Consider the following 128,251-nt stretch of genomic DNA (forward strand, 5'->3'; position numbering starts at 1 on the left):
CCATAGATGTGGACCTTCATATTAGTTACAAGATTTATCTGAATAGTAACTTCATTTATGTTTAATGAATTTTGCAACAATGTTAACAAAACCAGGGGAAATAACCTAAGATAAAACGAGGCCCAAAATACTACTACCACTACTTCTAGCATCAATATTATGAAGATATCCTAATTCATTTAATTTGGAGAAAGAAACTCAAAATCATCTATTTTATCTATAAAGTCAGTCCAAAAGCAGTTGGGGTTACATGCTTTTGATTTTAGTTTTTTTTCGCCTTTGATTTTAGTTTTCTGCAGGAAACTGTAGATCCAAATATCTGTTTGGCTTCCAAGAAGCTGAAGGAAAAAAATAAATCAAAATAGTTAAAAGGTTCAGTCTGATTGCATTGTTGTTATTTCTTCATAAATTATAACATGTGAAAGGGCTTATATGTTGTGATTCAAAGACTAGCTTGCTATATTGTTTGTTTTCTTCTATTGTTTTGTAGGATTTTGGGGAAGAGATAGAATGCCGTCGTCGTCATGAATGTTGTTGGGGAGCATATGAAGTCCTACTGCCTGCTACGTATAATTGATTTACAAACGTGTATGCCATTACCAGTAAAGAAAAGGAAACAATCATGTAGCTTTTCTTTTCTTAATTTTAGACTTTACAGATATGTTTTTTTCATTAAGAATTGATTGATCTGTTATTTTTGTTCATTTTTCTCTTTAGTTATTTTTTTTCCCCATTTAGTATTGTACTTGCAAAGAAAGCAATTGAAGTGTACTGTTTAACCATAACTTTACAATACTACATAACATTAGAGCATTCACAGTTTTTTTGGGGGGGTGTAAAGTCACTTTTACGTCCCCTTTACACCACCAGGGGGTGTAAATACGCTTTTTGCTTTACTGGGAAACAATGTAAATCCAAAGATGCATATTCGATTTGTTTGTGATAATTCTTTTTTGTGTGTTTTTTTTTGGTATGTTTTAACTTTTTAAAATTAATTTTGTGCGTGTTATATTTATTTTATTTTTTCAAATAAATGGACCTAAAAAAAAATAAATTTGGAGAACATATTATTTTACCTACAAACTAACATAAAAATATCAATGTAGAAATCTGGGTCATTGGAAGTGCAAGCAAATTGCATGAAATCTAGGCCTTCCATTTTGAATTCCAATCATTCTCTTTCCCTGTTTCTCTTGTGGGTCCAGTCTGCAAAGGATGTAAAAAAATATGCAAATGTGCATCTAATTTTATATCTCCATGGTGAAAGTGTATTTTTACAACCATTTACATCTTCCTATTGGAGATGTTTACGGAAACAAAGAGTGTATATTTAACATACACCCCCTTATACACCCTCCCATTGTGGATGCTCTTAGAACCTCAACCCATTTGCAAATAATCTTTAAGCAGCGTGCAGTGCCAATAAAGGCCAATAACGCGCGCGGGAGTGGGAGAGGCCAATGTCTACAAAATAAACTTACAAAACCATAATATTTGGACTTCGTATTTAGCCGCTATATTTTTGGAGTGTAGCAGGCAACCATCCATTATTAATTATGGCCTTAATAATGGGCAACCATTTTCTCAAATCTAGTCTTGGATATGGGCCACTAGGTTCCTAACCACCATAACCGAGAACTTATCGACAAGTGGCAGTTTGATAGAATCTGGTATCGATCTCTAACCGAGAAAGCATCATGTTTAACGAAAAGTCGGTTGGACCGAATTTCTCGATCTATTGGACTCGTTGAACCGACATTCTCGGTTGGTTGGATCGATATTCTCGATAAGTTGGAATTGGTTTGTGCTTAACCACTGTTGAGGCCCAAAAAAAATCCACGGTTCGGCCCAAATGAATTCTCAGTCTAGTGCAATGCCTTATTAAGAATAAACCCAAATTGAGTATGCAAGAGTTCGTCATATGCGCTTGCAAACGTGCCACGCTACAAGCTTAACTGGGCCCAAGTCACGCGAATGCCTGGGAGCTTGCTAAGCGGGTTGTGGTATGGATGGTTACGAGTTTTCATAAGGCCTATTGATGAGCAGAGAAATAAAAGTTTTGGGTTGTTTAGGAGCCCTGAAACTCAAGCCCATTTCTTGAGCCCAAATATGTGGGTAAGCATAAAGGGGAGAAAATAGTCCATTACCTTAGAAAAGATAGCTCATCACTTTGGGAAGTTGGCTCATCCCTTTAGTGAACTAGCTCATTACCTTAAAGAATGGCCCAAGTGACCAACAAAATATTTGAAAGTCTCTAGCACATAGTTGAAGACAAAACCGTGACAAAAGCCAAAAGTCACTCACATTTGCAGGCTGCTGGAAATCTCCAGCACATGGCCAAAGACAAATCCCAACACAAGACATCAAAAAACCAAGGGATACTTGAGCAAAACACCTTTCAAACTAGTGTACATACCCATTGCTTTCCCCCCCCATCAGATCTAGCCATAGAAGTGGGGAGAAAAGAAGGAAGAAATATGGCTGAAAATGAGAGTTCTCAACTGAGGCAGCTGCGGGAAGAGTATTGAGCTCCCAAAAATCCCTGATTTTATGAGATTGGGCAGAGAAGATCTTGCCAGAATAAGATAAGTCAAAAGAAGGGAAGATAAAATAAGGAAAAAGCTTGGCCAAATTGGATAGAAACCATTAGGATTTCTTGGAAAATGATAGCTTCTAGCGGCTACAAAAGAGGCCTCTTCTACCCAACAAAAAACAACCTACATCTAGAGATCAAGCTTCATCTCTCATATTTGAAACTCTGCAATTTCGTGCTCTATTCCTCTATCTTCTCCCATTTTCTCTTATGGCAAGCCATTCCAGAGTTTGACATAGCTTTTGTTAGGCTGCTGGAAAATTACCCATAACACCCAATACTTCACCACTAGCCACAACCACAACTAGATAGCAAGCTTCCTGTCTTACTTCCAAAACCCAACAATTTCGTGCTCAGTTCATCTTCCTCCTTCTTAGTTTTCTCTCTTGGCAGGCTGTTTTAACACTTGACAGAGCCTCTATCAAGCTGCAGGAAAAACACTCATTGCCCTCATCTCTCTCCCTCTCTCTCTCCTCAACGAATCCTCTTAGAATCTCTTCCCCCATGCCTTAAAAACTCTATTTCTCATAGGAAATTGCAACCATTTCCCTCTCTCTCTCTCTCTCTCTCTCTCTCTCTCTCTCATGCTAAACTCATGAATGCTTAGCTCCCATGCCACAAGCTTTTCATGCCAAACCAAGAATTTATTTGTAAGCTGTTGTTATTTTTGTTGGTAAAGGTAACCAAGGTGTTTCCTAAGCCCTCACTATCCTTTCGAAGCATTCTTGGGGCTTGATCTTTGAACTCACGCACAGGGAATAACTTCATCAGTTCGCTCCTTACGGCAACCCAACCCATTTGTAACTGCGGGAAGAAAAAAGGCCCCTATAACCACAAATATCCAATTTTGGAGCTATCTGTTTTATGAGAAATTGGTAGCTATCTATTTTATGTTTATAAAATAAACTCTCTTTTTTGGGTCCAAAATCTATAAACTAAACTTACAAAATCATAAACAATTACAACTCACAAGTTATAACTTCTAACACGCAACAAATAAATAAATAACACAACAATATAATGAAGCTATACCTTTTTAAGTAAGAGGAACACAAACTACAATAAGCAACCCCCAATTCTGATTTTCACAACCCCAAACTGAAGCCACTGCCAAAATACATAAATTAGATTACAATGAAGCATTAAAAACCATACTTCAAATCAAATTGAAACACTAATTTAAAACCCGAAACCCCCAATTGGATCTTCATCTTTTTTTTTTTTTTTGGGTAAATATCATGAGGTGTCCCCACACTCGAAAGGTAAGATTAATTCTCACTCGGGATTCGGCTTGCCCCTGGCCAAAAAGTGCTTTTAATGGATTTCAAACCTCTGCCATTAAGGCATTAGGTAGCTCACCAGTTGGAGATGTCAATTTTCCAACCCCACCACACCTTGTGGTTATCTGTTTTATTTGTTTGTTATTTAAAACCCGAAATTTGATCTTCCTCTTTTTTATTTGTTTGTTTAGCACTCTGTTGCATAATTTACTTTCCATTGTACTTTTTTCTTTCATAAAAAAAATGTCAAATTAGACTTCATTAACATTGGCCAGTTTGGGAGAAATGGTGATGCCCTGCTCTAGAACTGGCGATGTAAGTGGGGATACACTCGAAGATGTCGTGGACCCCTCCGTCACTGTCTTTGGTTAAGATCAATGTTGATGCAGCTTAGAAGAAAGAGATGCTGCAGACTGGCATTAGTATTGTGGCACATAATGACAGGGTGTTTTTATTGGTGATGATGCACGGTATCTGTTACGATCTTCCATTGAAGAAGCTGAGGCTGAGGCTATTTTAGCTGGGGTCTTCTTGGCAAAACGATCAATCTTATAAGTGTTATCATTGAAACTGATGCTAAAGGTGTCATTGAGTGTGTTCCCAAGAGGAACCACTACTGGAAACTGGAGACTTTATCCTATATTGAAGGAAATTTGGAGACATGCATTGTTTCTCTACTATCCAATGGCAGTGGATGTCGAGAAGAGCAAATGACGCAGCGCATGTTGCTGCTGGTTTAGCCAATGTGAGCCATCAAGTTTTTGGGGGGAATTTGCATTTGTTAACTATATCTCTACCTTCGTATTTCTAGTGTACATATTGCTTATTGGTATACTTGGCTTTGTCTGGCACTAAGTTATTCTATGAACAAATTCAATGTCTTACACTCAAATTTATAGCAAGGAAAGTGATAGCAATGGAAGCACACAATTGCAAAATGGTGATGCCAAACGCTTGCCTTTTGAATTAGACCCAAATGGTGATGGCCAAGGAAAATACAAACTGAGGAAAGGGTTGTCAATTACACTTGTACGTATCACAATTACACTTGTACATTCTTGTTTATGAATCTTATCAATATAATGCGATTATACTTGTTCTCTTTGGAACACAGTAAGCATCAAAAGTTCATACAAGAAGACCACCTGGCCTTCGAAACTCCCAGCCAATGAAGTCAGTTGATACTATAAGAATCAATACTCTAGTATCTACATACGATGACTGTCTTCTATAAAGGAAAAATGAGGAGAGTTCTGTGTATCTACCACGCATCCTTGTCCAAATCATTGAAATAAGGGTGATTCAAAGTGCTTTGCACCGTCAATCTTCTTCGTGGATTGTATACCATCATAGCCTGTGAAAACAAAAACAATAATTAAATTAACAAACTAAGTTCACCAACTTAAATCTATCAACAAACTAATTAACAAAAACTCTAGAGTTACCTCTATTAAGTCTGCTCCCAATGGATCCACACGTCCATGCTGTAAGAGACGTATGCGCAATCTTGTTTGGTTCGTATTCCTTTCCCGACGCAAAGCACTGAAGTAATTAGCAAATTATTAGTTGTGAGATCCAAGTATATAATTGCAAATTAAAATTACTTTAAAAAAAAAACTCACTACTTCACTTGATCTAGAAGAATCCAGGTTGCATCATCATCATTACAAATGAACAACGAGCGGTTCAGAACCACCTTAGCTGCGCACAAAAATAAATAAATAAATAATTTAAAAAAATATGAACACCCGCCTACCCTTGCGACATTTTTCTTTGCGCACCCACCCCCAAAACCCCAAAACCCCAATTGAACTTGGCCTAAAAATTTGTAGAAACCCAATTGAGAATAGAAACACCAAGTGGACAAAGATAAGTACTGACCAATTCCTAGCCCTTGCACAACCCAGTTCAGAAATAGCAGATTGGAACAGAGCCCATGAGCAGAAACAGAAACATAAAGAAATTGATATCATGAGCAAGATAAAACCCAATTCGTAATTACAAAACACACCAATTCCACAAAAGAATAAAGAAAGCAAGGGCAAGATAAAACAAATAACCGAGCCAATGAAGAGAAAGACACATACCCATGATACATGCCAAGCACCAAATGTCAGAACAAGAATTTTGTGCACCATATTGGAGGCATAGTTTTGGAGCCTTGTACCGGAGTGGGGTAATGATTTCCTTGTCATCAAAGGTTTTGCTCATCACCATGCCAGAGATCCCATCTACCTTTATTGTATCTTCATTAAAATACACATTTTCAGGGTTCAACTGAAACAGCATTTCTTGGCAATGTAAACTCTCCAGCGTCTTCAAAAATTGATAGAACAGAGATTTAATCCGCCGCACTTCCACAACAGCTACGCTTAGTGGAAACATGCCAGTTGGAATGTTTTCTATCACCAAGCGGTGTAATTGGTCGTCCATCTTCTTATAGTCAATCAATTGCACAAGATAGCAACAATCCCACAGCTCTTGAAAAAGATACAGCTCTTTATAAAATCTGAATCGTTTTGCTCTCTCACGATCCTTTTCTTCATAAACCTTTATTCTTACTTTCTCGCCCGTCATGATATTTTTTGCACCGTACATCACCCCGTAACTGGAAAAGCGAATGGGTTCACGAACATCTCTCTCTAAGAACAGATACCTGGAGCTACCGGATGCCATGGCTACCTCTGGTGGTCAGAGAAGAGGTTTTTTCTTGAAAATTTATGTTTCTTGGAGTGGGATTTTCTTGGAGAAGAAGATGGAGGGTTTTCCTGGAGAAGAAAGAGGGAAATGCAGGAAGGAAAAGTGGTATTTGCAGGGAGTGATTTTGTTGGAGAAGAAGAGGGAGGATTTTCTTGGAGAAGAAGATGGAGGACGTTCTTGGAGAAGGAAAATGGAGGACTTTCTTGGAGGAGGAAAAGGGCGTGATTTCTTGGAGAAGGAAAATGGAGGACGATCTTGGAGAAGGAAGAGGGAAATGCTGTGTGTTTCTTCGAGTGGGATTTGCTTGAAGAAAGAAGAGGGAAGCTATGAGTTTTACTAACCATTATTAACCTTGGAAATTTATATATACTCAAGTACAAAGTAACGACGTCGTTTGGAATAAATTAAAAATAATAATAATAATAACACAAGCGCGGGCTACTCGCTGTTTGAGGTTTGATGGGCCTCCTTTTTAACATTCAGGCCTAATGCAATATAATTATTTATACCTGAATCCAGAAATACAGAGCCTTAGCTAGATTTTTTTGTTTCTAAATTATGGTCCCTTGAGATTTATATAAAATAGCTTTTCAACTAAATTATATACAATATTGTTCCACATATCCTTAATCAAGATGACACTTTATAAATCATTAGGGTTAATCAGCAATCGGAAAATGAATTAGGGGAAAACTAGAAGATAATTAATTGCATGTGTTAATGGTTAATTGCATTAGTAAAGATAGGTACATTACTATTCATACACTTTATTTTATTTCTCATTCACTCTCCTCCTCGAATAAGAAATCCCTGTATCCCTCCCACGTGGTTAATATGGTTTCTGAGCCAGAAACACATGCTGCCTCCGTCTGTGTTCTCAAGTAAACAAAATCTCTCCCATTTGATTCTTCAGCCTTAGTAAGGTTCTCATCATTTTCTTGAGACATGGGGCATTCAGTAACACCTTCTTGTTCTTCTTGCGGTTCAACCAAATCTCCATAATTCTTTAGAGAAATCATGCTGTCAGTACAACCAAAAACTTCCATAGTATACATTGGACCTTTGAGTCGTACATTCTTCATGGAAATACGTGTTAGATCCACAAATAATATACTGCTATTGTCCTTATTCTGTTGGTTGAAAAATATGCCGTGCTCCCATTCGCCACACTCAGAGAGACAAAGATTCCCAAGAGGAAGAGAAAGAAGATATTGTCCTACATCTATTTTGTAATTTAGCACCCATTCTTTGTTACCATAATTATTTTTCAATGCCCATATGTTCATATATTTATCTTCTGATGAAGAAAATTCCACTAGGGCCAAAGATCCCTTGAAATTAAGCACGTGAAGAAAATTCCAAAGACTCGGCTTTTTCTCTAAGGCGGCAGGATGAGGAGTCCAATAGAACTTCTCTTTCTTGAAGTCGAAAGAAAGTATACGTATAGACGAGGCAGATAAGTCTTTTGTATCTCCATTAACCAACCAATGCATGTCTCCATCTGCAGATGCCGACTTGCCAGTTACATAGCAGGGAGGAACTACGGGTAACTCCCGCCATGAGCTTGTCCCCAATACAAGCACTTCGGTCGTCAGTTCGCTTAGTTGGCCCTTTTTGTACTTATGATGGTATGAAATACGAACAATCTTGTAGGTGTTTGTTTTATTATCAAATCCCATGCCGTAAGAATCTTGTCGACAGACAGTGTTGGCTGAAACTTGAAGTATGTCACTCGTTGTTGGGAGCATTAGAATTTCTCCCTTGAAAGGATCCAACAACAAGCATGTGTTTCCATTCTTATAATCAACACCATGGCAAGTAAAGCCTAACAAGTTGCAGAAAATAAAATTGTGCACATACAAACACTGTCTGGTCCAGAATTCGGAAATAATTGCATGTTTACTCTTTGTCAATAACTCATTGCCATCATATTTTATTGGGTGCATCCTGCAGTGGGGTGAGTCAGTACGAAGAACCAGTCGAGGAACTTCAACGGTGGTACAACTAGTAAGAAAACGACGCCGCATGTGTTGTATGGCAAAAAAAGGGTCGTCAACCGTCTTTAACAAGGCCTTGGATACACATTTGATGCAACAAATCGAATTTACGGGTAGTCTCGAAAAGATGTCAATAAGAATTTCCATGGGTAGGACGTCTGTCATCAAGTTCAACTTTGGCTTCTTCTGCTTCTTGTTCTCGTTGTTGTAGTTGTTGTGCCTCATTCTCTTCATTCTCTTCAACAAAGTATGTGAAATGTTGGAGTTTAATCAATTGTAGGGACTGGATGATGTTGTGCCTTATGTCTTCAATTGCTTATACGGCCCTCCTATTTATATAGGAGTACAAGTAGTCAAATAGATATCTCCCAGGTTTTTAATTCAAGTTCCTAAACCCTATGAGGTTAGGAATTAAAATTAATGCATATTTCTAATTACTTATCCTAATTAAGCTATATATTGATCGTGCCCCAACTTAATATAACCATTTGAAGTAACAACTGTAGTACATATGATCCTAATTAATTACAATGGGTTTTATCATTCCCATACGCTATTTAGTTGGAAAGAAGAAAGGAATCCAAATCCAAGTAGCTAGAAAGTCTGGAGCTTCAGAAGGTTTAGTTGTCAAGAAAACACAATCCTTATTCTTATTGAATTAGAGAACCTAGTTAATACATAACACTGTTAACCTCTCTCTCTTATAGCTCTCCGTATTCTAATTGCGTACGTGTTTTAACATTTAGTGGGTGACTTGTGAAGAACTTTTTTTTTTGGTCTGAACCTTGTGAAGAACTTATCAAGGAAGAATTCAACATTTGGTGGGTGACTTCGTCCTGACTCTAGCCCATAGGAATTACTTTTGGATGGCTATAGCCCATAGGAGTTTTAGGGTGGCCCAAGCCGCTTTAGTTATGAATTGGAGTCATCTTAAACAGTCGGCCCTGAAAATGGTCTTTAGCAGTCATGCCCAAAATTTAAAATTATGACAAACCCAAACCTCAAACCTCAATCTAGCCAACCTTAAACCCATATCTTCAACATTTAAGTCGATAATTAATGTTGAAAAAGAAAAAAACAAGTGTTTACCATGGTTTATGAATTGCTAAACATATTTGATTGGGCAAAAGGAAAATTTATAGTTCTTAGTAATATTGGAAAAATAACAAAATTCGCATTTTGACTCTATAAATCAAGCATTTAAATCATGTTTCAAGATTCGGGTGGCGGCATACCTTAGTTGTGTGTATACATACACATATGTATGTACGTACATTATACACAAGTCAATTCCTGTACGTACGGTAGCGTGGTAATTAAGATAAGTGATATTAAAGGCTTCCTACTGTGCAGTAAGAATGTCTTCCACATGTACCTCAGATGATAAACAAATGTCTCATGGTCTCAGTTAATCTTCACATCCCCTTCTCTGGTTGTGACTTTGATCAATGTCACAAATTATGTCTAGATCGTTCATGTTGTCCCTTGATTTGCGGATTGGGAGTCGTTTGAACATACCCACGAACCCTCGGGCCACTTGTACACGAGTCAACGGGTAATATAGCAAGAGAACCCTCCTCTAACTCACGGTTTATGCGTATATGAACCCATATTTCGACCCCAATCTGAGCTCGTGTTGGGCTTTCGAGCAAGAGAGCCTGCATTGGGCCAATGCCCATATAAACCTATATTGAGTTGTGCCTAAATCTGATCCCGTGATGTGGCGGATCGATAGCGAATTATTTTGCTCCCACACCTACTGTAGTCATTTTGTTCGATTTAGAAAGATGGCATTAAAGAACTAGCTACCAATAATAATAAAGTTGGTGTAGTTGGACATTTATAATATATTGCATGGATTTTGAGCATGCGGTGGGAGTATACTGTTTTGTTGAGTCCAGAGGGTCCCCTAGATCAAAATTGTATGCAACAAAAGAGTGCCTGGAGGGGTACCAAACCACCAATTATTTCTTGCACAAATCACAATATTGACGGACGGGGAAACAGAACCCTGAAAATGACCTTGACAAATTTGTATTACGTATGTAAACATCGCGACAAATCCAAGTGCAGCCAAGTTCATGTTTGCATTAGTAAGAACAGACAAGGTCCAGAAAGAGATGAAAATTACTTCAGGCTCGAGGCCACCAAAAAACTTAAGAGCACAATCAAAGGAAAAACAAACATTATCACACCTTTAAAGTTGACGCTTCGATAATATATATAGGATAATGTTAGGATAATATCCACCTCTATAGAGAGGTGATAAACATTGTGGTATAAAAACATTGTAAGCCTAATATTTTCCATATACATATATATATGTACATTCTTATTTATTTTATTTCACGTAAAATTACATTAATTTATACTGAAGTTTTGACTTCTTTTTTCCCCATGTTTTAAACATGCATGCATGCATTGTTATATTTTCAAGAAAGCTGGCCCCGCCGGCCGGACGGTTGGTGCACAAGATAACTCTCTTTTTTGCCTTTCCGGATAAAAGACCATTTCCCGACTGATGGGCATTCGATAAGATGGTGATCACGGATTACAAACATCATACCAAATTATACCAAAAAATTGTATAAGCCTCCTCTTTTTCAAGTTGTTTCTTCTTTTTCTTTTTCTTTTTAATTTCGTTTACCCTTTGATTAATTTCAAACCACTGGCACTTTGACCTTATTGTTATATCATATAAGAATAGCAACTCTTCATTTCTCTTTCAGCTTTTTCACCTTTCCTTTTTCACACATCAAAGGGTCACTTGATAAAATTAATGCAATTAGCATGTCTAATTGTGATATTTTAATACTTGATTTGTCTATGTATCCTATTGAACACGGATTATGATGTTAATTACCCTTACGTAAGCCTCAATCACTTTATGTTTTTTAACCACACATTGATACCTAAATTTTTATAACTTTTTTTTACTGTGAATAGATAAGAACTTGTAGAGCATATATTCCCGACAAAAACATCTTGAAAAAAAAAAATTACCAATTGATTTTGTACTCACTTTACATTATGCAATTAGATGTAAGGAGAATCTTGTAAAGAAGTTTTTGAAATCGACTTCAATCAACTTTCCTTGACAACTACTATTAAAATTCCATGAAAATGAAATATTTTTGCATATTTGAAAAGGAGCAATTGAACCAGATTCTGTGACAAAGTAGCTTTCACTGATTGGCAGATCTCAAAATGGTTTTTATTTCCGATCCCTTGCCTGAATTGGTGGTGGACTGTGTAGCACCGACGACACTCCATTAGGTTGAAGTGTCAGAGTATTTGGCATGCGGACATGCAGACACGCTTTGGATACGGTTTGGACATGGCTTGGACATGGGTCAACGGTCAAGATACTTTTTGGACACGGTCAACAGAAGTCAAGACACAACATGGACCATTTTGAAAATTTAAAAACAAAAACTGGATTCAAAACATAATTATTGAAACAGTTGTGGGCATATTTGAAATAGTTTTTAAAAGTAGGCTTTTCTTCTCTCCCAACCAGCCGCATCTTTCATGAAAAAAAACCCAGCTTTTCTTCCCTCCCTAATCTGATTTATTTATTTTTATTTATTTTTCTCAGTTTTATCATATTTATGGCTTCAATTTTTTGTTTAAATATTTTTATTTTCTTTTTTCCTTTGGTTGGCTAAATTGATAACAATTTGGTAGTGCGAGAAGCATCTTTTTTAGTGCGTAATTCATTCACTTTGTTTCTTTTTTCTTTTTTTCTTTTTTATGCTAAGCCAATTCTTATTTTATGAGGTGGGACATCGTTTTATGTGTGAATATGTATAGTGCTTTATTTTGTTTAGGGAATGGTGAGTAATGCTAATTCAAATGAGTCCTCCTTTCATACTTAAACATATTTTGTGATGCATTAATTATGATATTAAAGTATTGAGTGTGAATTATTTTTAATATAAATATATGCTATTATAATTTTATTAAAATTTATTATTATTTTAATTGTCTTGTCCTAGCTGTGTCCTTGTTTTAATTTTTCGAGATTTTTTGTGTTGCGGTGTCACGTTTTCTTGTTTGTGTCTGTGCAACATAGTAACGGACTCAAAATGTTGCATTAGAAAAACCTCTTTCCCAATTTTATTTTATTTAAAAAAAAAAACATGTTTTTATGCATTTGAAAAACCTATTACGCTATAATACATGTTTTTATGTAGTAATATTACATCCTGAAATATAACTCATTATGTTAATTGATTATTTAGCGTGACGATGTTTAAGTACCATATAATAATTTATCATTGAGTAAAGATATATATTTTTTCTGGAATTAAAATGTATTAGAAGAGAACGTCTAATTGTAAATAAAAAATAAGGTTGGCAAGAACCTTGAAAGCCCAAAGTTTACGAAAAGTGGTCGGGCTCAATTCTTGTTGGTCCAATCTCATTACAAAGCAGTTTGTAGAAGCCCATAGAACCCTTCTGATCAGAAAAAGAAATATGGCCCACGTAGTTAGCCTACCTAACTAATACTTTTTGTTTCTTCAAGATTTATCCCTCTTATATAGTTCCTTGACCCCAAATGAAAAACATCCTCCCCGTGTAAGAAGGGCATTGCTATTTGTACCACTTTTATTGATCATATGTTGATCACGTTTCTAATAAAGTAGATTTCACATATGCCGATGTGGTCTATCTCTATTAGAGATGTGATCCGCAAAGTGATGAGTTAAAGGTGATACAAATAGCATCATTGATATAAGAAATGCTTATTGACCAAACTAATCATTCACATTGCATTCAAGAGGGGTTCTGTGAAGTAAAAAATTGAAATCAACAAAATCAAGTGGATCCCTTTGTTGATGGGGTAGATTAATTAAGATAGATTGACAATGAACCGGATTATTAAAGAAATAAATACAATGAAACTTTCGTTGGGAGAAGGGGGTGTTTCTGTTTGAGGACGGGTAGATAAAATATAAAGATACTTGTTGGGGTGAGGCAGTCCTTCTTCTCATCTACTCAGCTAACAACATATATTGTTTATTAATTGGTCAAATGATGGGTTGATTACATGTGTGGGAAAAAGAGCATTAATGTATATGTCTTGTCCAAAGTATTGCAAAGGAAATTACAATAACCATCAATTGATGTTCTAACTCAATTAATTTTTCCTCCTTTTCATTTTTGTTAACTTCTAACTATACCCGTGATGTTTGTTTTTTGTTTGTTTATACAAGTGATGTTAAAAAAATGAGAATTCTATCAAGAACCTCGATCAAGTACTTGCATGATAATTCTCTTAAACAGTTGAGTTACAAGCCCGTAGATAAATGCTTTGAGAAAACCTGAAAATAATAAGTCATTCGAACTCCCTTCCATGCATCAAGGAAGTTAAAGCAATGTTTCGAAGAACAAAAAACACATGGACCCAATTATTATTGTACTAATTATCAATACATAAATGATGAGTTCTTTTCTATAATTGGATGCTTAAAGTTTTTCTCATTAACATTAACGGGGTTTACACTAATTAACTAATCAAAGAACACAAACAAAGGGAAAGTAGAAAAGTGTACCCATTTAAACCTAATGGTTTATCAAGAAAATATTATAAATACTAAAAAAACCAATAAATCTACACTGATCAAGGAAAGATTTCATATTCATGGCCCTTTCATAATTCATACACAATGCAACAAATCGAGAAAAGAAACAACCCAAAAGATTGAAACATAAAATAAAATTTAAAAAAAAAAAAAGGGCTCTAAATATATGATCTCAACATTACATTAATTATATATTATATCTACATGACCATACTTTTTTTCATGATGCCGACTCCTTCCAACTGCTAGACACACTCCACTGATCCGAACCCGGAGCCGATGAGTTCCCTCCGGTGCCGCACTTGGCCACCGTCCTCACACTCTCAATCAAAGCCTCAGTGCGAGCCTCCTGCGACAAAATCTCCGACAGCTGCTCCGGGCTTATTACAAGCACCTTCCAAACCCCGCTACTATTGTACCTCGGAAACACTTCGGGGTCTGCCCTCTTCCTCAGCAACCCTTGGCTGTCGCACGACATGCGGTAGGGCGTAGAAACGGCGCCGTTGGGGTTTGCGTTGATGTTTTCGTGGTCTTTCGGGGTGGACTTGTAGGGGTTGAGAGGGAGGAGATAGTAGAGCTCTTTGGGATGAAGCTCTTCGTTGTGGAGGAGAGGTTGGGCGAAGAGGTCGCGGGATTTGAAGATGGCGTGGCCTGGGAACTCGGTGGTTATGGCGTTGGCTGTGATCGGGGCATAGAGCTCCATTATTCCCCCGCTGGAAGTCACCACCTTCACCATCTCCTCTGCCTCTCCAAACCCTTTGAACACACAATTTCCCATCTCATATGTGAAAGTGTATGGAAGGAGAATTTTTTGGGGATATAGGGTGTTTAATTTTTTCTGAGGGTTTTTAATTAATTAGGTCGACAGCCGACACAAGAATGCTTTAATTTCTTTACAATCCAAAAAGGCAAGCTTTTTTCTTGTAGGGACAATAGTTGGTGCTTAATTGGTCATTAATTAGTTTAATCAATACTATTTCATCACACAAAGAAACGAATCGTGTCGTTGAGTTGATGTGGCCCATATGGCTTTTTTAGTGGAAACAAAACTTGTATGTATATATTCGTTGGATTGATATTGAGGTACTTGTTGTGTTGCAATTGTTGGCATGCGAGGGTCAACGTTTGGGGAGAATTTTGACAAATTGACCATCTTGGTGGTGTATTAACTCATGGTGAAGCCCAGCATGTGTACTGTAGACTCTATACCTCTTGATCTTCACTTTTATCATTTGGATCCCACGTTGGGAGGCCGCAGGCCCTACGCCAGTTTATCATATGCTAGCCTGAAGACGACATCGTTGTGCGATGAACAGTTTCCAAATCAACGGGGTCTAACTTTGATTTGCAAACCCACAGCCTAACGTTCGAACCCCAATAACATATTGGCAATGTGTGAGAAAACTCCATCTCCTCTTGGTAATTAATAAAAATTAAACAAAAATAAAAAAATTCATGCATTCTGACTTATAGCATAAAAACTTATATGAAACGGAAATAACACTGTTTTGTTATTTTTGACTAATCACGCTATGCCAAGTAAAAAAGTTATCACGTGTGGCATAACGTAATCGACTGAAGCAGAAACAAATTATTCTGCTACACACAAGTGTTTCTCCTTAACCGTTAGAGTACATTTGGTCAGCAGCAATGTAATTGGTGGCATTAACTTCTCATCTGTTTCTTTGATTCGACATGTGATGTGAGTCGAAGAGTTGATCCAGTTAGATAGAAGGCTTTTTTCGTCCACCACCATGCACATACACAGCTTTCGGTTTTCACTCAATTGCATTTTGAAATTTGGTTTTCCTTGGTGATGATTGCATTATAACTTTTAAGTGGTTTGGTATTCTAAGCAAGCAGCCAAAAAGAAAGTGGAATGGGAGTTTTGGCCAAAAACTTAAGGTGAGAATTCTGTTAATTTGGGATTCAATTTCAGCACAAGATGCCTATACTTAAAATGCTAGCTAGGGGGGGTGAGAAAGACATCATTTCCTACAAAGGGTGGTGTTTTTTAGTGACAATAACAACAACAAAGAAAACACTCATTATGCCCCTCTTTTAGCTGAGCTGTGATTGCACCTAGCTAGCTAAGCTCACTTTACTCTGCTCAGCACGGGTTACCCAATTCAAAGGATCTCAGACAGAACTCAAACATGAATTCATGTGGGCTTGCATAATATATGTAGCAAGTGGAGACCTTGCCTGCCCAGGTGACTTTGAAGAGGCAGTAATTTCAATTTTGAAACAAGGGATCATTACATGGCCATCAAATGACTTTTTATGCAGATAACGGCATGGTAATGATTTAACCTAGGGGTGGCAAAATACTTTAAATATTTTGAAGTTTCAAAGCGTGGATTGGGATGATTTACCCAAGTTATATTTGTTTTCACCTTTTATTTATTTATTTATTTTAAATGAATTATACTGGTTAATCTTTAACTTGTGGCTGTCCTATACATTAAAATCATAAATAGAAAGGGAATAGACCTCTAACTCAACAAAACAAAACAAAAATAAGACGAAAAGATTGGTATATATATCTTAGAAATTTCCTCCAACCATTATTATTCAAGTACACTTAGACCTACTTCAGAAATTGTAACTTGTCATTTTGGTCTTCAACAGAGACTACAAATGCCAATTGGTATGGTATATGTTGATAAGATCGACCAAGACCATATGTTATACACTCAACAAATTGGCATTTTCTGTAGCCTATATTGAAGACCAACACGATATGCTATGATCTCTACTCAAAATATATAACCTCAATATGAAAATTGATTATGAATAACGGAGTGTTAGTTGGATTGATCCAAGTCTTTAGTGTATTTTTAAGTGATCTTGGATTCAAATTCTCGTGGTCCCCGTGTGTGTGAGTTTCCTCCCTTCCCCTTCCTAACTTTGGCAAAAAAATATAAAAATGAAAATTGATTTTGTCATAAAAAAAATTATTAAAATTGATTTCTTGTTTTGTTTTGTTAAATGAAAGAGACATATTACAATGATTAACAAAAAAGTCAATGAATAATACGAGGATGATAACTACTATAAATCCCAATATAAAAAGACCAACACAGATTAATTAATTTCCAAGTCGTTGTTGTTGAAGAATATGAAGTCTCACATCGGAAACTTGACAAAATCAAATACATAATATAATGAATTGTTCAACTACTAATATTATTGATGTTGGCTTGTAGTGAGATGCAAGTCCGTCTCTCTAAAATTTGAACATGGTATCAGAGCAGGTCAATTGACTGGGCCCTATTAAACCTGAATCAAACAAACCCCCAAAAATTAAGGGGGGTGTATTCAATTAGGATTATAGAGCGTTTAAAAATATTTTGTTTAAGTGCCAACTTTCATAGAACTTGGTGGAACTTTATAATTCGTATAGAACTTGATAGACTTTCAGAAGACTTCTGTATAACTTTTTAATAAAACTTTCTTAAGCTTTCATAGAACTTGATAGGCTTTTATTCCAAACTTATGTAGACAGTATATTTCATTTTATCTCCATCCTTGTCATTTAAAGAAAGAAACTTGAATTTTTTCAATCAAATTTGTTTTTGTTACCCAAAGCAAAAACAAAAAGTACTTGTTTGCGATGGAAGAACATATGCACAGTTCAAAATGAAAAGAATAATCCAAGAATGTTGTGTCAAATATGCACAGTACTTTTTGTATGCACAGTACCTATTTGACCATGAATGCTATGTCAAATATGCACAGTACCTATTTGCACAGTACTTTCAATGTTGTCAACGTATATAGTAACATTGGTGTATATAAATAAGATGAAATAAAATTTTAAACAACATGAAATAAAAAACCAAATTCATAACATCTTTTCCTTCAACAACATGAAATAAAATTATGTTTAACGAAAAGCAAAATTCATAAGAAATATAGTGACACCCAAACCCAGAGCTATGATGGAGAAGCAGTGAATATTTTTTGTATTCTCTTTCAAATTACTTCAGCCGACTCTAGTATTGAGAATAGTTTTGTGACACCTAAGTTTTTCATTAATCTTGGGGAGTATTTTGGTTTCTACAGTTGCCTTGCTTAGCATTCCATTAGCATCACGCCATCCACGGCTTGAAGCATCTACAGTTCAAGCATTATAATCTTGTTTGCTCTTCCCTTTTCCATTTACTTGTTGTGTATTTTCATATTCCATTTGAGTGCAGCTATGAATTTTATCATGTCAATCACAAAATACATCATAAAAAAATACAAAAAATGTACATCAGCAACCATAGATCAAACATGACACATCTTATGTTAAAGGACGCAATATGAATTTGCAGATTTGGTGTCCGAACTCTATTGGGGTGTATGACACCTTTCTGAAAAGGGAACGATGTCATGAGTCAAACTCACAGCTTTGCTGTGGTATATGGTGAATTTTGGGCTTTTGAGGTCGTTTAGGCTTCCAAAACAGCATTTAAAAGTTGAAATTTTTGGATTTTCGTTTTTTTAATGTTCATCTATATTTGTCTTAGTTTTTTTGTTCGCTTATAGAAAGGTTGTCAATTATTTCAATTTTCTATCTAGTCATATATAGATATTTTAGAAGAAAAACAATAGTAGTAACAAGTATAAACCCTAGTAGCATAAACAAGCATAAACCTAATAACAAGAAAAACACGATGAATAAAAAATCATGGAAAAAGAAAACCCAACGAGGTATTGATCAAAGAAAAAATAGGGAGCATACCATTCACATATGGAGGATGGAAGCTGTTCGTCTTCGCAGAGAGAAAAGCTAGGGCAAGAGAAAAACGTCTGATGAAATACTTGGGGAGGAGGTTGGATTATTTTGGTCTTTGTTATTTATAACTCTTCCCTTAAAACCTACGAAAATTTATCACTTAATAAAATCCTTCCAAATATATGACCTTTCGAATACACCCAGATTTGATTCAACTTTTTTATAATCCTAATTGAATACACCCATATTTGAATGGACTTTTTAAAAGTTCATATAAGTCTGAATTGAATACACCTAGACTTATAAAATCTCTTTTAAAGTTCGTATAAATTCAAATTGAATACACCCGGATTTTTAAAATCTTTTTAAACGCTTTATAATCCTAATTGAATACCCCCCTAAATCCCCAAATTTAAAAATAAATAAAAAAAAAAAAAGTAAAACAGGTATATGCATGGTACGTGTATGCACAAATTTGGTGACGGACTGATAGAAGGATCGGAGCTTGAGAGGGAAAATGGGAAATTGGGTGGGAATGGACAAAGGGTTGCACCAAATTGAGGATCAAGGAAGTAAAAACAAAACATCTACAAACAGTGTGAGAATCAAGGTGCGTATGACTAGCAAGCAACTGGAGGAGTTGATGGCGGAGCTGCACATAACCAAAGGCCCCGATTCAGAGCTAGGCCACGTGATCCTCTAAGATTGCTTGGAAGGTAGGCTTGCCACCAGTTCGTGTTGTTGCTGCTGATTTTGGGAATCGTGATCAGGTATCAAAATATGGAAGTGGTTGGAAGTTAAGCACCATTTATGAAGGAGGAGAAGAAGAACATGAGCATATTTTGTAATAAGAACTCATTAAAAATGTATATTACTTGCATTGTTTTCATGTGAGTAAAATAAGTGTTGCAACATTACTTTTGTTTTCAGCTAGGAAAATAATTGTACGTTTCTTAGTAACTCCTACATTACTGCTAATAACAGTTTAACATGTGCATAGAAATTTTTCGTTTTGTATTTTGGATGAATTATTTTTACACTTATTTTAAACCGTGATTTGTAGGAATAAGGAGTATCTCTTTTTCAGGAAAGGAGGCAAGAGTATCCTTTCAGTTATTGATAGTGCATATCCATGGTTTTACTTCACATAGAATTTAGATTGGAATTGTGGAATATTGTCGAAGTAGATCCAGAGATATTGGATTTCTAGAATACTTTAATTTTTCTTGAATTCATGTGAGTTTCTAGAATACTTTAATTTTTCTTGAATTCATGTGAGTCATTTTCATATTACCAAGCAAACTCTGGTGAGAGCATGCATTTAGCCTATTTTGCCACGATTATATCATATCCATATTCCCTAAAGCATACGCTTCCTTTTCCTTTCTTGCGTTCTTTGCATAGCTTTCTAGGTTGAGTTTCCCTTTTTTATTTTTTGGTTTAGATAGTTGATTGTGCACCTTCAATGTGAATGTGATATTGAATCTTAGATGTTCTTTGTTTGGTATTATAAATAACTTAGAAATCCTGGATATAATATTCACACAAGATTTTGTATTTCATAGGAATATTTTGATGGCTATTATTATTATTTTTTTGGTTAAAAAATGTTTAGAGAGAAGGGAGGCTACTCATTCCAGGATCAGGGCATACCAAGGCCGACGGCTATATTTTTAATATTATTTATATAATTAAACTTTGCAATTAGCGATAGCAAACGGAAACTCTCAATTGTTATTAGAGATGAGTATTGGTTGATTGACTCTGAGTTCCCTCCTCCATCTCGATGTCAACTTGAAATGGAGTTCTGTGTGCCCATCAATCTTGACTTTGATCCATTCCATGGCCGCTATGATTTCTGTCAAATCTAAACTGGTACCGCAGAGTTTTATGTAACTCGTTAAAATGGTGGTTTGAGAATTTCCTATGGTATTTTACTAATTCAACTTAATTAACGCCTATTGCGGTTCCATGAACTGCTCCTCTAATTGTCCTGCATCAATTTTTTTTTTTACTTTTGTTTTGTCAAGAGGCATGATTACATGCCACAGTAATTAACTAATAGTCAAATGAATAATAGGACGATGACACATTACTTAGAATAAAGCCAGAGAGAAAAGACCAACATAACCCAAGTCGTGCGGCAACTATTGATCCTTGACGAAGAACTTGTTTCTAATATAAACCATACATTTCTAGTGGTGAAAATGGATCGATGTGTGTATTTAATGAAGACGTTGCCTTGCCAACCAATTCTAAGAGATACACATGTACGTGCGGATTCTTTTCAGTCATTTGTATCCACGTACGCCCACAAAGAGGGATTGATAGAAAGGAATGTTAGAGCGCTAGCTTCAGAGGGAAAATGGGAAATTGGGTTGGGAGGTACAAAGGTGTTCACCCAACTGAAGATCAAGCAAGACATAGAACTTCATCGTCATCGTCATCAAACAGTTTGAGAATCAAGGTTCGTATGACTGCCAAGAAACTCAAGGAGTTGATGGCGGAGGTCGACGTGACCCAAAGCCCCAATTCGAATTCAGAGCTAGGCCGCTTGATCCTCAGGGAATGCTTGGAAGGTAGGTCTCGCGCTCGTTTTGTTGCTGCTGTTGAGAATCATGAGCAATATTCAAGGGGTTGGAAGTTGAGCACCATCCATGATCATAGTTTGTAAATTAAGCTACTAGAAGTAAAATAAGTACTGTTGCAATTATTATTATTTATGATTATCAGTTATTGAGAGAGTACATATATCACTTGTAAATTGCTCAAGGGGGAGTTTTTTTTTTTTTTCCTTCAACGTATGTGAGTTTGGATTAGCAAGCAAACTATGGAGACAAATCAATGGATCTTTTTATGGGTAATTGACATGCATGCATTTAGAAGTGTGTATGGTTGTGAGAAAACGCTTTTAGTCATTCCAAAAGCACTCCCAAACAGATATCTCTCTTTAGTAACATCAGAATTGAATTCCCATTTTTAGAAGATTAAAAAAGTTAATTTTCGTTTAAACAACTTATATTTGGGTTGGACGGATTGAGTGTGGATCCGGGTGTGTCTCTGACCACCAATACGTGCGCCAAAAGCATAGGTGGTTCATGTAGATGCCTGATGTTTTATCTTGCTTTGGCACACGGTTTCCAATAGATATTAATTAGCAAATAAAGCAAACAAATATTAGAATTTAGAAGCGACTCATCGAATTAAAAACTGATCACAAACACTAAAATAAACATCTAGAAACGAGGTTCAACAAGCAAGCATGCAGTGCAGCAGCTACTTGTGAAGCTTAGATGGGTTTTTCTTAAATTACAGTGACGTATTTCGAATTAAAACTTTCACACTTAGATGGGTCCGCGAATTAATTATGATTTGATCGAAAATAAAAGAATTGTGAATCAACATATTGTGTGTTGACCTGAGACAAAGCCATTCACATCCTAAACAACCTTACGGTGCCGTTTGTTATCTGTATGTGATGCAGATATTCTAATTTTATGTATGAAATCGTAAACAGAATGTCAAACTAAATCTCTGTCAGTTCTTCAATCATAGGAGGTGTGGGACCATTTCACGCGCATAAGACATATGTTGCAGTGATTTACTAAATTAAATACTAAATTAATTGCGAAAAATTCACTAGTGTACATATTGGTTTGGAATTGCATTCTCAGACAAGATTCTGGGTTCGAGTCCTACTGTGTCGTATGTGTTGTGAGTTTAATATATTATCGTCCCTCTCAACAGGAAAGATCCTAAAAAAAGAATCTAATTAATATATCTATATATATAAACACTAATACAATTTTCCAAGTTGTGCTGTTGCTAATTGACCAGTTTTGGTATCTATATTATTAATCTTCTTCTAAGTACGTCACCCAGAGGAAAAAATAATAACCATGCATATCTTGTGGTGACATGGAATGTGTTTTTAATGCGAATCTTGTTTCTTTAATTTTCAAACAAATATAAAAAGACTCCCACTTCCACTAGTTTGTACTCAAACTCATAATTTGTTACAAGGGTTAGAGCTCGAGAGAAAATATGGGGAATTGGGTTGGGAGGTACAAAGGTTTAGTGCGTCCAAGTGAAGATCATAAAGAAATTCGTCACAGAACATCACCAAACAGCTTGACTATTAAGGTGAGAATGACTACCACGCAACTCAAGGAGTTGATGGCGCAGGTGGACATGATGAACATGGCCAAAGATCGAAACTCGGAGGAAGTAGGCCGCGTGATCCTGCGAGAATGCTTGGAAGGTAGGCTTACTGCTGGTATTGTTGCTGCTGCCGGTGAGAACCATGGTGATCTCAAAATATGCAAGGTGTTAAACACCATTTGTGAAGAAAAAGAAGAACAACATGAGCATAGTTTGTAAGGTACTAAAAATATATAGTTTGTTGCAAATCTTCTTTGTTTTCATTTGAATAATAGAGTTTGAACCAAAACAAAATCAGACAGATGGATATGTATAGAATAAAATGGGTTGAAATTTCAGTTGTTGACAGTAGATATATATCAATGGAGTCTTTGAACCAAAGTTAGATATAGAGACTGTGAGACTTCAATTTGCACCAACAGGCAAATACTTCTTCTGATATTCAATATACCACATAGATATATACCTATATATGTACATATATCGTATAGAAGGAATAAAAGGGGGAAAAAGCCAGAGGCCTTCCCTTACTTAGATTTACTAGCTAGCAAGTGCAATTAGTACTAGTACTGCTACTAGCTGGACAAGACTTTGAAAAACCAGTAAATCTCTGGCTAGCATCTATTCACCATGTGATCCATGTATCAGGCTTTTTGGTTTTTGTTTTGGTCTAACATGTTCCAGGCTCATAACTGCGGGTTTGAATGCATTTTGTTTGAAAAACCTGACCAAAGAGTAAATAAGGAAAACATATTGAAAATCTAAATTTAATGCATTATTTCCTTATAATTAAATTTCAGAATTTAAATTTTGAATTCTTTTCTTGATAATATTTACCTAATTTAATCAGTGATAAGTAAAGAACCACATATTATACTAATCGATCGGACAAGCACTCACATGAAATTATTTACCTAACATAACATATAGGTAAATAGTGTTATTATTAGCAATGAAAAAACCTTAGTGATAAATTGTATTACTTATAAGTCAAGAACATAAATTAGAAAACTACCTATAAGTCAGATACAAAAATAGACACATAATATAATATATATATATATATATATATACCTATGCAATGGGCAATAGGACAATATACGTACACCTGTAGGATAATATATGTAAAAAGTATATAATAATAATATATCTATATAATTATTATAGATGTTGTAATTATTTTGCTATAAATTAATTTTACACGATTTATACTTCAGGGATGTAATAGGAACAACTAGATTATTTTAAAAAATAATAATAATAATAATATATCTACATCATAAAATACAAAAAAAGAAATGTAATCCTAATTGGTAGAAAAGTCAAAGGACTTACATAGGTTAAACCTATGGTAGAAAAGTCAAAGGACTTGCATAAGTTAAACCTAACTTATGTTCTCCATTTTGGACTTATCCCAAATTTTCTTAAAAAAGAAATTTGCAAAAACTAGGTTTTTTGTTTTGTTTTGTTTTTTATAAAACGATATTAGGGGAGTGGAAAGTTAAACATAAAACATCTGATGTAAGGATAAATACTTTTAACCACTTAAGTTACAAACTCCTTGTAACCTTGTCTTAAAATAACGGATATTATAAGAACTCTTTCACGGCCAATTTGATTAATTGTGAACAAATCATTAATATTTATTTGGGCCTCATTAACAGATATGCCCATTCTTTGTCGTCTTCTTTGGGTTTCGAGGCTCTTCATATCTCCTAGAAGTGCAAGACTTAAATCTTTTCTAACATTACTGGGCCGCTATAGCCATCCCAAAGAATGACAAGGCATGGATACAATGTTAGCAAAATTATAAAAAATAATAATAATAAAAATAAAAAAACAGAAAAAACAAAGGGTAATGATTTCCCAACTCTAATTTTATTCACTTACACTTATTTTTTTAGTTATAAAAAGGAGTGTAAGTGAATAAAATTGAAATAGGTAAATCACCACTCAAAACAAAAACAAAACACAAACAAAAGTACAGTAGAAAATTCTTATTACATTCATGTGATGATGTGAGTTGGGATGGGATGGGATGAGAAGGTGGAGAAAGTGGGTTAGTTGTTTGTGGGGTCTCTTTTACTTTTTAAGAAAACAAATTAGGAGGTTCGTGCAGTGCATGCCATGCCAGAACATCAGAATTTCTGCCTTGCCACGTTGTAAGGAGGAGCCGACTGAGTGAGAGACTGCCACGCTCTGATGAAACTAGATACTCGATGATATGGATACCCAATGTGTTAAGGAAACAGTCAAACAGACAAAACAAAAAATTTCACAAACCCTACGTTTGACTAGGTCTTCTTCGTCTCTCCACCGTTGGATGCCCCAATAAGAGTGTGCAAGCGCAATCCAAAGGCTAGGATTTGATGATGGCTGGATGAGGTATTTGATACCTCATACACAAGTTGCCTAAAGAGGGTTTAGGGTTTTGAGGATAATAATGGAAAGGAAGGCACTGGCAAGAGGCATGTGCTTTGGCTCTGACGGGTTGCTGCTTGCCTGCCTGGTTTTGCAGCCTTCATGTGGATAGTACGACACACTCCACATTTCCTCATGCCTCCCCCCCTTCCTTCCCTTCCCTTTCTCTCTTTTTCTTTTCATGGGTTTTCTCAATTTCCTCAGTTCGGCTTGCTTTGCTTCTTGTCTTCAAGCCAGCCTAGCTAGCTTTGTCACCTTCTTCATTCCCTCTCTGACTCGAATTTTTATGGCTGTTTTTGTTTTTTACTTTCTGGTTTTTACTTCTCTGGATACTAATAATTAAAAACTGTGGGATGTTATGGTAATTAGTTGGTAACATGTGGTTTTACTTTTCTCTATCTTTTTGCCGAGAACATGCATGCGCATCATTTTCAATTCAAAGGCTTTGTGTAAGTTACTTGTTTAATATTAACATATTTATCTTCTCCATTTTCATTTGGTAGGATTCAAATTAAAAGATATAGCTTGCAAATTGCAAGCAAACAAGAACATGAGTCAAAACACATTTTGAATCCTGCATGTGCTGAGGCACTATATAATTTCTTAATGCAGCATGTAACCCTTTTCAGCATAGACATCTTTCTTTTCTCAGCAGTATTTTTTTCCCTTTCTGCTGTGATCCCAACACGAACGAGGTTAGGATTCTTAGTGTGGGGGGACCAAAAGTTTAAAAATCACTTCCACATAGCTTTCTCATCATCAACTAGAGGATCAACACTAAGTTAATTGTAGAAATCGTATTATTATATGTATTGTAATACATTACAAGGGATTGAGAAAAAAATATGAAATGCAGGACCACGGCAGGCCTTCGTGTAGATCCGCCCCTGGATCCCAAGTTTTTGACTTACAGCTGCCAAATCCTTCACATCAAACTCCCTACCCGAGCGAGAGCTGGTGCCAATGTTTGTTTGCATTATGACAATCATGTGATCCACAATGACAATACATAATATAATAAACCACCCCAAATCTCCAATATATTGAATTTAAGCAAACATGATCTACTTCAAGTATTACATGTTGAAACCGACCCAAGCTCACAAACAAGCAAAGCAATAAATTGCCACTTGCATCAACATCATTAGCTATAGCTAGGTGTATATATATATGCGCTGTTGACTTCTAAAGCGATTTGATTAATCAACAAACCTTAATACATTTTCTTATATCACAACAAATCTAGTGATTGCTTAATGGTAAAAGTTATCAGTAGGCCCGTATCAATAATTATGATTGTATATATGGATATATAATTCTTCAATATCTTATTCATTCGTAAGAAAATATTTTCTTGTGCAGTGGTAAAAAAATAATGCTCTTTGTGAAGAGAGATACTATTTCATCAATCGAATTATAGGTGTCTAACATATTCATACCTAATGATTTTCCACAAAAAGGTAATGAAAGATATAACTTGTACACAAATCTTTCTATTCTCCAATTCGATCCGATAAAAATTTGTTTGTAGAGCTATTTACTCGATCATAGACGATGCACAAGCTGTAACGCAGTTGGATGATAATTAAGTAGGCAAAGCAAGAATCTTTCCCAATGAACCAATAATGGGGCAAGTAGATGTCATTTTCTAACTCCTTTTACAGGATACTGAAGATCTTATCATCTTAAGCTCTGTGTGAATGTGTATGTGCATGGCCATGAATGTTACCCAATCAAATATTTGCTCAGCTCACCCACTTCTCTCTCAAGCCCACAGCTTTGTTAGAACTAGCCGCCAACAGAGCCGACAGTGAAACCAAACATGAGAAGAAAAATGAACTTAAATAAATAAAGTATTTGTTCGCAACTGAAAAAAATTAAAAAGAAAAAAAAAAACAGAGGTTTGACCGCGATCTCTTCGAGAGTCCAAAGCCGTTGTGTGGTAGAAGACAGTCATGATTTCGGTTCCAGAGTTTTAATTATATATCTGGTGGATCTAATTACCCCCACTATATTACCCTCTATCTCTCTCACTCTCTCACTCTCTCTCTCTCTCTCTCTCTCTCTCTCTCTCTCATATATCCCATTTGACCATCATAGACGCCGCTTACCACGCATACCACTGGTTCTTCTTCTTTTTTTAATCATTGTAATTATTTTACAAATAATAAAATCCTTTTTAATGATACTCAACACCAAATTAAGAATAAATAATGACATGGGGTGCCCCTTATTTCTTCTGCCATATTTGATCCATAAAAAATGGGGACCCAAAATTGTCAAAATGGGAAGCCAAAAGAGCAAAGAGAGTGGAGGTGGAATTATAGACTGCAAGTAAATCTGTCTATGCATTGATGCAGAAATGGAATGGTGGGCAAAAATGGGTTTTCATGAGACTCCAGTTAGGAAGAAGAGCTGGGTGTTGTTAACAAAAACAGAGGTGCCCACATTTATTTAATTAGTGCCCAAATTTATTATTATTGATTACCCTTAATAATTTTCAAAGAAAAGATTTAGAAGGTTGTGCCAGAAAGTTTTGGCCCACCAAAAAACAATCCCATTTCCTGTACTTTTTCGGTTAAGAGAATAGCTGCAGCTTTAGAGAGAGAAAGAAAGAGAGGGTTTTGAAGTTGAGAGAGAGAGAGAGAGAGAGAGAGTCTCAAGGTATCATATCTCAGAGACCCACCAAATGCCACAAACAGAGCAAGCAATATCAAGAGGGGTGAAACAGAGAAAGAGAGAGAGAATAGGAAATGGAAGGTTGAATACAGCGAAGCAAATGTTCATGCAGACCCACCCCCCACAAATGGAAATATTATTAAACCAATATTTTTTGTTTGTGTATAATATTTATATTCTTGTTTGATATTTTGTGTGTATATATATATATATATATATATATATAAAATTGCTTGTAGCGGAGAGAGAGAAAGTGGTGATACAGCAAGAAAGGTTGGTCCTTTGGTCTCTGGTCTTCCATTTTTCATTGGACACCACCTCTGCCTACTATTGTCGTGGGTGCCCACTAGCAGCTTTTTTGTCTTCTCCTTTTTTTCGATCCCTTCTCTCATTTTTCTTTTAAAATTTCAATATTGCTCTGTTTCTCCTCTGTTTTTTTTCCTATCTGCCTCTCTGGCTATGTTTCTGTGTGTGTTATTGTTTTGCATATAAATATTTTGATAGGGTAGTAATCTTTCTTTTCCTTTCTCTCTCTCTCTCTCTCTCTCCTCTCTCATTTCCCCTTTCCACCCTCAACAGTAATGATTTTCTCGTTACGGGTATCGTTGTTGAGGAATCTGAGGAGAGCTACTTGTCCTGGTTGTGAAAAAGAGGCAGTTATACAAGTAGCCTTGGTTGAAAAACAAGTCGTAGAAAGGAGAAGGATTGGAAGAAGAGGAACAAACAGAATCCCAAGTGCACGAGTGTGTTTGTGTTTTCATTGATGTGATCTTTGGAAATAAAAGACTAAATCTTTCTTTATTTCTCCGTATTTGGGTTCTGGGTTTTTCTCTTTTTGTTTGATTAGCCATCTTTTTTATTTCCCTTTTCCTGCTTTTGTTTGGGGTGTTTGTTTTTGTTGGTTTGTTTGTTCTGATGTCTCAACCAAGGCAATTTCAGATGGTGGGTAGTAACATTAATAATCCTGGCCAATACAATGACACAACTTTCACCAAAATCTTTGTTGGTGGGTTGGCTTGGGAGACTCAGAGGGAGACTATGAGAAGGTATTTTGAACAGTTTGGAGAGATCTTGGAGGCTGTTGTGATTACAGATAAGAACACTGGGAGGTCCAAGGGTTATGGATTTGTAAGCCCATTTTTGCCTCTCATTTTCAGAAGCTTATTTGTTCATTTGTTTCTTGGTTTTTCTGCTGGTTTTTATGGTTGTTTTCAATCTTTCAATTTCTTAGGTTACATTTAAGGATTCAGAGGCAGCCATGAGAGCATGTCAAAATCCATCCCCTGTGATTGATGGAAGGAGGGCAAATTGCAATCTTGCATCTCTTGGTGCACAAAAGACTCGTCCCCAAACTCCTCATCAGCAGCATGGTATGTCTCTCTCTCTCTCTCTCTCTCTCTCTCTCTCTCTCTCATACTATATGCTTTTTTTCTTTGATAAATCCCTTCCAATATACACTTTTATGAAATTGCATTGATCATATTTTAAAACCCATTTACATTTTATACCAAATTGAAATGTGGATCTAAATACGGGGTAGGAATTGAAAAGAAAATGATGTATGTACTCATTTATTATGCTAATGCAGGTGCAGGAAGATTCAGACCAGCACATGGGTTGGTGGCTCCACCTGCTTATCATGGCTCTTCATCACCATACTTCCATCAACCAACTGGTCAATACACATTTCCTTATTCTGCTTATGGGTAAGATTCAAAATCATCATAGGAATAAAAGATGGACAAAATCCCCTTTTCTTTTCTGTTCAATGTCTGATTTTTCTTTTTTTGTGTGTATGAAATTTCAATTTACAGGTACACTGGATATTCACAAGATTCCATGTATCCCATGGTAATTTTCTTTCATTTAAGTGACATTGCATAGATTTTACTCTATTTTTATTTCTTTTTGGGGAGCTCAATGTTGCAATGTTGATTCATGTTACCAATGCATAAACAATTTCATTGAATTGAGTTGTTTAAGCTGACTTTGATGGCAATGCATCTTGTTGCTTGCTGCAGAATTATTATAGTGTTTATGGTGGTCAACAATTCTCACCTTATTACACCACCACTGGGGCATCAGGGCCAACTGGCATGTACCAAAATGTCTACCCATTATATGCTCAGTATGCACAGAGCAGTAGCCAGGCTCATGGTCTTGGAGTTCAATATCCCCAAATGGTACAGTACCCATATTTGCCTCATCAGCCCTATGCTGCTGGTTCCACAGCTGGGATTCTCTCTCTTCCTTCTTCAATGCCAATTACCACCACCACAACTACCACCACAGGTAAATGTTATGTTTTTTAACCATACCTAGAAAATTACTTCAGAGTAACAAGGAAAACATTAAGCTCCAGAGAATTTACAAATTACATGCAAAATGTCACAGGTACAACAACAGCAGCAGCAACTGGTGCTGGTGCTGCTGCTTCTTCACAAGCCTCTGCAGCCAATTCTGAACAGAATTCTTCAACTTAAATGTCTGCAGAGAGAGAAAAAAAAACAATGTCTTCTTTACAAGGCTAACCACATTGATAATGGGTTACAGAGTCAAAGTGCAAAAGGGAAGGGAAAATGTCAATAACAAAACCATAATAAGCTATCAATTTCAAAAGGGTGCCTAGCCTGCTGCAGAATACATATCAGCTGCCATGAGAAGAGATCAAAAGGGCATCCAAGTGATCAGCATTGGACGGTTCATCGCTTGCTCCACACTAACTTCATCATCTTCATCTTACATGGGTGGGTTAAGACAAATAGGGGAGTCTTATTTTCAAGTAGTTGTTAGCATTAGGAGAATTAAGAGTCATAATTTAATCATTCATGTATTGGCATCATGGGGTGGAAGCTAAATATTGGGCTTTGGATTCTGCCTCACACACTAATTACCAGTTGGGTTATGTGCCTCGGATGCATAGAGCATCCAATGACATAATACCGCTTGTTTATATTGGAAAGCAATCGGGTTTCAAAAGATTGGTTTTGTATCTTTGAAACCCAGCTTGGTCAAAGCTCTCGGATAGCTTTAGCTGGCCATTAACTTGTAATTTTCTTCGTTTTGGTCATTGTTCATGATTGATACTTTTCAAGATAGGATTAGTTGGAAAAAATAGAAGATTGTCTGTCTCTCTCATTTATAACTTTTTTTTTTCTTCGCAGATACTTTCGCTTTCAGTTTGGCAACTTGGCATTGTTTTCTTATTATGATTCTTCTTTTGCATGATCAAATTCAAATCACTTTTGGGCCTTGAATAATGTGCTTGGAATCCAAGGGGATCATCTTACAGAAAAAGGGGGTCTACTGAGCTCTAGTAACTTTACTGTGTGCAAGTTTGTCATGCTGGTTGGTTGTTGTGCATGATTTGATTTGGAGGAAAATGAAACAAAGAGAAGATTTAAACTTTCTCAAGAACAAGTTTCATGTAGCACACAAAATCACTCACATTAATAAGAATCATGATGATAAGTTTCGTTGCTTGCCCAAAATTACATGAACATGCTTCAAAAGGGGTGGCTAATGGTATTGGCATATACAACACTGTTGTCAACAAATCCTCCTCCGAAAAAAAACAAACGATAGTCTAAACTATAAGGGGAGGGGGGTTTTTCACACACACTATAAGGTACGAATCTAAAACCACTAGTTCTTTTTCACTCGACTAGAACCCATTAGCACAAATCGTCCTCCTTAATCATGAAACTTAATCCACCTTCCAAAGATGGCTTGACAAATCTACATTCGGCTCCTTTGAAGCCAATTTTTGATTCAATAAACCAAAGTTCACTCTTTTTTTTCGGTCCAAAAGTTCACTCTTTATAATAACTTCTAGACTTTACCATTGGCACCCAAAAAAAAAAAAAAAAAAAAAACTTCGAGACTTTACCAAAGGGTGTACAAAGGAGACACTTCTTGACTTTATACGATTAATATATTTGACACATGCAAAAATAATTTATCAGAAACATAAAAACAACAACTTATGCGCTCATATTAAACTCTGACTGATTGGAAAGCAAGACAAATATTTTCCAAATAAAAGGTTCAAATTGGAGTAAAGCTCAGCCCAAATTTTTTCAATTGGGCTGGGCTGGTCTGGGCTGGGCTTGTTTGACCCATATCAGTTTGCTACTAGATTTGTGGGCCTTGGTCGTGGTGGAGCCCACTCTTGGGCTTCCAAATAATCGAACGAGCCCATTTCAGTGTACCTTTAAAAACCCTGCCTCACTAGAAAATCAGGAACCCTAGAAGAGAAGTGTCGAGGTTTTGCAGCCGCGCAGCACTCTAAGCTCAGAGAGAAACCCGTCCATCTCAGATCTCATCTCTCTCAGGTAACTCTCTCCCTCTCTCTGTACCTCCCTCCCTCTGTACCGCCCTCTACCTTTAACTGGAACCCACTGTTAACTCTGATGAATACAATATTCAATTTTCGTGACGAAAGAAATAATTTTGGGTGTTGTTTGTTGGTTATAGTGAAAAACGATGTCAGTCTCAGAGCTTGCTTGCACTTACGCCGCCCTAGTCCTCCATGACGATGGCATCCCCATCACTGTATCCTTCGTTTATTACTGTTTTTATGTATTTGTGTTTAGCTTCCTCTCATATTTAGCATTTTATTTTAAGCTGGAAAAAATAAAAGTTTTATGTGTGTTCATGTTTAGTCTTATTATGTGTTAAATTAATATGGGTTTGATTTTGTTTGAATCACTTGTGTTGTTTTGGGAAGCTGTGGTTCTCCTTAATTGGTTTGTAATAGGCTGAGAAGATTGCAACATTGGTGAAAGCTGCCAATGTCACAGTTGAGTCCTACTGGCCTGGATTGTTCGCTAAGCTCGCCGAGAAGCGAAACATTGAGGACCTTATTCTGAATGTCGGTGCCGGAGGGGGTGGTGGTGCAGTTGCTGTTGCCGCCCCAGGTGCAGGTGCCGCTGCCCCTGCTGCTGCTCCCGCAGCAGAGGAAAAGAAGGTATTGCATCATCATATTGTTTTTCATCAATTGCGTTTCTATTGATCGTTTAGTGGTTATCTGATTTGTTATTTTCGTTTTGTTGTTTTCCAATTTGATTTTACAGGAGGAACCCAAGGAAGAAAGTGATGACGATATGGGATTCAGCTTGTTTGATTAGGAGCTTCCTCCAAACAAGATATAGTCCACTTTTCAGTTTGCTGGTTTTTAGTACTTTTGAGACTAGTTAACCATATCAATGTAGTAGGGCTTTCTTTATTTTTGGCTTTTTGTTATGTATTTCTGATGGACAAATTGTTCAGAGTCTGGGGTTTCCTGCTGAGCACTATAATTTTGAACAATCTCATTTTGAGCTTCTGGATATAAAAGTATGTTCCCCATTTAATCTTAATTTGAATGGTTTGCAATGGTTTTTGAAATTTCTTTTGTTCGATGTGTTATGCTTGTTTGGTGTCGGATGATGGTATAACTGTCTGAGTTTCTTGGCATCGATTGCGAACCTGGGTCTTGTTTGATCACTGAGATCTTGTTTGGTCACTGAGAAATGCCATTAATTTTTTTAAGAAAAGGAACTTCTTTTGCCTTCTGTTTGGGGCAACCTTTGACATTGAAGAAGAGATTGTGAGGTGAATGCTACTCTCTGGTGCGGAAGGGTTGTTGGGGTGAGTGGTGTGGATGCTACTTTCATTTTGCTCATTTTAAAATGAGAGTTTGGTTACATGGGCAGGACTTTATCATCATTGGAAGAAAAGAAAATGGCACAAGCGCTTATCAATCTTCTATTGATTTCATTTGCCCTACCAGGCCGCTCCTTTTTTTTAATCAACCATCACCAAAGGTCTTCACAATTGGCCTATGAACAAGATTGCACAGAAGGTTTCACTTATTTTGGTCGAGAATTTTTACATTCATATGATGCACGCAAGGCGGTCTGTTTTGGGTGTGCAGAAATTTCTTTTATGTTAGTTCACAAAACTGATCAACTGCAGGTTGAACTTGCGTCTTTCATGGCGTTGCGATGTTTTCCTTGGCGAGTGGTGCAATTTCCTCACCATCGATCCCTGGTTCGCTGTCAGCAACACCCAAATTTAGCAGCACTTCCTCCCACTTCTTGGCAGGCCCCTGTGCCATCACGATTCAAATGGTTCAAGAATATGCGAATGTGATTCATTGTTAAAAGGATTATCATGTTAAGAAAGGTTTCTTACCTTCCATGATAAATCTTGAGCCATGCAGTTGCCTATGATCTCAGTAAAAGCTGGGGTTCCATAAGTTCCAAGGGCTCTTGTGACAGTAGTTGCAATCGCTTGTACATCCGCAGGATCAACAACTTCACACTGAAAGGAAATTTTGGAAACTTGAACTCACACAAAAGTAGAGAAGTTATCGTGTACAGAAAAAAAGGGTTGAAATCAATATATTTACTTCCACATTGAAACCTCCCATTTGAAATCCAGTGAATCCTTCTTTAACGGTGTCTACCAACCCACCAGTTGAGGCAACAATTGGCACCTGCACAAGCACAAGCACAGCAGTGAGTTAGTATTATTGCAAGAAGATGAAGATTTTGGAAGGAAGAAATTGTTGGAGGCAGGCATCTTACAGTTCCGTAACGCATGGCATGCAACTGAATGAGACCGCAAGGCTCAAATCTGCTTGGAACCAACATAAAATCAGCTCCGGCTGTTATCATATGGGCCAGAGGAACATTGAACTTTGCTACTCCCCGGGCTTTGTCAGGGTATTTTATCTCCAACTGTTCAAGCTGCTTCTCCATCGGCTTTTTGCCAGTCCCCTGAGGAAATTGCAGAATGGACATGAGGATAGTATACAGGTTGGTTATAGTGATACAACAAGCATTATGCAAGAAAATGAGAGAAACAACTTCCATGTTCAGTACTTACGAGGACTATGATCTGAACATTCTCTTTGATAAAATGGGGAATGGCTTCTATCAGAATATCTGAACCTTTCTGCTCTTCAAGCCTACCAATGAAACCTATGACAGGGATGTCACTGTCCACTGGCAATCCCACTTCTGCTTGGAGGGCTTCTTTCAACAGAGGCTTTGCATCTGTCACCTAAGCAAAGCCAAATTTTTCAAACGATATTGCATCTTAAAATCAAAGAAGTTATACAGAGTGCTTGCTGGTCATGGAAGTTAATGCATGATAACTAATGTTCTTACAGTTGAAGCATCATATTTGGCAGCTGTATACTTGTCAGTCAATGGATTCCACTCCTGGACGTCCATGCCATTCACAATTCCAAGAATTCCAGCTTTCCGAATAATGTTGTCCAATTCGACTCCTTTTTCAACTGTAGAAACTAGTTCTTCAGCATAGTATGGGCTAACAGTCAAGACCTTGTCTGATTCTAAAATTCCAGCTTTCATCCAGTTAATTTTCCTCCCCTTCACTGGCTTGTCATAGCTGTGGAATTGGACCAATCATACTCAAGGTTCAATCATATAATAGTATGCAGTCTATGCTATATTCTGTACAAAGAAACCCTACCCATCAATGAAATCAAAGGAGCTTTTGAATTCATCTGGCAGATTGAGAAGTGCGAAGTCTGCGAATGCGAATCTGCCTTGATAAGCAATGTTGTGAATGCAAAAGGCTACCTGTCAACAAGATTGGCAAAATAACTGGTTTTTAAGGACTCACAGCTGACTGGAATACTTATTAGTTTCAAAACAAATGAACTGGTCACCTACTTTAGCACTCTTGTATATGCCTTTAGATTGGTATATGGCTTTCAGGTAGCATGGGAGGAGGGCAGTGTGCCAATCGTTGGCAATGAAAACGACTTCTTCTCCTGTGTGCAGAAATGCCATAGTACCAATGTAACAAATATTTTAAACAGTAGTGTTGGTTTGGAGAACTGCAGTTTAGATTGCCTACCATATGGTCCCGAAAAATATTTGCTGCTGTTAAGGTTCAGAACTCTTGGTGCTTCTAGAGCTGCCTAAAACATACAATTTATACAATCATGAGAATATAAGCATAAAATTGTTGGGGGTCAAAAAAGAGAGAAGAATCTGTAAATAAAGCTAGACTGATGCAAGGATATAAGAATATACGATGCAAGGACTGACTGATGTACAAATGAAGATTACATGGAAACTAAGTGCATATTTGATCTAAGAATTAATTTACAGAATAATTTCCAGGGGATTAACTTGAATAGAAAAAGCAACCCAAACGTTAGGCCGCGCTTGATCTGTATTAGTTAGTTGTCGATTCTTTTTGGGGTTTTGTACCCCCTATCTCATAAAAAAAAAAAAAAAAAAAAAAAAAAAAAAAGAAGCAACCCTGAAGATGGACCTGGCATAGCAGGCTGAATCTAAGTTGGTTGTCCTTGAAATCCTCTCCAGTAATGGGTCCGTAGATTTTGGATGCAGTTTTTCCCCAAACCTGAAACACCAGTCATCAAGCGGAAAACTTTCCTCTTTTCCAGCTAACAAAAACTATTGGAAAGGAAGAACATTGATTCACAAGACCAACCTTCTCAAGAAACAGTGGGTGATCCACAAACACACGATCAACTCCTCTTTTGTAGCAATGAAAGAAGCGAACCTTTTCAGTTTTTGCTCCCACCTTAACCTAAATAGCAGAGATATAAATCATTTCACCATAACCAAACAAAATTCATTGTCCTCCCATTTAAATATGAACGTTATACAATTGATAATATACACAACCTCAATTGTAACTTCTGTATCCCATGCATCTTTGTACTGGTCGTATCTCGGAGAAACAGTCATCACTCGATGGCCATTTGCCTGAAGAAGAATTAATTTGCTTGTTATAGTATCATTGATTATAAGAACTGAATTATAAGGCAAGAGAGGAAGCAGAAGCTTACTGCCATAGCTGGTGGCAGGCCTCCAAGAACGTCTCCAAGTCCACCAGTTTTGCTCCATGGGCCAACTTCTGTTCCCAGAAACACTAAATTCATCCCACTTCCACAAACAATGGTTCCTGCCGGTCTTGAACCAGTCCTAGTACTGTTGAAAGATTTGCTCCTTGCTTGCCTTGCAATTGAATTTCCCATGATTTTGACTCGGAGCTCGTCCACTGTGTTCAAAGCTCTTAACCCATTGTGAGTCATGGCCTGTTTTCCAAAACCCATTTTCTTATATCCCGTTTTAGGCTCTGATACAGAAGATACAGCGCCATAGCTGACATGGGAACTTGTTGAGGCAAAGCTTGAAGCAGTGACAGTTGCCATTATTAATTATTGGTGATGTTATGTTCTGTAAAAAGAGCGAACATAAAACACAAAATGCATAACAAATCAAATCCAATAACAAGATTAGAAGCAAGCAATAAACAAAGCAAAACTGAGTACCTAGCCAGCCACAAGCTGCAGTGAGTGTGTTCTTTCTTCTTCTGAAAATGATGAGGAAGGAGCTGCACTTGCACTTTGTGGTGGTTTTTAAGCAATTAAGCCAGAGGGTGTAGTTGTACTTTCCAGTTTGCAAAAGGTCACTGAACTCATGGTTGAGGGGTTTGAAATGCCCAGAACCTCAAGATTCATTAGCGGTGTACAGAGTGCGAGAGACTAGGACTCATGGGACCAACCAGTTGCATAATAAGAGAACAGAGCAGAAAATGCCTAAAGATATTTGTTTTTGTCGTCTGCAAATTGCTCTCAATTATCTGAAATCCACCTTTGGAGTAAAGTCCAACAACAAGACGGGGAAACAGCTTTAATTTGTCTCCTATCTCACTACTTGGCCGCATTGGACATAGTATTTTTGCATTTGTATACCTGATACGCTAATATCTATGCGTAAAGATATAGTTTTGTGGTTATTGTCAATTCTAGCTGAAGCCTATCTCGACAACAACCCCGCATCGTTACCAAAGTGATGGCAAGTCTGCAACCACTGTTAGTCACGTTGTTCCAAATAAAACGACATGTCGTCATTTTACTCTCCTTCCCAATTTTGTTTGACGAAACGACATGGCAGACATACTCGCCCGCTTACAAGTCATAACAAGCGGAGGCGGAAGAAGATGACCATACGAAGCAGTAGCAGCCAGTGGCGGATCCAGGATTCTCGGGCCACGGGTCACAAATTAAAAACTTTGAAATTTTTTTAGAAGAAAATAACACTAGAAAAACAGAAAAATAGTTTCCAACCAAATTTCAATTGTACACGACGAGTTCTCTTTTAAAAACTTTGTATTATAATTTCATAAATCATTTATTTTTTAATTGATTGTTTTGAAGCTTAAAAGTAAAGAGGTATTCAATTAGGATTTTTAAGTAATCAATAAAAATCTGGTGGTATTCAATTCGAATTTTTTTAATAATAGGACTTTTAAAAGATAAGAAAAATACAAGTAACAAGAAAGACGTGGAGGAGTTGTGACTTTTAAAATATGCCTAAGGAAAAAGTACCGTGGTATTCAAAAACTTACTGATTTTGAGGTATTAAATGATGTATTGTGCGAGATTCCAAATTTTTCCAAATTTTTGGACAATAAAATTATGAAAATCATACTTCCTATTCTGATTTTTTTCCTATAAATACCTATAAATACCCTTCACTTTCAACACCAATTCTCATACATTTTATGCTCAACATTTTCATCTCTTTACTTTTTTTTCTGGAGCCCACTATTTTTGTATGCTTTCGACTGTACATAAAAAAAAAATTTCATAAGAGAGACGATAAAGTAATCATTAAGTTTAACATTATTGCACAATATTTTGTTAAAGAATAGTTAATATTTCTTGCGTTAATATTTCTTGCCTGCATTTCTAGAGCTATTTATGGTTAATTGCATTTTCCAATAGCTCTTCTTTCCTTGTAGACAAGCTTGAATTTGGAGCAAAATTATATTTTCGATACTTTTTTTTTTAGAATCGGGTAATTCAAGCAATCTCATTGAAATTAGACATTTCCTCACAAGGAGTTGTAGCTCTCCACAACTCTACCAGTGTGCCCACAATTTGAATTTTGCTTGATCTAATGCCAGAAATTTTATCAAAGAGGCCTTTTTATTTATTGAATATTTATTTATGGTGAACCATGATCACGCCGCTCTAATGCTGTAGCTGAAAGGGTCCTGGTAATGGGATTGTTAGCATCGACATTGAAGTATCCCAATGTGGTGGAGCCTCTCCGAACACCCTCAAGCCTCATGGGTTGAGCAGCAGCACCTTCTTCCCAATGCAAAGCAGTAGAAGCTTGCTTCTTCTCTAGCTCTTCAGCAATTTCGAGAGGCTTTTGCAATTTCTTGTCAGCTTTTTTACTAATCCTCCTGCTCTCCAACTGCCCAATTCTCTCCTCCACAAGTTGAGTGATTGAACTTCCCAATTCACCATCATCATCTATATCACGATCATTATTATTGTCATCATCACCACCACCACCACCCTCACCGTCATTATCATTACCGCCACCACCACCATCACCAAGACGCTCCTCCTCACTATCATTATGTTTGGAACCAGGACTGTTTTCATCTATATCTTGTATTTCTGGTTGACATTCCTCTACAACCTCAACATTATTGTTAAATTCATTATCTTTAACATCATTTGCATCTAAATTTGTCAAATTCTCATCAAAACTAACATTTTTCACTTCTTCCGGAGCATTCCCAGAACTTACTTCAATACCTTGAGACGTTTCCTCTAACTCTCTCTCCCTCTCCCAAACTCTACCTTTTCTCAACAATTCATCACCAAAGTCCACTTCTCCTTCATTCGAATTTGACTCAGTCACTTCAGAACTTCCTACATTCGTATCACTATTAGAATTGGACCCTGCCTCAGATTTATCATCCAATTTCGTACTCTCCAGAACCTTCTGGAAAATTCCACTCTCAGCACTCCTCTTCGATTTGATCGCTGCCGCGTGCGGCGTAGACATCGACCTCGAGGCCGCCACAGCAGCCGTGAGCGCCGCCCCTGGCTTCGCATTTGTTCTCATGCCTCCAAGCAACCATGGCGACGGCTTCAAAACCTTTCCGACCGGATTGTCCGATAACTCGCCTGACTTGACCCGAGTGTACAAATTGGGCCTCGGCCGGACTTGACTGGACTCGTCGGATTTAGCGCTGGAGACTGATACGGCGTCGGTGGGCAGATGTGGTGGTTTGGGATCAGATGCGAGACGGTGGATAGTGGAGGGCGGGGACAATGACGCGGACGAATCGGAGTCGTTGAGGATTTCGTCGATCGTACGGTGAGGGACAGAATTAAAGTTGTCGTCGTCGTCTTCATCGGAGAGGGAAAGGTGTGAGTTGAGGAAGGAGTCGAGGTCGAGTTCCATGGCAAGTTGTGGTTCAAATTGAGTCAGCTTCTTGGTCATGCTAGTGCAGCCAAGCTGCTGCTGCTAAATAGTCACTGGAAGAAGAGCCACAGACAGAGAATTCGACTGGAGAGGGGGAAAAAGAGTGTATCTTTGATTCGTGCTGTGTCGTGAGCTAGTCTTTTTTTAGTTTTTTTTTTAGTTTTTTTTTTTTTTTTTTTCCCTGATAACCTATTTTGCTTTGAAAACAACATAAAAATATAAGTGGGGGACGCTAATACAGCAAACATGTTATATTATATGTATTTTTTTTTTTGAAAAGAAAATGAGAGGTATTGTAGTTTATATGTAGTCTCTATACATTATAATTTTATTCTTTATAAAAAAATGATACTCTTTTAGATAAGACATAAACAAAAGTGCCTAAGGGGATGTATTCAATTGAGATTTTAATAGATTGTAATTACATGATTTTAATGTAATGGATTTCAGCTGGATTTGTAATCATATGATTTTGCTCATGATTTTAGTAGATTGCAATTACATGATTTTTACTTATGATTTTAATTCTCTTAGGATTTTACTAATTATTTTAATAGATTGAAATTACATGATTTTACTTATATTTCTATTCAAGCTTGAACTCTATCACCCATTATCAGTCACCTAAATACATAACTTGAAAGAATATACCCAATTTTTAGGATACAGATACCCAATTTTTAGGATTAATACAAAGATGGAGGCACAGTAACCATCAAATGTTAGTCCACGGAGAGTACACCGACATCAACAATGTGACATCAAAATATTCACAAAAATATAAATTCACAACCTAAATAAATAAATACACAACCTCAATTTCTTAAACATATATAAATTCACAATCTCTTCAACTTCTCAAGCTAAGAAAATTAAAGTTACAATTCCAAGCATTCCAATTCCAAATCCTTTAAAGTTATAAACAAAAAGGAAAATGCAAAGTAAAATGAATTAAAGTTACAACAAAAAAGAAAAATCCAATTCAAAGTTAATTAAAGTACAAACTAAAGAAAATGCAATGCACCATGTTACAAACTCAAGTGTTGGTGGTGAGTGGATTGAAGAACTGTTGTGTTGTTTGAGCACCAATATTATCTACAAATAAAACAACAATAGAAATAAGAAGAACATAAATAAATTAGCAATAGTAGAGGCTAGAAGTTGAAAACATCCAAAACCACAACACCTAACGTTTTTCGGTTTAAAATGCCACCCTAGATAACATCATAAATACAAAATAAAGAAACATACTGAAAACTCCTAGCCCAACCCCATGACTACTAGTTTGTCAAAGCTTGGACCAAAACTGTGGAGTGAAAAAAACACCTTGCACCTTATCAACGTTTCTTCTAGATTGTGGGTAAGGCTTCTTCTTTCTTTTTTTTGCTTTGTCTTGGCCCCAAACGTTTTGGGACAGGGAATTAGAAAAAATATTTAGCACTACACAAGTTGCTTGATAGTAAAAAAGCTGACAAGAAATTGCAGAAGCCTCTCGAAATTACTGAAGAGCTAGAGAAGAGGCAAGCTTCTACTGCTTTGCATTGGGAAGAAGGTGCTGCTGCTCAACCCATGAGGCTTGAGGGTGTTCGGAGAGGCTCCACCACATTGGGATACTTCAATGTCGATGCTAACAATCCCATTACCAGGACCCTTTCAGCTCCAGCATTACGGCGTGATCATGGTTCACCACAAGTCTTGGCGGTTCATAGTAATTACATTGCAATAGGAATGGCAAGAGGTGCTATTCTTGTTATCCCTAGCAAATACTCTGCTCATAATGCTGATATCATGGATGCAAAGGTTACCTTCCATTCCTATGTTTTAGTTTTAACTTCCTATGATAGAGAGATAGGTGACTGCATGTTAACAAACTATGCTATATATGTTCCAGATGCTAATTCTTGGATTGCAAGGAGAACGATCTTATGCTGCAGTGACTTCTATATGCTTCAATCAGCAAGGGGACCTGCTCTTAGCGGGTTATGCTGATGGTCACATTACAGTTTGGGACGTACAGAGGTCATCGGTTGCTAAAGTAATTACTGGAGAACATACAGCTCCAGTTGTACATACATTGTTTTTGGGGCAGGATTCTCAAGTTACACGTCAATTTAAGGCAGTTACCGGTGATAGTAAGGGTCTGGTACTGTTACATTCTTTCTCTGTGGTTCCCCTGCTTAATAGGTTCTCCATTGAAACACAGGTAAAGCTTTTTATTTGCATTGTTTTTAGATATATTCCTGTAGCATTGTGTTTAAAATTGCTTGCTTTTGAGCTGATGTGTGATATTCAACAATGCAATTCTATCAAACTTGCTGATCTTGTGGATGTTGATTGGAACAGTGCCTTCTTGATGGACAAAGAATGGGCACAGTGCTGTCAGCTTCACCCCTCCTCTTTGATGAATTCTCTGGAGGGGCTTCACAATCTGCTCAGGGAAATGGTACAGTTACAGGTAGCAGTATTGGTGGTATGATGGGGGGAGTGGTGGGTGGAGATGCAAGTTGGAAACTCTTCAATGAGGGATCTTCTTTGGTTGAAGAAGGTGTGGTCGTATTTGTCACCCATCAAACTGCTCTGGTGGTATGAAGCCCTCAGATGATAGCGTGAATTCCATGTACCTTTTATTTTGGGAATTAATGCTTGCCTCTTTGTAAAAGACTTTCTTTCACAGTTTGTTAATGCCATGTGTCTTTGTTGCAGATAAGACTAACTCCCAATTTGGAAGTCCATGCACAACTTTCAAAACCAGAGGGGGTTCGGGAGGGTGCCATGCCTTGTACTGCTTGGAAATGTACAAAAAAATCACGCCGTTTACCTGCTAATACTGGTAAGGATTGACTTTCTTTGTTAAATTTCCTGTTGACGGCTTCCTAAGATGGGGTTTTTTTGGGTAGAAAATATGCCCGCTGAAGTAGTTGAAAGAGTTTCGCTACTTGCAATTGCTTGGGATCGAAAAGTTCAGGTGGCAAAGTTGGTCAAATCAGAGCTGAAAGTATATGGTAAATGGTCTCTTGAAAGTGCAGCCATAGGTGTGGCTTGGCTGGATGATCAGGTATGCTCTTGTTTATTCGTTTTCTGTGATACTGAATTTTTGTTTTTCTGCCCTTGAAATGGTTGAGGAGTCTTGTTTACTTCACAATAGAATGAGCATAATTTGAGGTTTTATGGCTTCAGATGCTGGTGGTTCTTACGATGACTGGACAACTTTCTTTGTTTGCGAAGGATGGAACTGTAATTCACCAAACAAGTTTTTCCGTAGATGGTTTTGGAGGGGACGATCTTATTGCTTATCATACTCACTTCGTTAATATATTTGGGAATCCTGAAAAAGCTTATCACAATTGTGTAGCTGTAAGAGGAGCTTCTGTATATGTACTTGGACCTATGCATCTTGTTGTTTCCCGGCTTCTCCCATGGAAGGAACGAATTCAGGTTTTAAGGAGTGCAGGTGATTGGATGGGTGTCTTGAACATGGCAATGACAATTTATGATGGCCAAGCTCATGGTGTTGTTGACCTTCCTAGAACCCTGGTTGCTGTACAGGAGGCCATAATGTCCTACCTGGTTGAGTTACTTTTGTCATATGTAGAGGAAGTATTTTCATATATATCAGTAGCATTAGGCAACCAAATTGGAATTATGGATCAAGTTGACGACTTAAACAGCAAAAGCAGTTCTGTGCATTCTGAAATAAAAGAGCAATACACCTGTATCGGTGGAGTTGCAGTTGAATTCTGTGTCCATATCAAGAGGACTAACATACTTTTTGATGAAATCTTTTCCAAGTTTGTAGCTGTTCAACAGAGAGGTATTCTCAATCCAGTGTGTTTTTGCATTTGATCCTTCTGTTAACTTCATGCGTTTTTGTAGCTGAAGTTTGGGTTTCTAGATTACAAATTTTTTCTGTTGAAATGAAAAAAATAAATATGAGAGTCATCCTTTGGTGTTCATATGCTTATGAAGAGGGAAACTTCATGTTGCTAAACACATATGGTTGAGTCAGAATGACCTTTTAAAATGTGTAACTGTGTTGCATCAACAAGACATGAAATAAATTGTCTTACCACAACTCATAATAAGTGTCATACTCAACACCGAAGTGAATGGCATTTTTTATTCTTTTCTGAAAGGGGGATGAAGTGAATAACATATGTCCTGCCATTATAGGCTTGAACTTTTCTTCTTTTAGAATAATTTTATTGGAAGTATTCAGAACCACGCATGTTAACTTTCTTTCATGTTTTGAGGGTGTCTGGATTAATACTTTGACATGTGATAGATCAATGCAATTAAGTTTTAGGAATGGCGCATCTCTTTTTGGCTTCTGTCAGCTGTTGTTTTGCAGCATTGATTCATAGCTTGAAGCTACATACACATATAATTTTTATCCATCATTGCATGGTACCAATATTTTTCTTTTAAAATTTTCTTAGACACATTTTTGGAGCTGTTGGAGCCATATATATTGAAGGACATGCTTGGTTCTCTTCCACCTGGGGTATTGCATAATGTTCAAGCATTTTGGCTGTATTGGCAGCTATGTTATACATAATAATGTTCTTTCCCTTCTCCCTTTTCTGAAGATTATGCAAGCACTGGTAGAGCATTATAGCCGGAAAGGATGGTTACAGTGTGTTGAACAATGTGTTCTCCACATGGATATTTCATCCTTGGATTTCAATCAGGTCTGTACTTCTCAGATTTTTGCTTATAATTTTTTATTTTTTATTTTTATGTTGATGGTTTTGTTTGTTGTTGTTTTCACCTTGACTCACAGATAATGTATTATGTTTTCTTGTAGGTTGTTAGGTTATGCCGGGAGCATGGATTGTATAGTGCTCTGGTGTATCTCTTCAATAAAGGTTTGGATGATTTCAGGTCACCTTTAGAGGAACTGTTGGTGGTCTTGCAAAATAGTAAAAAAGAAGGTGCTACTGCCCTTGGGTATGATTGTCTTGATACGTTTCCTTTGTGTTCTATTGAGTTTGAAAAGTTTATATGTAGTTTATCATGCGATTTTAGTTTGCTTCTCCTTTGATCATGCATCATCCCTACTCCTTTATTATTATCCTGCTGGAAGAATATAATGAGTCGTATCACATTATTTCATGTTACTTCTTGGCTGCATTTTGTCAGTTTTCCAATGAGGCTTTTAAGTGTTCTTATTTTATTTTGTTCTTGTTTACAGTTACCGGATGCTAGTTTATTTGAAGTAATGTTTTTCAGGCCTTGCTTTTCCACCAGGTATGGACTTCACTTATTGGAGTTGTTCAATTGGAATGTCAAAGTATATCCCTCTGTGTAATAATCCCATCTAGAAGTGGCTGTGTGGGTCTTGAAATAAGTAGTTCATAGAAAAGAGATATAAATCTTACAGTATATGAAGTGGTGAAGGAAGACTAACATTCTTTTCTACTGGAACACATGTTTGAATCACTTGCATAGCTTCATTTCTTGCTGGATGTTAACTCAAGCAATCTGATTAAGAGAGTTTGCATTAATTATCTCTATTTGCAGGACAGGGGACAATTCCTCCTCCACGCTTGCCATCTCTCAGAACAGAACTCTGCAATTTTTGTTAGACGCTAATTCAAGAGCAGGAGGAGGAGAATATCTTAACCTGTATTTTCTCTTGGAGCTAGATACTGAAGCTACTTTAGACGTTCTGAGATGTGCGTTCATTGAAGATGAAATCTCAAAACCCGACGTTTCTTCTCATGATTCAGCTGATGCAAACATGGAGCTGCCAGATGGGAATAATTCGATGGCTCAAAGTCAGAATTCAATGGTTCAAAATACAGTAGATACTCTCATTCATATTGTTAGTAAGGGCATCTCCCAAACAGATGGATCTCCTAGCAATGATGAGACTGCATCAACAGTAGAGTGGCCTTCAAAGAAAGACATTGGTCATCTGTTTGAGTTTATTGCGTACTATGTTGCATGTGGAAGAGCTAATGTCTCGAGACAATGTACTGTCTCAAATTTTGGAGTACTTGACGTCAGAGAATAACTTTCCATCATGGGTTTCTGGAGATACCATAACTTCAAAAAAAAGAGAGAAGCAGGTTCTTGGTCTTCTTGAGGTAGTGCCTGAGACTGATTGGGATTCATCTTATGTGTTACAGCTATGTGAGAAAGCACGATTTTACCAGGTAAATTTACCAATATCTTATAATGTTGTCAGTGTCATGTTGTTACAGTTCATTCAGTTTGAGATTACTCACTAGAAGGTCTCTTGGAGTTTTTTAGGTTTGTGGCCTAATTCATAACAGCAGGCATCAGTATCTTGCTGCTCTGGATTGCTACATGAAAGATGTAGATGAACCCATTCATGCCTTCTCCTTTATCAACAAAACATTATTACAGTTGACTGACAATGAATCTGCCGCTTTTCAATCAGAAGTAATTTCTCAAATTCCAGAGCTTTTTGACTTAAACAGTGAGTTATCTTGAATTTCTCTTTTCTTTTTCACATGTTAAGTAATATTTTGGTTATTTTCTTCAGTGGAGGTCTTCCTTCACAGTTATTCGATCACAAATATTTTCTTATTCTATGCAGAGAAGGCACATTCGTCTTGGTTATCGACCATTTTACTAGTGAAGAAGGTTCACATATCCTCTCTGAACTTCGTTCCCATCCAAAAAGCCTATTCCTTTACTTAAAAACGGTGATTGAGGTTCACTTATCTGGCACACTCGACTTTTCAAGTTTAAGAAAAGATGATCTTGTGAGGGTGAAGGATCAATCAAAAGCAGTTGAGGCTTACTTGGAAAGAATCTGTGATTTCCCAAAGCTTTTGTGTAACAATCCTGTTAATGTGACTGATGATATGATTGAACTTTATCTGGAGGTGAGCACTTTGTTTGTACAATTACATCTTTTTTTATTTATTTTTAATTTCCTTTATAATTTGATTTTATTGAATGAACCTGTGTCTCAGTTGCATCATATTCTCTTGGTGATTCATTTGTTTTCCTGGATATTCTCAAGTCAAGTCCTCAGTTGAACGATTATTCCTTCTGGCTAGGGAGATAATATTGTTCTCATTGTGTCAGTATATTCATTTTGGCCAAATTTTCAATACAAGACTTGAAAGAGTTGAGTGAGTGTGTTTCGTGGCTACCCTGGTTTCTGTACCATAAAGCTTGTCCATGACATTGCCCTCTTAGTGTGTTACTTCCAATTTGATTATGTTCAGCAACTACTTATGATGAAATCACAATGATACCACCTCAGGTTCTAAATGTTTTGCTTTTTGCTTTTGCAGCTGTTATGTCAGTATGAGCGCAATTCAGTTCTCAAATTTCTAGAGACTTTTGATAGCTATCGCGTGGAACACTGTTTACGGCTGTGCCAGAAATATGGGATAAAAGATGCTGCATCATTCTTGTTGGAAAGGGTTGGTGATGTTGGCTGTGCTCTTTTACTCACACTTTCCACCCTCAATGAAAAATTTATCAAGCTTGATACTGCTGTGGGAAGTCTGGTATCAAGTGGTTCTGCACGTACTGAGCATTTCAGCAATGCTTTAAAATTGGAGGAGGTCCGTGATTATTTGAATCAGAGCATGTGATTAAGTTATATATTATTCGTAATCTTTCTCATGCAGGTGAGCGACATTAACAGTATATTGCATGCCTGTATTGGATTGTGCGTATTTTGAAGACTAATAATCTTTCTCTGATTTCAGCATTATTGTAGTCTTAAAGTACATGGTCGTGCGTATTTTGAAGACTAATAATCCTCCAAATTTCAATGCAGGTTTTGTGAGCCTTTAACGGATTCCCTTAATGCTGGAAGAGTATCTAAAGGAGACGATCTTAAAACAGTGGTAGCTGAGTCATTGGAATCAGAAGAGGATGAGGTGGCTTTTATTATAGAGTGGAGAATCTCAAAGCTCCATAAAGGCGCTCATATCTTAAGAAAAGTGTTCTCTCGGTTCATCAAGGAGATTGTTGAGGGCATGATAGGTTATGTTCGCCTTCCAACCATCATGTCCAAACTCCTTTCTGATAATGGTAGCCAGGAATTTGGTGATTTTAAATTCACAATATTGGGGATGCTTAGCACATATGGCTTCGAAAGAAGAATTCTGGTATATCATCTTTATATCTCATATGACTTGGTGGATATGTGACTTTTCCCTTTCTCTTGGGAAGTTTTCTATTGTTATTCAGTCAACTTCCTCTTCATTCTTCTCATTGCATTTAAATAATTTCATCTGTTATGTAGGATACTGCCAAGTCCCTGATAGAAGATGATACATTCTACACTATGAGCATACTCAAGAAAGGGGCCTCTCATGGGTATGCCCCTCGGAGTCAAATATGTTGTATATGTGACAAGAACTCTTCTAGCTACATTCGCATTTTCAATTGCGGTCATGCAACACATCTTCAATGCGAAGTTTTGGAGAATGGCACATCAAGTAGTAGCTCGTCCTCTGGATGCCCTGTTTGTATGCCTAAGAAGAAATCTCAGAGGTCCAGAAACAAATCGGTCCTTCCAGAGGAGAGTTTAGTGAAGGGGTTTTCTTCAAGAACCCAACAAATACACGGAACAACTGTCCACCCATATGAAAGCAATGCATCAGAGAATACCTATGGGCTTCACCAAATATCACGAGTATGGCAATGTCATATCATTTTTGTCATGATCGTCATTTTGTCTTATCATTGTTGTCGTCATTGTCATTTCTATTTTGTGGACTGGTCTTACATTGAAAACTAATGAAAAACTGGAATTGGATGTTGCAGTTTGAGATGTTGACCAATTTGCAGAGAGACCGAGGATTGGTCGAGATTGAAAGCATGCCTCAACTGAGGCTTGCACCTCCAGCTGTGTATCATGAAAAGGTTCAGAAAGGAACTGTTCTTTCACCAGCAGAAAGTAGCAGTGATCTTGCGAGAATAGGGAAACAAAGTAAAACCAAGCAACTCAGGGAGCTAAAAGTAAAGGGGTCATCTCTTCGGTTTCCCTTAAAGTCAAACATATTTGGTAATGGTACGTATGTCATTCATTCTTGTGTAATTGTTCTCAAATTTGTGAAGGTGTCCAGTTTTAACGCGTGGATTCATTTTCCAGGCAAGGAGAAAACCAGCAAGCGGCGACATTATCGTCATGTACACAACTAACAAAAACACTAGAGTTGGAATTCTGCGGAGGCTATACAATAACTGATATCTTTAAGTACCGTTTTAGCTGAGTTTTTAACACCACCACCCCACCCCCCCAAAAAAACTTCGTTTCCTCTGTTACATGTAATTCTTTCTATGTGAATTTGTGTCTGTACTTAAAGCTGTTGTAAACTTGTAATTGCTTTGTAAAGCAGTACCAGTTTTGTATATCATTCATAGAAAGGTACTTTTGGCATTTGTAGTGAAATCAAAATACAATCCATCAGTAATTATGCAGTATTTTATCTTGGATGGTTGATTTGGTCTGTTATAGAGAATGCTCTTTTTTCTCTTATATATTTATTATTTTCTTACCAACGCAGATCAACGAAATTCTTTTTCTTAAGGGAGAAAGCCAAAAAGGTTTTAAGACGTAGAGAAGGTAGAACAAGAATATGGTGTTGAGATTTCAAAACTCACAGGCTAAACAACCAAACCAACTAAACAAAAAATAACCTAAATTTTTTAAAAACAAGTTATAGAGGGCCCAACCGGGTTCGAACCGGTGACCTCTTGATCTGCAGTCAAATGCTCTACCACTGAGCTATGGACCCTGATTGGTTCTAGTTGCTTCATTTTGGTCATATAATCGCGTCTTTGTGTATCTTAAAATAGCAACCTATTCTCGATTTTCAACTTTGCTAGGATTCATTCAGGACTGTTTGAATATTATTTTGAAAGGAGTAGCAAGTAGCAAACACCAAATAACAATTTCAAGATGCCTTGACAAACCTGAGTAGCATTTGCCTAATTTGTTCATCCACAACAAATGGATCATATACTAAATTGAGTTATTGCAAACACAAACTTGTCTGTGAGCCTTAGCTGAAGTTCTCAGACATACACGTTCGTTGCTTTAATTTTCCCTTGAGCAACCAGATAAAAGATTATTTCCATCAGGCACTTAAATTCATGGAAACTATACAAGTGTAATCCTGTTGAAACCTTATCAACTCATGTGACTACCAGATTTGCTGTTTGAGTTATAAGCTTAAGGCACAAAAATCTGGTGCTGCAAAAACATCGGATTTTATACATTCGCCAACACAATCCACCAGTTTTATTCGTGTTTTTTAATACTTCATTAAGATGGATTCTAGAGAAGAGTGCATGTCATGTAGAAATCATATGCTTAATGGTATTTGTAAAAGCTTATGACATTTCTACCATCAGAAAATGTGCTGCTTTCGCTCCTTCAAGTTCAAAGATTGCCAATGCACAATTAGATTCACCAATCAACTTGTTGAAAAGTAAAGCCAAACAAAATTCACCAACTTCGAAATGAGAAGGAAATGCCCGCATTGAGATTCAAAGGAAATGCAAGTAGATACTAGAAAGTTGCTGCATATACATCAAGACAGAAAGGGAATCGCGTAAAATTCTCCGCACTACCATAGCTGACTGTCAATCCTCATCTTCTGAGCTTGCATCATCGCTAGTATAATCACTACTATCATCGTCTTGGTCCGGAATATCCAGCTGAACATGCTGAACCTGTATTGTCGCTGGTGCTCTAGGTAATGGTTGATGAGCATTAGGCCGTAATTGTTGCTCTTCGACCCTGGGAGCTGGAGCAGATCCAAGTGGGGGCAAAGGCACTGGGTCCCCAGGCTTCCATCCAGGTGGGGGCACAGGTACATCGCTTGGCAACTCCACAGGCATCCCTGGTATCCAACCTGACGGAACCGTGATATTTGGAGGAAGTAGACCCTGGAGTGCACCCAGCTTGGGAAGTTGATTGGCTTCTGTTGGCTCAGGACACGGGGCCTCTAATATTGTGTGAATTGTTTCCTCCTCCCTCTCGACTGTCTTAGGTAAACCAACATCAAGGTTTGCAAAATTGGATAGCTGAGAAGCACGCATTTGCTCATCCTGTGGGGCAGGCGGGAGTGCCCCACGAAGAGGAGCTTGTCCAGCCCCAAATTCTGGTGGTGCAAAGGTTGTGTAGCTTATCCGGTGGGCATATGATAAAATATCTGATAAATTCAACTGAGATGCAACAGTGGTGGTGGTGCATGAAGAATCATCTTCTGCACCATCCTCCTGTTTTGTCCGTTTGGGGTGGCTAAAATCAGAGTAATCATCAACAAGATTATCAAGAACCTGCTCGACATCCTTGAGTTTCTTGGAAAAAGAAAGAAGTGCAGCATCCTTGGACCGCACTTCGCGTGCAATTTTCAGCTTAGCATCCTGAAGATCAAGAATTTCTTGGAGTTCAGCAACAGCCTCAAAGAGTTGGGTTTGAAGGGCAGTGAACTGGGACAGGATCTCTTTGGTGGAGGAAGGAGAAGAGTCAGGTGCGGTTGAGGGCAGTGATTGGGATTGGGAAGAAAGAAAGGTCGGGAAGGACCCACGGAATGCATTGAGCCAAAGGGATCGATTCGGCGAGACGTCAAAGAGTTTAGAGGCAAGGGAGGCCATTTGGATGAGAAGGGATTGGGCTCTAGGGAGGGGTGCGAGGAGAGAGAGAAGGGTTGGGGAGAGACTGGGTTGCTGTGAAGGGAGTTTCGGAGGGGTAGGGTTTTGAAGAGAGGGTGAAGTGGGGTTTGTTATGCCTAACCTAGCTGGGGATTGTACAATTTGGGGTTGCAGCATTTTGGGATTCACTTGTTTCCTCAAAGCATTCTACCAACAAGAAATTGAACATATTACATACTTGATAAATAACAGAAATACCATATAAGCCAAAGGGCAAACATTCACAGCATGGAGAACCAAAATTAATTAAAAGAAAAAGGACACTTACCAACAGAATTCAGAAACAAAAGTAGCGAGCTAGAAGCTGCTGTATAAAGGAGCCCCAATGTTGCTTTGCTACAGAACCATCCTGTTTTCTTTGTTTTCAGCTGCTCAAAAAGCTGCAAAATCTACACTTTCTTAGAAACATAAACAGGCTCTCTGAATTTATAAATAAAATTTATTGAAGCAATCGTTTAACGAACTTGATCCACCCAAAACTGGAAAAACAAGAAGATGCCAAGATCAAACAAAATTATAAACCGGGAAAAATTTCTGGGTAATCCTAAATCAAACTCGCCCACATCCGAAATAGACCACCCAAGTCAGACAAAACCAAAGCTACCCAAATCTTTCATCATAAAATCAAAAAGAGAAAAATTGTGACTAAGAGAAACAGCTCAATCAGCAATGGAGAATGAGAAAGAGAGTCGGTTTATACCTCCGCTGGTTTCGTGAGAGAGAGAGATGGTAGAATACTTTTGCTAGTTTTTTTTCAAAAGGATGGTATACTTTTGCTACTTTTTTTGTTTGTGCTCTATGACTTGCATGGTAGAATGGTTCTTGGCTGCTGAAAATTTAACCTGATCTGCTCCAGTGCCTAGGCTAATAGAGCCAGCCCAAATTGTTTGAACCGGGCGCACTTAGAACGCTCAGACCCTAAATCCCACATGAAGCCATTTCCACAGCTACGCATTATTCTGAGAATGAGTGCTGCGATTCACAAATACAACAGGGTCAGAAAAACTCCAAAGGTAATTTCATGCATGTGTGTATGAACACTAGATAAGCAAGAACAAAGAAAATACCAGATTCATGCACGAAAAAGCATCTTAAGATTCATGCAAGAAAAAGCACAAGATACGAGGTCCTCAGAAAGAAGAAAAAAAGGATTATGAAATCAAAATAATTACAGGATATGACAATTTTTATTTAAACAAGAAGAAATGAAAGAGTAAGCCAAAACTAGAGTCTTGCAACACCAGACATAAACTAGAGAGTCTAGAAAGGAGTAGCATTCGTACAATAAAAATCTCTGTTCCAACATCTCATAAAAGTACAATTCTGATTCAAGTTTCTCTTTCTTGTCGGACTCTGGAACCTTGTGGAGCAATATGTTTCACCTAAACAAAGGAACCATATATCTCTATCTTCCGAAACTAGAACTTAGAGTTTAAAATACAAGACCAAAGAATTATATCAAACAGGAGAAAGCTTTTTAAAACAATAAATCAATATGCCAATATCACAGCACAGGGACCCAAAGCAATCTATCAAGCAGAACCTAAAGGGAACTGGGATGCTACTAACTTGCAGACCTTGCAGCTTCTCGTGTTGTGGAATAAACACTTACAGCATAACATGATACTCAACTACATACATCAAACCATTTATCCAACATTTTTGAAACTCCATTAACATGTGAAACTCAATTAGTACGAACAAAATTGATAAAGGTGGCAATAACTAAGGAGTCTCTAAGACTCAATTGCTAAGTTTTAGTTGTTAACAGAGATCAGCATCCCTCTCTCCAAGTATTTCAGTTCTAACGTATGACCTACCTTTCAGTACCCTTATATTGAAACAGAGATAAAATTCCATTATCTTAGCACCTAATTAGCCATTTTATTGCTATCTATCTTCATCTCTGTTCCACCAAGAAGGTGACTTCCAAGAAAACATACGACAAAATGCATCTTTTCTAAAGGGGTAAGGTAATCAACCCAGATAGCTGCTTCAAGATTGAAGAACACAAAGTTAACAAAAGTTATATCAGACCCAATTAGCAACTACATGATTGGAGGTTACAGTCCAGAGAATCACTCATAGACCCACAATATTTGAATTGAAGTTCTAAAATATATTAAGTATAAGATTTAACATAAAGAAGATTAACCCTGCCTTGAACCGAGCGATTTGTGCTTTGAACCGTAATGTAGAACATCCCAAACACCCTTTAGCGCAGGCCTCCAATCGTCATTATCCTCTGCTTCGAGTTCTGGAGAGAAAAGAGAAAAGAATGAGAAAGAAAAAGCCCAAAGCTTTCGACTTTTGATTTTGACACAGAATATTGAAAACCAAATCGTTGGTCTCTTCCAAAAGTCAAATTTTCAACCAATTAGAAATGTATTGCCAAAGCCAGTCTTTACCTTTTCTTTACTAAATCGACAGAGGTGTCATGCGAGCGACGACGTCAACTAGGGAATTAGCGTTAGGGATTTTGATTCGGCCGAATAGATTTGGGGATTCAATTTCTGGAGAGGCAACGGCGAGCGATAGCCGGTTGTGACAGTAGTTTTACTCTTCCTTGTTTGGAACTGAAGAGTTGAGATGGTTTGCAATTTCGAGCAGAATAAATAAGAAATGGACCGAAAGTGGGCTGACTATGGATGGGCTTGGGGTGGGATGAATGGGCCCAACTTAGTTTTCAAAAAAAACTTCGAAATTGGGAGGGCCCAACCGGGTTCGAACCGGTGACCTCTTGATCTGCAGTCAAATGCTCTACCACTGAGCTATGGACCCCTTTGGTGCTAAAGGTTTCAAATATATAATTTTAAATGAAATGAATATCAACTGAAATGACCAAAAGGGTTTGCGGTCCTCATCCTATGACACGTTGGAACTCAGCCTTGTCCACATGGTCACATGGAGGATTTGGGTGACGACAGAAATAATGAAACATAAAAAAGACAAAACTGTTTTGTTCATGATTTTTTTCCTTTAAATTTTATTTTTCGCATCGTAAACTCAAAAAGGGAAGGTGTTGGTAAACCAATTTCAAACAATAAAATATTTGTTTGTTTGTTAAAATTAGTAGTGATGATGTGAAGTAAAATAATGCCACTCTATACAACCTAAGTCAAGCTCAAATTTTATTTGTTTTGGTCGGGCACACTCAATATCATTATCTTATAATTTCACATAAATTGACAAAAATAAAGTGACTTGTATTATGTTTGACACCAAAAAAGTGTGACATTTATTATTATTTTGAAATGTCTCTTTATTTTGGTCACATTCCACCTCTTTACATAGGTGAAGAAATCATAAATGAAGCACCTCTTTTGTGAGACATGCATACTAACTCCTCTAAAATGCTTGTGTGCATAATTTAGTGTATCAAATAGAATGTGTATATCAAGTTAACTAGAATGGATGTCTCATTCTGCACTCAATTCAATTCTTATCCATAGTTTATATATATAAAATAGAACGCATACATGCCTTTAAAAGATAAAAATTAAAATGCATGAGAGTCATATTCATCATTAACCAATGGAATTGATTAAAACATCAAATTGCATTTCCTTGAGAACCATATTGTATGAAGCACTCAATCAACAACCAAATTCAATATGTGGCATTGTAAACACAAAGAAAATCCACTTAAAACCATTATTAAAAAATAAAAATAAAACACCATTGCACTAAGATGATTTTGACACTATAAATAAATGAATGAAAGATAAACCCAACTGTCTAGGAAAAATAATTTGGAGACAAAATGTTCGCGTCGGAGGAGTTTACAAGGCCAAAAGCCTAAAGACACAAAATAATTAGCCAGGCGAGGCAAAAACTAGAAGTAATTGTAGAAGTAAGAACAACACAACAAGTAGTTGGTTGAGTTGTTGGTTGGCCTCCCATTTGATCAGGCGGTTATTTCCAAGCCTCCTTCCTTCGTTTTCTCCGCCCCTTCTTCTCCTCTTATACTTTCTCTCCCTCACTCCCTCAATTTCCATCTCCTCCATTTCTTCTCTCTCAATATCCCAATTTTATCACTTCCCAAACAAAGACAGAGCCACTGAATCAAGGGGAGAGATGTCCTTCTCTGCCACCAATTTGGCCCAGCCCCTCCAACTCAACACCGCCACCCCCAGATCCAATGACAAGCCCTCCTTGTTGTTGCCCAAGACCTCATCTTTTCTCGGATCTACCCGCAACTTCCGACCCACTTCCCTATCTGCTAACCCCAGTCACTCGAATGCCCACCGTCGATCCGCTGTCGTTGCTGTCTCCGAAGCTGTGAAGGAGAAGAAGGTCCATGCATCCACCAATCTGGTAATGTTTTAGTCCTGAAAGTTCATTGCTTGATTTAGTTTTCTGGGTAAGTTTTGTTTTTCTCATGCATGGTAAGCCAAGGGAAGGAGAAGAGAATTGGATTTCAAATTTTGTTTTTCTTGGGTTTGTAATTACTGGGTAGCTGAGATTTACGAGCAATTCCACTTAATCAAGCTTAATTTAAGTTTTTTGATCCAACAATTGAAAACCCAGAACAGATAAATTCCAAGCTTCCAACTTTCAGCTTTGTTTCTCGGTGGCTTTAATTCAGTTTGATTTGTGTCTTATTTTTCAAGTTCATGGAACGTCAGTATATCTATCTAATTAAATTTGAAGAGATTTAGAAGTACACAGCTGAGCTTTTTCTTTGTTTCCCAAAGATTTAGTTATCTCATGAAATGAAAGAGTGTCTAAGACTATCCTTTTCAATCTTTGTGCATTTAGCTTATAACAAAAGAGGAAGGCTTGGAGCTGTATGAAGACATGGTATTGGGTAGGTCTTTTGAGGACATGTGTGCTCAGATGTATTATAGAGGCAAGATGTTCGGGTTTGTTCATCTTTACAATGGCCAAGAAGCTGTGTCAACTGGGTTTATCAAGCTTACAAAGAAGGAAGATTCTGTGGTGAGCACTTACCGTGATCACGTACACTCCTTGAGTAAGGGTGTCCCTGCTCGTGAGGTGATGAGTGAGCTCTTTGGAAAGGCCACTGGTTGTTGCCGAGGCCAAGGTGGTTCAATGCACATGTTTTCAAAAGAGTACAATGTGCTTGGTGGGTTTGCATTTATTGGTGAAGGGATACCAGTAGCAACAGGTGCAGCATTCTCCTCTAGATATAGGAAGGAAGTGCTGAAACAAGCAGACTGTGATCATGTGACATTGGCCTTTTTTGGAGATGGGACTGCTAATAATGGCCAGTTCTTTGAGTGTTTGAACATGGCAGCATTGTGGAAATTGCCAATTGTTTTTGTTGTGGAGAACAATTTGTGGGCTATTGGAATGTCACATTTGAGGGCTACTTCTGATCCAGAAATTTGGAAGAAGGGCCCTGCATTTGGTATGCCTGGTGTTCATGTGGATGGGATGGATGTTTTGAAGGTGAGGGAGGTGGCAAAGGAGGCGATTGGAAGGGCCAGGAGAGGAGAAGGGCCAACATTGGTGGAATGTGAAACATACAGGTTCAGAGGACATTCATTGGCTGATCCCGATGAGCTTCGTGACCCTGGTGAGTATTTGAATTATGTCTTTCTGCTTTTAGATGTGTCCTTGTTTTTGACTTTTTATTCAATTCTTGGAGAGATGTTAATGCTTCTGCTTCTATGCATTTTACGAATTAAAATTTGTCTATGCTTCCGTCTCCTACTCCTTTTGGTTCTGTTTCTGCTCATAGTTTCTTCTGCGTTGAGTTTTAATATCGTGATTTTTTTGTTGTTCGTTGGATTGTGGACTTGAGCCACTATATGAACTATTAAGTGGATAGTTTCTTCTGTGTTAGATTTTTATCTTTTCAGTACTAATATCCTGATTTTTAATTTACTTGTGTTGGATTATGGAGAACTCCCCACTCTATTGGAGAAAATAATTATCTCATTTTGCAGCCAGCATGTTCACTTCTTAGTTTTCATATCATTTCATTCCTTTGAGTTGAAGTTGCTAAATATTAACCACTATGCTTGGTTCTATTTTGGCAGCTGAGAAGGCACACTATGCTGCCAGAGACCCCATCACAGCCTTAAAGAAATACATACTTGAGAACAATTTGGCCACTGAACAAGAGTTGAAGGCCATACATAAGAAGATTGATGAGTTGGTTGAGGATGCCGTTGAGTTCGCAGATGAGAGCCCACTTCCACCTCGCAGCCAGCTGCTCGAGAATGTGTTTGCCGATCCAAAGGGTTTTGGAATCGGCCCTGATGGTAGCTACAGATGTGAAGATCCTAAGTTCACTCAGGGCACTGCTCATGTCTAATCAATGTTGGACCTCTAGCAATCGACGTGTGCTAGCTCTGTGTTCCTAGATACATGCATGGTGTTAATTTTTAGTTACTGCTAGCAGTTACTTTGTCACGTAAGAAGATTGTATCAACTTTATCTACTGTAAGCAGGAATATGTTTGTTAGTTGTTTCAGTTTTGGTCATTATACCGCGCATTTTAAAATTATCCTTGTTCTTTTGTATTGGCAAGCAAAACCCTGTTGGGATGTTGGCTCTTTGTTTCCAATTTTATTATATCTACACATGATTCTCAAAATTTTGCATTCACCGGATCCAACATATTAAATTGATATTGCGGCAATTGTTCTTTGCTGGATGTTTTTTTGGGGCCAACATGTAATTTGCCAAAAAGTTGGGAAATTTATGTCAAGTTCTAACTATAAAAATAGTTTATGTCAAAATTAAACGTGATTAACAAAATTGACACTCAGCTTAATCTGGCGATAGTCCTATATATATATATATATATATATATATATATATATCAAGTCTAGTATGCGACTCTCTTTACAAACTTTGAACTTCAAAAATTTACAAAGCTGGCAATGGAAGCATGAATGGTAAAAATTCATAATCGAAGTACTCTTCTACACTGTATGAGTTCCAAAATAAAATGTACACGTTTGAGGGTCAAATAGTACTGAAAAATCTGGTACAAAAATTGTAAGAAATGGTAAAAATAAGAATGAAGATATGATACTTAAGGAGAAACAACAAAAGAATGTGCGGGTAAGTGTCAATTCAGACGGGGATTACAACTTAAGAGCGGAAATTGCTTCAGGTTTAAAATCAACTCTCATACTCAATACTCGCCTGACCTCGGCTGGCGTCAGTCTCCAGGTCATAGGTCCTGAGTTCTCTCCCCAGAAATCTAAAATCTCCGAGACCTTTTCTAAGTTGAGGATTGTCGCCATTTGAGTGAGACGAGCAAACTTGTCTCTAACAGTCCTTTGAGTCATACTAGAGAAGTGGCTTACCAATGCTCTAGCATCTCTGTCCAGCTGAAGGCCTCCAAGTTGACTGAATCTCTTCTGTATCATAGTTGCTTCAAGCCTCTTCACAATGAAGTCAAGTACCAAATGTACGAATGAGTCATAATTGTTGGCAGTCATTAGTGGCTGGAGCCACGCTACATTCGTCTCAACAGCATGGAGAAGCCTTTGGACCCAAGGGTCATTAACCTCATTGTTGGCATATTGAGCCTCTGACAGCTCATAGCTAATGGTCCCCACATGATCCAGCACCGGACGGAGGCGGGGTGCCACCGTTGCCACAAGTTGTTCCAGGCCAGCATTCAAAGCTTGCTTGAATGTGTTGCTCATATCCCCTAATTCAGACAGACAGGACTTAACTTTTTCTCTATCAACTGGTGCAGGAAATACCTGATAAACATGATATCATTTTTGTTAATACCTCATAATGGAATTACCTTTTATAAAGAAGCAAACAATATGTAGGGAAAAAAACATTACAGTCCAACAAAAAGAATGATCACATCAGATGATAACATCTAATATGAATCCAAGAGACCAAGATGGATATAAAAGAAGCCCAAACATTAATAGCCAGTGCATTTGCTAGTGTATACAACATCATATTAAAGCAAAACCACCAAGGCAGATGTGACCTACCAAGGACAATAAAATACTTAGAGTTTACAGCCAAGAAGGTGACACAAGCATGATATCTTGAAACTAAAACTTTTTACTATACATGTCGTCGAAGCCATTTTATGATTCTGGACAACCAAAACGTAGCTCTTAATGACTATTTCCATATCTACTGAATTTAATAATCAATAGGCAACAAGTAACAAATGGGGGCTTGGAGAAATGCTAATCTGTCTCACTGAGTTACAATGCTCTCTTGACTCTTCATTCACTCGAATTTTGGTAAACCAAAAAAAAAAAAAAAGAAAAAAGAAAAATACAAAGGATTAAGAAAGTAAAGGCAACAGCTACATCAACAGATCATGCAGAATAAATAAAATACAACAGCGGCATGATCCATCAACTTAGTGGACAACAGATAAGAAAACCTTAACTATAAAGTTCCACCATATAAAGAAACCTGTGACGACAGCATCCAAAATGAAATTTACCAAAGCAATCTTAAAAAAAAAAAAAAATAGAGTACTAAGCAGCACTGTCAAGTGATCATACAAACCACATATCTTTCTTCAAAATTAAGTCTGCACCACATCAAGCTTCACATCCTATTAGTATTAGGGATAAATGTTCAGTTCTCACTGTAAAGTGTTATGGTAAGTAGGTTCTAATCATGTTAGCAAAGACTGACAAAGCAATTGGAAAACGAATCTCACACTATAGGAAATCCGATCACTAGAGGGGCACAAACTTAAGTTAAATGGAGGATTGTATAAAACTATTTATGCAAGGTTATGGGGATTTGGGGCTTCGACCTAATGCAAAGCAAGTTAAAATGTAAGCCAAAGACTTGCCTAAACAGTGTAGTTGTTATTCATGTCACAAATCTTGAAAAGTAAAGCACAGAGTAAACTACAGCATTTCAATTACCTCTAAGCATTGCTCTTCAATCTCGTGTTTCAATTTGAGGACATACTCACTACTGACATCCAAATTATTCAAAACAGTGGCAATCTCCGTCCCAGTCTTTTGCACACCAACACCACCCAAAAACAGCTTTGCACCAAGATTGGGTTCTCTCATCTTCTGTTGCAAAGCCTCATGGTACTCATTGCTCAACAAGCTACTCGCGCCACTCAACACAGCAATCACAGAGCTGATATTCAAAGTGGATATTGCCCTCCGTAAGCAACTCTGCAGGACATAGAAAACATCGTCGACCATCGAAGTCGTGAGACTGTCAGGCACATGCTCATCAATTCTTATAGCCTTCCTCACATTCTCCACCATAAAGAAACCCTCTAATATGACATAAAACCCAGTAATTTCCTGAACCACCTTGCTAAAACTTCCACTCCTAAAAGCCTTAGTGGCTCTTGGTCCTAAATCCGGGTCAACATTCGTAAATCCCTTGATCTTAGACACCATGAACTCAGTATAATCCTCACCCAATTGCATCAAAGAGAGTATCTCTTCCAAGAAGAGCTCAACCTCTCTAGGATCAGGCCCCTCAGACCCAACACCAACACCACCAACATTAAGCAAATTCTTGTTCTGGGCATTAATCTCAGAGCTCAACTTTGGCAATTTCCTATACTCCATGTACTTCTTCAAAATCAAACTACCCCTCGTATCACACTCCTCTTGAAGTTCACAAATGGCGTAAACAACCCCATCTTCCCCACAAAGCCCTCTCAGAATCTCATCATTATCTTCAACAGCTAAAACAATGTCCTTGAACAAATTGGTCAAACACCCAACAAAATTGACCGTCTGGATTGGATTGTTCTGCTCCATAAGCTCCACCAAGTGCTCGAATTCAAGCCTGGATCTCATCCCAATCACCTTCCTCAAATACCCGACGTAAACCTGCAAGCCCTCCGTCTCCAAACCCAGCGGAGTGTAAAGCCTGATAAATCTCAACACGGTAGGATGCTCCCTCTGGTCCACAGCATCAGAGAGCTTCTTCCTGACTATCGATTCGAGCTGCCGCTTCGACTCCATAAGCTGCTCTCGCTGCTCGGAGCCCGAGTCCCTGTACTCCGAGTCAATCTGAATAAACCGCTGCACGTACTTGGCGGCAGACTCGTAGTCCTGGGTGTCGAGGGCTTGCTTGACGCCGTCGATGCAGTTTCCGAGCTCGACGATGGCGTCCAGGCGGAGGAGCGTGGAATTGACGCGCGATTGGGCGAGGTCGAGCTCGCGGACCTTGGCGCTGACGTGGTCGGCGAGGTCGCACGTGGAGGTGACGTTGGCGAGCACGTGATCGGAGTCAGCTTTGACGATGTCGAGGACCGTTGCGGACCTGTGGAGGCTCAGGAGCTGCTTGTCGAGGTCGGTGCGCTGGGAGAGGAGGTTGTCGAGGTCCAGATCTAAGGATCGCTGGTAGGCTATGCACTCGTGGAGGAGGCGAGTCATTGCCCCCACATCCGTCAGGGCTCCCACGTGCGAGAGCGCCTCTTGGGTCCCGAATTTTATCGACGGTTGATCCGGCTCCATTGCCTCTCTCTCTTTCTCGCGGGTTTGAAGATCTGCGTGCGCGGGTGGTTCAGTTGGACTGTCGGAGATGGAGAAGAGGAGGGGAAGCACAAAAATACCAAATGAAATTACAAATATGTCCCTGTAATTTCGCTCCAATTTTACCACGATTCTTATTTTAATCTTTGATCAATTTTAGATTTTTCGTAAGGATTAATTAAGGACTTCTAGTCCTCGTCGTCCACTGAACATAAAATTCTTACGAAGTGTCATGCCTATGCGTCACGGCCCGCATGTTCAAGGCCCAACCCGTTGGATTGATCATGCTAGACCTCTTAGCCCACACGGATTCGTTGTATAGTAGTTGGTAGACTACAAGCATAGTTGGTAGATGTTGGTAGGTGACATTGTATCTTACCCACCTACTGTGGTGGTAGGTGAGATAGGGACAGTATATAAGGGGGATGACACATTGTGTATCCTCACCTCACAACTTGTAAAGCATTTGAGTAGCAATACAAGCATATATTCTCCCAAACTCTGTTAAGCATTCTTACTGTTCTTGCTCTTGCGATTGTTCTTTACTTGGTTCGATCTTGTATTGTAGGAAGGAGGGTGACTTAGCTTGTTTGAGAGGCGATCAAGTCTAAGGCCGCACGGAAGGAAGACTCCGAAAAAGTCATCCGTGATATTGGTATCGAGCGAAAGCTCGAATCATTCAAGAAGCATGTCGAAGAGCGGATCCGATGTGGAGACTGATCTGTCCAAGGTCAATATGGATCGTGGGGGCAAATCAAAGAGGGAACGATCTAGAGATGTTGTAGCCATGATGGAGAAGCGGCTTTCTAAGATGGAGATGGCCGTGGTCGAGTTTGATCAGCGACTCGAGGAGGACGTCCTTACGAAGAGTGGTTTCGAAGCTGTGGTGGATGAGCTTCAAGGCCAATTCCAAGGAGCCCTCAACTCCGCATTGGACAGCATGCGGCTAGATGTCCAAACCAAGATGGATCACTTCTTAGCGGAGCTTACTTCGCTTCGTGAGGAGGTGAGGGATGTGAAAGGAGATTGGGCTTTGTGCAAGGAAGCTGTCTTGAACAAGACCCGGACTCCGAAGGAACCAAAGGTGTTAGATTCTTTCAAGCCCAAATCCTATAATGGGAAGAGGGAGGCGAAGGAGCTAGACACATTTTTGTGGAATATCGAGAGGTATTTCAAGTATCTGAAGCTCGAGGATGATGAGCCCAAGATCAACACGGCAACGTTGTTTCTCACCGACAATGCTCTCATGTGGTGGCGTCGTCGATCTATGGAGATCGAACAAGGTACGTTTACACTTGAGACTTGGGATGAATTTAAGAAGGATATTATGTTGCATTTCTATCCAGAGAATGCCAAGTATGAGGCAAAGGAGAAGCTGAGATGGTTGAAGCAAACTGGGAACGTGAAGGACTATGTCGCCATGTTCACCAACCTATTGTTCGAGGTGCCTAGCATGACGGATGAAGACAAGCTCATGTACTTCATGAGTGGCCTACAGAATTGGGCCAAGCTGGAGTTACAAAGGAGACATGTCCAAACCTTGTCAGAGGCAATTGCTGCAGCCGAGTCTCTTGTTGAGTTCAAGAAGAAGGATCAAGGCGACTCCAAGTTCAAAGGAAAGAAAGATAGCAGTGGATCTAGTGGGGGAGACAACAAGCCAAAAGAGGGTAGCAAGGCTGGGGACAAGTCTGACGGTCACAAGTCATCCGGGAAGAAGAATGACAAAGGTGACAAGGGGAAAGACAAGTCGAAGCTAGCTTGCTACTTGTGCGATGGAGCGCACATGATGCGGGATTGTCCGCAAAAGAAAGCCTTGAATGCTATGAACCAAGAGAAGGAAGAGGAGGCCGACAGGGAAGCAAGAATGGGGGCCATTCACCGTTTCAATGCTGTGCAGGCCAAAGTCGCTCAACCACAGGTTCAAGCCAAAGGTGTGATGTTCGTCGATGCCATGGTGAATGGCAAGACAACCCGTTGCCTGGTGGATACAGGTGCCTCGCACAACTTTATGTCCGTGCAGGAAGCAAAGAGACTTGGGTGTCGAGTCTCGAAGGAAGCAGGCAGTATGAAGACGGTGAATTCAACTGCCAAACCAATTGATGGGGTAGCTCGTGGTGTGGAGCTACACATTGCTGCTTGGAAGGGAGTAGCTAACTTCTCCGTGATCCCAATGAATGACTACGATGTCGTGCTAGGAATGGAGTTCATGGACGAGGTAAAAGCATTTCCCATTCCATTCTACAATACTATGTGCATTGCACAGGGTGGAGCAATGCCATGCATGGTGCCAGTGGTGAGGCGACAAGGCGAGTCGAAGGTCTTGTCAGCCATGCAATTTTCAAAGTCTTGGAAGAAGGGCGAACCGATGTTCCTTGCAACTATGAAGATGGATATAGTTCAGAAGGAAGTCCAACCCGTCCTGAAAGCTATGGAGGTAATCCCTAAGGCGTTTTCAGAGGTCATGCCCAAGGAGTTGCCCAAAACCTTACCACCTAAGAGGAAGGTGGATCATGCCTTCGAGGAGTTGAAGAGGGCACCTATGGAGGAACCAATGCTGAGACTTCCTGATCTTAGCAAACCATTTGAGGTACACACTGATGCATCAGATTCTGCTATTGGTGGTGTACTCATGTAGGATGGACACTCATTGGCTTTCAAGAGTCGGAAGCTCAATGACACGGAGCAGAGGATACGAGAGGGCTTGTTGCATGATTCCCAAAGTCTGTTGGAGCTTGTCAAAGATGGGAAGACAAGAAGATTTTGGCCCGATGATGGTGTTCTTTATGCAACAAGGAAGGTGATCTATGTTCCAAGGTGGGACAATCTGAGGCACTATGTGAGTGCCAACCAGCGAGATTGGGCAAAGTTGTTGGATGTTGCTCAGTTCTCATACAACTTGCAGCGGTCGGAGTCAACAGGGTCAAGTCCTTTCGAGTTGGCAACAGGATAACAACCTATGACACCGAACACAGTGGTGTCAGGCTACACGGGGAGTAGCCCAGCTGCATACAAAACAGCCAAGGAGTGGCAGGAGACTAATGAGCTGGCTCGGGCTCAATTGGAGAAGGTAACTCGGAAGATGAAGAAATGGGCGGACAAGCATAGACGAGATGTTGTGTTCCAACCAGGTGATATGGTCTTTGTGAAGCTCAACCCTTCTCAACACAAGTCCACTAGAAAATTACACAAGGCGTTGTTGAGGAGATATGAGGGCCCATTTCCTATCATCCGATCAGTGGGAAGAGCTGCTTACCGTGTGGAACTACCACCCCGATTGAAGATTCATCCGGTGTTCCACGTGAGCAATCTCAAGCCCTACCATGCCGACCCCGAGGAGCCAAGTCGTGGAGAGTCCAAACGAGCTCCACCTTTGATGGTGACTTCATTTGACAAGGAGGTTGAGTGCATCATGGCCAAGCGAGAGGTGCGACGCAAGGGTGTACCGAGGTACTTTGAGTACTTTGTCAAATGGAAGGGCCTGCCAGAGTCCGAAGGCAACTGGGAGAAGGAAGAGTCTTTGTGGAAGTACAAAGACATCATCGAAGCATTCGAACGAGAAGGATCTACCGCGGCGACGAGGACGTCACCGGATTAGGTGGGGGAGAATGTCACGGCCCGCATGTTCAAGGCCCAACCCGTTGGATTGATCATGCTAGACCTCTTAGCCCACATGTCCAGATTCGTTGTATAGTAGTTGGTAGACTACAGTTGGTGACAGTAGTTGGTAGATGTTGGTAGGTGACATTGTATCTTACCCACCTACTGTGGTGGTAGGTGGGATAGGGATAGTATATAAGGGGGATGACACATTGTGTATCCTCACCTCACAACTTGTAAAGCATTTGAGTAGCAATACAAGCATATATTCTCCCAAACTCTGTTAAGCATTCTTACTGTTCTTGCTCTTGCGATTGTTCTTTGCTTGGTTCGATCTTGTATTGTAGGAAGGAGGCTGACTTAGCTTGTTCGAGAGGCGATCAAGTCTAAGGCCGCACGGAAGGAAGACTCCGAAAAAGTCATCCCGTGACACTATGCGCTCAAGTTCGACTTATTGTGAATTTTCCCTTCCTCCATTGATAAAAATGCAAAAAAATAATAATAAAAAAAATTGTGAATCTTACAATTAGAGTGTGTGTTAGTGTAATTTTCAGAACCTTAGAGAGTTTTGTAAAATCACGAAAAAACATCACGGAGTATTAGTATAAATAACTCAAATTCGGGACAATCAATCAAAAGACTACGAACAAATGAGTTTCATAATTATGCGTATGTTGACACCTATCAAAGGACTAAAAATCAATGTTTAATTTTACACAAGGGTTGAATGGAAATTTAATCTTATACAAGGACTCAAATTGAAATTATTATATGTACACAAATTTAGAATATCTAGCATTATTGTACATACATAAAATTCACATTATTGAATTAAATACAAATATTGAATGATGAATATGATATGAAGTTTTCAATACTACTTAAGGAAACTTTTGAACCAGTGTATCGAGAGTTTTGGGCATCTTTTAAGCCTATTGTTGTAATCTATGTAGGTGATACCAAATCGAACACTGAATCCCAAACTCCATTCAAAGTTGTCTAACAAAGTCCACAAAAAGAATCCCTTCACTTTGACACCATTGCTAAAAAAAGAAGAAGAGGAAATTATATATATTAATGTCAATAATATGAATCAATAACTCAAAATCTAAAGCTAAACCATATACATACATATATATATATATAAATATTATAAATGAATTTGTTAATACACTTACTCAACAGAACTTTGAACATAATAAAGGTGGCGATTGTAGTAGTCAATTCTATGCGTACGTCAAGTGATAATTTCGAATCATTGAACTCATCCACACCTACAATATAATATATCATTATGTAGTTTTAAATTTAGACTTTGTACCACTTGTGTGTGTTTCACACCAAATATGTGAAACATTGATCATGCAATTACTTAAGGCTAGATTTTTTTTTTTTATACCATTTTCGGTAATCTAAATGATTGGATTGTGATACTTTTTCTTTGTGTAGAGTAAAAGATCTTGAATTCCTCATGGATAAACATTTAACCATTCCAAAGCACCCTGCACCAAACTTTGAAGATTTTTAGATTTTTAAGAGTCACATTTGTAAATGCAAAACAATTAATGGTTGAAATCATAAAGCTTGAGCTAGTAATTTGATGTATACCTTTGAACCGACGGGGACTCCATTACGCTTAGCTGTCACAACACATATGAATATAAGAATTTAATTAGTTTATAAACTTAAATTGCTTGAATTAAAATTTGAATTTGTACTCACATGAAAGGTTAACGCCAGCATCTGTTGTGTAGCTTGCGTATATAGAGTTATTTTGAGGTCCATCGCTTGCATAATAACCAGCATAGTAATTTAGTCCAAGAAAATCAAATGAACAAATTAGCAACTTGGATTGTTCTTTCGTGAATTTTGGTAATCGGTTTTCGACAAGAGATCGCATGCTTTGCGGATGGTCACCACTTGTCAATGGCTCAGCCAACCTACAAGAATGTAAAAATTTCAAGCATTAACTTGACATTATATTATGTATTGCTTGATAGTAAGTAGTAAATATTATATTCATAAGCAAATTCGAAATACACTTTCCATCCGAACATAAAATCCAAAGTTCGTAATGCAGCATTTTTATTTTCTTTTTCTTCCGATAGGGGCTCAAACCAATGTGAATTAAGTATTATCCCTATCACTCCATTTTGAGACAGCTGCACAAGAATATTTAGTTTGTTTGTTTTAGAGTCACAAAAAGGTAAAGTAGTCGCTCTCTTGTTGCAACAAACTAATTAATTGTACCTGCTATCTATTTTTGTACAATTTTATGGCAGCTGCATGAGCAAGGAGCTAGTGGTATGTTACCAAATATGGCTCAGTTGATGAATCTCCACCGGTGCAGTTTAGCTGCTGTTGCCAAGTGGAGCATCGTCTCGGCGCAAGGGACCCAGTTGCATAACCATAGTTACTGAAGGTATACGGCTCATTCAGTGTGCTCCAATGCTTTACTCGATCACCAAATTCCTTATAGCAAAGTTCTGCGTAATCTTGAAAATGATTGCTGTATAAGGGCTTAAGAAACCACCATATTCGTCTTCTAAACTTTGGCAAAGATCCCAATGGAAGAGAGTCACAAATAGTGTTATACCTATAAACAGCATCATCAGTAAAAGCGAGTTATAAGTTTGATAAAATGATTTTTTTTTTATGAGTGCATGTAAATCTTATTGCATAAATTATTGATCATGTAAGGTGGGATGACTCACCATTGCGTAAGAGCTCATTGATGAGATTGTTGTAATATTTGATTCCTTCCTTGTTTACTCCTCCACTTAATTTTCCATCTAATAATTAAAACAAAACAAGAAAATAAAGAAATAAGTGCACCGATAAAATTTAAACTGAACCTTTAAAAAGCTGAACTTCGACTTCTATTTAATTTATCCTTGAAAACATATTTATTTTTGCTTCGGTTATTTCAATTAAGTATGAAACAAATTTTTTGTTATATTATTCAGTAGACAACGTGGACACATTACTTAAGCGAAAACCATGAAAGCAGAAATATTGACGATTGGTCACAAATGAACTTACTTGGTAACAATCTTGACCATGAGATAGAGAATTATAAATATCAAATGCTGTTTCTGTTTACTTGGCAGCTCTGAGTGGAGAAACTAATTGAGTTTTGACTCCTTGTTGTTTTTGTTTTTAATGGACAATTATAAATATCAAATGCTGGTCTCCATGTTATGACTTCGGGATATAAATTTTTATTCCTTAATGCTCGCTTTTGATGATTTAGGTACCAAGCTCAGCTTCAAAAGAATCTGATGTATTTAGCAGCTATTGCTGATGCACAACCACAGGCACCAACGGTGCCTGCTCAGGTGGGTAGTAAGCATGCCTTCATGGTTTGCCGATTTACCTTTTTATCCATGTTTATCATCTTTGTTTCAACACTTGGCAGATGGCCCCACATCCTGCTATGCATCAAGCAGGATATTACATGCAACATTCTCAGGCAGCAGCAATGGCTCAGCAACAGGGTATTTTCCCCCCAAAGATGCCATTGCAGTTCAATAACCCGCACCAAATGCATGATGCAGCACAGCAGCTACACCAGCAGCACCAACAAGCCATGCAAGGGCAAATGGGAATGAGAGCTGGAGGGGCCAATGGCATGCCTTCCATGCATCATACTGAAGCCACACTTGGTGGTGGTAGTGGTGGCCCAACTTCAGCTGGAGGGGGTCCAAACGATGGGCGTGGAGGAAGCAAGCAAGACAACTCAGAGGCTGGGACAGGTGGTGATGGCCAGGGGAGCTCAGCCGGCGGGCACGGCAATGGTGATGGAGAAGATGGAAAGTGACATGTTCTTATGGATGATTCCACATGGAAACATGTGCCTGTTGATAGTAGGTGTTTTCCTAAAGTAGCTGCTTTGCTCAGTGATCTTTGACAGATTGCAAACAGCAGCGAAAGTTCTCCTTAGTCTTTAAAGTGATTAGGTAGGTGAGTCGTGTTGTAAGTTCCTTTGCATGGAATGGATCCTGGCATCAGATGAAACAGGTGGTGAAAGAAAAGACAGACTTGGTTCTAAGGGCTCTTAGAGATGGAAACACGTGTACTTGGATGTCTGTCAATTTGTAACTCATAAATGCGTGCAGCATGGGCCACAAATTCTGATCCTATTACGAGTTTTGCTGGTAGTTTGTTTTCCTGTTGGTATGTGTATGAACTCTTCTTAGCAATTTGTAACTCATAGATGGCCGTTGAAGGTTTTGTATTGCCTCGCCGGTTTGTCAACTGGGCGTTCTCATTTGCAATGTCCAAAAGGATCGATTAGAATTCAATTTTCAAGTTTTATATAAAAATGAGTCTAGCCGGTCGGCTTTACTGGGTTCCTTTTTTAGAGTTTTTTTTTCATAAATAGTATAGCCGCTCGGCTATATTTCTTTTAAATATAATATCTTTAATACAAATTTATAAATAAACCCAATTCTAGACATGTATTTATAAAAAAACCCAAGCACTATTTAAACATAGAAACACACCCAAAATCAACCTCAAAGTCAATTTTTTGGGTGTGTTTATAAATAGATTTTGAGTGTGTGTAATGATGGGTTTTGGGTGTGTTTATATGTTTAAATAGTGCTTGGGTTTTTTTATAATTTCAACCCCCATTTTGGGTGTTTTAGTGAAACTCCCTATATTCAAAGGGTATAGCTGCTATACTGTTTGGACACGTTTCGCAGAATCATTTGGTGGCGCTAGCGCAAGTCAGGTCCCTTATTGACACGTGGCGCGAATATCTAGGCTTAGGGGTCCACCTTTTTATAAATAGTATAGCTGCGGCTATACTCGGGTTTAAAAAAATAGTATATAGCTTTAGGGGTGTCTTTTTAGCTTTATATTTTTTATAAATAGTATAGCCGGACGGCTATACGCTTTCCATAGATACTAGGGGTGGTTGCGGTTCGGTAACCACGAATTTTTACTCAAACCACAAACCGACCGACTATTTGCAGTTTGGTGATTTTTGAACTCCAAACCGACCGCGTTGTAAACCAAAATGGTTGGTTACTAATTAGCGGTTTAAAACCGCAAGTTCTCAAGCATTCACAAAAATATAAATTCACAACCTAAATAAATAAATACACAACCTCAATTTCTCAAGCATATATAAATTCACAATCTCCTAAACTTCTCAAGTATTCACAACCTAAGAAAATTAAAGTTACAATTCTAAACATTCCAATTAAAGTTAAATTTCTCAAGCATTCTAATTCCAAATCCTTTAAAGTTACAAACCAAAAGGAAAATGCAAAGCAAAATGAATTAAAGTTACAAACAAAAAGAAAAATTCAATTCAAAGTTAATTAAAGTTACAAACTAAAAGGAAAATGTAATGCACCAATGTTACAAACTAAAGTTACAAGCTCAAGTGTTGCTGGTAAGTGGATTTGAAGAACCCCGTTGTGTTGTTTGAGCACCAATGTTATTTACAAATAAAACAACATAGTTTAGTACATTTTATTATAAGAAGCATAAATAATATTAGCATAAATAAACTAATTACTTACAAGTTGTCATATGTTCCATTTCCTTGTAGAATTCAACCTCATCATCCGTGCGGCTATACTTTGCGGTTTGCAGAACCGCAAGTTTTGAAAATCAAATCAACCGCAAATGCGATTCGGTTCTTAATACCTCAAATGCGGTTCGGTTTACTGTGATTGTGGTTTCATTGCGGTAAATTGTCGGTTAGTTTTTGTGGTTTTTCGGTTTAAAATGTCACCCCTAATAGATACTGTGATTTTTTAAATAATTTTTTTAGGTTTTTTTATTTAGTATAGCCGTGCGGCTATAAAAAAATAAGTATAGCCAATCGGCTTTACTGTTATTTATTTATTTATTTTAGTAATGTTTTCAGGATACATTTGGCTTTGTGATCCTGATTATTGTATAGCATATATATGGAACTAGATGATAACTATATAGAAACAGATAACAGGAAGGAGATAAATAGTCTTGCAGTAGTGTTGAATAATTCAGAGTCATCTGAGTAAATCCCTTCCCCTGCAGAAGCATCCAACAAACAGACTCATCTGAATAAATCCCCTCTCCAGCGGAAGCATCCAAAAAACCATGACTCATCTGAATTGAAGACCTCTTCTGCTGAAGCGTTCAGTGGACCTGAGTCAGCTGAAATGAAAATGTCTTCTCCTGCAGAAGCGTCTAATAAACCTGATGTAACTGAAAAGAAAATTGCCTCTCTTGCAGAAGCATCCAACTCTGGAAAGAAAACCCCAAGATCATTGAAGGGCAAAGCTAAAATAGTGAAGAAAACTCCATTCATAACAACTTGAAAACGAGCAAAGGTACAACTAGCTCACAGGTTAATGGGAGGAAACGGAGGCGGAATAGGGGTAACAACAAGAGTAGCAACAAAAGAGAAGAAGATGCCAAGAAGATGAATTCAAAAAGAGAGAAAGTAATAGCACGTTGTTGACTACAGCTGGCATTGTAACTAATAGCACGTGGTTAAGATTCCAATATAGTTAGATGGTTAATAGTCTGTTTAGTGTTGTGTTAATAGCTTAAGTGTATCCAATTCGTACTTATAAAGACTTTTTTTTAAATGAGTGACTTTTATAGAGATGACAAATTCTTAAATACTCTCATAGAGTTGATAAAAGTCACTAGTAAATTGGCAAGACTTTTGCTCTTAACAATTAGCCTTAAAAGTATGGAAAAGTCATTCATTTAATAAGCTTTTTAAAAGTCATTAACCTTTTAGATACCATCAAACTTTTAAATACTTTTTAAAAGTCATAATGGCGAATACCACCGAACTTTTAAAACTTTTTAAAAGTCACAATTGAATACCACTAGACTTTTATATACTCTTTAAAAGTCTAAATTGAATACCTCCAGACTTTTAAACTCTATAAAAGTCATTAAAAGTTTGAATTTGATACACCTCCTAAGTCTCTCTGTAATAGGATTCATTCTGTATATTCTGAGAATTAGAGCAATCAATCTAGAGGTTTTCCTATTCTTTCTTTGCTTACTTTCTTCTTCATTCTTGCAATGGTTATCATGGTATCAGAGCTTCGGCTCGAAGATTCTTAGCTTCCGCTACTACGCCTCATCTCCTGAAGCACTTGCCAGATGAAATCACAATTCATATCACAGATCTTGAACGTGCGTTCGATTCTAGCAGAGCTCTTTGCAAGGCTTGTGATCTCTCTATTTTTCTGGTTCTAAACGCTTCGAGTTTTCATCATACTGGTGCTTTTGTGGTATGTCTTCATATTTCTGCGTTCTTTTTCTTTCAATTGAAGCACGACGTATGTCTTTTGCTGATTCTTGAAGGTGAATTGACATCTTCAACGTGTTAATTCATAAGCACAAAGCATGAAATTTGTAAGCACGAAGCATGAAATTTGTAAGCACGAAGCATGGAATTTGTTTATTCTTGCTGTGACTTCTAGTGAATTCTTCGAATTGTGAATTTTCTTGGTTACATTGTACAATGCTTTGAGCACGAAGCTTTAGATTTTCATACGAGCACAAGTTCATCCAGTCTCAATTTCTACAAATTCTGACGATCCTGTGATTCTCAAAACATTTCGTTTTCCAGTATTCATCATGTCATCGTCTGTTCCTAAAATTGAGGGTTTACTGGGAGTGCTTACCATTAAGCTTTCAGAAGACAATTATGTTAAATGGAGCTATCAAATACAATCAGTCTTACAAGGATATGATCTTTATGGACATTTTGATGGCACTACTTCCTGCCCACCTAAGTATGTTGTCACTGAATCTGAGGGTGTTACTTGTGACCTAACTACTGCATATAAACATTGGCTTCAAGTTGATAAGGCATTGTTGAGTCTTCTAATAGCTACTCTATCGGATGAAGCTATTGAGTATATCGTGGGCTGCAAGTCTGCTAGAGAGGCATGGTTGAATTTGGTAGATAGATATGCCTCAGTCTCACGTGCAAGGGTTACTCAACTCAAAACAGAATTACACACTATTCACAAAGGGGGTGACTCTGTGGAAAAGTATCTTCTCAGATTGAAGCACATTAGAGATCAACTTTCTGCAGCAGGGATTCCTTTGTCAGATGATGACATTATCATAGCTGCCTTAAATGGTTTGCCTCAAGAATTTGATATGATTAAGACAGTGCTATTTGCTATAGAGACTCCAATCTCTTTGAAGGAATTTCGAGCTCATCTCTTGTCAGCTGAAAGGAATATTGAGTCAAGACTTCAAGCTATGTCTCATTCTATGACTGGTTTTGTAGGCTCTACTACTTATGAGTATGGCTCCTCATCACAGGCTTCATCATCTTCTAATGTTGTTCCTAGTCCTACCATTGGTCCTATCCGTGCTCCTAGTCCTACAGTTGGTCATATCAGTGCTCAGCCTCACACTACTTCAGTTGTTGGTTTTGCTGGATTTAAGACTCCACCACCTGCCCATACTTATGGATCCTCAGGTTCTGTTCAGTCTCAGGGTTCTTTTTCAGCTCCACCTCCTGTTTCTCAATTCAATGGTTATTCTTCTAGAGGCCGAGATTCAAATGGCAGGTTCCATTCTACATCAAATGGAGGTTTTGGTCCTAGATTTTCCTCAGGTCCTAAGACACAAGCTATACCTGAATGTCAAATTTTTAGTAAAAGAGGACACACGGCTCCTAATTGCTACTATAGAGTTCCAGATGCATCCTCACCTTCTATTGTGGAATGTTAAATTTGTGGGAACCTACTGGTCTTCATATGTGTCATGTTAAACGCATCCTTAGATATCTCAAAGGCACACTTCATCATGGTATTACCTATTCCCAAGGTTCAATGGTTGTTATAGGTTTTTGTGAAAATCAGATTGGCCCAAGTGTGAAAGCCCAACGGCCACAAGTGCTCCATGTCACCCAAAATGTGTTGTCTACGTGTTAGGCTTGAAAATCGCCACACGTGCGGCGTGTGAGAATGTGAAGGTAAAAAGTCCCACATTGAAAAGTTAGAAAACCTTGCAAGGGCTTATTAAGAGTTGGGCTACTCCCCCCATTGCCAATTGGTTTTGGGGTGGAACCTCAACTTCCTTCATGGTATCAAAGCTGGTTGGCCCCGTGTGAAAGCTCAGCGACCACACGTGCTCCCGTGAAAGCTCAAGCGACCACACGTGCTCCACGTCACCCAACATGTGTTGTCCCACATTCTCACACGCCCCCGCGTATAGCGAATTTTCAAGCCGAACACGTGAACAACACATTTTGGGTGACGTGAAGCTGCGTGTGGCTGTTGGGCTTTCACACGTGGGCTAACTCGCTCTGATACCATGAAGGAAGTTGAGGTTCCACCCAAAACTAATTGGCAATGGGAGTAGTAGCCCAACTCCTTATAAGCCCTTGCTAGGTTTCTTAACTTTTCATTGTGGGACAAATACTCTCAACACGAGTAGCCGCATTGTGGAGTCTCCTACTAGCCGTTTGGGTCAAATTGTGCAAAGAAATTTGACACAGAATAGTTTTCTTCACAATAGTATGTGATTATCTTTTCTTCACAATATAATATTTGGTGCATATGTGTGAGTAGCCGCTAAGTCTGATTGAGTCTCCTAATAGCCATTTGGGTCAAACTGTGAAAAGAAATTTGACATAGAATTGTTTTATTACAAATTTATAAATAAACCCAATCCTAGACATGTATTTATAAAAAAACCCAATCACTATTTAAACATAGAAACACACCCAAAATCAACCCCAAAGTCAACTTTTTGGGTGTGTTTATAAATGGGTTTTGAGTGTGTGTAATGATGGGTTTTGGGTGTGTTTATAAAGTGTTTTGGGTGTTGGGTTTTTTTTATAATTTCAACCTCCATTTTGGGTGTTTTAGTGAAACTCCCTTGTTTTATTCACAATGTAAATTTGTAGATTGTTTAAATTCTGGGGCATAATATGTGATTATTTTTTGTGTTTGACGAACTAGGAAGCGTATAATAGAATTTTAACTTTTATTTCTTTTAAACATCAGAGAAACGTGTCCAATTGGTGGGATTTTCACAAATGATCTTGAGGTTTGTTAGAACTTGAGCAATGGTTGGGGGACCATTTCAGTCAAAAACCATAAAAAAATATATATATAAATGAAGAAAATCCATTTATGGGTAGATACTAGATAATTTGTAGGGCCCACTCCCCAATTTATTTGAAGAACGGTGGGGAGCAAAAGTTCTTCCCTTATAGTATTTAAAAGAAAAATAGAGATGCTAACGGGGTCTAACCTAGTGGAAAAATGCATTAACTTGCAAATCAGAGATCTCAAGTTCGAATCCTACAACATCATAGTTGTGTGTGTAAGAGAAATTCCCCTCCCTTGTAGTTTAGACTATCGCATGTACTTAAAAAAAAAAAAAAAAGAAGCCATGAAGACATTATAACCGCTGAAAGAAAAATAACGTAATTGCCAAACTCATCCTTACATATTTATGGTCAAAGTAATGACATTGCCTTCCACAATTCCACATACAATTCTCATAGAAATTTTCTTTCTGTTTACCCTAGAGATAAACATGCAAATGACTTTTTGTTGCCCTTCTTTCCTTTGGTTTTAATGGTATTTTTCTTCCCATAATAATGGTCCGTCAAATTCTTTTCAAAATTTGACCACACTATTCGTGTTTGACTAAATCAGAATTTGCAGCTACTCACACTATTTGTGTTTGACTATTCATCCAAGTATGAAACTTTCCATGCGTACCATGACATTCTACAGAGTTGCGCCCTCAACACCATGCACATGTGTTTTGCGAAGAGATTTATTTCACCATGCCAACCAGAGTCAACTTATACTTATCAAGATTACCAAAAAAAACATCTCAAGTTATGGCAATGCAATTAGGGTCTTTTCTCTAATCCTTTGAAATATTATATGAGATTTCCCTTCATGTCCTAATTTAAGGTACATCAATTATCTTTTGAAAACGTCAAAAGAGTAGCAAAAGGAAAAGGCTTGAAGACAAGGGTGTTAACTTTTATGGGAAGAAAAATGGCATTAAAACCAGTGAAAGAAAAGGGGTTTTAAAAAAATTTAAAAAAAAAAAAAAAAAGTCATCACTGCATGTTTATCTTATTGGACTCTAAATATGCAAGGGATGAGTTTTCCACCTACGCTAGTTACAGACTTGTTCAAGCACATCTGAAAATTATTATCACTTCTTCACGTTCTTCTTTCCTTTAAAATTAAAACTTACCTTTTGAAAATCATTTAAATTTTTTTTTTTGTAATCTCCCATAATTTTGAGTTTTTATAAAAAAATAGCCAAAATTTACCCCCTACTTTCAAAAATATCAGTTTTTATAAAATCTTTCAAATATATGTCTAATATCATTTGCGACACTTTTCCATTGGGATCTTCCCCAAACGTTATAAGGTAAATTTAGTGGACATGTATAGCATACGATATTTAGCTCCTTATATTTCACATGATTCAAGGAAAACATCTTTATCACATATTAAAAAACAAAAATTGAGTATTGCCGTGCGGCTATACCTGTTTAAAAAAAATAATATATATATATATATTTTTATTCAATAATATGTGAGAATTATGTGTATAATACGTGAATTTTGTGTGTCTTATTAATTAGAGAACATAGCATAGCTCACCACATTTAACTCTTGATATTCATGTTCGTGTAGCAAGTAAATTACATTGATTTGAGGGAGAAATTATAGAGTGATACTGTATCACCACGTCAGCTGGTGATACTCCCACTCAAAATCTGCCACATGTATTTTTTTAAACAAAATTAAAATATATTTTACAACTGGACTTTGGCTTACAACTTTACCCTTCAACTTTAATGACCCCCTAACCCACCCCACAGGCTTCCTGTGCTACTCCTGCTATCGACGCCACACAAGCCCTCTTCCCTTCCCCCACTCACCACCCACCTGGCCTTCCCTCCCTCCTATATTCCCACCCCCTTTTTCTCTCCCTCTCATTTTCGGTGAAAAGTTAAACCTATTAATAAAAAAGCCAAAAATCTTAAAAATATGTGCAAACCCATTAAACATGAAACCATAAATCTTTATAATAAAAAAAACCACTAGTGAAAGAAGGGAAGATTGACGTTATGGCAACCAGGAATTAATTGTGTTCTAGAGCAGGTCATTGGGGCGGGGCCTGATGAAGGAAATCTGCCAAAAATCTCCCCCTTTTACATTAGATTCTTCTTCTTCCTCACCATCTTCATTATCAGCTTTCATTCAAGGTCTTTTTAAAAGAGTAAGAAGTGAAATTTTCTGAGATTACCCATCTTCTTTAGCTTCAAGGGTGTCTTTAGAGATAAAATGGTAAGAGTTTGACCGAATTTTGTTTATGGGTTTTGAGTCCTTTGACAATAGAAATTCTTTAGATTCATTAACTATGAAGACGGTGAAGGCTAAGGTAGGTGGCGAGGGAGAAGGGAAGACGTGTGGTGTCGAGATAGAGCATAGCGTCGGGAAGAAGACGGTGGACAGGGAAGACGGTGGGGAGGTTTGGGGGTTTGGGGGCTTTGGGTGATTAAAGTTGAAGGGTAAAGTTGGTAGCCAAAGTTCCGCAGTAAAATATATTTTAATTTTGTTTAAAAAAAATACATGTGATAGATTTTGAGTGAGAGTACCACCAGCTGACGTGGTGATACAATATCACTCGATAATTCTCGATTTAGGAATGCTTTGAAATATTATATGAGATATATGAGATTTCCCTTTATGTCCTAATTCAAGGTACATCATCTTTTGAAAACGTCAAAAGAGTAGCAAAAAGAAAAAACGGCTTGAATTTTATTTTATTTTATTTAAAAAAGTCATCACTGCATGTTTATCTTATTGGACTCTAAATATACAAATGATGAGTTTTCCACGTACGCTAGCTACAGACTTGTTCAAGCACATCAGAAAATTATTATCACTTCTTCACATTCTTCTTTCCTCTAAAATTGAAACTGGGCCTATTTGATACTCAACTTGAGTTCAATTTTTAAATTCAAAAACAGAATTTGAGTCCAAAACAAAGAGAACCTGTTTGCATTACTACGTTTCACCATTTGCGCGACGAAGAATAATTTCGTCGTCGCCAAAACATCTTTGATGACGAAATAAAATATTCGTCGCGCAATACACTGAAAATTTGTGCGATTAAATTTTTCTTTGCAGGAAATGTCTTTGAACAACGAAAACAATCGCCGTCAGCAAAACAGATTAAAAAAAGCGGGGTGAAATTTTTTGGCGCGAAACATTTGCACGACGAGACATATCGTCGCTTAAGACAATCTTGCACGACGGTACATTAATCGCGCAGGACAGAACCAGTGGGTCCCCTTATTTAGCGGTAAAAACTTGTGCGACGAAATTCTTCGTCGCACAAGGTAAGCTTTAGCGACGACGGAAGATTGTTCGTCGCATAAGAGCGAGATATTTTATTTTTGGCGCCAAAATACATGGTTGGGATATTTTTGTTTGCGACGTCGATCGTTCGTCGCGTAAAGTTCCAAGTCTTGCGCGACGAATATATTGTTTTGCGTACGGAATTTTGTGTTTGCGACGAAAGGTTGGGCGACGGAAAATACCGTCGTCGCAAAAAGTTAGATGTCGGCGGGTGTTAGCGCACGAAAAAGGGTTTGCGCGAACGGTTTGCTTTTTTCGGCGGAAGTTTGCGCGACGAACTTGTGTATTCGTCGCGCAAAGTCCTTCTTCTTCATATTAGAATTCGCCATTGCAAGGCGAATGCAAAAACAAAGCATTCTGCCTCTGCCTCTCTCTCAACCTCTCTGCCGCTATTGGGACTTGAATACATTGATTGGGTAAGTATTTTTCGTCATTAGTTTAAAAGTATTAATTTAAGTTCGTACTAAGGTTTTTTATTTTGTTTTCGTTAGGGATATTTGTAATTAGTGATTGGTGGAGAACGATTGAGAATGTATTTTATTCGTTTTATATATTAATAATGTTAATTTGTTATGTTTAAAATTTTCTTGTGAAGTTATATTTATATTATGTTGTTAAATTGTGTGTAACGTAGCATAATCTATTGTGATGTACGAAGTTAATTGAAATTAACTTCGAGATTAGTTGGATTTCGTGCATGGATGCGTAATGCATGACTGCGGTCCAATTAATTCTTGAATTGTCCCATTATTTGGACAGTTTGGTAATGCATAGTGTTGTCACGTAATCTATGGCTACAGGATTAGGTTTTGATAGTGGATATTTCGATGTCATCTCGGTACGTTCTTCGGGTGGTATGTAGGTATTTATACCTATGGCCACCTCAAGAACTGTAGCGAGATCTTGGCGAAATTCATCCACGTCGAAATCTAATCTCATGTAGTCGTGGAGGTTACGTGGCGAGTATGCATTCCCGAATGGGATAGGACCCTTACCGGAGGTATAAAGTGACATTATAACTTCGTATGAAGTTGTTGTGATTGTTGTGTTGTGATTCGGTTTCGTGAATTGACGAATGTAAGGTGGATACAGAACCCGAATAGATGCGCATGACGAATACTTGGATGGAATCGAGGATTTTATTAAGTTTGCACGTAGACACAACCCGGGTGCAACTAGAATCCGTTGTCCTTGTAGGAGGTGCAACAACACGTTATGGGAGACAATTGAAAATGTTGGATTTCATTTAGTAAGGAATGGAATGATTGAGACATATAACATTTGGAACCTTCACGGGGAACAATTAGAGCATGCTTCGTCTTCAAATGCCACAAGAGTGGACAATGTTCAACCTATTGTGGATGCTAATGATCAAGTCATGGATATTATACAGGATGTTTTTCCATTTGCATCGACCAACATGAATCAAGAAGAGCAAGATGATGTGCCTACACCAATAGACAGTGCGGAGTTTGAACAATATGAAAAATTGTTAAAAAATGCCAACCAAGAGTTATACCCGGTGCGAGAGCTTTTCCGTTCTCACGGCCATTGTGGAGCTAATGCACGGAAAAATAAGATCGTATGTCGAACCTGTGTTTCGATTACTTTTTGGGTTTTCAAGAGAATGCTTCCGACGGACAATTGTTTCGAAAGACCATAAACAGCGTAGAAGGTGTTGAATGGTCTTGGATTGGGTTATGAAAAATCCATGCTTGCAAAAACAATTGCATGTTATTCTACAAAGAGCATGAATTGTTGGATACATGTCCTATATGCAATGAGTCGAGGTTCAAGATGACATCTCGAGAATAGGACGACTAAGATCCCACAAAAAGTCATCGTTATTTGCCCCTAAAACCTAAGTTGCAGCGATTGTATATGTCGACGCATACTTATCACGGACATGAGATGACATAAGGAAAAACGGGTAGACGATGAAGTCATGGCATCCTGCGCAGATGGGGAGGCATGGAAAGAGTTCGATCGAATGTTCCCCGATTTTCTTGCTGCGATCCCCGAAATATTAGATTGGGACTTGCCGCGGATTCAATCCGTATGGGGTTCTAAACCAACAGACGACTTGGCCAATTTTCGTATTCCCATATAATTTGCCGCCTTGAAATGCATGAAAAAGAATACATGATGATGACTGTGTTTGATAACTGAGGATCCAGGAGGTCAATCGATGTTTACTTAAGGCCTGGTTGATGAGTGAAGGATTTATGGACAAACGGTGTTCGCAAGTACGATAAATCAACTGGGAAGATGTTTACTTTGCGGGTAGCAGTTATGTGGTGTGAATGATTTCCCGGCATATGCAATGGTTTCTGGGTGGAGCACAAAGCGGTAGATTTTCATGTCCTGTATGCATGGAAGATGTAACTTCTGGTTGGCATGCTGGAAAATTTTGTTACCTTGGTCATCGAAGATGGTTGCCATGGGACCAGGAGTGGAGAGGAAAAAGATAAAGAGTTCGACGGAACACGAGAGCCGCCTTAGACCCGAGAATGGTTGGTGATGAGATATTGGATCGGCTTAACTGTTGGATTTTGCTCCCTTCGAGAAAGCAGATTAGTCGGACCTTCTACACATATGAACTGGACGCACAAGCCTATGTTTTTTGAGCTCCATATTGGTGAAACTAAAATTGAGGCATAATCTAGATGTGATGCATGTTGAGAAAAATGTATTCGACACATTGGTGGGCGATTCTAGATATCGAGGAAGACAAAGGACACGATCAAAGCTCGTCTTGATTTGGAAAGAATGGGCATACGAAGGGGTTTATAGATGAATAGGGACAATGATAAATCTAGAAGGGATCTTGCATTCTTTTCTATGAAACCGAATGACAAGAAAGAGTTTCTAAAGTTTGTATCATTAAAGTTTCCGATGGGTATACTTCTAATATCACACGTTGTGTGAATGTTGACGGGGGTAAATTTACTGGACTTAAGAGCCATGGCTGCCATGTGTTTATGCAACGCCTACTTCTGTTGGTATTCGACACCTATTGCCGGAAGATGTAGTGAAGCCAATCATTTTGTTGTCCAGATTTTTTCCCAAGCTGACGGCAAAACTTTGCGACGGACATGTTTCAGTTGCGCCATGACATTGTCCAAGTCCTATGCAAGTTTGAGATGATATTTCCTCCAGCTTTCTTCACAAGTATGATGCACGTGATGGTTCACTTGCCAGAAGAGGCATTGCTTGCTGGTCCTGTCAACTATCTGGATGTATCCAATAGAAAGGTATATAATCCTTATCGTTTGTGTATGCATCATTATCACATGCTTGCTAATTTGTATCATATCGTTTTATTTTGGCGGCTTCTCGGAGAGCTGAAAAAAGTACGCAACAAGGCGAAGCCCGAAGGATCAATCGTAGAGGCTTGGGTTCAATATGAGTTGCTTACTTTCTGCGGAATGTATTTAAAAGATGTGGAGCGGTTTTCAATCGTCCTCAGCGCAATCATGACGGAGGTATGAGAAATGAAAACTTTGTTTTGCCCAAAGCGCCACGACCCTTTGGAGATCCTGAGCGGAGAGTCGTTTTCTAGAAATGACATAGAGGTAGCGCATTGGTTCGTACTGAACAATTGTGATGAGATCATGGGATACTTATATGAGCATGAAGAGATGATGAAGCGAGAACATCCATCACATTTGGTTGCCCAGAAACACCGTGAATTGTTTCCACAATGGTTTTTGGATTCTATAAGTTATCAGTGTTTGTTATTTGAGAAATATAAATTGTAGTTTTTAATTTTGTCAGACTAACATATGAATGGTTTTGTATAATATTAGGTGAATAAGTTGAAATCATCGAATTCCCCAACTTAAAGTGATGAGTTATATAACTTGGCGTTCGGGCCGATTCGCGCTGAATTGTTCTCGGGTTGTAATGTCAACGGCGTCAAATTTTTGGGCGAAGCGATGACAAGTTGTGTACGTAAAAACGGTGTCCATGTCCCAGTGGAGGCGAAAGTACGGACATTGATTTCTATGGCAAACTCACAATTGTCGTGCAATTGCTTTACAAAGATCGATACCAAGTGATCATGTTTAAGTGTCGATGGTTTGACACCAACCCAAATAGGCCGGGAAGTGTTAAAATCGATCATGGCTTACTATATATGTGAACATGAATAGAACTTGGTATGATGACGACCCTTATATTTTGGCAAACATGGCAACACAAATTGTGTATCTAGATGACCCTAAAGCCGAAGCGGTTGAACGTTGTTCAAAAGATGGATCACGAGGAACGTGTATGCTATACCAGAACTAGACCCAAGCGACAACGACGTCGACAATGTGGCTGACCAACGTTTAGAATCTTCAATGGAAAATGATGCGGAAACACTTCGAGATACTAATGTTATACAAGAGCCATTTCAAATACAAGGAGTGTCTTCAATCGAAATACCGATTCAGTCAATTACAATTGACCTCGGTGATCTTCCGCGATACGATGTTGCAGTTGGCTTGAGCAGCGCGATGATGTAGTTATAGAGGAGGCGGAGGACGAGGAGGAGGAAGAGATTAGGAGCGAAAGTGATGATAGCGACGATAACGAAAGTTATTATAGTTCGGATGATGAATGATGAATTTTTTTTGTAATTTTATTATGTTAGTGGACATATTTTGTGATATGCAAATGTTTTGATATATGTACTTGTTATATCCAAACATTATATATGTGCAGAAATGAAACATTATTAAAATAAATGTAGTTATACACCATTGGTAAATAAATATATCCAAGTAATTTGTATCATAAAGTTTAAATTTATTTTGACAAAAAACTTTTAAAAAATGAAAACCATATAACCGAAAAAATGAATACAAAGAAAATAAGATTATCAACCATCCTTCAATTCTCAAATCAAAAGAAAATAGAATAAATGATACTTTCATACAATTAATTATATGTAATGATGAATAATTCAGCTTAATAATATGTGAATGAAAATAACCTTGCGCGACGAAGGCATAATTGTCGCGCACATTTTGCGCGACGGAAAACGTACACGTCGCTCATACTCTATTATTTGCGACAAATACTTCCGTCACCAAAAGTACCTTTGCGCGCGGACAATGTACGTCGCGCATACTCTATTATTTGCGCGACAAATAATTTCGTCAGCGCAAGTATGCGCAACTAACAAAAGACCTCGTCGCGCAACCATATACATATATATATTTCTGATATATACACACGTATATATTTGAAATTGACGATCGAAGTAGTTCACCGTATTCACATAGGGTTAAACAGTGTAGCTGTAAAAAATCATCAAAATCAGAGTCAAAATAACCGTTAAATCATGACTTTTCGCTTATAACCGTCGAAATGTTTTGTCCCGTTACTTGATCTCTGAATTGTTTTTTTTTTCTCATTTTCGACGTATACGATCTCGAAGTATAAACAAACATATTTAACGGCTGGATTACTGAAACTAGTTTCCTAGAATGCGTATTCCATCAAAACACAATATTCATAAAAAATGAATAATTTCTTTATACATTCATTCAGTATAACATAAGATTATGTGATATCCTGTACTTTAAATATCTGAAATTGAAAATCGAATTACATCTCTGTATTCATATAGGGTCAAGAACCACAGCTGTAAAAAAATTTCAAGATCGGAGTTAAAATCACCGTTGAATCGGGACAATTTGTTTAGAAACGTCGAAAACTTTTGTCCCGTTACTCAATCTCTGAATGTTCATTCATTATGATTTTTGACGTATACGATCTTGAACTATAAAAAAATAAGATTGCCGGTTGGATCATTGAAACTAGTTCAGGAGTTCGGGTTTAGGGCTTAGGGTATAGGTTTTAGGTTTAGGTGCAAGGGTATGGGTTTATGCAACAAAATCACATTGAATTCGTCATGCAAAAGATATGCGGCGAATGGGCGTTGATTCGTCGCGCAAAATGATGAAAAAGTTGCAGCCCTTCTCGCTCCAACACTTAGCGAAATTTTTTTGGCAAAAGCTAGATTAGCGATGAAAGAAAGTATCTTCGTCGCGCAAAGCGATTAAAAATATTGCAGCCCTTCTCGCTCCAACACTTAGCGAAATTTTTTTTGGCAAAAGCTAGATTAGCGCGAAAGCAAGTGTCTTCGTCGCGCAAAACGATTAAAAAATATTGCAGCCCTTCTCCGCTCCAACACTTAGCGAATTTTTTTGGCAAAAGCTAGATTCTGCGACGAAAGAAAGTGTCTTTGCGCAAAATGAAAAAAATTTCGTCAACACTTGGCAAATTTTTTTGCAAAAGCTAGATTAGGGCGAAAGAAAGTGTCTCGTGTCGCATAAATCAAAAAAATTGGGACATTTTGGAAAAAGCAAAAGGAGAGAAAAAATTTTAAAAGAAGCAAAAATGGTGAAAATGCCCTTATTTATTTTAAATTTCCTAAGGAATCAATACATTTGTATGTCTTTGATTTGAAAGTTGAGTGGTTTTTTTGTCTTTTTGAAAAAGCTTTTTTTCCAAAGTGAAATTTTTTATGTCTAAAACCTAAAAACCTAAAAAATTTGCGTCCAACACTTGGCAAAAGCTAGATTTGACGAAAGAAAGTGCCTTCGTCGAGCAAAATGAAAAAATTTGCGTCCAACACTTGGCGAATTTTTTTAGTGAAACTAGATTGCGCGACAAAGAAAGAGCCGTCGTCGCAAAATGAAAAAAATTTCGTCAACACTTGGCAAATTTTTTATAAAACTAGATTCGCGATGTATCTAAGTATCTTCGTCGCGCAAAATCGTTTGATTTATCTTCCCGCTCAAAATCAAATCCCAAAATTTGGGTGTTTGGACAAACTTGCTTGCGATGACACTAGTGTTTCGTCGCACAAAAGTGATATTTTCACAACTGCAACGAAGGATGTTTTGGGTCGCAAAGGTCATATTTTCAGAACCTTGCGCCACGGGAAGTCATGTTTGCGTCGTGCAAAAGTTATTTTAATTAATTTTGCGCGACGGATTTTGTTATTTGTCGTGCAAAGTCGAATAAGTTTTCTGAAAATCGCGATCTTCTCCTTCTTCCCAGTTTCTCAAACGGAACCCTAAAACCTCCTCTCTCTCCACCGTGACCTCAGCCCTACTCCGCCAATTCGGACCCGCAGCCGCCGAGCCACAGAGCTTCTCTGCGTCGCCGTCCATCCTGCCGCCGTGATTTCCTCCGTTTAGGCCGATCTTCGCCACCGTTGTTTTCTCCTCCGGGCACCAAATCGGGCAATTGAGGTATGCTTTCTGGACTGTTTTTGATGCTTTAGCTGATGGTTGGGTAGGATTTGATTGATGTGTGCATAGGGTAGTGAATTTGAAACCTTAGGTTTGGCGGTTTTGAAGTGAAATTCCGGCCACTTCCGACCTTTTTGGGTAGGTCCGAGAACAAAGTGCCTCAATTGATGTTTTGAACCTAGGGTAGGAACCTTGGCCCTTAATTTTTAGGATTTTCCGGTGATTGGGGTGAAGTCTTGTTGCTTAGGATTTTTAGGGCACCCACGCTGTGCGCGTGGTGGGCGTGAAATCTTGTGTAGCTAGGGCTTTTTGTCCCGGTGCAAACATTTCATTATCACGGCGCGTAGGTGTGCTCGGATTGGAATTGGTTATCGTTTGAGTCTCGAGCGGTTCGAACCTATTGTGCGATTTTTGGGTTTGATATGTTGGACCGTTGGATCATTTGAAACTCACGATGGTACCATGTATTTATAGGATCGTTTAGGATTGACGGATCGTGGATCGGAGTCTCGGATACTCAAATCGCAAACCCTAGGTCAAACTATGATTTTAATTAGTTAGTTCAATTTTTTAATAACATTGTATGTGCTACATTTGATTAATGAAATTGTGCGGATGTCGAACTTGATTACCGTCGTAGGCGGTGGCGACTACACCGAGTTCGGAGCCCCAGCGATCACCGCCATCGCTAGATCGATGGGCGGGACCACATGCTAGCTGGTCTGGGGATCTCGGCTGCATCATCATCTTCTTCGGTGGTGCAGCCTCTAGCTTAGGCGGCGACCGCCGCTACCACCACCGACACCACATCATTGATAGATCTGGTGCCTCGGGGCACCTCGAGTAATACCCTTCCACTTTCGTTTTTGTTTTTAACATTTTTTTAATCGGGAATTTTGTGGTTCAATTTGTTATTTATGTAACATATTGTCATATCCCTTGCACCAAGAGGAACACCCGAGGGCCGTGTCGCGGTGAAGCGGCGAAGTCACCGGTGACCAACGATCGTATCGGCATCGGATATAATGGCGCCATCGGCTGCACCGACGGCGGACTTGCATAGCTCCTTGGCCCACGACATTAGCCCGTCGTGGACCCATTGCCCGATGCAATGGAAGTCTTGGAAGGTCATGCTGCGAGATCAAGATACAAGTTCGCGGCAGTTGTGGTATGTTTCCTATCTTTTAATTATTTTCTTTCAAACTGTATATATTTCTATTACTTAATGTATGTAATGAATTTATTGCAGACGAACTACCACTTAGAGGACATCAGCGAGACCTTGGCGTCGCCAACACTCTTTGGTGAGAGGTACAAGCGATGGAAGGCGACTTGCACCATTATTTTCAAGCGTTTGATGATCCCAAGTCGCTCTTGGGAGGGTTGCAGAAGGAGCTTGAGTCGGGAGGATAGTTGGCGTGGCTCTGCGCTCATTTTCAGGCGCTCGATTATGTGGTATTTTTTTAATAATATTTGTTTAATTATTACATATTTCTTATTAATGTTTATTTTATTTTTTATATCTCATTATTATTTAATTTATTTATATTTCAACTATTACGTTTTATTTTTTGTATAACAGAATAAAGCCCAAGTGAATAAGGGCAATAGGAAGAAGAAGACTCTTCTCCACCATTCCGGCTCCAGGCCCTTCTCATATAGGATGGATGCACGGCGTCGGGTAAGAATAATATAATTTATATTTAATTTTTAATACGTCATTATTATTAATTTATTTTGTTCATACTAATATTTTCCTTCTCTTGTTCAATTAAGAAATTCGAAATTCCCAGAGATCGACGTCTTTGGTGACGTTTATGTTCGACACAGGAATGAGTTGGCGAGTCCCTTCATGTAAGTATTATTTATTTTAATTCTTATGTTACGCTTTCAATTTTATGCATTTTTGAATTTATATTTTATGTAATGTTAACAGAGCAGCGATGGTGGAGAGGAGCAGTTGGTTCTTCAAGAGTCCGCCTCCCAACTTCCTCCCGAGACTCCGATCAGTCCAGTGGATCCTCTACATGATGCTGGATTTCAGATTTTGACGCGAGAGCGTTGGATCGGACTCTCGGGAGGCCGGGAACATATTGTAGGGGGATGGGAATGCCGAGCGGGGAACCTCGACCGCGGTCATCGTCGCGAGCAAGCAATCGGTGGACTGCTTTGACATCGCGGGTTGCCGAGCTTAAAGGAGTCGGTCGGTGATTACTGCATCCCTCGCGCGGTTCAGATTCCAATCCGAATTTTGCGTCGACCGAGCCCGTCGGCCAGAGCATCCCGACACACCACGGCCCCTGCAGACGTCCATACCTCCGAGCCGCATGTGGCAAATGACCAAGTAGATTTTGGAACACTATTTGATTAGTTTTTTATTTTTATAATTACTTTTACAATATTTCTCTTATATAAATTTCTTTTATTTCATATAATAAATGTTTTCTTTGCGATTAATCTTTTTATTGTAATTTGATTTTAATTATAAAAAAAAAACCAAATTTATTTTTTTACAAAATTAAAAATCAAATAATAATAATATTTTTAATAATATATATTGCTTTTGCGCGACGAAAGGTAATTCGTCGCGCAAAACATTTAAATAACCCGCTTACAAATATATTTTAATCATGCGCGACGAAGAATTTTAGTTGCAAAATTATTTGTATGGACCTTATCTCCGTCGTAAGGCCTACTGTGACGAATATTATTTTCGCTCAAACTTCATGTATTCGCGCGACGGAAGGGTCCGTCGCAAGATTGTTTTTGCGACCACTTTCGTCGCGCAAATATTTGCGACGGAAATTAGGTTGTCTCGAAATGTTTTTTTAACGAAGTTATCGTCGCGCAAAAGTGCGCGACGAATGACATTTGTTCTTCGACAAATCCTTTCTTCCACGAACTTTGCGCGACGGATGCGGGCGCATCGCGCATAATTATGACTAAAATCATTTTTGCGCGACAAAGACCCCTTCGTCGCGCAAAGACTAAAATGTAGTAGTGTTGGTAGCTCCATTTTTAAAAACTCAAATTAAAAAACAACTAAAAAAACACCTAAATTATTAAAAACAAAAAATATACGTTTTTTCAGTCTTTTTTTTTCTAACAACCCACAAGTTCTCAAATTTTTAAGAATTGAAAATAGTTTTCAAGTTGAATACCAAACAAGTTTTTGAATCGTAAAAATAGATTTAAGAACTCCTTATTTTTAATAAAAATCAAAGTTTTTGAGTTCCCTATTTTAATAGGATATCAAATGCCCCCTTACCTTCCAAAATTATTTTTAAAATATTTTTTGTAATCTCCTAGAATTTTATATGGAATCAGTGCTATCATTAATTTTGACATGTATCTACATGTAGAATGAATTTATTTTGTTAAGGCAAAAAGTTATTATGGTCCTTATTGTTTTCTACTTTTACCACTAAGGTCCATGTAGTTTCAATTCTAAGTAATGCAAGGACAATTCGTAATTTATAGTCAAATTACTCTAATATGGTAGCGTTCAATAGCCCCTCCGGGGAGCAAGAGAAGATGGCTTCAGTGGGGGAGGGAAGGGCATTTCTCTCTCTCTCTCTCTCTCTCTCTCTCTCTAGCTAGGGAATGGTTGTGGAGGGAATACAAGATTGGATCGAAATGCCTCTCTTTGTTTCTCTTTGTTTAAAGCACAAATTCTCTATTGTTTGCAATTCTTCTTCTCATATTGTTCCCTTTTTCTCTTTTCATATTCTATCTCAATTTTCACATCTTACCATTATGTACTGAAACATTTGAAATTCCCTTTCTTATATTTTGGATGCCTAGATTTCTGCGTAATTCAATATAAAATCAAACATCATGACTCGAATCACTTAAGATATTTTTGTCTTCATTAAGATCAATACTCTGAAACACTGTGGTCTGCTGCTTGCTTTCGCATCGTCACTCTAGGCTTCTGGTTTTTTATTTATTTATTGCTCCTTCGTCTTTTAGACTTGTGCTTTTGTAACTAGTATTAGTTCCTCGCCCTGGTTTAATGATGATATTACCAGATTGACAAAAAAAAAACAAAAAAACAAAAAAAAGGAAAAAAAGGCAACCTCTATGATGATCTCTAACCCATCTAAGCACCCCCTAAAGAAAAATACAAAGAGAATAAAAACTTCTCTATCTAAAGCTTACAACAATATCCTCCTCTCTCTCGTCACAGACTCAATTCTTGATTATCATCCTTTTTTTTCTTTTTCTTTTTTTCAACTTTTCATAATTGTGTTCATTTGTTTATTTGATCATAACTAAATAATGAGATAATTTCCAATTTGATTGATTATTTTTTGGTTAGGATGATGTTTTATGAGATTCTAACAAGTAGACAATTCGGGTCATTGAAGTTGAGCCTCAAGTTCGATTAGAGATTAGTTTGCCATACGCGATCGTGACTTGAGTTATACTGTAATCTCTAAACAATGGGCCACTAAATTTCAAAATTTTTGTCATTGTGGTATAGTGGTCAAAGTACAATATAATTTAAACGAATAGTTGAAAATTCAGGGAGTTATTTATCCTAATACCTCTCTGAGGTTTTTTATGTTTTCACAAAACTCCTTGAGGTCCTAGAAATTACACAAATACCCCCTCATGTCTCAAATTGGTTTCACATAACTCCAAAAATAAAAATAAAACCTAAAACCAGATATAACAATACTAAAACTTTTGCATAGACTAAAATACCCTTCATGGTATTAGAATACTGTTTGGATAGAATTGTACCATAATCTCTACCCATTATTATACTACAAATAAAATAGTAAAAAGAAAAAAGGGTTTTTAGCGTGAATGATCCTCAACTATAGTAGTTGCATTTGGGTCATGAACTCAATTATTGGTTGTAGAGGGTCACTAAATTGGTTATTATTGTACTATTAGTCATTCCATCAAACTCTGTTAAATTTTTTGTTAAAAGTGAGGGTAAATTCGAAATTCATCAATAACCCTCCCCTTCATCCACAACCCTCCATTATCACAACCCAATCCTTGCTTCTCCTCCCTTGTACCAAAATCTGGGCAGAAAAAGAAAATCTGGCTCCAATTCGTCTTCGGAGCTGTCGTTGCAGTTTTCGTTAAAATAGTTGCAGCGGTTACGGCTGCACCGCGCCACAGCCAATTGCTTCTCGTTGCTCTACTACATGAAACTCTGGACCATCTTCGCCAAGCACAGCGAGCTCGGCTAGAACCCGCCCGACCTACCGCCGCAGCCGAAGCCGTCCTTTTTGAAATGGGGCTCCTCGATGCCGATTCCGCCGCGGCGGAGCTTCTCAATACGTTTGTGAATGGACGCTTGAGCAGAGACTTAGCCACCGGCTTGACCGCCTCGAACCTGGTTTCGTCTTCACGACTCAAGCGATTTTTGTGCCTTCCAAACCGAAGGCAAGGAGATAAATTGTATTTCCACTGCAACTCCAAATGCTCACTTCCTTGCGCTTCTTCACAGTGACCATAACCCAATAAGAAAGTAAAAGGAAAAATGCATAAAATATATAAGATAAAGAAACCAAGGTCATTTGTTGTGAACAGGAACGACCATAGCTGAAGAAGCAAGGAAAAGCACAAAACTTTTCACAACTCAATATCCCAGCTCATTTCACCTGGAATCTCAAACTGTAAGAATAAATTTCTCTTTTTCTTTTACTTTCTTTATGGGTTCTCTGCAATTTAATCTTTCTCAAATATTACTTTGTCAATCGCAATAGATGCAACATACCCATTTCTGCCTAGATTTTGGTACAAGGGAGGAGAAGTAACGATTGGGTTGTGACAATGGAGGGTTGTGGATGAAGGGGAGGGTTATTGATGAATTTCTTAATTTACCCTCACTTTTGATAGAAAATTTAACGAGTTTGACGGAATACAATGGTGCAACACAACCAATGAGTGGCTCTGGTAATAATTGAGTTTAGTGACCCAAATGCAACTACTATAGTTGAGGATCATCACAAAAACCTAAGGAAAAAAAAACAACCAATCAGACATGCATTGTCCCCTTGAAAGATGCTTTCCTTCATCCTCTCCATCTCTTCCATGCCTTCTCCATATGCCAAATTCGGAATTAATATGTTTCCAATCACACCCAAAAAAAAAGAAAAAGAAAAACAAAAGTCAATCCTAACTCAAACCAAAAAATCAAACTAGAGCAACTTCTTCACAATGGCTGAGTACCAGCTTCTTCGTTTGCTACATGGGTTTTGCTCCCAATGTCTTGACTTGGTGTAGAGGCTTGACGTCCTATTTCTTGGCTTGTTGGATTAACTCCTCTCAACTTAAATCCTAACTCTACAAAGCAGAAAGATCAAGGTGCAATGAGATAGTAGGATATGAGAATTCTCTTTTCAAAGAAACAAAGGATTTTCGATGATGGAGCAGAGATGTAACATCCCCGACCCAATTTAATCATTTTTATTCAATTTATCTATTTGTGAAATTAAAATTTTGCCCTTGGATGATAGGGGCATTTTAGTAACTTTTTGTTTTCGAAGGATTTTTGGTAAATGAGTGACACCATTGCATGGAGCTCGTCCATACGAGTTCGTAGATAAGCGGCACGCTCAATTCCGAGTTGTAATGACCGCGTAAAGGTCTAGAAACCAAAAGGGCAAAAAAAGGATTTTTGAAATTTGTTACTTTAGCAAACAGTATCGCTACAGTGCTGTTGCTACAATAACTGGGTCAATTCTCTTCATCTTCTCCTTCTCCCCTGCGACTTCTTCCTCTCCTCCTTCTACCATTCGCAACAATCACTGTAGCAGTAGTGATTGTTCGACTTCCAGGCCAATAATCGAAGCCACCGTGCACCGGTTGGCGGGGCCACCTTCCCGAAAAATGTTCCTCTTGTCCTCCTCTACAAAGCCCACCCAAAACCAAATTTGATTTGTTGTCGGTGAGCTCGATTCGAAGCAGAGAAACCTAACCAGCGGTGTTCTTGCATTTTCAGGCAATTCCGAAGGCCAATTCCGTCGTGCGAGGTATGGAAATTCATCCTCCTCATCATGCTCTATCTGTGTATGTAGGTATTGTAGATCGATTTTGAGGTTTTGCAGATAGTTCAAAATACCCATTTTTGGCTGACGGTTTCAGCTTCGTTCCGGCTAGTTCCGGTTAGTTTTTGGCCTTGGTCCAAGAACAAAAGTTTATTTCCTAGGTAGTATGATTCTAATGGTATAGGTATTGCCTAGTGATTTGGAGTTTTTCCGTCGCCAGAAATTACTCAAGTCACCCAGGCGCTGCCCATGGCGGGTGGACCACTGGGTATCGGCCCATTAGGTTTTAAAATGTTCCTCTTGTCGTCCTGAGTATGACCGTATGCTCGGATTTTGAATGGGTTACCTTTTGACAATCGAACAGGTATTGCACCGAAGCGATCACCGTCCGATCATGCGATTGGCTTAGATCCGACCGCTAGATCGAGACCAAACTTACATGACGTGTTGAATAGGCTTTGTGGAACCCGTAGGAAACTTTCGGATTGGAGATTAGAGGTCATGGACCCCGCTGGCCAGGTTGACCATCATGAGAAATTTGACCCCTCGGTTGACCGTGAGTCTTCCTATGTAGTTTCACCCTTCGAAATGTACTAGAATTACCTTGTAAACGAGTCTTAATTGTTATTTTATTATTTTTCTACAGGTTAAAAATGTGAGAATCGTTCCAATTACAGAAGAGACTGCTGAATTTTCGATAAGAGTCAAACGGTTTATCCTTTTAAATTGGGGTTACACGGCTTTTTAGTTTAGTAGGTCCAATGTCAGGTAGATGTTGGACGGGAAGCGAGAGTTCGTCATTGATTCCGAGGGAGAATTCACGGTGCGGGTCTGTCAAGAGATGGAACAGAGAAAATGTCTTCTTTTTTTCTCATGGAAAAGTACGATGTGTCTTATGATTTTTTTTAATTATTTTATTTTTCTTAGGGTTTAGAGATTAGGGTGCGATTGTATCCAAACAGTTTTGATATCATGAATGGTATTTTAGTCTATGCAAAAATCCTATTACATCCAATTTTAGGTTTTTTCTATTATGGATTTTTGGAGTTATGTGAAATAATTTTGAAACCAGATGGGGTGTTTGTGGAATTTCTAAGACCTCTGAGGATTTTGTGAAAACACAAAAAACCTCAAGAGATGTTAGTATAAATAACTCAAATTTGAAACAATCAGTCAAAGGACTACAAACAAATTAGTTTCATAATTATGTGTATGTTGACACTCATCAAAGGACTAAAAATCAATGTTTAATTTTACAAGGGGGTTGAATGGAAATTGAAATTATTGAATGTGCACAAATTTGGAATTCAAATTTTGTATGTACATAAATTTGGAATCCCTAGTATTATTGTACATACATAAAATTCACATTATTGAATTAAATGACGAAATGATATGAAGTTTTCAATACTTCTTAAGGAAACTTTTGAACCAATGCGCCGAGAGTTTTGGGTACCTCTTAAGATCGTTGTAATCTACATAGGTGATACCAAATCGAATAGTGAATCCTGAACTCCATTCAAAGTCGTCTAGCAACGTCCACGGAAAGAATCCCTTCACTTTGACACCATTCCTAAAAATAAATTAAAGGAAAGTAAATATTTAATGTCAATATCATGAATCAATAACTCAAAATCTAAAGCTATACCATATACATATATATTTAAATATTATAAATAATTCTTTAATACACTTACTCAATAGAACTTTGAACATAATAAAGGTGGCGATTGTAGTAGTCAATTCTATTGGTATCATTAAGGGCTTCGGCAAGCGATAATTTCGGATCATTGAACTCATCCACACCTACAATATAATTATTATGTAGTCACAAATTTAGACTTTGTACCACTTGTGCGTGTCTTACACAAATATGAAACATTGATCATGCAATTACTTAAGGCTAGAAAAAATTACCATTTTCGGTAATGTAAATAATTGGATTGTGATATTTTTTCTTTATGTAGAGTAAAAGATGTCGAATTCCTTGTGGATAAACATTTAACCATGATGAAGCAGCCTGCACCAAAATTTGAAGATCTTTAGATTTTTAGGAGTCACATTTGTAAGTGCAAATCGATTAATGGTCGAAATCGGAAAGGCTTAATGTAGTAATTTGATGTGTACCTTTGGACCGATGAGGACCCCATTACGCTCAGCTGCCACAATACATATGAATATCATAATCTAATTAGCCTATAAACTTAAATTTCTTCAATTAAATTCTGAATTTGTACTCACATGACAGATTAACGCCTGAATCTGTTGTACAGCTGGGAGTGCCGAGTTATTTTGAGGTGCATCACTTGCATAGTAACCCGTATAGTAATTTAGTCCAAGAAAATCAAATGAACCAATTAGCAACTTGGCTTGTTCTTTTGTGAATTTTGGTAATCGGCTTCCGACACGAGATCGCATGATTTGCGGATAGTCACCACTTGTCAATGGATCAGCAAACCTATAAGAATTTAAAATTTTCAAGGATTAACTTGACATTATATTATGTATTGCTTGCTAGTAAGTAGTAAATATTATATTCATAAACAAATTCGAAATACACTTGCCATCCCAACATAAAATCCAAAGCTCGTAATGCAGCAATTTTATTTTCTTTTGCTTCCGATAGGGGCTCAAACCAATCTGAATTCAGGTCTATCCCTATCACTCCATTTTGAGATGCCTGCACAATAAAATTTAGTTTGTTTGTTTTAGAGTCACAAAAGGGTAAAGTAGTCGCTCTCTTGTTGCAACAAACTAATTAATTGTACTGGTATCTATTTTTGTACAATTTTACGGCAGCTGCATGAGCAAGGAGCAGGTGGTGTGTTACCAAATATGGTTCGATCGATGAATCTCCGCCGGGCAGTTTAATGCTGCAAATGGAGCATCGCCTCCCGCGCAAGGGACCCAGTTGCATAACCATAGTAACTGAATGTATACGGCTCATTCAGTGTGCTCCAATGCTTTACTCGATCACCAAATTCCTTATAACAAAGTTCTACATAATCTTGAAAATGATTGCTGTGTATACACATTTCGAATGTAAATGTCATAATTGTATTTATTAATTAAATTATCAATATGATTCAAAGGACTAATTTCTTCACTTACACAATATGAGGGCTTAAGAAACCACCATATTCATCTTCTAAAGTTTGGGGAAGATCCCAATGGAAGAGTGTGACAAATGGCGTTAAACCTATAAATAGCATCATCAATAAAAGTGAGTTATAAGATTGACCAAATGACTTTTTTATTTATTATTTATTATTATTTTTTTATGAGTGCATGTAACTCCTATTGTATAAGTTATTGATCATGTAAGGTGGGATGACTCACCATTGCGCAAGAGCTCATTGATGAGATTGTTGTAATATTTGATTCCTTCCTTGTTCACTCCTCCACTTAACTTTCCATCTAACAATTAAAACAAAACCAGAAAATAAAGAAATAAGTGCACCGATAACATTTAAGCTGAACTTTAAAACCGTGAAGGCAGAAATATTATTAGGTAGACAACTTGGACACATTAGTTAAGCGAAAACCATGAAGCCAGAAATATTGACGATTGGTCACAAATGAACTTACTTGGTAACAATCTTGACCATGAGATAGAGAATCGATAAGCATCCCACCCCATATTCTTCATAATCCCCACATCTTCCTACAGTGCATAACAAAAAAGAAATCAGATAAAAATTATCGGCAGCTTATCTTCAATGTGATGAGTTTTCTTCGTGCTTCAAAATTTAATGTGTGCACATTGGGTCATGAACCTTATAGCGGTGATATTGATCAACAGCGATATCTCCATTGCTTCTATCGCTAATCTTTTCTGCAATTAATCATAGAAAATTTATTTATTTAGAGCATAAGAGTAAAAGTAGTACGATTTTGTTATTTTAACTAACTGATGATTTGATTGGACAAACCTGGATATTTGTGGGTGAAGGTATCCCAAATGCTTGGTCCTCTACCACCTTCCTTTGCAGCACCTTCATACTGAAATACACAAGAGACACAATGAAGAAGATGTCAATATTCTTGCATGGATCGATGCTTGGTCTGAATTTGAAAGAAAACCCTAATCAAAACTCAAATTAAAGCCCAGAAAAGGACTTACTTGGTAAGATGAAGAACCTACACCAAATATGAACCCTTCTGGAAAACTGCTCCTATTGAGAGAAGCAGTGTCAAAATGTGTGGGTGGAGCTCTAATATCAGCTTCGCTATTTGTGAAAGCAAAGCCAATTAGTAGCAGTATGCCTAAGAGAAAAGAACGTACTTGCATTGCCATAACTTGAGGTTTTTTGTGTTTTTGTTGGTAATAATCTTGAGAAGTGTAAATTGGGTCTGGCCGGCATGCTGCATGGCCTTTATATAGAGGAGGAAGTGTGGCTGCGCATGAGGACAGTAAACAAACCCCCCAGAACTCAACTTCTATATTCAAACACGCAATGTAATATTTGGTGCCGGCCTGATTGGTTCTCCTGATTGCCATTTGGGTCAAACTGTGAAAAGAAATTTGACACAGAATTCTTTTCTTCACAGTGTAAATTTGTAGATTGTTTAAATTCTTGTGCATAATATGTGGTTAATGAGATTGTTTAAATTCTTGGACATATTTATGGTCAAAGTAATGACATTATAACCGCTGAAAGAAAAATAACGTAATTGACAAAGTAATGACTTGTTTATCTTATTGGACTCTAGAATATGCAAAGGATGAGTTTTCCATCTACGCTATCTACAGACTTGTGCAAGCACATGTGAAAATTATTATTACTTCTTCACGTTCTTCGTTCATCCCAAATTGAAACTTACCTTTCAAAATATTTTTTTTAATTTTTTTTTTATCTCCTAGAATTTTATATAGAATCAGTGCTATTATTAATTTTGACATGTATCTATGAGTTTTTATAAAAAAATACCCAAAATTTACGCCCCACTTTCAAAAACGTCAGTTTTTATAAAATCTTTTAAATATAGCAAAAAACTCACCTAAATAGACACAAATGCCCTTAAAATTTAAAACACACAGAAACCTAAAATGCAAAACCCTACTACACAAAGTTTGGATTCGACGCACGTCTGAGCCTTTGGCAGAACTCATGCTGAGCACGCACATCTGTAGCCTTGGTTTGAAGCAATTCCAACACTCCCTAATTCAACTTACCGATCTGTAATTCCAGGTTTACTTTTCTTTCTTTCTTTCTCTCTCTTTCTCTCCTTCCATCTTTTTTAATTCCATGGTTTTCTGTTGGCCACTTGAGATAGTTTATTCAACTTATTACTTTTGTTTGTTGGATTGGATTAGAAGATAAAGAACTTATTAATTGTTGACTACTTGAAATAGTTTATTCAACATACCCTATTGCATTCAAAGTTGGAGATTCAGAGAATGATGCATCTTAGAATTGGGTTTTGACAAAATTAAGAGGAGCTATTGGGGATATTAATGACTTATTTTTCATTGCTGATAGACATGGAAGCATTCGTGAGACTATTTCCACTATATTTTCGGATGCTCAGCATAGGGCATGCATATTCCATATAAGTCGGAATCTTAAGAACCATTTTAAGCATGAGAGAGTGCATTCGCTATATTTTAGAGCTGCTAAAGCATATCTTGTTCTTGAATTTGATCGTCTATGGTGCAAATATTTAATATTAATTCCAAAGTGGGTGATTATCTTAATGCAGCTGGATATGAAATTGGACTCATGCACACTTTAATGGGAAGCGGTACAACCAAAGGACAACAAATATTGCCGAATGTCTCAACTCAATCACCAGAGATGCTCGTAAACTACCTATTACCAATTTTATGGAGTATTTAAGAATGAATATTCTTCAAAAGTGGTTCCATGAATGTCAAACTGAGGCAGCCAAAGTGGATTCACGTTTGACATAGTGGGCAGACAATTTGGTGCGAGAAAATAACAAGAAAGGGTTGTCATTACAGGTATTTCAAATTCATTAAATTTTATTTTGTTGCAAGTAAGGAATATATGCAGACATTTGACAGAGTGGGCATACATTTTCTTTTGTAGTTTTTATTGATATTTTTATTTGTTCTTTTATTTAATAAGGAATATATGCATGATAATATTCTACTAATCTTTTGAAAATATTTCAAATAAAATAATTGCGGAGTACTATAAATTTATTTATTGTTTCTTGAATATGCAGGTTTCTCCCATGGAGGCTTACTCATTTCATGTATATGATGGATGTCGCGTTGAAGTTGTAAAATTTAGAGAGGAAGTGTTGCACTGCTGAGAGTTTGATCTTGATCAACTACTATGTGCACATGCTTGTGCTACATGTAGGCATCGACAAATTTCATGTTACCCAATGTGGTCACAATATTGTTCTACAAACTCATTGGTCATTGCGTATGCAGAACCTATTTGCCTAGTTGGGGATCAGACAGATTGGGTGGTACCTAATGACGTACGAAATAGAATTGTCCTACCACCAATTACACGAAAAAGGTATGGCAAACGCAAGGAAAAGAGAATCTCATCACACGGAGAAGAACCATCAACTCGTAAGTGTTCAAGATGTGGTTCAACTGGCCATTATCGAGAAACTTGCAAGAATCCGATTGCACTTCATCCTACCTCGTAGATAGGTGTAATATTTTACTATTTAAATTTATGAATTAGTATGAACAATGGATGAATATTTAATTTTATAATTTTCTTAAACTTTTGATGTAAACTTTTGAAGATGAGGAATAAAGCATACTGGAAATTGTATCCGTAGTTGATGTTGATAGAGGGTAGGAGTTGACTATTAATAGATGTTTCAGAGTGCTAGAAGACGCCATAAAAGATGTTTCACAGTGCTACCTACTGTTAATAGATGTTTCAGACAGGGTGCTATAAGACCCATTTGTGTGGACTTTGGAGGCTGGATGGGGAACTAAAGCTTGTTTTCCCTCACAATTTTTGTAGATTTGAGATGATACACAGTAGAGATGTAGTGCTTTTGGTTTGGCCCATGTGAGGATAAAGTCTTTGAATTGATTATTGGAAACGGGCAAAGCAGGAATTATAGTAGCCATGGTCCATGCAAAGCCAATGCCTTTTATCGCAATGGTTTTCTGAAGATCTTAATCTATAGCTGGTTTGCACATAAGCTTTCTTTCAGAATCCCGTTTGTACATGAACTTTCTTTTTAAGTTTATCTGGGTTTTAATTTTTAAGAGCATTTGTGTCTATTTAGGTGAGTTTTTGGCTATATATGAAAGAGTTTATAAAAAGTGATATTTTTGAAAGTGGGGGGTAAATTTTGGCTATTTTTATAAAATAAATTTATTTTGTTAAGAGAAAAAAGTGATTTTGGTCCCTGTAGCTTACCACTTTTACCACTAAGGTCCATGTAGTTTTAATTTTGAGCAATGCAAGGAAAATCCCCAATTTTTTGTTGGCTTATTACGTCCTTGAGGTTTGCGAAATTATCAGATTGCATCATTTATGTTTTTTTTTTTTTTTTTTTTGTCATTTATGGCCCTTAAGGTTAATAAGTGTCCTCACAAATAGTCTTTCTGTCGCGATTCACAAAAAGTCTGTTAAGTTGATGATGTGGCACATATGTGGGTCCCACATATCCAATAATATAACGCCATGCGGATTAAATAAAACAAATATTTGAAACTTATAAAAAATTAAATTTGAAACATTTGAAACTTATTGAATGTACACAAATTTGGAATCCCTAGTATTATTTTACATACCTTAAATTCACATTATTGAATTAAATACAAATATTGAATGACGAATATGATCTGAAGTTTTCAATACTTCTTAAGGAAACTTTTGAACCAGTGCGCCTAGAGTTTTGGGTGCCTTTTAAGCCCATCGTTGTAATCTACATAGGTGATACCAAATCGAACATTGAATCCTGTTAATGTATGGTTTTTACTATTTTCTTTTGGCTTCCCTTGACAACTTTGTAATAGGATGTGTAATGTAATTTATCAAGCTCAAGTCTAGATTAGGGAAAACTTTTATTGGTGCTCTTCTCTAATCTCTGCTCTATGGTGGCTCAAGCAATTTGACAAAGGTATTGAGCATTGCATATCATTACATTAAACAGTCTTCATAAAATGATGACTAGTCATCCGTTTCTCAGATGACTAGTCATCCTTGTTTCCAGCTGGATAACAAACTGCTTTGTCCTATTCTTCTTTCTCTCTCTCTGCGCCAAGTGGGTTTCCTGACCTAACGATTTTGTGGGTCTCTATAGCCCACGAGATTTCTCATTTGGCGGTGTCTCTTTTCAGAAGTTTTGGAAAGTTTGGCTTGCCTTCTTTCGCTTCTCCTTCCACGAGAGAACCATGATTTCATCTATGAGTTTTTCCAATTGATTTCTTTTTGAAAAACTGCATTTGAAACACAAATCTGCATCTAGCTATTTGAATCATTCTATCATTTATATCTAGGTCGGATTCAAGATTGATTTCTTCAAAAGTATGGTTTCTTGAAGAAATTGGTCTTTCTCCTTTGAATCCAAATTGGTTTCGGTTTGTGTTGGAGCTTGCAAGCTAGTGCCATGGAATGAACGAGCTGGAGAAGGAGCTGCCATTGCCATGAAGGATGAGCTTCAAGCTTTGCTAAGTTGGAGAAGAAGATTGCACAAAGGAGGTATTGCTCATATTCCTAAATAGACCTAGGTGCTTCTTGAGCTTGGTTGTGTTTCCTTTGTAAGAATCTTTTTCTACTTAGTGGAATGCCTGGTCGGTTGATGACTCCCAGTTTTTCCCAATGGTGGGTTTGGGTGAACAAAATTTGTTTTGCATATCTGTAATTTTTCGGTTTGTGTTCTTGGTGGTTGACTAGTCATCTGTATCGCTGTTTGATGATTACATGATAATGATGATTTCACACACTTTCACCATAGTTGTTGCTAGCACAGGGGATGCCTAGATTGACGGGTCCTTCTGAGTGCCTAGGTTGTCACTAGTAATCTTCTAGGACTGCAGGTACATTGTGGCATGCTCTGTGCATTCTATTGGTTGCGATTGTTTCTTGACTAGTAGTTGACTAGTCATATGCGTATTTGGTCTAGGTTTAAAGTGTGTGAAGCTTGCTGTGTTGTTGTGTCTTGTTTGTGTGATTAAGTTTACCCCTTGTCACCTAAGTACCATTTTCAATTGGTATCAGAGCTTCAGCTCTTAACAAAAATAGAGAGATCCTAGGATTTGTTTTGGTGTTTAGGTGTGCTCACTATGGAAAGGGATCGAGTTGCTGGATCTTGCAACTCCCCTCCCTATTTTGACGGCAATAACTATGCTGCATGGAGAGAAAAATTTGAGATATTCCTTGATGCTCTTGATGAGTATGCAAGTGGATATCTCACAAAAGAGTGGGCTGCTCCAGTCAAGACTGTTGAGGGTGAGCTTGTGTCCAAGCCTAGGTCAGAATGGACTAAAGCTGAGGTGTTTGCGGCATATTCGAACAAGAAGGCCAGAAATGCCTTAGTTACAGCTTTGTCTAGCACACAATTTGCACATATACAACACATCCCTAATGCTAAACAAGCTTGGGATAAACTAAGGGTAGTTCATGAAGGGGATGACCAAGTTAGAACCCTAAAACTTCAGATGGTACTTGCACAATTTGAAGAACTTAGGATGTCTGAATCTGAGTCTATTTCTGAGTTCTATGGAAGAGTTGAGATGATCACAAATGAAGCCATGAGTCTAGGTCAACCCATTGAAGAGCTTCTTGTTGTTCAGAAAATTCTTCGTGTTCTACCATCTAGGTTTAGAGCAAAGAAAACCGCAATCATGGAGGTCCAAAATTTAAATGAAATTAAGCTTGGCAAGCTTGTAGGAAAATTGAAAACCTATGAGATGGAATTGAATATGGAAGAAAATGACTCCAAAAAATCAAAAAATGTTGCACTTCAAGGAGTGCATGTTTCCTCTCCGAAAGGTGGTGATAAATCCTCAGGTTTTGAGGATGAGATGGCCTTGTTTGTCAAAAAATTTAGGAGAATTCTTAAGGATAAGGGAAAGTTTGCTAGAGAGGGCAGCTCTGGTAGTGAGAAAAATTTTAGACCATCAACTGATCGGTTTAATGAGAGGAATAAGGATGTCAAACCTTTCACGAAAGATTTTAGAAAATCTGTCAAGTGCTTCACATGTGGAGGCATAGGACACTATGCTGCTGACTGTGCAAACAATCAGAAAAAATACTCAAAAGGAAAGGACAAGGCCATGAAAGTGAGCTGGAGTGAGAGTGAAATTGAAGGCTCTCAAGATGATTCATCTTCCTCTGATGATGATGACCAACATGTTGCCTTTGTTGCCTCTGTACAGCCCATGTCTGATGAATCTGATTCTGAGTCAGATGACCTGTCATACGAGTCATTAGGAAGAAAATATGATTGTTTGTTTAAAGAGACCCTGTCCTTGAAAGAAGAGAGCCTCAAACTTGAGGCAAATAAACAAGATCTTCAACATGAAATTCTCATCTTAAAAGAAACCAAAAAGGAGTTGAGTGACAAATTTGAGTCTCTAGAAAAAGAAATTGATGCTCTTGTGTCAATTAGGAGTAACCTCGAGAACCAAGTTAATGTGCTCAAGGAAAGTAACATTGGTTTCCAGAACTCAAACAAACAGCTCCTAGGTGAATTGAATGAAGCAAATAGGAAGATTATATCTATGACCATTGGTGCATCAAAAATTGACAAAATGTTGAATATGGGAAAACTTCATGGGGACAAAGGTGGTCTTGGATTTAATCACTTTGGTTCTAGTTTGTCTAGTTCTACCACTAAGTTTGTCAAATCCGAAAATCCAGTCACGATTCCTCTTGATGTTCAGCAGGTTGTCAAGAAACCTAAGTTTGTTCCAACTTGTCACAGGTGTGGGTTGACTGGTCATATTCGACCAGTCTGTCATATGTATAGCAAAGATAAGACCAGAAAATTGTCTCAAAAATCTAAAAGGAATCCCAGATCTTTGCAAGATCAAGTTGATCATTTGCTGAATGAGGTCACTAAGATAGCCAAACTTGTCTCCCTCAAAATGAGTTCTCCTATTGTGCCTAAGTCTACTTGGATTGCAAGAGGTCATACAAAATCTCTTGTTGTGCTAAATGCTTTTGCTGCTTCAAATATCAACTCTTGGTATTTTGATAGTGGTTGTTCCAAACATATGTCTGGAGATAAAAATGTTTTCTCATCTCTCACCCTTTGATGGAGGCACTGTGACTTTTGGTGGAGGTCATAGATCTCAAGTTGTTGGAAAAGGTACTGTTTGTATCCCTGGTCTGCCCGAGCTTAAGAATGTTAGATTTGTTGAGGGTCTCACATCCAATCTCATTAGTGTGAGTCAGCTGTGTGATGATGGAATAGTAGAAGTCGATTCTCCAAGCATGGCTGCAAAATCATTGGAAAAGGTGGAAATGAGATTGTGAGCGTGGCAAGGTCTAGGGACAATTGCTTCTGCATTGATGGTGTCAACGATGCAAAAGAAATTGTTTGCAACAAGGTTGTAAATGAAACAAGTATTTTGTGGCATCAAAGGCTTGGACATGTTAATTTTAGAGACTTACATAAATTGTCCAGGAGAGAGCTAGTAAGTGGCTTACCAAAGCTGGAAAAATCTGATGAGCATGTTTGTGAAGGATGTCAATTAGGCAAACAAGTCAGAGTGTCACACAAAAAGGTCAAACACATTCAAACAAATGTAATTCTAGAACTTGTTCACATGGATCTTGTTGGTCCTATTCAAACCGTGTCCCTTGGTGGAAAGAAATATATTCTTGTCATGGTGGATGATTTCTCTAGGTTTACTTGGGTCTCATTTCTACGTGAGAAATCTGAAACTTTTCAAAGGTTTAGGTCTGTTTGTCATCTTTTGCAAAAAGAGAAGATGACCAGTCATCTGCCTCTTGTTAGAATTAGAACAGACCATGGCTCTCAATTCGAGAATTCTCAGTTTCTGAAATTTTGCGAAGAGATGGGAATTAAACATGAGTTCTCTGCACCTATTACACCTCAGCAAAATGGTGTTGTGGAGAGAAAGAATAGAGTGCTTGTAGAGATGGCAAGGGTGATGCTAAATAGCAAAAATCTTGCTAAACACTTTTTTGAATGTCAATACAGCTTGTTACATCTCAAACAGGGTATTTGTGAGGTCTGGTACCAAACAAACTCCCTATGAGATTTGGAAAGGAAAGAAGCCTAATGTGTCATATTTTAAGGTCTTTGGTAGCACATGCTATATTTTGAGAGATAGGGAGCATCTTGCTAAGTTTGATTCTAAGTGTGATAAGGGAATCTTTCTAGGGTATTCCACTTCTAGCCGAGCCTATAGAGTGTACAATTGTAGGTCCAGAACCATCATTGAATCCATAAATGTCACTATTGATGATTTTGCTGCCTCTATAGAGATGGCATTAGATGAGGATGGTCTTTTTCCTCCTCCTCCACTTGTGCAAGAATCTCCAGGTCTGGATCTTGTGGTTGACCTGTCAACTTTTGAAAATTCTGTCCCGGTTGACCTGTCAACCCCTTCCACTTCTAGTTCCATCCTCTGTCCAGCCTGACAGCTCTCATACTGATCATAGTTCTCTCACTCCATCTGCGAGTGTCATTATTGGCCCTCTTAATCAAGGAGTGAGAACTAGGAAACAACTTGCTCAAGAAATTAGCCATGTGTGTTATGTTTCCAAGGAAGAGCCTAGAAATGTGAAAGAAGCCTTGCACCATGGTGAATGGTTTCTTGCAATGCAGGAAGAATTAAATCAATTTGTGAGAAATGATGTTTGGTACCTTGTTCCAAGACCAGTCCACACAAATGTCATAGGCACTAAGTGGATTTTCAAGAATAAAACCGATGAACAAGGTAATGTGGTGAGAAATAAGGCTAGATTGGTTGCTCAAGGATACACTCAAATGGAAGGCATTGACTTTGATGAAACTTTTGCCCCTGTTGCACGTTTAGAATCAGTTAGATTGCTTCTTGCCATTGCTTGTCATTTGAAATTTAAACTTTATCAAATGGATGTCAAAACTGCCTTTTTGAATGGTGTCCTAAATGAAGAGGTCTATGTTGAGCAGCCAAAGGGTTTTGAAGATCCACATCATCCAAATGATGTGTTTCGTTTAAAAAAGGCTCTCTATGGTTTGAAACAAGCTCCTAGAGCATGGTATGAGAGGTTATCCTCTCATCTTCTAGGAAATGGGTATGTTCGAGGGTCCGTTGATAAAACATTGTTTGTGAAAAGGTTTAAAAAGGATGTCTTAATTGCTCAAGTGTATGTTGATGATATTGTGGTTGGTTCTACCTCTGATTTGCATGTTCAAGATTTTATTCATGTCATGACTAGTGAATTTGAAATGAGTCTTGTCGGTGAGCTTAATTATTTCTTAGGTCTCCAAATTAAACAGAGCCATGATGGGATCTTTGTATCCCAATCTAAATATGCAAAGAATCTTGTGACAAAATTTGGTTTGGAAGGTGCCAAATCTGCAAGAACTCCGATGAGCACTAGTGCTAAGATTCATAGAGACTTGCATGCAAAAGTGTGGATCAAACTCTCTATAGAAGCATGATAGGAAGTCTTCTCTACTTGACTGCTAGTAGACCTGACATTTCTTTTAGTGTTGGTGTATGTGCTCGGTTTCAAAGTGACCCAAAAGAGTCTCACTTGTTTGCTGTTAAGAGAATTATAAAATATGTGAGTGGGACTAGTGAGTTTGGGTTGTGGTATACCTATGACACTTGTGTCAATCTTGTTGGGTATAGTGATGCCGATTGGGCAGGTTGTAGTGATGATAGGAAAAGCACTTCCGGGGGGGTTTTCTATGTAGGCAACAATCTTGTTGCTTGGCATAGCAAAAAACAGAATTCTGTCTCTTATCCACTGCAAGCAGTAGTATGTTGCTGCTGGGAGTTGTTGTACTCAACTCCTTTGGATGCGACAAATGTTGGAAGACTATGGTCTTGCTCAATCATGTTTTCTAATCTATTGTGACAACATGAGTGCCATAGATATTTCAAAAAATCCTGTTCAACACTCTAGGACTAAGCATATCGACATTCGGCACCATTTTATTAGAGATCTTGTGGAAGACAAAATTTTATCTTTGGAATTTGTTCCCTCGGAAAAACAAATGCTAGCAGATATACTCACCAAGGCCTTGGACTTTCAGAAACATGGAACACTGAGGCAATCCATTGGCCTTTGTTCCATTGATTGATTAGCTAGTCTGCTCCTTGTCTTCAGCACGCTCCAAACAGTTGACTAGTCATCTTGCTTGTCAGTTGCCTAGTCTAGTATGTCACTGTTCATATCACTCATCTCTGCTGGTATGCATGCTGAATGTTTTTGTGCTTTGTTTGACTTGTGCATAATCCCTTTTTCTTGTTTTTGAGCTGTTTGTTGAGACCAAAATCTTGCTATCTTGTCCTCTTGGTGAGCCATGTATCTCGGCTTCATTTTGGACTGTTCTTGTTATTCTCTCTTAGCTGGTCTCACTCTCTTAGCCAATCTATTTCAAATTTAAATAAAAACAAAAACAAAAAAAAAAAAAAAAAAAAAAAAGGGGAAGTGTGACCAATGTAGTCACGGCTCTAGGAAGGTATAAGGTGTTTTGATTGAAGAATCTAGAGCAAAGAGCCGTAAAATTGGGCCATTCAAAGCACTTATGTTCGGGATGTGCAAGTACCACAAAATCAATCATCAAATATTTTGTCCATAGAGAGTGCTGATTTTTTGCTGTGAGCCCATACTATGATCATGTCTTAAGAATGCAGTGTGTACGTGTCTCTCCAAGAGAGATTAGATATCATCTCTTGTGTCCCTTGGCTCTAAACCTCCTTCTTTCCTAAATATGCCTTGTCTCTGAGCATGAATTGCATCTCATTGCGTGTCTCTCAGAGTTGATTGTCTATGTACACTGCATATGTTTTTAAACTATTCCTCTTTTTCATCTCTTTTTCTTCATGTGTTGAAGACTTGGTTTAGATTATTGTGCTAATGCCTCCTTGGTCACTTGATATATGTGCTGGTTCATGCTTATAATTTCATAATAATCAATTTTAAAAATAAAATAAAAAAAAAAAAAAGAGAACCAAAATCATGTCTTTCACAGGGTCGATATTATTTGGTGTTTGTCATAATGCTGGTTTAGTTGCCTAGTCATCTATGCTTATAGTTGCCTAGTCATCTATGCTTATGGTTGCCTAGTCATCTGGATGGTTTGCCTTGCTGTTCTTTCTCATATTGCATTAGTTGACTGGTCATCATATTGTGGTTGACTAGTCATCATACTTGTGATTGTCTAGTCATCCGGCTCTGCCTGTGCAAAGTTTGCCTGGGTTGACTAGTCATCTTGCTTGTGGTTGACTAGTCATCTGATTTGTTCCCAACCGATGCGTCTTTTTTTTCATTTTTCGTTTTGGCGGTTTTTTTTTTTAATTTTGGTTCTGAGCTGTTCTTTTTTTAGGTCGTGTCGTTTGCCTTTTTCCTTTTAGGTTTTTTATTTTCCTCTTCTTCGCAGTTTCGTTTGCCTCCTATCTCTCTCTCTTCGCTAAACTTCGTCTCCATTTCAGATTTTCTCTCCCTCTCTCCTTGTTCCGTCTCTTCGTCCCTTCTTCTTGCTGACCATGTCTTCCTCCAAGCCTCTCCACACTTACCACCGTCGCTCCAAATCAAAATCTCCTAACAGGTGGATTTCATTCCGTCAATTCCTAGGGTTCCTCGAACCCGTTCTTCTTCCTCTGTTCCTTGAAGGTTCCTCTTCTTTTGTGTCCTCTGAGGCTGCCTCCTTCTTTGATAAGGTTATCTCCAAAGAGGAAATTCATTCCTGAGAGGACTTATCAATTTGATGCTGTTCCCTTGGCGGCTCAGGAGTCTGCAAATCAGATTTTGGAGCACTACCACCTTCAAGCCCTAAATTCTCTGTCTAGTAAGTTTAACATCCCTGTTGTTCAAGAATTTTACTCTAACTTTCCTACTGACCCTAAGGAGTCCAAGTTTCAGATTTTGGTTAGGTCAGTACCCATTACTCTGAAACCATCTATTATCAATCGGGTCTTAGGTTTTCGATCATGCCCTGGTTTTGATTTTGCAAAATTTGCTCTTGCTTCTGCTGAATACTCTGTTGATCTTTTTAAATCCATGGCATACACTGATCAATCCTTGCCTTTGACCTCTAAAGGTCTGCCTATCAAGTCTTACCTGTCCCCTTTTTATAAATTTTTGTGGGATTTTATCCGTCATAATGTTCTCCCCACTGGGAACAATTCTAATCCCACTCTTGCTGCCTGCCAACTCATGATATCCATGGTGAATCATGATAAAATTCCCCTTGGTGATATCCTATATAATGCCATTCTTGGGAAAACCATTGGTCATGGTACCAAGCACAAGGGGACTCTTGTGTTTCCCTGTCTGATTCAGCGCCTTTGTGAGAAAAATGGGGTGGCATTTCTTGATTCCGATCGCTGGCATCCCCATTGCTCCTTATGGCAAGGCCTCACTGCTCTTAGCCGAGAGTTTCCAGACCTTTCTCACTTGTGTCGTCTTCCTCCGAGAATGCCTCTCTCGAGCTCATTGGCTGCCAAGGAGGAGTATATCCAACATCTTTTGACCTCATTCCATCCACTTCGATTCTCGCACTGCTGCTGCTGCCATTGCCGCTGCAGATCCTCAACCGCTTCCGCCACTCGATGAGGACTCGGATGACTCTGTGGATTCTCGTGGCTCTTTGATCTTTTAGCTTGGTGCTGCTCTCGGCTGTGTCCTAGATAGGAAGATTACATCTAGATAGGTTGTGCATTTTGAAAAGGGGAGGTGTTTTGTAATCCCATTGTGAGTAGTCTGTGCATTTTGCTAGGGGGGTTTGTTTTTGTAAACACATTGTGGGTACTCTATGCATTGTGATAGGGGGAGTTGTTCTGTCCTATTTTGAACAACTGATATTTGACTAGTCATAACTCTATGTTCTGTACTGCTTTTAGACTATTGTTGGTTGACTAGTCATCCATCTATGAACATTTGCTGTTAATCTTGTTCCTAATTGCCTATCACTTTGTGGTTAATCTTTTTTATCTGGTGTTTCTATCTCTCTGCCTTTTTGCACTTTCCTTATCAACAAGGGGGAGAACACTCTCAACCCCACATTGCATAGTGTTTTAAAAATTTCTGTGATAATATGCTTGTTTTTGTGCTGGGAAGATTGGTTGTTCTTGCAGGTACCCTCACTTCATCATCTCCTTAGTCTCGGTTTTGGGTTGAGTGTTCTTAGAGAGTGTGTTGTCAAGGAAAGCCAAAAAGGGGGAGATTGTTAATGTATGGTTTTTACTATTTTCTTTTGGCTTCCCTTGACAACTTTGTAATAGGATGTGTAATGTAATTTATCAAGCTCAAGTCTAGATTAGGGAAAACTTTTATTGGTGCTCTTCTCTAATCTCTGCTCTATGGTGGCTCAAGCAATTTGACAAAGGTATTGAGCATTGCATATCATTACATTAAACAGTCTTCATAAAATGATGACTAGTCATCCGTTTCTCAGATGACTAGTCATCCTTGTTTCCAGCTGGATAACAAACTGTTTTGTCCTATTCTTCTTTCTCTCTCTCTGCTGCCAAGTGGGTTTCCTGACCTAACGATTTTGTGGGTCTGTATAGCCCACGAGATTTCTCATTTGGCGGTGTCTCTTTTCGGGCAGAAGTTTTGGAAAGTTTGGCTTGCCTTCTTTCGCTTCTCCTTCCACGAGAGAACCATGATTTCATCTATGAGTTTTTCCAATTGATTTCTTTTTGAAAAACTGCATTTGAAACACAAATCTGCATCTAGCTATTTGAATCATTCTATCATTTATATCTAGGTCGGATTCAAGATTGATTTCTTCAAGAGTATGGTTTCTTGAAGAAATTGGTCTTTCTCCTTTGAATCCAAATTGGTTTCGGTTTGTGTTGGAGCTTGCAAGCTAGTGCCATGGAATGAACGAGCTGGAGAAGGAGCTGCCATTGCCATGAAGGACTGAGCTTCAAGCTTTGCTAAGTTGGAGAAGAAGATTGCACAAAGGAGGTATTGCTCATATTCCTAAATAGACCTAGGTGCTTCTTGAGCTTGGTTGTGTTTCCTTTGTAAGAATCTTTTTCTACTTAGTGGAATGCCTGGTCGGTTGATGACTCCCAGTTTTTCCCAATGGTGGGTTTCTGGGTGAACAAAATTTGTTTTGCATATCTGTAATTTTTCTGGGTTTGTGTTCTTGGTGGTTGACTAGTCATCTGTATCTGCTGTTTGATGATTACATGATAATGATGATTTCACACACTTTCACCATAGTTGTTGCTAGCACAGGGGATGCCTAGATTGACGGGTCCTTCTGAGTGCCTAGGTTGTCACTAGTAATCTTCTAGGACTGCAGGTACATTGTGGCATGCTCTGTGCATTCTATTGGTTGCGATTGTTTCTTGACTAGTAGTTGACTAGTCATATGCGTATTTGGTCTAGGTTTAAAGTGTGTGAAGCTTGCTGTGTTGTTGTGTCTTGTTTGTGTGATTAAGTTTACCCCTTGTCACCTAAGTACCATTTTCCCAAACTCCATTCAAAGTCGTCTAGCAACTTCCATAGAAAGAATCCCTTCACTTTGACACCATTGCTAAAAAGCAATGAAAGGAAATTAAATATATTAATGTCAACAATATGAATCAATAACTCAAAATCAAAAGCAATACCATATACATTTATATTCAAATATTATAAATGAATTTAAATACACTTACTCAATAGAACTTTGAACATAATGAAGGTGGCGATTGTAGCAGTCAATTCTTTGGGTATCATTAAGGGCTTCGGCAAGTGATAATTCCAGATCATTCAACTCATCCACACCTACAATATATAAACCATTATTATGTAGTTACAAATTTAGACTTTGTACCACTTGTGCGTGTTTTACACCAAAAATATGTGAAACACATGGAATTACTTAAGGCTAGAAAAAATTACCATTTTCAGTAATGTAAATAATTGGATTGTGATACTTTTTCTTTGTGTAAAGTAAAAGATGTTGAATTCCTTGTGGATAAACATTTAACCATTCCGAAGCACCCTGCACCAAAATTTGAAGATCTTTAGATTTTTAAGAGTCAAATTTGTAAGTGCAAAACGATTAATGGTCGAAATCATAAAGGCTTAATCTAGTAATTTGATGTGTACCTTTGGACCGATGGGGACCCCATTACGCTCAGCTGCCACAACACATATCAATATCAGAATCTAATTAGTCTATAAACTTAAATTGCTTGCAATAAATTCTGAACTTGTGCTCACATGAAAGGTTAACATCGGCATCTGTTGTGTAGCTTGCGTATACCGAGTTATTTCGAGGTGCATCACTTGCATAGTAACCCGTATAGTAATTTAGTCCAAGAAAATCATATGAACCAATTAGCAACTTGGATTGTTCTTTTGTGAATTTTGGTAATCGGCTTCCGACAAGAGATCGCATGCTTTGCGAATAGTCACCACTTGTTAATGGCTCAGCAAACCTATAAGAATGTAAAAAATTCAAGGATTAACTTGACATTATATTATGTATTGCTCGCTATAAGTAGCAAACATTATATTCATAAGCAAATTTGAAATACACTTACCATCCGAACATAAAATCCAAAGCTCGTAATGCAGCATTTTTATTTTCTTTTCTTCCGATAGGGCTCAAAACCAATCTGACACCAGTGTTATCCCTATCACCCATTTTGAGACGCCTGCACAAGAACATTTAGTTTGTTTGTTTTAGAGTCACAAAAAGGTAAAGTAGTCGCTCTCTTGTTGCAACAAACTAATTAATTGTACCTGGTATCTATTTTTGTACAATTTACAGCAGCTGTATGAGCAAGGAGCTGGTGGTGTGTTACCAAATATGGTTCATAGATGAATCTCCGCCGGTGCAGTTTAGCTGCTGCCAAGGGGAGCATCGTCCCGGCACTTGGGACCTGGTTGCATAACCATAGTTACTGAAGGTATACGGCTCATTTAGTGTGATCCAATGCTTTACTCGATCCCCAAATTCCTTATAACAAAGTTCTGCGTAATCTTGAAAATGATTGCTGTATATACTCATTTCAGAATGTAAATGTCATAATTGTATTTATTAATTAAATTATCAATACAATTCAAAGGACTAGTTTCTTCACTTACACAATATGAGGGCTTAGGAAACCACCATATTCATCTTCTAAAGTTCGGAAAAGATCAAAATGGAAGAGTGTCACAAATGGTGTTAAACCTATAAATAGCATCATCAATAAAAGCGAGTTATATGTTTGACAAAATGACTCTTTTTTACGAGTGCAACTCCTATTGCATAAATTATTGATCATGTAAGGTTGAATGACTCACCAGAAAATAAAGAAATAAGTGCACCGATAACATTTAAACTGAACTTTAAAAAAGTGGGGCTATATGTTATCGAACTTGAACTTCGACTTCTATTTAATTTATGTTTGGAAAAAAAAAATTTATTTTTGCTTAAGTTATTTCAATTAAGTATTTTAATTGTAACAACAAAAAAAACAATTGTTGTATTATTAGGAAGACAACTTGGACACATTACTTAAGCGAAAACCATGAAGGCAGAAATATCGACGATTGGTCACAAATGAACTTACTTGGTAACAATCTTGACCATGAGATAGAGAATCGATAAGCATTCCACCCCATATTCTTCATAATCCCCACATCTTCCTACAGTGCTTAACAAAAAAGAAATCAGATAAAATTATCGGCACTTATCTTCAATGCGATGAGTTTTCTTCCTGCTTCAAAATTTAATGTGTGCACATTGGGTCATGAACCTTATAGCGGTGATATTGATCAACAATGATAACTCCATTGCTTCTATCGCTAATCTTTTCTGCAATTAATCATAAAAATTTATTTATTTAGAGCATAAGAGTAAAAGTAGCACGATTTTGTTATTTTAACTAATTGATGATTTGACTGGACAAACCTGGATATTTGTGGGTGAAGGTATCCCAAATGCTTGGTCCTCTACCACCTTCCTTTGCAGCACCTTCATACTGAAATACACAAGAGACACAATGAAGAAGATGTCAATATTCTTGCATGGATCGATGCTTGGTCTGAATTTGAAAGAAAACCCTAATCAAAACTCAAATTAAAGCACTACTACATTTTACACTTTGCGCGACGAAGAGAATTTCATCGCGCAAAATACATTGTAGTCGCACAAATTTTAGCGCTGATAGAAACTTCGTTGCGCAAAGATCGTGAAGAAAGACTTTATGCGACGATTTAAAATATTTGTCGCAGCGACTTTATGCTAACGAAAACACTGGTCACGCAAAGTTTTTAGCGACGAAAAAATTTTAAAAAAAATATCTTGGTTTTTGACTTTTTGTTTTATTATTTTGGTTTTATATTAATTTAATTATATTAATTATTTCAAATTTTTGCGGGAAGAAATATATTAATTATTTGTTCTACGAAATATTTTGGTTTTTGACTTTTTGTTTTATTATTTCTTTAATATTAATTTAATTATATTAATTATTTCAAATTTTTACTTTTTAAATTTAATTTAATTGTATGATTTTTTTCGTTACTTTAATTTAAATTGATATTTATTTAATTATATTAATTTATTCAAATTTTTACTTTTAAAATTTAATTTAATTACTTTAATTTAAATTGACATATTCAAAATAAAATTACATATGAAAAATAGCGATCAAATTATCCAATAAATATATATATAATATTCAAAATGTACACATAAATTAACAAAATAAAAAAAAAAAAAGGGATAATCTCCCCTAAAATTGTTATACAACAAATCCAACCCAAACTCCAATCCCTCCCCTTTACTCAACCCCAAACCCTACACAAACTCAAAACTAACTCCAAAAACACATATTAATGAAAAAAAAATTAAAATTTAGAGAAAATCTATCTTTTGGCAAGATTGAGAGTAAGTGAGAATGAGAGAGAGAAGTGAGTGTGAGAGAATTAGAGAAGATAGTGATAGAGAGATGAGAGAGTGAGTGAGAGTGAGACATAGTGAAAAGAGATATGAGAGAGTGAGAGATAATGAAGAGAGAGATGATGAGAGATTAAGTGAGAGGAGTGAGTGTGAGAGAAATGGTGGGATTTGGGGAGAGGGAAAGAGAGAGGAGAGGTAAGAGTAGAGAGACATTGAGAAAATGGTGGAGTTATTTTCATTTTAAAAAAGGTATCACTTTGCGTGAACAATGTTGTTGGTCGCTCAAAGTTTTTGCGAAAAAATTGGAGTATTGGTCGCAAGAAAATTTTGCACGAATACTGGAATATTAGTCGCACTAAGTTTTAGCTAATATTAGTATATTGGTCGCGCAAAGTCAAAAAACTCCCGCGTCCCATTTTTGGTACCACCAAATTTTTGCGTGATTTAAAAATATATATTGGTCACGCAAAGTCTAAGTTTTTTATAAAAAATCCCGCGTCCCATTTTAGGTACCCATCCAAATTTTTAGAGTTTTGCGCGACGAATTGTTGGTCGCGCAAACTTTTGAGAAACGAAAAATTGGTTCGTAGCATGATATTTATAAAAATAATTGTTATGAATAATAAAAAATAATTTTTTTTTTACGATTTAAAATATAAATAAGGTTTAAGCTACTTAATAAATGTATATACCAATTTCTTAAGTGTTATACGTACAAAATAACGGGACAAAAACTTTTCAACGGTTCTAAATGAAAAATCACGATTTAACGGTTATTTTAACTCCGATTTTGATAATTTTCTACAGATACACTCCTTAACCTTATATGAATACAATGAACTAATTTGATCATCAATTTAAAATATTTACACTAGTAGATACCACAAAATCTTATGTTATATTTAACAAAAGTATAAATACACTCTTAATTGTTAGTGAATATATTGTTTTGACGGCATACGCATTCTACGAAACTAGTTTGAACGATCCAACCGTCAAACTTGTTTGTTTATACTTTCAGATCATATACGCCAAAAATCGAAAAAAATAAACATTCAGAGATCAATTAACGGAACAAAACTTTTCGACGGTTATAAATGAAAAATCATGATTTAATAATTATTTTAACTCCGATTTTAATGATTTTTTACCGCTACACTCCTTTACCCTATATGAATACAATGACTGAATTTGATCTTCAATTTAGAATATTTACACTAGTGGATACCACAAAATCTTATGTTATATTTAACAAAAGTATAAATAAACTCTTAATTGTTAGTGAATATATTGTTTTGATGGCATACGCATTCTACGAAACTAGTTTGAACGATCCAACCGTCAAACTTGTTTGTTTATACTTCGAGATCCTATATACCAAAAATTGGAAAAAATACACATTCAGAGATCAAATAATGGGACATAACTTTTCGACGGTTATAAATGAAAAATCACGATTTAACAATTATTTTAACTCCGATTTTGATGATTTTTTATAGCTACACTCTTTGACCCTATCTGAATACAATGAACTAATTCGATCGTCAATTTAAAAAATATATTTTCTAACAAAAACCCAATCCAAACAACATAATATATTTTTCTAACAAAGATTTTAAAAAATAATTTTTTAATTTTATTTATTTTATAAGGACTTTGCGGGACGAAGTTTTGTTGTTTTGTCGCTTAAAGTAGCTTTGCGCGACGAATTGATTTTCGTCGCGCAAAGTAGCTTTGAGCGACTAATTGCTTTTCGTCGTGCAAGGGGCTTGGAACGATGAATTTTTTCGTCACTCAAAGTCGCTTATGCGAATTGTTTTTCGTCGCACAAAATTTGGTCGCATAAGGTTTTTAGCGACGAAGTTTTGAGTTTCGTCGCGCAAAGTGACTTTGAGCGACAAATAATCTTTCATCACGCAAGGGTTATTTTGTAGTAGTGAAGCCCAGAAAAGGACTTACTTGGTAAGATGCAGAACCTACACCAAATATGAACCCTTCTGGAAAACTGCTCCTATTGAGAGAAGCAGTGTCAAAATGTGTGGGTGGAGCTCTAATATCAGCTTCGCTATTTGTGAAAGCAAAGCCAATTAGTAGCAGTATGCCTAAGAGAAAAGAACGTAATTGCATTGCCATAACTTGAAGTTTTTTTGGTTGTTGTTGGTAATAATCTTGAGAAGTATAAGTTGGCTCTGGCTGGCATGCTGCATGGCCTTTATATAGAGGAGGAAGTACGTGCTGCGCATGAGAATAGTAAACACACATGGGCATTGAATGGGTTTGAGGGGGCAACTACGTAGAATGTCATGGTACAAAGGGAAATGGCAAGTTTCATATTTGAATGAGTTTGTCACCTCCCAAAACTCAACTGCTATATTCAAACACGCAATATAATATATATTTGGTGCATATGTGTGAGTAGCAGCAAAGTCTGATTGAGTCTCCTAATAGCCATTTGGGTCAAACTGTGAAAAGAAATTTGACACAGAATTGTTTTCTTCACAATGTAAATTTGTAGATTGTTTAAATTCTTGGGCATAATATGTGATTCTCTTTTGTGTTTGATAAACTAGGAAGCGTATAATTGAATTTTAACTTTTATTATTTCTTTTAAACATTAGGAAAACACGTCCAATTGGTGGGGTTTTCACAAACAATCTTGAGGTTAGTTGGAACTTGAGCAATGATTGGGGGAACATTTCGATCAAAAATCCTAAAAAAATATATATAAATAAAGAAAATCCCTTTATGGGTAGGTGATAGATAATTTGTAGGGCCCACTCAATAATTTATTTGAAGAATGGTGGGGAACAAAAGTTCTACCCTTATAGTTTTTAAAAGAAAAATAGAGATGCCAATGGTGTCTAACTTAGTGGTAAAATGCATTGACTTGCAAACCAGAGGTCTCAGGTTCGAATTCTATAGCATCATAGTTGTGTGTGTATGAGAAATCTCCCTCTCTTGTAGTTTAGACTATCGCCTGTACTAAAAAAAAAAACGTAAAGACATTTTAACCGCTGAAAGAAAAATAACTTAATTGCTAAACTCTTACATATTTATGGTCAAAGTAATGGCATTGCCTTCCTCTGTTCCACCTACAATTCTCATAGCAATTTTCTTTCTGTTTACGCTAAAGATAAACATGCAGAAATGACTTTTTGTTACCCTTCTTTCCTTTGGTTTTAATTGTATTTTTCTTCCCATGATAATGGTCCGTCAAATTCTTTTCAAAATTTGACCACACTATTCTTGTTTGACTAAATCAGAATTTGACCACACTATTTGTGTTTGACTATTCATCCAAGTATGAAACTTTCCATTTGTACCATGACATTCTACAGAGTTGCGCCCTCAACACCTTTCTAATGGCATGCACATGTGTTTTGCAAAGAGATTTATTTCACCATGTCGACCAGAGTCAACTTATACTTATCAAGATTACCAAAAAAAAAACATCTCAAGTTATGGCAATGCAATTAGGGTCTTTTCTCTTGTCCTTTGAAATATTATATGAGATTTCCCTTCATGTCCTAATTTAAGGTACATCAATCACTTTTGAAAACGTCAAAAGAGTAGCAAAAGGAAAACAGCTTGAACACAAGGGTGTTAACTTTTATGGGAAGAAAAATGGCATTAAAACCAGTGAAAGAAAAGGGGTTTTAAAAAAAAACAAAAAACTCATCTCTGCATGTCTATCTTATTGGACTCTAAATATGCAAAGGTTGAGTTTTCCACCTACGCTAGCTACAGACTTGTTCAAGCACATCTGAAAATTATTATCAGTTCTTCACGTTCTTCTTTCCTCTAAAATTGAAACTTACCTTTCGAAATTATTTTTAAACATTTTTTGTAGTCTCCTAGAATTTTTATACGGAATCAGTGCTATTATTAATTTTGACATGCATCTACATGTAGAATAAATTTATTTTGTTAAGACAAAAAGTCATTTTGGTCCCTGTAGCTTACCACTTTTAACACTAAAGTCCATGTTGTTTTAATTCCGAGCAATGCAAGAAAAATCCCCAATTTTTTGTCAAATTACTCTAACATGAGGCATTTCGGTCCAACTTACAGGTCCACAACCACCCCACAGCCACCCCGCACCCCTCCCCAACAACCTTCTCCTATCCCTCCTCCCACCCAACCTCTTTCTTTTAACTCAACCCACTCCCTACCCTATCGCAACAACCAACCACCCCACAACCACCTTATCCCCTCCTCCAAAACCACCTATTTCCTCCATCCCCCCTCTCTCTCTCTCTCTCTCTCTCTCTCTCTCAAGCTGGGGAATGGTTGTGAAGGGGATGCAAGATTGGACAGAAATGCCCCCCTAAATTAGAGTAATTTGACAAAAAAAATTAGGTCTTGTCCTCGAATTGTTAATGTTAAAAATGACAAGGCCCAAAAATGAGTTTTTGCATTTTGTTAATGTTAAACTACAAGGCCCAAAAATGAGTTTTTGCATTTTGTTAATGTTAAAATTTTAAATGTTAGAGCGCCAATAGAACGTTGTGAGCCTCTGCAGTAATCCAGGTGTTTGACTTCTTTGTTTCTCTTTGTTTAAAGCACAAATTCTTTATTGTCTACAAATTCTTCTTCTTGTGTATTGTTGTCTCTTCTTCTCTTTTCACATTCCATCTCAATTTCACATCTTACCATTATGTACTGAAACATTGGATTTTTTTTTTTTTTTTTTTTTCGCTGCCTAGATTTCAGCGTAATTCACTGTAAAATCACACAGGCGTGACTCAAATAACTTAAGATATTTTTGTCATCATTAATTATAAGATCAATACTCTGAAACACTGTAGCCTTCTGCTTGCTTTCGCATTGTCACAGGCTTCTGGTTTTTTTTTATTGCTCTGTTGTCTTTTAGACTTGTGCTTTTGTATCTGGTATTCGTTCCTCGCCCTGGTTTAATGATGATATTATCATATTGACCAAAAACCAAAAACCAAAAACAAAAGGCAACCTCTATGGTGATCTCTAACCCATCTAAGCGTGGTTCCCCCTAAAGAAAAAAAACAAAGAAAATAGAAACTTCTTTATCTAAAGCTTACAACAATATACTCATCTCTCTCGTCACAGACTCAGTTCTTGATTATCATCCCCTTTTTTTTATTGTGTTTCTTAGATAATTTCCAATTTCATTGATTATTTTTTGGGAGTTTCACTAAAACACCCAAAATGGGGTCTGAAATTATAAAAAAACCCAAGCACTATTTAAACATATAAACACACCCAAAACCCATCATTACACACACTCAAAACCCATTTATAAACACACCCAAAAAGTTGACTTTGGGGTTGATTTTGGGTGTGTTTCTATGTTTAAATAGTGCTTGGGTTTTTTTTATAAATACATGTCTAAGATTGGGTTTATTTATAAATTTGTATTATTTTTTTGGTTAGGATGATGTTTTATGAGATTCTAACAAATAGACAATTTGAGTAATTGAAGTTGAGCCTCAAGTTTGATTGAAGATCAGTTTACGCATATGCGCTCATGTCACAAGCCGTACATCATGTGTGACACCCCGACCCAATTTAATCATTTTATTCAATTTAACTCGATTTACTTAAATTGTGAAATTACAATTTTACCCTTGAAGTAAGGTCACGATAATCACTTTTCGATCTGTAAGGATTTTTGGGATTTGATTGGCACGGTTGCATAGAGCTCGTCGATATGAGTTCATAGACACGTATTGGGCCAAAACCGGAGTTTCAACAAAGAAGTTACAGTAAACGGAAGTGTAGTGGCACAACTGTAAATATTTCAAAATCTGATTTTTAAACAACCAGTCAGCTCTATCTCTCTCCCACGACGACACTCTCTCTTTCCGTCGCGCCATGCAAATTTTCCGGTGTCAATTCTAGATTCGTCTGGCCACCGTTTCCGACGAAACAACTTGAAAAACTTCGTCTCTTCCGCCGCTACACGCCCATACCCATTTTCACCTTCGAAACTCCCAGATTGGTCCCGATTTTTGACTGAAACCCAGCCCAAAACCCCCGTTCGTCGCCGGAACTGTTTGTGCTATTTTCTGCTATTCAGGCAGCTAAAATTGTCGAACCAGGTATGAAACTTCATCTACTCTTCGTGCTGTACCTGTTTATGTGCTTGGTTTGGGTAAATTTTAAGGTTTTATAGATCAATTCTTAAACCCATTTTTGGCCGACGGTTTCGGCTTCGATTCGGCCAATTCCAGTTAGTTTTTGGTTGCTTTCGCATCGTCACAGGCTTCTGCTTGCGTTCGCATCGTCACAGGCTTCTGGTTTTTTTTGCTCCTTTGTCTTTTAGACTTGTGCTTTTGTAAATGGTATTCGTTCCTCGCCCTGCTTTCATGATCATATAAACAGATTGACAAGAAAAGGGGGCAACCACTATGATGATCTCTAACCCATCTAAGCATGGTTACCCCCTAAATAAATAAAAAACAAAGAGAATAGAAACTTCTCTATCAAAACCTTCCAACAATATCCTCCTCTCCCTCGTCACAGACTCTGCTCTTGATTATCATCCAAATTTTTTTTTTTTCAACCTTTCACAATTGTGTTGGTTTCTTTATTTGACCATAACTAAATAATTAGATAATTTCCAATTTGATTGATTATTTTTTGGTTAAGATGATTTTTTCTGAGATTCTAACAAATAGACAATTTTGATCATTGAAGTTGAGCCTCAAGTTCGATTAGAGGTCAGTTTGCGCATATGCGCTCATTTCATGAGCCGTACTGTAGCCTCTAAATAGTGGGCTACTAAACTTCAAAATTTTTGTCACCGTCGTATCGTCAAAGTACAATAGAATTTAAAGGATAGGTGAAAATTCGGGGATTTATTTATCCTAACACCTCCTGAGGTTTTTCGTGTTTTCACAAAACTCCTTGAGGTCCTAAAAATTATACAAACACCCCAATATATTTCAAATTGGTTTCACATAACTCCAAAATCCCAAAAGAACCTAAAACCTAATATAACAGTACTTATGCATAGACTAAAATACCCTTCATGGTATTAGAATACTATTTGGATAGAATTGTACCCTAATCCCCAATATTGTACTACAAATAAAATAGTAAAAAGAAAAAAACCAACCATCACACACGCATTGTACGCTTGTCCCAAGGAAAAAAAGATGTACGCTTTCCTTCATCCTCTCCATCTCTTCCACGCCTTCTCCAATATGTTTCCAACCACAAAAAAGAAAAAAAAAAGAAAAAAAAAAAGGGGTCAATCTTAACTTAAACCAAAAAATCAAACTAGAGCAACTTCTTCAGAATGGCCGAGTACCAGCTTCTTCGTTTGCTATATGGGTTTTGCTCACGTCTTGACTTGGAGCAGGGCCTTGACTTCCTATTTCTTAGCTTGTTGGATTAACTCCTCCCAGCTTAAATCTTAACGCTACAAAGTAGAAAGATCGAGGTGCAATGAGATAGCAGGATCTAAGAATTCTCTTTTCAAAGCAACAAAGGATTTCGATGATGGAGCATAGATGGAAGAGAGGAAGGGCCTTCATTTTTTCCCATGGAATAGTACGATGTGTCTTATGATTTATTCATTATTATTTTATTTTTGTTAGGGTTTAGGGGTTATGGTGCGACTGTATCCAAACAGTTCTAATATCATGAAGGGTATTTTAGTTTATGCAAGAGTCCTTTTACATCCAATTTTAGGTTTTTTTATTTTATTTTGGAGTTATTTGAAACCATTTCGAAACCTGACGGGGTGTTTGTGTAATTTCCAAGACCTTAGAGGGTTTTACGCAAACACGAAAAACCTCAAGAGGGGTCAGTATAAATAACTCAAATTCGAGACAGTCAATCAAAGGACTACAAACAAATGAGTTTCATATAATTATGTGAATGTTGACACTCATCAAAGGACTAAAAATAAATGTTTAATTTTACAAGGGGGTTGAACGCAATTTAAATCCTATACAAGGACTAAAATTGAAATTATTGAATGTACACAAATTTGGAATCCCTAGTATTATTTTACATACATAAAATTCACATTATTGAATTAAATGCAAATATTGAATGATGAATATGATCTGAAGTTTTCAATACTTCTTAAGGAAACTTTTGAACCAGTGCGCCGAGAGTTTTGGGTGCCTTTTAAGCCCATCGTTGTAATCTACATAGGTGATACCAAATCGAACACTAAATCCCGAACTCCATTCAAAGTCGTCTAGCAGCGTCCACGGAAAGAATCCCTTCACTTTGACACCATTGCTAAAAAGCAATGAAAGGAAATTAAATATATTAATGTCAACAATATGAATCAATAACTCAAAATCAAAAGCTATACCATATACATTTATATTCAAATATTATAAATGAATTTAAATACACTTACTCAATAGAACTTTGAACATATTGAAGGTGGCGATTGTAGTAGTCAATTCTATGGGTATCATTAAGGGCTTCGGCAAGTGATAATTTCGGATCATTCAACTCATCCACACCTACAATATATAATACATTATTATGTAGTCACAAATTTAGACTTTGTACCACTTGTGCGTGTTTTACACCAAAAATATGTGAAACACATGGAATTACTTAAGGCTAGAAAAAATTACCATTTTCGGTAATGTAAATAATTGGATTGTGATACTTTTTCTTTGTGTAGAGTAAAAGATGTTGAATTCCTTGTGGATAAACATTTAACCATTCCGAAGCACCCTGCACCAAAATTTGAAGATCTTTAGATTTTTAGGAGTCAAATTTGTAAGTGCAAAACGATTAATGGTCGAAATCATAAAGGCTTAATCTAGTAATTTGATGTGTACCTTTGGACCGATGGGGACCCCATTACGTTCAGCTGTCACAACACATATCAATATCAGAATCTAATTAGTCTATAAACTTAAATTGCTTGAAATAAATTCTGAACTTGTGCTCACATGAAAGGTTAACGCCGGCATCTGTTGTGTAGCTTGCGTATACCGAGTTATTTCGAGGTGCATCACTTGCATAGTAACCCGTATAGTAATTTAGTCCAAGAAAATCAAATGAACCAATTAGCAACTTGGATTGTTCTTTTGTGAATTTTGGTAATCGGCTTCCGACAAGAGATCGCATGCTTTGCGGATAGTCACCACTTGTCAATGGCTCAGCAAACCTATAAGAATGTAAAAAATTCAAGGATTAACTTGACATTATATTATGTATTGCTCGCTATAAGTAGCAAACATTATATTCATAAGCAAATTTGAAATACACTTGCCATCCGAACATAAAATCCAAAGCTCGTAATGCAGCGTTTTTATTTTCTTTTTCTTCCGATAGGGGCTCAAACCAATCTGACACCAGTGTTATCCCTATCACTCCATTTTGAGACGTCTGCACAAGAACATTTAGTTTGTTTGTTTTAGAGTCAAAAAAGGTAAAGTAGTCGCTCTCTTGTTGCAACAAACTACTTAATTGTACCTGGTATCTATGTTTGTACAATTTTACGGCAGCTGCATGAGCAAGGAGCTGATGGTGTGTCACCAAATATGGTTCAGTAGATGAATCTCCGCCGGTGCAGTTTAGTTGTTGCCAAGTGGAGCATCGTCCCGGCGCTTGGGACCCGGTTGCATAACCATAGTTACTGAAGGTATGCGGCTCATTCAGTGTGATCCAATGCTTTACTCGATCGCCAAATTCCTTATAACAAAGTTCTGCGTAATCTTGAAAATGATTGCTGTATATACACATTTCAGAATGTAAATGTCATAATTGTATTTATTAATTAAATTATCAATACGATTCAAAGGACTAATTTCTTCACTTACACAATATGAGGGCTTAAGAAACCACCATATTCATCTTCTAAAGTTTGGGAAGGTCAAAATGGAAGAGTGTCACAAATGGCGTTAAACCTATAAATAGCATCATCAATAAAAGTGAGTTATATGTTTGACAAAATGAATTTTTTTACGAGTGCAACTCCTATTGCATAAATTATTGATCATGTAAGGTTGAATGACTCACCATTGCGTAAGAGCTCATTGATGAGATTGTTGTAATATTTAATTCCTTCCTTGTTCACTCCTCCACTTAACTTTCCATCTAACAATTAAAACAAAACCAGAAAATAAAGAAATAAGTGCACCGACAACAACATTTAAACTGAACTTTAAAAAAGTGGGGCTATATGTTATCGAACTTGAACTTCACTTCTATTTAATTTATGTTTGAAAAAAAAAAAATTCATTTTTGGTTAAGTTATTTCAATTAAGTATTTTAATTGTAACCAAAAAAAAATTGTTATGTTATTAGGAAGACAACTTGGACACATTACTTAAGCGAAAACCATGAAGGCAGAAACATTGACGATTGGTCACAAATGAACTTACTTGGTAACAATCTTGACCATGAGATAGAGAATCGATAAGCATCCCACCCCATATTCTTCACAATTCCCACATCTTCCTACAGTGCATAACAAAAAAGATATCAGATAAAAATTATCGGGAGCTTTTCTTCAATGTGATGAGTTTTCTTCGTGCTTCAAAATTTAATGTGTGCACATTGGGTCATGAACCTTATAGCGGTGATATTGATCAACAGCGATATCTCCATTGCTTCTATCGCTAATCTTTTCTGCAATTAATCATAGAAAATTTATTTATTTAGAGCATAAGAGTAAAAGTAGCACGATTTTGTTATTTTAACTAATTGATGATTTGACTGGACAAACCTGGATATTTGTGGGTGAAGGTATCCCAAATGCTTGGTCCTCTACCACCTTCCTTTGCAGCACCTTCATACTGAAATACACAAGAGACACAATGAAGAAGATGTCAATATTCTTGCATGGATCGATGCTTGGTCTGAATTTGAAAGAAAACCCTAATCAAAACTCAAATTAAAGCCCAGAAAAGGACTTACTTGGTAAGATGCAGAACCTACACCAAATATGAACCCTTCTGGAAAACTGCTCCTATTGAGAGAAGCAGTGTCAAAATGTGTGGGTGGAGCTCTAATATCAGCTTCGCTATTTGTGAAAGCAAAGCCAATTAGTAGCAGTATGCCTAAGAGAAAAGAACGTAATTGCATTGCCATAACTTGAGGTTTTTTTTATTGTTGTTGGTAATAATCTTGAGAAGTATAAGTTGGCTCTGGCTGGCATGCTGCATGGCCTTTATATGGAGGAGGAAGTACGTGCTGCGCATGAGAATAGTAAACACACATGGGCATTGAATGGGTTTGAGGGGGCAACTACGTAGAATGTCATGGTACAAAGGGAAATGGCAAGTTTCATATTTGAATGAGTTTGTCTCCTCCCAAAACTCAACTGCTATATTCAAACACGCAATATAGTAAATATTTGGTGCATATGTGTAAGTAGCAGCAAAGTCTGATTGAGTCTCCTCATAGCCATTTGGGTCAAACTGTGAAAAGAAATTTGACACAGAATTGTTTTCTTCACAATGTAAATTTGTAGATTGTTTAAATTCTTGGGCATAATATGTGATTCTCTTTTGTGTTTGATAAACTAGGAAGTGTATAATTGAATTTTAACTTTTATTATTTCTTTTAAACATTAGGAAAACACGTCCAATTGGTGGGGTTTTCACAAACGATCTTGAGGTTAGTTGGAACTTGAGCAATGGTTGGGGGAACATTTCGATCAAAAACCCTAAAAAATATATATAAATAAAGAAAATCCATTTATGGGTAGATGATAGATAATTTGTAGGGCCCTCTCAATAATTTATTTGAAGAATGGTGGGGAACAAAAGTTCTTCCCATATAGTTTTTAAAAGAAAAATAGAGATGCCAACGGTGTCTAACTTAGTGGTAAAATGTATTGACTTGCAAACCAAAGGTCTCAGGTTCGAATCCTTCAGCATCATAGTTGTGTGTGTATGAGAAATCTCCCTCCCTTGTAGTTTAGACTATCGCCCGCACTAAAAAAAAACGTGAAGACATTTTAACCGCTGAAAGAAAAATAACTTAATTGCCAAACTCTTACATATTTGTGGTCAAAGTAATGCCATTGCCTTCCACTGTTCCACCTACAATTCTCATAGCAATTTTCTTTCTGTTTACCCTAAAGATAAACATGCAGAAATGACTTTTTGTTACCCTTCTTTCCTTCGGTTTTAATTGTATTTTTCTTCCCATAATAATGGTCCGTCAAATTCTTTTCAAAATTTGACCACACTATTCGTGTTTGACTAAATCAGAATTTGCATGCACATGTGTTTTGCAAAGAGATTTATTTCACCATGCCAACCAGAGTCAACTTATACTTATCAAGATTACCAAAAAAAAAAAACATCTCAAGTTATGGCAATGCAATTAGGGTCTTTTCTCTAATCCTTTGAAATATTATATGAGATTTCCCTTCATGTCCTAATTTATCTTTTGAAAACGTCAAAAGAGTAGCAAAAGGAAAACAGCTTGAAGACAAGGGTGTTAACTTTTATGGGAAGAAAAATGGCATTAAAACCAGTGAAAGAAAAGGGATTTAAAA

The 128,251-nt window shown here is 37.5% G+C and overlaps 15 protein-coding genes, 2 non-coding genes and 3 pseudogenes across 20 annotated transcripts; 7 read left to right on the forward strand and 13 right to left on the reverse strand.

Moving 5' to 3' along the window:
- Positions 1–5,156: 5,156 nt before the first annotated feature.
- Positions 5,157–6,549, reverse strand: LOC103332223 (uncharacterized). Its single transcript, XM_008234943.2, has 4 exons — positions 5,961–6,549; positions 5,504–5,574; positions 5,319–5,415; positions 5,157–5,227 (listed from the first exon to the last, which is right to left on the reverse strand). Exons 1-4 carry the CDS (start codon positions 6,547–6,549, stop codon positions 5,157–5,159), a joined length of 828 nt encoding a protein of 275 aa, XP_008233165.2.
- An 803-nt stretch (positions 6,550–7,352) lies between these two features.
- LOC148917369 (F-box protein At3g07870-like) lies at positions 7,353–8,804 on the reverse strand. Its single transcript, XM_089052413.1, has one exon. The coding sequence runs from the start codon at positions 8,802–8,804 to the stop codon at positions 7,353–7,355; it is 1,452 nt and encodes a 483-aa protein (XP_088908539.1).
- Positions 8,805–14,190: 5,386 nt separating this feature from the next.
- Positions 14,191–15,023, reverse strand: LOC103332137 (UvrABC system protein C). Its single transcript, XM_008234832.3, has one exon. It carries the CDS (start codon positions 14,934–14,936, stop codon positions 14,379–14,381), a length of 558 nt encoding a protein of 185 aa, XP_008233054.2. The 5' UTR covers positions 14,937–15,023; the 3' UTR covers positions 14,191–14,378.
- Positions 15,024–22,928: 7,905 nt separating this feature from the next.
- Positions 22,929–23,264, forward strand: LOC103332222 (uncharacterized). Its single transcript, XM_008234942.1, has one exon. It carries the CDS (start codon positions 22,929–22,931, stop codon positions 23,262–23,264), a length of 336 nt encoding a protein of 111 aa, XP_008233164.1.
- Positions 23,265–28,361: 5,097 nt separating this feature from the next.
- LOC103332136 (RNA-binding (RRM/RBD/RNP motifs) family protein) lies at positions 28,362–31,308 on the forward strand. The gene is made up of 6 exons (XM_008234830.3): positions 28,362–29,273; positions 29,377–29,515; positions 29,734–29,851; positions 29,960–29,996; positions 30,167–30,437; positions 30,540–31,308. Exons 1-6 carry the CDS (start codon positions 29,061–29,063, stop codon positions 30,626–30,628), a joined length of 867 nt encoding a protein of 288 aa, XP_008233052.2. The 5' UTR covers positions 28,362–29,060; the 3' UTR covers positions 30,629–31,308.
- Positions 31,309–32,344: 1,036 nt separating this feature from the next.
- LOC103332135 (large ribosomal subunit protein P1) lies at positions 32,345–33,505 on the forward strand. The gene is made up of 4 exons (XM_008234829.2): positions 32,345–32,479; positions 32,622–32,699; positions 32,905–33,114; positions 33,221–33,505. The coding sequence occupies exons 2-4, from the start codon at positions 32,631–32,633 to the stop codon at positions 33,272–33,274; spliced, it is 333 nt and encodes a 110-aa protein (XP_008233051.1). The 5' UTR covers positions 32,345–32,479; positions 32,622–32,630; the 3' UTR covers positions 33,275–33,505.
- Positions 33,506–33,882: 377 nt separating this feature from the next.
- LOC103332134 (granule-bound starch synthase 1, chloroplastic/amyloplastic-like) lies at positions 33,883–37,808 on the reverse strand. Its single transcript, XM_089051783.1, has 14 exons — positions 37,471–37,808; positions 36,985–37,375; positions 36,821–36,901; positions 36,624–36,722; positions 36,444–36,533; positions 36,021–36,084; positions 35,830–35,934; positions 35,631–35,736; positions 35,303–35,546; positions 35,019–35,195; positions 34,718–34,909; positions 34,540–34,626; positions 34,323–34,451; positions 33,883–34,236 (listed from the first exon to the last, which is right to left on the reverse strand). The coding sequence occupies exons 2-14, from the start codon at positions 37,348–37,350 to the stop codon at positions 34,120–34,122; spliced, it is 1,857 nt and encodes a 618-aa protein (XP_088907909.1). The 5' UTR covers positions 37,351–37,375; positions 37,471–37,808; the 3' UTR covers positions 33,883–34,119.
- A 3,897-nt stretch (positions 37,809–41,705) lies between these two features.
- LOC103332220 (uncharacterized) lies at positions 41,706–49,676 on the forward strand. The gene is given in 23 exon segments (XM_089052414.1): positions 41,706–41,792; positions 41,858–42,232; positions 42,324–42,635; positions 42,776–43,015; positions 43,136–43,262; positions 43,330–43,487; positions 43,610–44,243; positions 44,869–44,933; positions 45,019–45,120; positions 45,237–45,379; positions 45,624–45,679; positions 45,953–45,997; positions 46,000–46,406; positions 46,408–46,590; positions 46,688–46,881; positions 46,998–47,289; positions 47,707–47,982; positions 48,049–48,093; positions 48,173–48,194; positions 48,197–48,534; positions 48,672–49,064; positions 49,196–49,436; positions 49,524–49,676. Coding segments are annotated over 23 exon segments (4,785 nt in total). The 3' UTR covers positions 49,574–49,676.
- A 421-nt stretch (positions 49,677–50,097) lies between these two features.
- Positions 50,098–50,169, reverse strand: TRNAC-GCA (transfer RNA cysteine (anticodon GCA)). Its single transcript has one exon. It is a non-coding gene; the product is annotated as a tRNA-Cys (tRNA).
- Positions 50,170–50,897: 728 nt separating this feature from the next.
- Positions 50,898–53,065, reverse strand: LOC103332133 (mediator of RNA polymerase II transcription subunit 4 pseudogene; annotated as a pseudogene). 3 transcript variants are annotated; one of them, XR_016127256.1, is made up of 3 exons: positions 52,936–53,065; positions 52,362–52,473; positions 50,898–52,240 (listed from the first exon to the last, which is right to left on the reverse strand). The product of XR_016127256.1 is annotated as a mediator of RNA polymerase II transcription subunit 4 pseudogene, transcript variant X3 (transcript). The 3 variants fall into 3 exon arrangements; XR_016127254.1 differs by having other exon boundaries at positions 52,794–53,065; XR_016127255.1 differs by having other exon boundaries at positions 52,362–52,482; positions 52,794–53,065.
- Positions 53,066–54,802: 1,737 nt separating this feature from the next.
- TRNAC-GCA (transfer RNA cysteine (anticodon GCA)) lies at positions 54,803–54,874 on the reverse strand. Its single transcript has one exon. It is a non-coding gene; the product is annotated as a tRNA-Cys (tRNA).
- Positions 54,875–55,828: 954 nt separating this feature from the next.
- LOC103332130 (pyruvate dehydrogenase E1 alpha) lies at positions 55,829–58,661 on the forward strand. The gene is made up of 3 exons (XM_008234825.2): positions 55,829–56,410; positions 56,855–57,635; positions 58,102–58,661. The coding sequence occupies exons 1-3, from the start codon at positions 56,171–56,173 to the stop codon at positions 58,377–58,379; spliced, it is 1,299 nt and encodes a 432-aa protein (XP_008233047.2). The 5' UTR covers positions 55,829–56,170; the 3' UTR covers positions 58,380–58,661.
- Positions 58,662–58,953: 292 nt separating this feature from the next.
- Positions 58,954–62,601, reverse strand: LOC103332129 (conserved oligomeric Golgi complex subunit 4-like). The gene is made up of 2 exons (XM_008234824.3): positions 60,943–62,601; positions 58,954–59,787 (listed from the first exon to the last, which is right to left on the reverse strand). The coding sequence occupies exons 1-2, from the start codon at positions 62,509–62,511 to the stop codon at positions 59,158–59,160; spliced, it is 2,199 nt and encodes a 732-aa protein (XP_008233046.2). The 5' UTR covers positions 62,512–62,601; the 3' UTR covers positions 58,954–59,157.
- Positions 62,602–63,217: 616 nt separating this feature from the next.
- LOC148917370 (uncharacterized) lies at positions 63,218–66,407 on the forward strand. The gene is made up of 3 exons (XM_089052415.1): positions 63,218–65,160; positions 65,251–65,365; positions 65,480–66,407. Exons 1-3 carry the CDS (start codon positions 63,218–63,220, stop codon positions 66,122–66,124), a joined length of 2,703 nt encoding a protein of 900 aa, XP_088908541.1. The 3' UTR covers positions 66,125–66,407.
- A 596-nt stretch (positions 66,408–67,003) lies between these two features.
- On the reverse strand, positions 67,004–69,193 carry LOC103332219 (beta-glucosidase 12-like; annotated as a pseudogene).
- A 185-nt stretch (positions 69,194–69,378) lies between these two features.
- LOC103332218 (GRF1-interacting factor 3-like) lies at positions 69,379–70,451 on the forward strand. Its single transcript, XM_016794281.2, has 2 exons — positions 69,379–69,464; positions 69,545–70,451. The coding sequence occupies exons 1-2, from the start codon at positions 69,408–69,410 to the stop codon at positions 69,944–69,946; spliced, it is 459 nt and encodes a 152-aa protein (XP_016649767.2). The 5' UTR covers positions 69,379–69,407; the 3' UTR covers positions 69,947–70,451.
- Positions 70,452–95,026: 24,575 nt separating this feature from the next.
- LOC148917371 (beta-glucosidase 13-like) lies at positions 95,027–96,670 on the reverse strand. The gene is made up of 7 exons (XM_089052676.1): positions 96,560–96,670; positions 96,357–96,472; positions 96,030–96,250; positions 95,920–95,951; positions 95,710–95,812; positions 95,490–95,598; positions 95,027–95,365 (listed from the first exon to the last, which is right to left on the reverse strand). Exons 2-7 carry the CDS (start codon positions 96,365–96,367, stop codon positions 95,197–95,199), a joined length of 645 nt encoding a protein of 214 aa, XP_088908802.1. The 5' UTR covers positions 96,368–96,472; positions 96,560–96,670; the 3' UTR covers positions 95,027–95,196.
- Positions 96,660–98,089, reverse strand: LOC148917372 (non-cyanogenic beta-glucosidase-like). Its single transcript, XM_089052416.1, has 7 exons — positions 97,916–98,089; positions 97,725–97,794; positions 97,569–97,627; positions 97,381–97,456; positions 97,132–97,209; positions 96,904–96,991; positions 96,660–96,813 (listed from the first exon to the last, which is right to left on the reverse strand). The coding sequence occupies exons 1-7, from the start codon at positions 98,087–98,089 to the stop codon at positions 96,660–96,662; spliced, it is 699 nt and encodes a 232-aa protein (XP_088908542.1).
- Positions 98,090–101,489: 3,400 nt separating this feature from the next.
- On the reverse strand, positions 101,490–117,941 carry LOC103332127 (beta-glucosidase 12-like; annotated as a pseudogene).
- Positions 117,942–123,842: 5,901 nt separating this feature from the next.
- Positions 123,843–126,865, reverse strand: LOC103332217 (beta-glucosidase 12-like). The gene is made up of 13 exons (XM_089052417.1): positions 126,661–126,865; positions 126,470–126,539; positions 126,314–126,372; positions 126,126–126,201; positions 125,761–125,838; positions 125,562–125,598; positions 125,215–125,470; positions 125,012–125,127; positions 124,689–124,906; positions 124,575–124,606; positions 124,365–124,467; positions 124,139–124,247; positions 123,843–124,014 (listed from the first exon to the last, which is right to left on the reverse strand). Exons 1-13 carry the CDS (start codon positions 126,832–126,834, stop codon positions 123,843–123,845), a joined length of 1,500 nt encoding a protein of 499 aa, XP_088908543.1. The 5' UTR covers positions 126,835–126,865.
- Positions 126,866–128,251: the final 1,386 nt, after the last annotated feature.

The sequence above is a fragment of the Prunus mume genome, linkage group LG5, assembly GCF_029339155.1.
Source record: "Prunus mume cultivar Tortuosa linkage group LG5, ASM2933915v1, whole genome shotgun sequence".
In the NCBI taxonomy this organism is placed as follows: domain Eukaryota; kingdom Viridiplantae; phylum Streptophyta; class Magnoliopsida; order Rosales; family Rosaceae; genus Prunus; species Prunus mume.

Excerpts from the sequence above, each read along its gene's own strand:
- LOC103332129 (XM_008234824.3), bottom strand. The coding sequence starts at position 62,511 with ATGGAGCCGGATCAACCGTCGATAAAATTCGGGACCCAAGAGGCGCTC. Across the intron at positions 59,788-60,942 it reads TTGAAGAGCAATGCTTAGAG|GTATTTCCTGCACCAGTTGA; the intron begins GTAATTGAAATG and ends CATGTTTATCAG.
- LOC148917371 (XM_089052676.1), bottom strand. Across the intron at positions 95,813-95,919 it reads GGGTCCTCATCGGTCCAAAG|GCTGCTTCATCATGGTTAAA; the intron begins GTACACATCAAA and ends ATTTTGGTGCAG. Across the intron at positions 95,599-95,709 it reads TATTTACATTACCGAAAATG|GTGTGGATGAGTTCAATGAT; the intron begins GTAATTTTTTCT and ends ATTATATTGTAG.
- LOC103332130 (XM_008234825.2), top strand. The coding sequence starts at position 56,171 with ATGTCCTTCTCTGCCACCAATTTGGCCCAGCCCCTCCAACTCAACACC. Across the intron at positions 56,411-56,854 it reads TCCATGCATCCACCAATCTG|CTTATAACAAAAGAGGAAGG; the intron begins GTAATGTTTTAG and ends TTGTGCATTTAG. Across the intron at positions 57,636-58,101 it reads CGATGAGCTTCGTGACCCTG|CTGAGAAGGCACACTATGCT; the intron begins GTGAGTATTTGA and ends CTATTTTGGCAG.
- LOC103332222 (XM_008234942.1), top strand. The coding sequence starts at position 22,929 with ATGGGGAATTGGGTTGGGAGGTACAAAGGTTTAGTGCGTCCAAGTGAA.
- LOC103332136 (XM_008234830.3), top strand. The coding sequence starts at position 29,061 with ATGTCTCAACCAAGGCAATTTCAGATGGTGGGTAGTAACATTAATAAT. Across the intron at positions 29,516-29,733 it reads AACTCCTCATCAGCAGCATG|GTGCAGGAAGATTCAGACCA; the intron begins GTATGTCTCTCT and ends ATGCTAATGCAG. Across the intron at positions 30,438-30,539 it reads CACCACAACTACCACCACAG|GTACAACAACAGCAGCAGCA; the intron begins GTAAATGTTATG and ends AAAATGTCACAG.
- LOC103332137 (XM_008234832.3), bottom strand. The coding sequence starts at position 14,936 with ATGGGAAATTGTGTGTTCAAAGGGTTTGGAGAGGCAGAGGAGATGGTG.
- LOC148917372 (XM_089052416.1), bottom strand. The coding sequence starts at position 98,089 with ATGGCAATGCAAGTACGTTCTTTTCTCTTAGGCATACTGCTACTAATT. Across the intron at positions 97,628-97,724 it reads CTTCACCCACAAATATCCAG|AAAAGATTAGCGATAGAAGC; the intron begins GTTTGTCCAATC and ends GATTAATTGCAG. Across the intron at positions 97,457-97,568 it reads ATCAATATCACCGCTATAAG|GAAGATGTGGGGATTATGAA; the intron begins GTTCATGACCCA and ends TATGCACTGTAG.
- LOC103332135 (XM_008234829.2), top strand. The coding sequence starts at position 32,631 with ATGTCAGTCTCAGAGCTTGCTTGCACTTACGCCGCCCTAGTCCTCCAT. Across the intron at positions 32,700-32,904 it reads ACGATGGCATCCCCATCACT|GCTGAGAAGATTGCAACATT; the intron begins GTATCCTTCGTT and ends GGTTTGTAATAG. Across the intron at positions 33,115-33,220 it reads CCGCAGCAGAGGAAAAGAAG|GAGGAACCCAAGGAAGAAAG; the intron begins GTATTGCATCAT and ends TTGATTTTACAG.
- LOC103332223 (XM_008234943.2), bottom strand. The coding sequence starts at position 6,549 with ATGGCATCCGGTAGCTCCAGGTATCTGTTCTTAGAGAGAGATGTTCGT. Across the intron at positions 5,575-5,960 it reads GTGCTTGGCATGTATCATGG|CTAAGGTGGTTCTGAACCGC; the intron begins GTATGTGTCTTT and ends TTTTGTGCGCAG. Across the intron at positions 5,416-5,503 it reads CCTGGATTCTTCTAGATCAA|TGCTTTGCGTCGGGAAAGGA; the intron begins GTGAAGTAGTGA and ends TAATTACTTCAG.
- LOC103332218 (XM_016794281.2), top strand. The coding sequence starts at position 69,408 with ATGTATTTAGCAGCTATTGCTGATGCACAACCACAGGCACCAACGGTG. Across the intron at positions 69,465-69,544 it reads CACCAACGGTGCCTGCTCAG|ATGGCCCCACATCCTGCTAT; the intron begins GTGGGTAGTAAG and ends AACACTTGGCAG.
- LOC148917369 (XM_089052413.1), bottom strand. The coding sequence starts at position 8,804 with ATGAAGAGAATGAGGCACAACAACTACAACAACGAGAACAAGAAGCAG.
- LOC103332217 (XM_089052417.1), bottom strand. The coding sequence starts at position 126,834 with ATGGCAATGCAATTACGTTCTTTTCTCTTAGGCATACTGCTACTAATT. Across the intron at positions 125,599-125,760 it reads CAATGAGCTCTTACGCAATG|AAGATGAATATGGTGGTTTC; the intron begins GTGAGTCATTCA and ends CCCAAACTTTAG. Across the intron at positions 124,907-125,011 it reads TTGGATTTTATGTTCGGATG|GTTTGCTGAGCCATTGACAA; the intron begins GCAAGTGTATTT and ends ACATTCTTATAG.
- LOC148917370 (XM_089052415.1), top strand. The coding sequence starts at position 63,218 with ATGTCGAAGAGCGGATCCGATGTGGAGACTGATCTGTCCAAGGTCAAT. Across the intron at positions 65,161-65,250 it reads GCTATTGGTGGTGTACTCAT|TCTGTTGGAGCTTGTCAAAG; the intron begins GTAGGATGGACA and ends TGATTCCCAAAG. Across the intron at positions 65,366-65,479 it reads GGGACAATCTGAGGCACTAT|CAACCTATGACACCGAACAC; the intron begins GTGAGTGCCAAC and ends GCAACAGGATAA.
- LOC103332134 (XM_089051783.1), bottom strand. The coding sequence starts at position 37,350 with ATGGCAACTGTCACTGCTTCAAGCTTTGCCTCAACAAGTTCCCATGTC. Across the intron at positions 36,534-36,623 it reads ACCCACTGTTTCTTGAGAAG|GTTTGGGGAAAAACTGCATC; the intron begins GTTGGTCTTGTG and ends CTGGTGTTTCAG. Across the intron at positions 34,452-34,539 it reads TGGGAGGTTTCAATGTGGAA|TGTGAAGTTGTTGATCCTGC; the intron begins GTAAATATATTG and ends ATTTCCTTTCAG.